General features: G+C 45.4%; 6 protein-coding genes across 22 annotated transcripts; 4 read left to right on the plus strand and 2 right to left on the minus strand.

Moving 5' to 3' along the window:
* The first annotated feature begins 2,666 nt into the window (after nt 1-2,666).
* Nucleotides 2,667-13,059, plus strand: HSD17B7 (hydroxysteroid 17-beta dehydrogenase 7). 2 transcript variants are annotated; one of them, XM_032970473.2, is made up of 9 exons: nt 2,667-3,056; nt 6,298-6,501; nt 7,134-7,226; nt 9,863-9,977; nt 10,365-10,559; nt 10,692-10,796; nt 11,378-11,434; nt 11,676-11,774; nt 12,749-13,059. In XM_032970473.2, exons 1-9 carry the CDS (start codon nt 2,977-2,979, stop codon nt 12,830-12,832), a joined length of 1,032 nt encoding a protein of 343 aa, XP_032826364.1. In that variant the 5' UTR covers nt 2,667-2,976; the 3' UTR covers nt 12,833-13,059. The 2 variants fall into 2 exon arrangements, with proteins under 2 accessions (XP_032826364.1, XP_032826373.1); XM_032970482.2 differs by lacking the exon at nt 7,134-7,226.
* A 2,393-nt stretch (nt 13,060-15,452) lies between these two features.
* LOC116951678 (carnitinyl-CoA dehydratase-like) lies at nt 15,453-28,063 on the plus strand. Its single transcript, XM_032970493.2, has 6 exons — nt 15,453-15,859; nt 16,725-16,892; nt 20,985-21,079; nt 21,692-21,836; nt 22,616-22,765; nt 25,607-28,063. Exons 1-6 carry the CDS (start codon nt 15,571-15,573, stop codon nt 25,834-25,836), a joined length of 1,077 nt encoding a protein of 358 aa, XP_032826384.1. The 5' UTR covers nt 15,453-15,570; the 3' UTR covers nt 25,837-28,063.
* A 3,015-nt stretch (nt 28,064-31,078) lies between these two features.
* Nucleotides 31,079-47,525, plus strand: DRC3 (dynein regulatory complex subunit 3). Of its 5 annotated transcripts, XR_004404278.2 has the most exons (14): nt 31,080-31,202; nt 33,471-33,638; nt 35,161-35,277; nt 35,484-35,650; nt 35,767-35,913; nt 36,447-36,566; nt 38,190-38,302; nt 39,181-39,355; nt 39,992-40,123; nt 40,943-41,013; nt 42,208-42,331; nt 43,256-43,387; nt 45,272-46,368; nt 47,023-47,525. XR_004404278.2 is itself a non-coding variant. In XM_076072558.1 (13 exons), the coding sequence occupies exons 2-13, from the start codon at nt 33,479-33,481 to the stop codon at nt 45,380-45,382; spliced, it is 1,569 nt and encodes a 522-aa protein (XP_075928673.1). In that variant the 5' UTR covers nt 31,079-31,218; nt 33,471-33,478; the 3' UTR covers nt 45,383-47,525. The 5 variants fall into 5 exon arrangements, 4 of the variants coding, with proteins under 4 accessions (XP_075928673.1, XP_075928680.1, XP_032826424.1 ...); XM_076072558.1 differs by having other exon boundaries at nt 31,079-31,218; nt 45,272-47,525; XM_032970533.2 differs by having other exon boundaries at nt 45,272-47,525.
* A 424-nt stretch (nt 47,526-47,949) lies between these two features.
* On the minus strand, nt 47,950-57,789 carry NCDN (neurochondrin). 6 transcript variants are annotated; one of them, XM_076072541.1, is made up of 9 exons: nt 57,696-57,789; nt 56,858-57,064; nt 56,193-56,257; nt 55,551-55,698; nt 53,008-54,021; nt 51,823-52,049; nt 51,048-51,278; nt 50,010-50,149; nt 47,950-48,846 (listed from the first exon to the last, which is right to left on the minus strand). In XM_076072541.1, the coding sequence occupies exons 3-9, from the start codon at nt 56,213-56,215 to the stop codon at nt 48,413-48,415; spliced, it is 2,217 nt and encodes a 738-aa protein (XP_075928656.1). In that variant the 5' UTR covers nt 56,216-56,257; nt 56,858-57,064; nt 57,696-57,789; the 3' UTR covers nt 47,950-48,412. The 6 variants fall into 6 exon arrangements, with proteins under 6 accessions (XP_075928656.1, XP_032826402.1, XP_075928640.1 ...); XM_032970511.2 differs by having other exon boundaries at nt 57,560-57,776; XM_076072525.1 differs by having other exon boundaries at nt 57,260-57,776.
* Nucleotides 57,790-58,047: 258 nt separating this feature from the next.
* LOC116951736 (choline/ethanolamine kinase-like) lies at nt 58,048-74,388 on the plus strand. 4 transcript variants are annotated; one of them, XM_032970535.2, is made up of 13 exons: nt 58,096-58,171; nt 59,628-59,704; nt 63,800-64,010; nt 65,306-65,414; nt 65,797-65,910; nt 66,384-66,517; nt 67,747-67,851; nt 68,400-68,458; nt 69,969-70,056; nt 70,787-70,895; nt 71,162-71,370; nt 71,899-71,980; nt 72,669-74,388. In XM_032970535.2, exons 3-13 carry the CDS (start codon nt 63,814-63,816, stop codon nt 72,723-72,725), a joined length of 1,263 nt encoding a protein of 420 aa, XP_032826426.2. In that variant the 5' UTR covers nt 58,096-58,171; nt 59,628-59,704; nt 63,800-63,813; the 3' UTR covers nt 72,726-74,388. The 4 variants fall into 4 exon arrangements, with proteins under 4 accessions (XP_032826425.2, XP_032826426.2, XP_075928682.1 ...); XM_032970534.2 differs by lacking the exon at nt 59,628-59,704 and having other exon boundaries at nt 58,048-58,171; XM_032970537.2 differs by lacking the exons at nt 58,096-58,171; nt 59,628-59,704 and adding an exon at nt 60,556-60,744.
* Nucleotides 74,389-75,067: 679 nt separating this feature from the next.
* On the minus strand, nt 75,068-130,324 carry LOC116951782 (ankyrin repeat and SAM domain-containing protein 1A). Of its 4 annotated transcripts, XM_076072514.1 has the most exons (25): nt 130,170-130,324; nt 127,336-127,465; nt 120,845-120,925; nt 118,374-118,530; nt 116,796-116,858; nt 106,649-106,945; nt 105,276-105,351; nt 104,663-104,776; nt 104,369-104,562; nt 103,411-103,497; nt 102,372-102,504; nt 101,214-101,302; nt 100,988-101,093; nt 100,079-100,716; nt 93,559-93,631; nt 91,586-91,701; nt 87,697-87,792; nt 86,896-87,036; nt 85,987-86,145; nt 84,775-84,900; nt 83,698-83,769; nt 83,474-83,560; nt 82,750-82,887; nt 81,107-81,289; nt 75,068-80,271 (listed from the first exon to the last, which is right to left on the minus strand). In XM_076072514.1, the coding sequence occupies exons 2-25, from the start codon at nt 127,461-127,463 to the stop codon at nt 80,167-80,169; spliced, it is 3,459 nt and encodes a 1,152-aa protein (XP_075928629.1). In that variant the 5' UTR covers nt 127,464-127,465; nt 130,170-130,324; the 3' UTR covers nt 75,068-80,166. The 4 variants fall into 4 exon arrangements, with proteins under 4 accessions (XP_075928629.1, XP_075928631.1, XP_075928636.1 ...); XM_076072516.1 differs by lacking the exon at nt 130,170-130,324 and having other exon boundaries at nt 103,411-103,494; nt 127,336-127,625; XM_076072521.1 differs by lacking the exon at nt 130,170-130,324 and having other exon boundaries at nt 100,079-100,455; nt 127,336-127,623.
* Between the last annotated feature and the right edge of the window lie 6,130 nt (nt 130,325-136,454).

Here is a 136,454-nt window from a genome sequence, read left to right on the forward strand (position 1 = left end):
CTTTTACGAATGTTTTATTAACATGCCAATACGATACTTTAATAGCTGAAATGATAGATCTGAGCCGTTAAAATTTGTACGCAGCGGAGCCTGCTTATTTATTCCCATGGGCCAGAAAAGAACTCGTTAACACACGAGATGCTAAAACTTTAGTCTTACCAAAAAAATTATGGCCAATGCAAGCTGAGTTATGGGACAGCTAATTTAAATTCACCCTGAAATCGACGCGCCACTCCATTTGCACACATTGAGTGGGAGGGTTGTTGGGTTTCCCTGGCCCTGGGACTCTCGGACTGAGGGTTGGAGATGAGTCCCAGCCGCCCTGTGACTGCCCCCTGACCTGGTGGGACCCCACTGTGCCTGGTCCACCCCTCTCACTTCTCTACGGACTGTGACCCGTGCGATACTCGTGATCTCTTATTTGCTGCGTGTCCCTGCATCTTTTAGACTATGGACCATATAATTAACCCGCAGAGACTCACAGAGATGACGTGATTGCTAAGCTCCAGGGTGATTTCAACAAACTACAACATCAGCTAGTTGCTCTTAAACTAATCCTAAATACCTCCAAAACCAAGGTGCTATGCTTCTCACCGGGACTAAAGCAGGAAGTTATTTTTCCCAAATTACATTCCTTAAATAATTATCAAATAGAGCAAGTCAAGACCTATAGGTATCTTGGGGTCATCCTGGATTCAAAACTGAATTTTGAAGATCACATTGATTATATTGGTAAAAAGACAAAAATAAAAATTGGTTTTCTGTATCGACACAAGCACTGCTTCCCCCCTATGTTCCGTTTGGAATTGATAAAAGCTACCATACTGCCTCTACTTGATTACTGTGATATCGTGTATAAATCAGCCCCAAGTACTGTACTGAAGAAGCTTGATTTCATCTATTGCTCGGCCTTAAGATTTGCATTGAACTGCCCATATAGGACTCACCACTGTGATCTCTACATTGGGTCAAACTTAATATCTCTTAATATTCGACGGCTTGTACACCAGATCTTATTTATTCACGATGTACTTACAAAAAAATCCGCAGACTACCTGCTGGATCTCCTCTCTGTTTCAAAGACCAAATTTGGCCTCAGGTCTTCGCTCATCTACCAGCTTCACATTCCCTATTGCCCTACAAAAACTGGAGGAAGGGCCTTTGCTATTGATGCCCCCAGGGTCTGGAATGCTATTGCCAATAAACTGCAACTTGAATCACTACCTATGAGATCTTCACTCAAAACTGCTCTAGAGGAGTTGTACACTCCTAGCTGCCACTGCTATTCAGTGGCCTGAAATAAAATAAAATGTTTCGCTCCGGATGACCGCTGCAAAGTATTATCTGTATTTTTATTTAGTGTGCTGATCTTAAAGTTGCATTGAAAAATGTGATACTCCGACTGATGCTCCTGTTGTTTGTGAAGTGACTCATGCAGCCAGCTGTGGCTCTGGGGTTTGGTGTTACTATTTATGTAGTTTATTGTTAAAAATTCGGTCACAGTTCCTATGATCACTGTTACATTGCATTTATGGCTTTATTTTGGTGATTTCTAAAAGTTTTTTGGTTTGGCCATGTTTTTGTTTATTGTAGTACGGAGTTAGACTGATGGCCTTAATCTAAGTTTTCTTGTTGTTGTAGTTTGACTTACATCCCACTGTGATTTTTGCACACAGCGTTGGTGTACGGTGCTATTTCAGGAATATTTTGATGTTTTTTCCTGGATTTTCTGTTTGCACATGCACAAAATCACTTTAAGATGTTTTCTTGTTCATGTTTTTTGTTTGTTTGTTGCGGTTGCACCCGATTCAAGAGCCGAATGGTTCACAGGGCTATACCAAATAAATGAAACTATGAATGAAATAAATGAAAACTATAGAGACTCCCTGCATCTTTCAGACGCTCTTTCGTAATGTTGTTGACAGTAAAACCTCGAAATATGAAACTTTTTTTTATTTTACCAGGTAAGGCCCACTGAGCTATGCCGCTCTTTGTTCAGACGTGACCTGGTCACAAATGATAGCTCAACGAAGTGGCTTATCAAGTGGAAATGTATTGCAGCCAAATAAACATTATAAACGCGTGTTCATTATAAATGTGGTGGCAAAAAGCCTGAGAACCCGGATAAAAAAAATCCACACGACCACGGGGAGAGAGACACCGCAAACTCCAAATATACAGCAGGCGTCAGGGTCGGGATCGAACTCTACGACCTCCTGTATACCAGGCGAGGTAGTTAACATCTCATAGCCACCTTAGAGGATCCCCTGCCCCTAAATTTAATAACACGCCCCCCACCACTTTTCACCATCACGTATGCAGAGCGCCACTGAGCCGCTTGTGTTTTATTGAGACTGTTATCTGTTGTTGTTGATGCTGTATGTTGTTGTTGGTTTGTTGTTGTTGAAGATAAAACCTCCAGACTGCAATTCCTCAATGGGGATAGACGAGGGCAGTGCGGGGGTGGGGGAACACCCCCCCAAAGCCCCCCCCACCCACACGCGCATTCTCGCTCAACCATTGGCCGCTCGTTGCCCTCGCGCGACCGCGGCTTGGTCCAATCAGCAGCTCGCGCCGCCGGCTCGCGCCAGCGCGCCAACCAATCGTGGGAGCCGTGGTCGCTCACGCCCCACCCCCACCCCGTGGCCCCACCCCCCGGCCCCCACTCAACTCGCTCGTGAAGGAGTCGTCCGCGTGCCTCTCTCTCTCTCTTGGGTCATCCTCGAGTTTTGCTTTTGACCGCGGGTGGACGTCGCTCGCTCGACCTTCACTCGCCGCGTGCATTGCGTTGACACAGAACAGGTGTGTGGGGGGCGGGCGGGGTTCAGCTCCGTGCGATAGCAACTACACCCCCATAAGTAAACTACTGCTGGGACTATCGCTGTTAGCGAGCACCTATTAAGGTAACAACCTACGGCACACGAAGGCGTCTAAAGTGCCGTGGGCGAAGGAGGGTCGCGCGCTTCGGGGCGAGGAATGAAGGAGGCCGCGTGGAGCGTGAAGGGTCGATGGACGGATGCGGAGCGCAAGGTGGTGATGGTGACGGGCGCTAACAGGTACTGGACACGTGCCGGAGGAGGCTTGCTGCGTCGTTGGCAGTGGTAAACCTGCACAGGCATCGCTGCGCCTTTAGAAGAAAGCAATAGGCGATGTTTCGGGCAATGTACCTATCCCTTTTTTTGTCCCTTTTAACGCCAGTTGTTAACAATGTGGTGCGTTTTTTATTATCGTTTAACATTGTCTCATCGATTAGTATTATTATTACTATGCTTGCACCGATTGTATGTGATGCATGTGCTACGAAGGGCCTATTTTATCAGAATCAGAATCAGAAAGGGTTTTATTCGCCATGTAAGTTCACACCGACACGGAATTTACTTTGGCAGGATGGTGCATACATTCAACATATAGGAATCTAAAATCTTAAATAAGTTTTAAACAAGTCTTACTATAATAAGGGTTAAAAGTCTAACACTAAGGGGCTGAAGTATATAAAATTAAATAAATATCGAATATAAAATAGCTTTAAGATATAATTTAAAAATACAAATAGGGAAACATAGTTAATATCAGCAACGTGTCGTTATGTAGATCAAATGTTAAAAACAGTGTTAGCCCTTGGCCTTGTTTAACAGGCCAGCAGCAGATGGGAAGAAACTGTTTTTATGGCGTGAGGTTTTGGTCCTGATGGACCGAAGCCTTCTGCCGGAGGGGAGTAGCTGAAACAGAGAGTGTCCAGGGTGGGAGAAATCGGCCATAATCTTCCTCGCTCGCCTCATAGACCTTGTCGTGTGCAGGTCCTCGAGGGTCGGTAGATTGCAGGCAATTACCTTCTCAGCAGTGTGGATGATACGCTGCAGTCTGCTCTTGTCCTTGGCAGTGGCAGCAGCGTACCAGACGGTTATGGAGGAGGTGAGGATGGATTCAATGATCGCTGTATAGAATTGCACCATCATTGTCTTTGGCAGGTTGAATTTCTTCAGCTGCCGTAGAAAGTACATCCTCTGTTGAGCTTTCTTGGTGAGGGAGCTGATGTTCAATTCCCACTTGAGGTCCCGGGAGAGAATAGTGCCCAGGAAGCGGAAGGACTCTACAATTTTTACTGGGGAGTCTAACAGGGTGATGGGGGTGAGTGGTGCTGTATTCTTCCTGAAGTCCACAACCATCTCAACTGTCTTTAGAGCATTTAGCTCTAAGTTGTTCTGGCTACACCAGGTCACCAGATTGTCAGCTTCCCACCTATAGTCAGACTCATCCCCACCAGAGATCAGCCCAATGAGGGTGGTGTCATCCGCAAACTTCAATAGTTTGACGGACAGATGATTGGAGGTGCAGCTGTTGGTATACAGGGAGAAGAGCAGAGGGGAAAGGACGCAGCCCTGAGGAGTTCCGGTGCTGATGGACCTGGAGCCAGAGACTTGTGTTCCCAGCTTAACGCACTGCTTCCTGTCAGACAGGAAGTCTGTGATCCATTTACAGGTGGTGTATGGCACGTTATAGTTTTTCCTTGACAAATTCGTTGGGTTTTTCTCTCTCTCGCTGTGTTCTGTAAAGGCCATTTGACCAGACAGACGTGCGCGCACGCGGTACACTCGTGTCCCTTTAAACTTTAAAGAGAAGTACAGTGACGTACATCATGGGTCGTAAGGGGCCGTCCATAAATGACGTCACGCGATTTTTGACCCCCCTCGTCACACGGCGTCACAAAAAGTCAGACCCCCCCCCTCAGATATGACGTCACAAAGCTCTGCCACCCCCCCCCAAAAAATAAAACATGCTTTAAATCGCTTTAAACTATTGTCATTGTAGTGCGTATTTAATGTGGCGCTGCACTCTGATGTTGTAGGAGAAAACATTTATTGAAAAGTCTATTTAATTAAGTAGAACGTGTCGTCTATATTTATTTAAAGTTGTAACATTTTTATGTGACGTCACGTTTCTCAAACCCCCGCCTCGTCGTCACATCGTCACAAATGTCTGACCGCCCCCCCCCCCCAGGTGCGTGACGTCATTTATGGACGGCCCCTAATCTTGAAAATAGTTATCAGTAGTTTGATCAATTGTGTCTTGTTTATGGAATGAGTCGATGCGTTGACACGCGCAGGAGACGCAATGCCCCCGTCATCCCAGTGTGGATGAAGAGTTGTTGGTCTCGATTGCATCCAACCTCGTGGCATTTTACGAGCGTGTCTCCCGTGATAACGCAATCGGACGAGAATGGTGTTTTTTTCTGAATTGCAGGCCTATTTGTTAGACAAACTCTGCCTTTGTAAAAGCCACCTTAATTGTTAATGAGCACCCACATCTTTAAGTGTCTGACTTGTACGTCCGGCATCATGGAATTACCCTTGATGTGAAAGAATTTTGATTTTAATAAGCTGAGTCAGGAAAATCGAACTTCTTTTTTCTAAAGTTTTGACCGTGACCCTGGCTAAAAGAGTGCAGTTTGAAAATTTTAACTTGCAGCCTGGAATTTCGATTTAAAGCTTTCGTGAGAATTGTATTGCGTTATTTTATTTTTTTATTTTTTTATTTTATTCTCATTCTACGTGACTTTACCGAAAGAACCAAAGAAGTTGTAGCCTGGAAGTCATGGCAAGCTAACAATAATAATACAGGATATGAATTCAATTTGCAATGCGCACTCCCATAGCAACAATGACTCAAAAGGCACGAGAAACCACAGATACAGTGAGGGAAAACAGTACTTGATCCCCTGCTGATTTTGTACGTTTGCCCACTGACAAAGAAATGATCAGTCAGAAATGATCAGTCAGGGGATCAAATACTTTTTTCCCTCACTGTAAGCAGGAAGGCAGCCACCTTCATCAGCCGGCACCAACAATTTCCCAAGCTCTGAGCTCCTCTGTACATTAAGGTGTTATCGGCCAATTAATGCGTGTTTAAATGTGGGAGGAAACTGGAGCACCCAGAGAAGCCCCATACGTGCGAAGGGGAAACACTCTATCCCATACAGATGGAACAACCGATTAGCATGGTTGGCTATGTACTGTGCGAAAGAAGTTATACATACAGTTGGAGCCCACATTTTCTTTACTGCCTTCTGGAAAACCAGGGTATGGCACCTCGACGCCCACGACAAGGGAGTTTAGCAACGTTTGTGTGATCCACCAACCCCCACCTCCACAGTTCCGGATTATAAGCGCGCACCCCCACTGTGAAAAGACTTGTCCGACGTTTTCCTTGTGTGTGTATTCCGAACTTCTTTGACACCGTACGTAGCCAACCGTGCTAATCGATGATGCGGATATGTGCGGATGTGCCGTGTCTCAACAGTGGCATAGGCTTGGCGCTGTGCACGCGTCTCCTGGCTCGGGAGCCCAGCCTGCACCTGTGCCTGGCGTGTCGGAGCACCGTGCGGGCCGAGGGCGCTCGCCGGGAGCTCCTGGCCGCTCACCCCGGTGCCGACGTGGCCCTGCTGCGCGTGGACGTGAGCGATGTGGAGTCTGTGTACCGAGCGGCGCAACAAATCAAGCAACGGTGCGAAGTGCACCTGAACCCGGTTGCGTAGGAAGTGGGAAAAAAAGTTCTTATTTAACAGTTTCTGACTGGAGCTTCACTTCTCATGGGATCTCGCTTGCCAGTATCAAAACCTTTTTGCAAGGATTCAAAAGGTTTCAGTTTGGTGTTTTAACATCTTAACACCTGTTTTATTGCCAGAAAGGGTAACACCTATTCTTATAGCTTCACTTCTATTTGCCCATTACAATGGACGTACCCTCCTTATCTACCTTCACGTGGGGGGTGGGGGGGCATTAGGGTTGGATAATCCTCATCATTACTCATATTCTGTCAACTGCTAGATGAAGGTCTCCCCAAGTCTTTGTCGTCTCTTAGAGTCTCTCAATGCAACAGTTTATGCTCGTTCTTGCACATGAGCTCATTTCATTGCTCCGTCCCTGCCAGTGGACATGTTTCTTTGGCCCTCATCAGCACAAATGTCTCTCCTTTTAACCGTTGATCAATCTACGGCTCTTATGATGGCCTCCCCAAGCCCTCGCCATCTCTTGTCTACCAGAAGACATAAGTGCTGTATTTCATACTGAAGTCAAATAAATTCCACGTGAGATCACAATTCTATAACTGAGAGTGTGCGTGTGTCAATTTCACAGATACACGCGCTTGGACTACCTTTATCTGAACGCAGGGATTATGCCAAACCCTCGTATTAACTGGTCAGCCTACTTTTCTGGGCTATTTTCCAGGTACTGTAATTGCATTATGTTTCCACACAGCTCTGCACAACAAATATTTAATGCTCGTGCTGCATCAGCATAAAAAAATATTTATAAAATAAACCAAGAAATTTTAAGTTAACGAGAATATAAATAAGTATTTGCACACTCTATATAATTCTCTATGCGGGTTTGGTTTGTGCGATTTGGCATACAGTGAGGGAAAAAAAGTATTTGATCCCCTGCTGATTTTGTACGTTTGCCCACTGACAAAGAAATGATCAGTCGATAATTTTAACGGTAGGTTTATTTGAACAGTGAGTGACAATAACAACAACAAAATCTAGAAAAACGCATGTCAAAAATGTTATAAATTCATTTTCATTTTAATGAGGGAAATAAGTATTTGACCTCCTCTCAATCAGAAAGATTTCTGGCTCCCAGGTGTCTTTTATACAGGTAACGAGATGAGATTAGGAGCACACTATTAAAGAGAGTGCTCCTAATCTCAGCTTGTTACCTGTATAAAAGGCAGCTGTCCACAGAAGTAATCATTCAATCAGATTCCAAACTCTCCACCATGGCCAAGACCAAAGAGCTCTCCAAGGATGTCAGGAACAAGATTGTAGACCTACACAAGGCTAGAATGGGCTACAATACCATTGCCAAGCAGCTTGGTGAGAAGGTGACAGTTGGTGCGATTATTCGCAAATGGAAGAAACACAAAAGAACTGTCAATCTCCCTCGGCCTGGGGCTCCATGCAAGATCTCACCTCGTGGCGTTGCAATGATCATGAGAATGGTGAGGAATCAGCCCAGAACTACACGGGAGGATCTTGTCAATGATCTCAAAGCAGCTGGGACCATAGTCGCCAAGAAAACAATTGGTAACACACTACGCCGTAAAGGACTGAAATCCTGCAACGCCTGCAAGGTCCCCCTGCTCAAGAAAGCACATATACATGCCCATCTGAAGTTTGCCAGTGAACATCTGAATGATTCAGTGGACAACTGGGTGAAAGTGTTGTGGCCAGATAAGACCAAAATGGAGCTCTTTGGCATCAACTCAACTCGCCGTGTTTGGAGGAGGAATGCTGCCTATGACCCCAAGAACACCATCCCCACCGTCAAACATGGAGGTGGAAACATTATGCTTTGGGGGTGTTTTTCTGCTAAGGGGACAGGACAACTTGACCGCATCAAAGGGACGATGGACGGGGCCATGTACCGTCAAATCTTGGGTGACAACCTCCTTCCCTCAGCCAGGGCGTTGAAAATGGGTCTTGGATGGGTATTCCAGCATGACAATGACCCAAAACACACGGCCAAGGCAACAAAGGAGTGGCTCAAGAAGAAGCACATTAAGGTCCTGGAGTGGCCTAGCCAGTCTCCAGACCTTAATCCCATAGAAAATCTGTGGAGGGAGTTGAAGGTTCGAGTTGCCAAAAGTCAGCCTCGAAACCTTAATGACTTGGAGAAGATCTGCAAAAAGGAGTGGGACAAAATCCCTCCTGAGATGTGTGCAAACCTGGTGGCCAACTACAAGAAACGTCTGACCTCTGTGATTGCCAACAAGGGTTTTGCCACCAAGTACTAAGTCATGTTTTGCAGAGGGGTCAAATACTTATTTCCCCTATTAAAATGCAAATCAATTTATAACATTTTTGACATGCGTTTTTCTGGATTTTTTGTTCTGTCTCTCACTGTTCAAATAAACCTACCATTAAAATTATATACTGATCATTTCTTTGTCAGTGGGCAAACGTACAAAATCAGCAGGGGATCAAATACTTTTTTTCCCTCACTGTATATGCAATTAATCTTTTCTACCCAAAATCCGCTATATTATGCTGTTTGACTTCACTCATAATGCGGCGATGTGGTTGGATGCTACTCGGCAGGCAGCTGTCTCATGCGGTGCATTATGGGTTTTTAGGTGACTGCATTCTATGCAACGCAATTTTGATTTGTGCGGATTTTTTTGTAACACTGAGAGAAACATACCTAGTAATTGCAACTGCACAAACTGCAACGCTCATAAAGCACACACTCTCAGTTACTTTTTGATTTAAAGCTTTCGTGACTGCAGTGATTCATATTAAAATATATTTTATTTTATTGTTTCCCTTCAACGTGTCTCAGTTACTTAATAAATAATAAAACTATAAAACATCACATCGCCATGAAATTCATTTATCCGGGAAACATGGTGCAAAGTACTTATTTAAAGTGTCATTCAGACTTGTTAAGACATTTTATTGTCAACTTTCATTTGAAACATTGAAATAACATATTTCAATAGATAAAGTATGCAACAAAATACAATGAAACTATATTTTTCAAAACGGATTATACGATTTATCCTGGACCTTATATCCGAATATATATCATAGTATCACCATATCACAGCAACCCAACTACACAAGTGGTGAAATACCCCGGCATGAAACACAGCGCGGGATAAAAAACCCGGACCTAAACCGGTGAGAGTGGCAAGAAGGTCGATGTGTAAATGTTATCTCTTACCAATTGTTGGAAGGTATCGTGTATTCTATGCTTAAGATAGAGTGTTCGTTAAATGGTTACAATTTGCCTAGCTTAATGGTAAGTGCTTTTAGTGATTTTTACAAGTGGCGTGTGCATGTGTGTGTGATGATGATGATTAGGAATGTTGTAAGGATGTTTTCCACGGGCGAGGGGCTGCTAACCCAAGAAGACAGCGTGAATGAAGATGGGCTGCAGCACGTTTTCACGACCAATGTCTTTGGACATTTTATCTTGGTTAGTGAGCTGCACGCTCCGTGCATTACTGTTAAGTCACGGGAAACCATGCATTTTTAATCTACTCGCCTTCCATTCTATTGAAGACTTGTAGGTTTTCTTGTTCTGTTATTGAATAAAATATGTTGCATTTCTCACCCAGCGAGGTACTGCCAATCCAACCCAAACAAACTTTATGATAATATTGGTCGCGAAAAGCCCTAGAGTGTTAAACGTATGTTATCAATGTAATTATGTTGCCCAGGTTCGTGCAGTTATAAACCATAAGTCACGAGGGCATTTTTGGTCTATGTTATTTAATTGTTATGGAATCCTCACATTCCCGTTTGTGTGTGTTTCTAGTTAAATAATGTATGCAGAACGTTCCGTGTGTGTGCGTGTTCCCAGATACGTCAATTGGAGGATTTGCTTTGTCATCCAGACACGCCATCACAGCTTGTGTGGACTTCTTCGAGCAATGCAAGAGCATCAGCCTTCAATGCCAGTGATCCTCAACACAAGAAAGGCTGTGAGCCCTACAGCTCATCCAAATACGCAGTCGATTTACTGAGCGTGGTACTCAACCAGCAGTACAATGAGAAGGTACTCTCTAACGTGCTCATGCAAGCGCTGTCATACATGTTTCCTAGATTACAACTTCTATTGATATTTCAAAGATTGCATTTGAAGTTGTGTTTTGATGGGAATTTTATTTTTACACCTGTGTCTTCATAGGGACTGTACTCGAGTGTGGTTTGCCCTGGTTTGGTAATGACAAATATGACATACAACATATTGCCTGCCTTCTTCTGGACTCTAATCCTTCCAATCATGTGGCTGGTAATGTTTTTTACCCTTGCTCACACACTATATGCACTGATATTACATCCCCACCTACACAACACAGACCGCACACTTGAATGTGATTTTCTTTCTCGCGTTACGTCTACATTAATCGCAGCCTCATGGGAGCAATAGGTATGGCGAAAGTGATCTTAAAATTGTTATTGACACTGATGGTGTGACACTGTTATTTAGTTGAGTTCACAATTGATAATATACAGCTCTTTATCAATCTATTGCTGGATGAAGGCCTCCCAAAGCTACGTTATTCCTGGGAGTTGTTTGATAATGCACACTTTTCAGTGCGGTTTGGCGAAGGGAGAGGGTTTGGGTCAGCACCAGTTCAGATATCACTCGCCGCTGATGTCCGCAATAGCCGGGAATAAAACTCAAAACTCAGGTTGACAGGTTAATTTTATAGTATGCTAACCAATGCCTTGATGGGTTTGTTTCCATGATTAACATTTTCTTTACACAATAAAAACACGGAGTTGTTGCCCATTATATCTCTGCCAGCAGTGCAAATGGAACATCTCAAACATGATTAATTGTAATAATAGTTTTTTGTTTTCTATTAGATCAGGATGTTCACGAACACGTATACTTTATCTCCAAAAAATGGCGCTGAAGCTCTGGTGAGTACATCCTATTTTTATTACATTAAAGAAATAAAGTATGTTTTTTTCTGTCAGCGGCGATGCACATTTCAGGCAATGAACATGCACAATGACTTTTTCTTGATGACATGTGGCAAGCCCTCTCTCTCTTGTGCAGATGCGACAGTAAATCAATCGTAAAACAACTTTCACATATCGATTCGTGAACGGTGGAGTCATCGGTCATTTCCTTGGTGTGGCACACACGTGTGTGTTCCAGGTGTGGTTGTTTGGAAAGAAGCCAGTCTCGTTGGATCCACTGGTCAAATACAAAAGCTCCACGTCAGGAATGGGCAAAAACTATGTTCAGGCTGACAAGGTTTGATACGCACATGGGCACATTGGCATTGGTATACACATATACACTAATAGCCCTCGCTCAGGTTACTAAACACATTTGAAAACATTCAATGTAATAAGGTTTCATGATATTTGTTTGTGAATACATGCATATTTAAATATCGTATGAAGATGAAGTTAAATTGACCAAATAAGCCATGTGGACCAAAATGAAGAGTGACATAAAAATAAAAGTCGAATTCACCCAGGCTGATTATCAGGACACAATACCAAATGTACAAGGTGTTCATTTGTTAATTGTCTCTACATTATTATTAATCCTGTAATGTGTGCTTTGCTATATTCTCGAAATAAGTAATAGGCTGGAGTGGTGGTACAGTGGTGAGCACATTCCACAATAAACCAAGTGACCTGAGTTTGAATTCTGGGCACGGCTAACATGGGTGGCAAGTTCTATCAGAACCGGTTCTGGCCCGCCTCCTTTTTACCAACCCACAATGACCAGCATATTGAAGTATGGTCAAACAACCCTCATGTTGGGAATTGGAGAGACTGTCTTTCAGCTGGTGGTTTGCAAAAGGAATGTAACTTACAATCGATATTTATCTGGCCAGGTGCCATTCTTGAAGTGCTTGAATTGCAATTTGGGAAGGTTTGTGAATTCCTAGTTAAGGTTTGACACAGCTGTCACCCATCCAAAGTTGATAAATTGAGTACTAATTTGTGAAGTCAGCACAGGCAGTTGGTGCTGTGGGGCAAATGGCCTTGGAATGTGTAATTTGCACTGCTGGCGGAGGGCCATCTCAACGCTTATGTGAGCAGGAAAAAAACACTTTCACTTTGCCCTTGTGGATGCAAGTGAAACGGTGTTCAAGGACGATAGTCCAACGATTGTTTGTGGTGGGGGTTGTAAGGGGGTTATTGACAAAGAGATCAAATGAGATGAGAAAAATACTCAGGTTTTGTTTTTTAATGTGATGTTTGTCGTTGCAGATGAACGTTAATCTGGAGGATGCTGAACGATTTTTTGAATACTTAATCAAGTTGGAAGCAGAAATGAACGAGAAGTATAAATGAAAGCAATGCCCTCTGTAACATGAATGTATGCTCCTTAAAACAAAGGGATTATATTGTTGAGAATTATGAGTACATTTTGTATAAAGATGCAATTCTCTGTTCATTAAAACTGCGGTGTATTATATATACGCATCGATTCATTCCAGTTTGTTCCTGTGCAATAAATGCAATGAGTTGATTAATATAATTATTCGTCACATTGGTGTCATTAAACATTTTTTGTGATATACCGCTTGTGAATTGTGGTTTACATCTCGTATGCACAGAGGCTCATTGAAACGGACTGAAGAAGTGGTCCTTGGATGTCAACATGTGACTACAAGAGTTCTGTGTGACAGTTTCATAATCTTGTGACATAACTCCGTACAGTTGAAGTAATAATTGGAAATGCATTTTTTTTTAGTTTAACCTCATGGGTTACTATGGTTTCACTTCAAAGCAGCTAATAAAAGCTTAAAAGTCAAGCTGTGTCGCCTGACGTCATGCCAGGCGTTAATCCTCACAGGGCCTTGGGGATGCCACCATTGGCTGAAGTACAAAGTTGGAAACTCAAAGCATGGCCGAGGATATTTTGGAAAGAGATCGTGAAGGCATTGCAGCAGTATAAACAAGATAGGGGAGAGATCGGCATAAGACATCACAATATAATTGGGGCTTCATGGCGCCACGGTGGCTAGGAGATGTTAACTACCTCGCTTTGGTATACAGGAGGTCTTAGGTTCGATTCCGACCCTGACACCTGTATATTTGGAGTTTGCATGTTCTCCCCGTGGCCGTGTGTATTCTTCTCCGGGACCTCTTGTTTTTCCCTGCACATTTAGGAACGTGCATTTAGAGTATTAGGTGCTGTAAATGTGCTCACGACGTTAAGCCACTTCGCTGAGCGATCATTTGTGGCCAGGTCGCTTCTGAAAAAGGGCTATATTGCTCAGTGGGCCTTACCTGGTAAATGAAAAGTTTAGTTTATACAGCGTTTAAATGTGACTGCGTCTCGCCATATTTATTTCAGAAGAGAGGGGGGGGGGGGCAGTAATGCAGTAGCAAAAAAAGTAAGATCCTCGAGTCTGGGCTTGGAAGAGGGGCAGGGGAGTGGACAGCATGGATGGCCGGAGGAAGGACCAGACCGGGCGCACGAGGGGAAAATGAGCGACCTTTCACTGAACCAAGGTTGACTCGGGGCTTTGGTAGAAGCCTTGGTTGCTGGAGCAGAGTTATTGCACGGTGTTCACTGTAGTTTTAATTGCAGCTGGAGCTGTCTGGGGCTAAGCTCCGGAAAATGCCTCGTTCACCCCCCACCCACCGCTGCTGGGGGATTTTGTGAGCGCCAGACAGCAAAGAGATATTACGAAACGGCTTGTTGCTATATAATTAAACAGTTCAAACAATACAGGTCAAGAGAAATAATGCAATCATTAATTAGATCTTGGCTTTTAAAAGTAATTTGTCCAAACCAAGTATTTAATTTCGTGTTTTATGTTGTGATTAAAAAAAAATCAGAAATGCGATATTTGAGTGGAATTTTTTGGTCTAATTTCTGGTTATTTTGTGCTCTGATATATCTTTGCTTCCTTGCTGTACTTTGTTTAGATTTTACCATATTGGTGCCCCAGGTCACCCTTGCAATGAAAATCTGCGTTTAGATTATTTGACTGCTATAAATTTCCACATAAGGGACCGTCCATAAAATGACGTCACGCGATTTTGGACGATGTCTTACCCCCCCCCCCCCCAGTCACAAAAGTCAGAACCCCCCTTAAATATGACGTCACAAAGCTCTGCCCCCCCCCCCAAAAAAAGTGCTTCAAATCGCTTTAAACTATTGTCATTGTAGTGCGTATTTAATGTGGCGCTGCACTCTGATGGTGTAGGAGAAAACATAAATAATTATATTTAATTAAGTAGAACGTGTTTGTCTATATTTAAAGTTGCGCATTTTGATGTGACGTCACATTTCTCAAACCCCCCCCCCGTCGTTACACATCGTCACAAATGTCTGACCCCCCCCCCCTAGGTGCGTGACGTCATTTATGGACAGCCCCTAAGCCACTTTGTTGAGCTAATCATTTGTGGTCAGGTCGCTTCTGAAAAAGAAGCTCATAGCTCAGTGGTAAAAGAAGAAAAACTGTTTTTATTTATTGGAGTGATTTGCTTACCTCTCCTATACTTTCCACTCATATCGTGTTTTTTATATTGTTGTAACATTTTGACCCGCCTCTACTGGACACACACACACACCTGTTCCCCGTATTCCTGTACATGGAAATTGAGTTTTCCGGTCCATACGGCGTACAGACGTTTTGATACGGGCAAAAAAGTATTGTGTTTCTTCCTTGTGATAGGACTTTGTAGGATGAACATTGACATTTATAAGGGGCACGGGGTGACCAATAAGGTCTGAATTGGGTTGACAGGTATGTGAACATGTCAAAAAGAGATATATAGCTCATCGAATTCCCCCAGTATATATTTTTTATACATATGTAAAAAAAGAGCTTTATAGCTCATCGGATTCCTCCAGTATAAATACAGTATCCTGATTCAGGGTCTCTTTGAGTCTCACCTGGTGACACCAATTGCACTTGAAACTTGACCCAGATTCCTGAATCGACAATGAGTTTGCTTGTGAGCGCGACACGGGAATCGAATCGACTGGCAGGGCCCACTCTCTCGTCTCCCACACACACAAACACGTGTGTGTGTGTCTCCAGTACTGCTGTAGGGACATCGACTCCGTGAGGATGACTCTCCTGCTGAGACGTCGTCATACCTTGAAGATGACTCTCCTGCCTAGACGCCCTGATGATGATTGCTGTTTCTCCCGTGTCTGTGTCTCCTTGCTGTCCCGTGTCTCCCCTCTCTCCCGTGTCTCCCCTCTCTCCCCTGTCTCCCGTGTCTCCCCTGTCTCCCGAGTCTCCCCTCTCTCCCGTGTCTCCCCTCTCTCCCCTGTCTTCGCTGCTGGGCGCCTCTGTGGCCCCGCGACCCCTCGCGTCCCTGGGTCGAGGGGTCTCTGCACGCACGGGGAGCCAGGTGATCGTGGTGGATGCACGCACACAAAGGCAAAGATCCCCCGTGTAGCCTGTAACAGACTTTAGGGGCAAGTGCCGTTAGCGAGTAGCAGCAGCTACGAAGGCCGGCACGGCACACGAAGGGGTGGGTGGCCAACGTCACGCCCGGCCGCCTTCGTCTCCCTAGTCGCGATGTTTACACGTCGCACCAGGTACTCATTTGAGGCTGAGTCGACCTAGGGGAGGCCCAGGACCGGTTCAGATAGTCACGCGCACGCGCAAACTTCACTCTCGTTGAGGATTGCTCCGCTTAACAAAATACTTCCGCAGTTTCGGTTCGTGAGTGCGTGCGTTCGTAAGTCGAGGACGGCCAAAACAACTTCCAGGCGTCAAATCGACGTCAAACTTCAACCCCAGGAGGAGCCGTATACCCTGGTTCGCCAGGGGGAGGCAGTGCAGCAAACACGTGGACTCGACCCGTTCCGTCTGCATGGGATAGAGTGTTTCCCCCTCGCACGCGTGGGTGCAGCAGACACGTGGACTCCACCCGTTCCGTCTGTATGGGATTGAGTGTTTCTCCCTCGCACGCGTGGGTGGGTGTTCGCCGAGTGCTCCGGTGTCCAAAGACAAAGATCGCCCCCGTATAGCCTTAACCAGAATGTTGGGGCAAGTGCTGCTTCGTGAGCACCTAATTGACCGGTAACACCTTAATATATAGAGGGCCGCTGAATTTGGGTAACTCTTGGTGCCCGGACGCCTTCTTGCTCGTCCGTAGTTCTTCACCCCTCTCTCTCGCCACGAGAGCGTGCGAATACCTTTGTGGCGCCGTCACAAGTCGAAAATATTCACGAATATAAATTAACATTTGTAATTTTTTCTTTTTTCAGTTAGAGGATCGGTTGTGAGTAAGAGGCACGGCAACATTCTGTCGGTCGGAATAAACCGGCCTCACGTCCGTAATTGCGTCAACGCAGAGGCGGCCCAGTTGCTCCACGAAGCGTTCACCGCGTTTGAAGAGGACGATGACCTGCTCGTGCTGGTTCTGCACGGCATTGGTAAGTTCCGGAGGCAATTCGTTTTGCTGTTCCTCAATTGAAGGAGCACAGAGTAGAGTGAGTTACAGTGGTACCTCGGTGCACGTCGTTAATTCGTTCCAGAAGGTAGGAGGACCTATACCGAAAATGACGAATACCAAACGAATGTTTCCCATAAGAAATCAAGGGAAAGGAACCAATCCGTTCCAGATTCTTTGGTTCTTTCGGTAAAGTCACGTAGAATGAGAATAAAATAATAAATTGATAAAATAAAATAACACAATAAGTGAGAATATTGTGTTATTTTATTTTATCAATTTATTATTTTATTCTCATTCTGCGTGACTTTACCGAAAGAACCAAAGAAGATGAATCCTTGCAGTCACGAAAGCTTTAAATCGAAATTTAATCCGTTCCAGAGTATAATAAATGATATTTTATATGGCATATTATATGCATTAATGGGGTTGTATAACATAATGTAGACACTACTTATTATTACTAAAATGCATACATACATTAAAATAAATGCATGTGAAAATTCACAGAGTTCTAGCAAGGGTTGTGCACTGAACGAGATCTACAGTCAGACTGAGTATCGGCGCTTTGTCTCAGTCGTGAACAGGGTCTACACGTGTACCTCGGTGACTCATCCCGACCCATACAAGTTCTAGCGAGCGCCTCATATCCCAAGCAAGACGTCATATCCCAAGACATTTTATTCTCGTCAAAACATGACGTATACCAAATTCGAGGTATTCCAAAGCAGTCGTATACCGAGGTATGACTGTATAAGTAATGGTTCATAGGTTGGGTTACATGGCCAACAAAGCCTATGCATGTTCTGTTGTGGTTGATGATCACCAAAGTGCCTTCGAGGAATGTCATAGCCAGGAGGTTGCGATGTTTTGGTCTAGAGCGGATGTCTGTTCGGGATCTCCGCGTTGTTCCACTCCGTTCTCCGGCGTCCTTCCCGATGTGGGTGAGATTCTAGGATGGTGACAACAACGCCATCCCAGAAGGGGGATCGGCACTTGAGCCGGCAGCGAGGTTCACTCTTGAGGTCTTGATTTATGGGTTGGTTGTCGTTGGTGAGAGTGATAAATACTAACACGTTTTTTTTTAAAGAATACCTCTTCTGCGTGGAGGTTTGCGGGGACCAATTTTGCAGCTCCTGTTACCCATGGGGTTATACGCAACGTTATTCCCCTTATCTGCAGGAAAACATCCAGGGATTAAGCTTGGATAATAGGAAATATAGATCCGCTGATGAGTTTTTGTTTGCAGATCCAATGGCTGCAGCGGATAATGGGAGTCGTGGGCAATAGGCTAATTGCTAAAAAGTTCTCTTGAACGTTTGACTTAGCCAAGTAGATGTACATCACAGGTGCGAGGACCTTGTAGTTTCCAAAACTGCACAATGGCATATCTCAAGGTGGTACCTGAAAAAAATATTCAAATCGTTCCAAATCAGAACTGCAAGACCATCACTTACACATACTGTATAGTCAATGTTTACGTGCATACAGAAGCCATTCAGGAGTACATGTCGCAGCCGCAATAATTAACCCTTTCCAATTGAAGCGTAGTGCTGTAATGCCATTAAACTGCTTTCCATTCTCTCCAGTTAAGCCCTCACTGGCTCATGATTTCATGTATATAAAATGTGTAAAAAATGGTGTTCCCATCCTAGCACATAAAGCAGAACCTTTATGCTTCAATTAGCATTTGTCGGCACTTATTTTGGTAGATTTTGTCTGACTCACTATTCCCAGACACCCCCCCCCCTTCCGCCCCCCAGGCTGTGTTCTAGCCTTTAATGCCTCCCCAACATGCTCGACTCCGTTAGTGCACAACCAGCGCCCCCAATACGTGCCCGCGACTTACGAAACACTCGTCGTTTTATCATTTTAAGGTCGTACGCTAGAAATGTCAAAACTCTTTAAGTAGGTAATGTTTTCATGATCATCATGAGACCTCCTTTGCCGGTATTAAATTATGATAATAGTGTTTTTCCCTTTCTGGCAATAAAACAGTTGTGTTAAGATGTTGAAACACCAAGCTGAAACCTTTGCAAGGAATCGTGTCTGCATTTACCAGTTTCAAAGACAATGCACATACTGTCAGAGCATGGTTTTTTTTGTTTGCATGTTCACCACAAGTATATGTGGTTAATGCAGACACGATTCCTTGCAAAGGTTTCAGTTTAGTGATGGAACATCTTAACACAACTGTTTTATTGCCAGAAAGGGAAAAAACCCTATTATCATAATTTAATCCTGGCAAAGGAGGTAGCTGTAGCTGCTCGCCCCAAGCTCTCAATGTCCTGATAGTGGCATTGTCCTTGTGCTGTTCACCTTTTGGCATCCTCTGGTCTAACGCTGTTTGAGACTAGGCTCTAAAGAAAGCTGTCTCTGGTGTGGACCAATCAGTTTCAAAGACAATGCACACGCTGTCAGAGCATGTTTGTTTTGTTTGCATTTTCACCGCAAGTATATGTGGTAAATGCAGACATGATTCCTTGCAAAGGTTTCAGTTTGGTGTTTTAACATTTTATCATGATCATGTAATGACATCATGATTATACTATTCAGTGCCAAGGTTATTACAAGGTGTAACATGTACGATGAATGATTGTACGATGAAGGCTGGGCCCAAGGGTTTTTGGCAGAAGCGGTGGTGAGGAACTGTATGAGAGAAGAATTCCGAGTAGGTGGAGGTAGGCGCCACCGCAAAGTTCAGAGATACGAAGGCGCATTGTGTTAAGAGACGCGCGTTGTAACGCAATAGACACTCCACGTTAAAAAAAATAATAATGGATATTTAGTGACCGTATTATTACAGGGAGCCCAGCGTGAATATGAAAAACCCAGATGTTTGCGTGATACAATCCTGGCCCGTCGCCGCATTCCCCTCGCATGTTGAGATCACCTATTTGGTACGGCCCACTGCTCGTGCTAAAAATAAATAGCGCAGGCGGTTGCTCGTGCACAGCGAATGCGGAGGAGCGCTCCAGGGGCAAGCGAGTCGTAGTTTTCCACTTTGCTGTCCCTGCTAGCTGTGAGCAATTGCTTCATGATCACCCCCAACAGAAGCGAGCATGGGCAAATAATTGGGAGGCACGACTTTCCGGGCCGCCTCCCCGATGACCTTTTACTTAACAATCCCAAGTTCCGCTGGACATGAAAGGACACTGGGAAATACCCCACGGTTTAGTGCCTTGAAAGAGTAAAATCTTTCAGCCGGAATACAATCACCACTCCGATTTGAGTACATTCTTATAATTACAATCATGTGAAAAATGTATCTAACAGCATATTTACGCTGTGAAACAAACCCCACTCAATGAAATAACAGATTTCCGTTAAGATTATTTATGATTGTATTAATGTGCAAAAGTTGTTTATATTAATTTTAAACCCATTACAGTATTTGAGTTGTTAATGTCCCCTCAGACCGTCCAGTGGAGGAGCCTACCAGTTGATTTTACGTTACTTGAAAAAAATTGCCACGAATCTCAATGGGCTCATACCTGGCCGTAAAAAGCATATGTTTATTATTCATTCACATGAGCAGACCGGTGGATCTGCCTGCATTAGTTTCGCTGACAGGCCGTGCAATATCAAGTGGATCGTTATTGCTGTGAGTAGGTTTACTAGGAGATGGTTTCCGTATCCTAGATGCTGTGTGCCTTCACCCTGCCTTCAGCCCTCCCATATGGTCTGACACAATACATTGTTTTGTTTTACTATACAGTAAGCATATTAACTCGCTCTGTTTTCAAATTAACAATTTGTACAGTTTTATTTACCCTTTGGATACACTGACGTCCGCCATAGGAACGTTGAAATTCTACCACTGGCTCTGCTGGGCTGTAAACCAAGAGCTGAGCACAAATGCTTCAATGCTCATTTCAGCAGCAAATTACTTTTAACTTATTGACACTGGGCACAGGTTTGGGGGAGGGGGGTGTGACGCGTCTTACTTTGTGGCATCTTATAATGCGGAGAATACGCTAGCTACTATTTCATATATGTTAGTAACGTTCTCGTGAACGTAATTCCTTGGTAAATTGCACGTGCGTACTGTAATGTACTTTTGTTTTTATTCCAGGTGGAAACTTTTGCGCAGGGTACGACTTGAAAGAACTCGCCAACACGACAGCACCGATCTCAATACCAGACGTAGGCAAAGGGCCTGGGCCAATGGTGAATGCCTTGTTATTGCTTGACATTCTACACAGAGAAACTTGAACAAACTCTGTACTGCAAACGTGTGACATTTTTTTAGCACAAGGACAGGCAGGTCAGGTCAGTCGGCCTAGGCACCACAGCAATTAACACCAGAAAACAGATGCCCATTCACCCAGCCTCTCCATGAGGAATGATGCACGTTGACATTTTCCCAAAATAGGTGACAGTATGGCTCACATATGGGAGAGCTGAGCTGTCACCGCTGGGTTTGAATCCGGGTTCAGCCACCCGTGGTTAAATCGGGTTCTCAAGTGTAGTGAATTGATGGATATCAGAGAAGGATGAGGTGATCTAATCCCCATTGCTATGCTGACGACATACCCCACCAGGCATAGGTGAGGCAACTGGCGTGACCCATTTTTAGCGAGGAGATATCAAACGCATCGTATGTACAATGGATATACAGTAATTGTAAAGCGCTTTGGAACAAGGTGCCGCTGTATAAATCTATATAAGACAACATAAGACGTTTTCCAGATCGCTGCGCATAGAATATTTTGAGAGATGCATCAGGAGTACGTGTGGACATGTCGCACCCGATGCGTCGTCATCGCTGGTTTGACGCAGGGTCCGTCGCGCATGGAGCTGACGAAGCCTGTGATTGCTGCGGTGAGCGGCTACGCCGTGGCCGGCGGGCTGGAGCTGGCCTTGCTTGCGGACATGAGGGTGGTCGAGGAAGATGCCACAATGGGTGTCTTCTGCAGACGCTTTGGTAAAAAAGAGCACATTCGTTCACTTCAAAGGTCGTCTCCCCTGCTGTCGAAGTAAACTGTTAAAAGACGATTCTTATTCGTTTAGGACATCGTTAGTGGTGTCTGGTGAGAGTGTCTTGTGAGTGTAATTGCCTAATGCAGGGATCGGCAACCAAGATAACAAGAAGAGCCATTTTTTTGAATTCGAGACGGTGGTCCTTAATAAATAACGTCACGAAGCGGTCCTTAATGAGCCGCATGCGGGACCATAGGTTGCTGAGCCCTGCCTATGGTGAACTGGACTCTTATGGTCAGAGGTCGGCAACCGAAATAACACGAAGAGCCGTTTTTTCTCTCCAAATTCGGAATATTTAAAACAAATCTATAAAATAAAGTCCGAGAAGAACCGCACGCGGCTCGAGATCCGCAGTTTTACCAACCCCTGGCCTAGTGAGTAGTGAGCAGTGAAGGTCTGGTGGCAATGACTGACGACTGGTGATTCGTGTTAGGTGAGTGGTCTGGTGTGCATGTCACGTGTCTGGTGAGTTGCGTTAAGGTGAGCCGTGAGTGCCTGGTGATGGTCAGGTCTCGTATCACTTCACCCAATCTGTAGGATAGGCTGCCCTCTAGTGGTACATGTTAGAATGATCCCACGTCGTCTATTGTCTTAATCAGTAATGATCAATTCGGAAATTTTGACTTAATAGTTTCAAGCGCATTGTTTCATTGGTCTCTATTATGAGATGTAAACGATAATAATGTCTTAATATTTTAAATATTGTTTCTCCCTTTTTTGTAGGAGTACCTCTTATCGACGGAGGCACTGTCAGACTTCCCAAGTTAATTGGACTGTCCCGAGCTCTGGATCTTATTTTGACTGGCCGTCCAGTTGACGCACAGGAGGCGCATCATTTTGGATTGGCCAATCGGATTACGACCAAGGGAAAAGGTTTGCCTAACACGAAGACGATTTTTACCCTTTTTCCACGGGCACATCTGAGCCGAGCCAGCATGGGTAGATTTCCACTGGCTATTTACCGAACCGAGCCAGAACCGAGCCGTAATCTTTGTTGGGGAAAAGCTGGGCTCGGGGCAAAGCTAATACGGCGTGCAATGTGTCCGACATCATCTCAAGCTAGCCAAAGCGTTGGGGCGCTGAAGAAATGTGTGTTGTGTGTACGTATGTTTAACGTCTCTCGCACCGTACGTAGCCAACCGTGCTAATCAGAGGTGCTGTGTTCGACTGTGTGTATGTCTGTGTGTGTGTGTGAGAGGGCGTGTGAGTGTATGTCAGTGTATGTGCGAGTGTGTGGGGAGCGGTAGTGTAGCAGTTAGCGCGCTGCGCTATGAACCTGGCGACCCGGGTTCGATTCCCGCTCACGGCCAACATCAGTGACGATTATCTGAACCGGTCCCGGGCCTCCCCTAGGTCGACTCAGCCTCAAATGAGTACCTGGTGCGGTGTGTAAACATCGCCACTGGGGAGACAAAGGCGGTCGGGCGTGGTGCTGGCCACCCACCCCCTCGTGTACCGTTCCGGCCTTCATAGGTGCTCGCTAACAGCACTTGCCCCTACAGTCTGTTAAGGCTATATGGGGGATCTTTGTGTGCGCCACCAAGTCATCTACATGCATCTCGACGTCACACTGTGTGTGATGTCAGCGGCACGGATTTGCTTCTGCAGTGGGAAAACAAAGCCTGTTCCTCCTGACCGATGCCGGGCTGGCACAGTTTAGATGTGCAAGTGGAAAAGACGCATTTGTGTCTGCAAAGTGAGTGAGCATGGGTGACAGTATTACAGTGAAAGCTACTTTAAGCATTCCATATAAAAAATGTCGCGAACGTTCAAGTAAATTAAAAACCCAATTGATGAGAAACTCCACTCATCTATGCCTTCAAAGTCACACTCTAAGGTAAAACTTGACAAATCAATGCACCACAAATCCCCCGTGTAGGTGTACTTGTATATTTTTCCGCTACACTCAGCGCTATAACATGCCCATGAATAGTTTTCCATACTCGCAAGTGATCAGTCCAACATCTTTCCCTCTCTTCTTCTTTAGTTCCATTCCGTCTTCCCGTAGAGATGCTGGGGCCGAGTGAGATCTCTCCACCTGTTCCTGCCTTGCGCCAACTTTACGGCTTCCTCTACTCGTCGCACTTTTTGTTCGAGATCATTTTTCACCGAGTCAATGGAGTGAGCCTTTCGAGCTCCTCCATGTTTTGTTGCGTGCGCCTGCGCGCGCGTGTGTACGCCAAGTCCACAATTCTCTTTGGATCCGTTCTAGACGCGCGTCCAAACCACCGCAGTCGTCTCTCTCCTGGTTCATCTCTTGATCAGTGTCACCTCTTGTTCCAGTCGTTCTCGTATTGCTTCCATTTGTATTGTTCCTAGCCTTAGACACTCACTATTCTTCTCAGCCAGCTCATTTCAGCAGTTGCTATATTTTATTCATCAGATTCCCCCATTACCCAGAATTTGCAGGCATACGTGAATATCGACAATGATCACTCCAACACGAGCGGAACACCATTATCTCGATAGTGATGGCGTTCAGATGTGATCAAACACATCCACGATTGATTTTTACTAACAAGTCGTTTGTGAAAATCATATTCATCCGAAAACTGTATCTTAACCCTTTACATGCTGTAAGGGATTGACGGCCCTTACGTGTCGGTGCACAATGGTTCAGTCATTGATTGAGCGTTCTCTTATGGAACAGTGACAGAAAGACGTTTGATAACCTGAACCTGGCTACTGTGCAGTGTGGACGCTGCAGTAGAATATAAAATAATGAAATTCTGTCCGACTATAAATAGTATGGTATCTCATTACTTTATACTTGCTCTCAAATTTTAGTTGGCATGGCAGCTTCCATACGCAGTTCCGCATTTTCAAACCTTTTTTTCTCGAGGCCATTTCTGTGAGTCCGGTGTGAGGGATGGACAGGAGAGGTCTTCGACGCAGCACGGATTGGGCCGCGTGCGTGCGCTCGCTCCTGCACTCTATCCTCCTGCCGTGTCTCTTGTCAACAAAGGCAATGAAAAGTTTGTTTAAAACAAAAATGTTCACTCACTTGGGGAAAATGATGCTCCTACCCTGGGGCGTCGACGAGGGCCCAGCGGCCCCGCGTTCGCCGCTCGTTGGAGTGATTCACGGTTCGAATCCGGCGTGCGTAATAACCGGAGTGACACGGTGAACGTTGGTTAAAAAAAAAAAAACATGGACGTCATTCGCAAGAGTAGGAGGCCATTGTGTGCCGGCGTCGGGGTCCAATTTTCGCCGCATTCGAAAATTACACCGCAAATGACTCGATTGGGATTATATACACACACACACAACAATAATCGCCCCCTACTGCCAGACTAATTAATGCCCCGGGTCTCTCTTGCAAATGACACTCTATCCTGGTCTCCAGAGTTCTCACCTGGTTAAAAACAAAATACATTTGAAAGTTTGAAAAGTGTTTTCATCATTGCTCATAAGCATGAAACTAAATTAGACACTTTTTTACATCTGGCACTACCACAGTTGCTTGTGGTTGTGTTCCACTGGCAAATTTGCAAAGGGCAGAATGCCTGGTGCGCTAGGCAACATGGAATCCTCAGTTTTATTGGCACTAATCAATGTTATGCACAACAACGTTGTTGGTATGCTGCCTTTGATGTCTACTATTTGGACAACATTGTACTTTGTAGGGTGATGCAACCTATGGTATAATACACAATACCGTAATACTATGTCGTCAATATAATGTATTACGAATATTTGTGTTTGTTTCCACAGCCTTTGAAGAAGCTATGAAGTTGGCAGAGCAGATTTCATGCTTCCCTCAGAAGTGCCTGCGATCAGATCGCCAGTCTGCTTACCGCAACGCGTTCTGTTCTCAAGACCATCACGAGGCTTTGCAGTTTGAACTTAACAATGCCAAGCATGTAATCAGCGAGGAATCCATTAAGGGTTCATTAAAATTTAAATCTGGATATGGCAGGGGAGGAACATTTAATGACCACTAAGGATATTAACGCAACCTTCTAAGGTACAAGATTGTGATTTCAAATACTTCACCAGTATACCACCACTGATTCGGTAAAGTAACATACGATAATTTAGAGTTAATTATTCAAACAACACCTATATTCAGTATTAATTAGACAATGTTTGTGCTAATTTATTCATTCTTGCTAAAACAAATGTTCTGCAGCAAAGCATCAGTCTGTGGTCCTGAATCATGTATAATTTAGTTTTTACTCTTTCGTAGAATGGACTGCATGATTAAAAAATTCGATAACAGCAATTGTGCCAAATTTGGGTAGCGGTCTTCCAGGCCGGTTCGCGGTGCAGAATGTGTGTGGAGCTGTGGCGATAACCCCAATTTCTGCGGGCCACGTCACAGCCAATCAGTTGCCGCAGGGAGTGAATCGGGAGCCGAGCGTAGTGATGTCACAGCTGTCCGGCCGAGTCGACCAATCGGAGCGTGTCCAACTTGCACAAATGCCGATGTGTGTGTGTTACTTTGCCCTCCACCAAAGTGCGATATCGTAGCGCAAAATCAAAGACGGCTTGACGCCTCGTAAAAACAATGATGAAGATGACAGTGATAATTCTAATGTTAAGCATCATGATTACAATTAAGAAAGTCGATTTTAATGGTGATAATAATGATAGATTATAAATGATCATGATAAATTATAGACGATAATTAATATGACAATAATGATGCAGCTGATGATCCACCAACCCCGAATCCACCAACCTACACCAACCCCTAATCCGTAGCCATCCACCATCCCTTGCCTCCATACAGTGAGGGAAAAAAGTATTTGATCCCCTGCTGATTTTGTACGTTTGCCCACTGATAAAGAAATGATCAGTCTATAATTTTAATGCTAGGTTTATTTGAACAGTGAGAGACAGAATAACCACAAAAAAATCCAGAAAAACATGTCAAAAATGTTATAACTTGATTTTAATGAGGGAAATAAGTATTTGACCCCGTCTCAATCAGAAAGATTTCTGGCTCCCAGGTGTCTTTTATACAGGTAACGAGCTGAGATTAGGAGCACACTCTTAAAGGGAGTGCTCCTAATCTCAGCTTGTTACCTGTATAAAAGGCACCTGTCCACAGAAGCATCCAATCAATCAGATTCCAAACTCTCCACCATGGCCAAGACCAAAGAGCTATCCAAGGATGTCAGGGACAAGATTGTAGACCTACACAAGGCTGGAATGGGCTACAAGACCATTGCCAAGCAGCTTGGTGAGAAGGTGATAACAGTTGGTGCGATTATTCGCAAATGGAAGAAACACAAAATAGCTGTCAATCTCCCTCGGCCTGAGGCTCCATGCAAGGTCTCACCTCGTGAAGTTGCAATGATCATGAGAACGGTGAGGAATCAGTCCAGAACTACACGGGAGGATCTTGTCAATGATCTCAAGGCAGCTGGGATCATTGTCACCAAGAAAACAATTGGTAACACACTACGCCGTGAAGGACTGAAATCCTGCAGCGCCCGCAAGGTCCCCCTGCTCAAGAAAGCACATATACATGCCCGCCTGAAGTTTGCCAATGAACATCTGAATGATTCAGAGGACAACTGGGTGAAAGTGTTGTGGTCAGATGAGACAAAATGGAGCTCTTTGGCATCAACTCAACTCGCCGTGTTTGGAGGAGGAGGAATGCTGCCTATGACCCCAAGAACACCATCCCCACCGTCAAACATGGAGGTGGAAACATTATGCTTTGGGGGTGTTTTTCTGCTAAGGGGACAGGATAACTTCACCGCATGAAAGGGACGATGGACAGGGCCATGTACCGTCAAATCTTGGGTAAGAACCACCTTCCCTCAGCCAGGGCATTGAAAATGGGTCGTGGATGGGTATTCCAGCATGACAATGACTCAAAACACAGGGCCAAGGCAACAAAGGAGTGGCTCAAGAAGAAGCACATTAAGGTCCTGGAGTGGCCTAGCCAGTCTCCAGACCTTAATCCCATAGAAAATCTGTGGAGGGAGCTCAAAAGAAAGCTGTCTCTGGTGTGAACCAATCAGTTTCAAGGACAATGCTTATATTATCAGAGTATTTTTTTTTACCACTCGTCGTCATGTGCTTGTGCCTTTTCCATTACACCACTTGCCGCAAAGTTCAGAGCGAGAGTAACGTGCTCCACATTGTGCAACGAAGTGCAGAAAATCTCTCATGGAATGGAGGCACCACAAAAAATAAACATTAATTTGTGCGGAATGCTTTGCCATATATTCTTAAGTACCTCCCACACGCCCGACAACCCCTTGATATGATTGATGTGATTCTGCACCACGGTTATGCCCATAACCCCAGGCTAACCTCGAACCCACGTAAGGCCATTCAGCAATTGCGGCTCTGGCAAAAGGTGATGTTTTAGCTTAATTGGGTGTACGCGAATTTCCAAAAAATGCTGAATGGGTCCAATTGTCTTTAAAAAAAGTAATTCTTCCAAACGGTGGCAGTGATGACGGACAAAAATAGCGGCATGATTATGGGTGACAGACAAACGGAACGAAACGGGAGGATTTCTCCACAAAGCTGGCTGTCGCTTGATGAAGCTAGTTGTAATTACTGGCGAAACGTCGTACTCAGATTGTAAATGTGGCTTTACTCTCCAACACACCGGTGTGCTATACTAGTAACGAATTGGCATGTTCTGTTTACGTGACAAACTTTACTATCTGGCTGTGTCGGGTTGTGGCAGGTTTACCGACATATTTATGCGATCTAACCCAGAAAAAACCCTGCATTAATATGGCCCAATTCAAATGGGGCAATTGCTATCTTGGCCAAATCACGTATTGGAGGGTAGCAAAAGAGCAGCAAGGTGATTCAACAACGTCCTGCAATCTCAGTTTAACACGTAGGCTTTCGCGACCAATATTATCTCCATATATATAAAAGGCAAAGTTGTGAATGTGTGTCTGTTGAAAATGTTTAGCATACTTCCCGACATACAACAAACCTGAAATTTGCCATGTGGGTACTTTCCAGACTGTACACCATGCAAAAATTATAAAAATACACTTTTTTGGGGGGGGAGCTCAATAATGCATTTTTTTTGCACGGCAAGTGAGCTGTGACGTCACATCTGTCATGTGACCCGCGCATGTAGAAGGGTAACGCATTGTAGTGTAGCGGTGAGCACGCTGCGCTACGAACCTACTGACCCGAGTTCGATTGCCGCTCACGGCCACCACCGGTGACGATTATTTTTACCGGTCCTGGGCCTCCCCTAGGTCGACTCAGCATCAAACGAGTAACTGCTGTGTGAACATCGGTACTGGGGAGACAAAGGCGGCGGGCGTGGTGAATCCAAGTCCCGGGCGAAGCCGGGTAGTCAAGCTAGTTCATAATAAACGTCATTGGGTTAGATCGCGTTATTTATAAAGGTGTCGTAACCCTCCACCACCCGACACGGCCAATCAGCAAAAAAAAGTGTCACGTTGACAAAAGACAAAATAGTTTTCTCGGGGGGGGGGGGGGGAACGATCGAAGCAGGCTGTAAATGGATGTGCCAAAGGGTGCGTGCGATTCTAATGTTTGGCCGAGGATTCATTTCGGCCTGGCAAAGTGTTTCGGATTGGACAGCGAATGCCAAAACTGAACCGCTCAGCCAGGCTTAGGTGGCCTCTTGCCAACAAGAAAAATGAATAACTGCAAAAACACATTCCTGCGGAGGGAGCTGGTAGGAACGTTGGGTTGCTCGGTCAATGGCCAGGGTCAACGGCGGCACCACGTGGTGTATTCCGCAAATATGCCCGACTGTGAGGGCGGGCACAAGCCCGCGTGAGTAGGTTAAACGTTGAGTTTTATAAGGGCACCACGGGGTGACCAGCCCCTCCCCACCCAGCCCCACCCCTCCCATTTTTGGATGCACGACGGACGGACACAATAATCCCCTGTGGGCTGGTGGTGTAACCAGGAGGTTCCTACACAGTATAATGGTTGAAAATGTATTATTTTATATTAAAGCTGGACACGATGACGGGCGCAGAATACTGCTGCCTGATATCCGATTCATACTTTCCAGATGTGCAATTGTTCGTAAATATTGTGACTTTACCGAAAGAGCTAAGAATATTGTCCTACTCTTCACCAAGAAATATCTCGCCTGTGCCTTCAGCCAGTGATAATTATTGCAGCACCAACCGGTTACCTCCGATGTAAAATGTAGAATTATGATCTGGGTTATTTTGTTAAGTTATGCGTTGTACAAGGTATACGGGGTTTATAGGGGGATTGATTCGTTTGTTGTTGTGGTGCATCTTGCCGGTCATCTCAGTCAGTCGCTCCGAGGCACTTCGCCACCACTCACGTGGCCACCACCACCACGACAACGACCACGGTTGTTGTGGTGGTGGCGAGGCAGTGAAGCAGCCACTACACTTGGACAGTCGTCGCCCTGTTATTTGGTTGTTGTTCTTGTTGTTGTTTACACCGCGGTGTTTTCCACCACTCACGTGGCCACCACCACCACGACCACGGTTGTTGTGGTGGTGGCGAGGCAGTGAAGCAGCCACTACACTTGGGACAGTCGTCGCCCTGTTATTTGGTTGTTGTTCTTGTTGTTGTTTACACCGCGGTGTTTTCCACCACGAACGTCTCCTAGTCGTGTTGTTTGGTTGTTGTTGACTTAAAAGCTTTCGTGACTGCAGGAATTCATATTCTTGAGTCTTTCGGTAAAGTCACGTAGATAGGTTCAAAGAAAATAACAAAAATAACAAAACTACGACGTTTCGATCGCAACACGAAGCGGCCGTTTTGAGACCGCTTTGTTTGTTGAGAGCAACACACAAAGCGGTGGGCGGGCCCGTTGGGGGGGGCGGGCCCGTTGGGGGGGGCGGTTGTTTGTTAGCAACACACAAAGCTACTGAAGACGGCCGCTTTGTGTTGCTAGCAACACACAAAGCGACTGAAGACGGCCGCTTTGTGTCGCTAGCAACACACAAAGCTACTGAAGACGGCCGCTTTGTGTTGCTAGCAACACACAAAGCGACTGAAGACGGCCGCTTTGTGTCGCTAGCAACACACAAAGCGGTCTGAAGACGGCCGCTTTGTGTTGCTAGCAACACAAAGCGGCCGTCTTCAGTAGCTTTGTGTGTTGCTAACAAACAACCGCCCCCCCCAACGGGCCCGCCCCCCCCAACGGGCCCGCCCACCCCAACGGGCCCGCCCCCCCCAACGGGCCCGCCCACCCCAACGGGCCCGCCCCCCCCAACGGGCCCGCCCCCTCCGCCGTCTCTTAGCGACGGCGACGCCGCCGAGGGTAACGGAGGAGGAGGCGCGACGCCGGGCGGCCCGGGCCTCGCTTCTTCTTCTTCCTCTTCTTCCTCTTCGTCTCCTCCTCCTCGCGGTAAACGACGAGAGAGGTGCCTCGCTAACACGAAACGGTCCCCCAAACCACCACCCGTGTGTAGCACTCCACACGGACGACAATGCCGAAGTGGTTCAGTGGTGGCGACGGTCGCCGACGGCGGCGCCTGTGCCAGGCTAGGTGCACCGTGAAGATGCGCGAGGGAGAGGGAAGGAACAGAGGCGGGTTGCCTTGGGGGCGGTCGACCGACTTGAGATGACTCCTGGCAGATGGATCCCCTCACCCCGAGTAGCCTTGACAGACTGTTGGGGCGAGTAGCAGTGCTAATGAAGGTACCGGCACTGTGGCACGTGAGGGTGGTTGGTGGGTGGCCAGCACCACGTGCTCTGTCAACCCGTACCCTGTCAACACGTACCCTGTCAACACGTACCCTGTCAACCCGTACCCTGTCAACACGTACCCTGTCAACCCGTACCCTGTCAACACGTACCCTGTCAACCCGTACCCTGTCAACACGTACCCTGTCAACCCGTACCCTGTCAACCCGTACCCTGTCAACACGTACCCTGTCAACGCGTACCCTGTCAACGCGTACCCTGTCAAACACGTACCCTGTCAACGCGTACCCTGTCAACGCGTACCCTGTCAAACACGTACCCTGTCAACACGTACCCTGTCAACCCGTACCCTGTCAACATGTACCCTGTCAACCCGTACCCTGTCAACATGTACCCTGTCAACACGTACCCTGTCAACGCGTACCCTGTCAACCCGTACCCTGTCAACGCGTACCCTGTCAACCCGTACCCTGTCAACACGTACCCTGTCAACCCGTACCCTGTCAACGCGTACCCTGTCAACGCGTACCCTGTCAACGCGTACCCTGTCAACCCGTACCCTGTCAACGCGTACCCTGTCAACGCGTACCCTGTCAACGCGTACCCTGTCAACGCGTACCCTTCAACCCGTACCCTGTCAACATGTACCCTGTCAACCCGTACCCTGTCAACGCGTACCCTGTCAACACGTACCCTGTCAACCCGTACCCTGTCAACGCGTACCCTTCAACCCGTACCCTGTCAACGCGTACCCTGTCAACGCGTACCCTGTCAACGCGTACCCTGTCAACCCGTACCCTGTCAACGCGTACCCTGTCAACGCGTACCCTGTCAACACGTACCCTGTCAACGCGTACCCTGTCAACACGTACCCTGTCAACACGTACCCTGTCAACGCGTACCCTGTCAACACGTACCCTGTCAACACGTACCCTGTCAACATGTACCCTGTCAACGCGTACCCTGTAAACATGTACCCTGTCAACCCGTACCCTGTCAAAACGTACCTGTCAACACGTACCCTGTAAACATGTACCCTGTCAACCCATACGGTTTACCCCGTATTTTGTATTGGGAAATTGAGTTTTCAGGTCCATACGGAGTACAGCCGTTTCAATATGGGCAAAATATTTGTGTCTATCTGTGTTTCTCCCTTGTGATGGGACATGGTAGGATGAACGTTGAGATTTACAAGGGCACGGGGTGACCAATAAGGCCTGAATTTGTCTGTAATAAGGGAGGGCACTGATAGGGGGTTGACAGCGATGGGTGCGGTTCGGCACCACCACCATGCCCGGCCACACACGCCTTTGTCTCTCCCCTTCCCCCCCCCCCCCCCCCCCAGTGCTGATGCTTTCATACGCATCGCACCAGGTGCCCATTTGAGGCTGAGTCGACCTCTTCGGGGAGACCCAGGAACCGGTTCGGATCATGAATCGCCACTGGTGTTGGCCGTGAGCGGGAATCAAACTCGGGTGGCTAGGGTTCGTGGCGCTGTGCCACTGCCCCCCGTGTACACGTGAGGCTCGCCCAACAACGTTGGCCGACGTTGGCACGTGGCTGGAACTGTTGGACACTTTGGCTGCTATGCATTTCCACATGATGAGCCACTTTGTCGAGCTATCGTTTGTGGCCAGGTCGCGTCCATAAAATAAGTGAAGAGCTCAGTGGGCTTTACCCGGTAACATAACAAAATATAGTTTATTTTTATTAGTATATTTTAAGTGATTTGTTTACCTTTCCTATACTTTGCACTGCTATAGTGTTTTTTGTATTGTTTGTTGTAACGTTCTGACCTGCCCCTAATGACCGTCTGTGAAAAAGAGCTTTATAGCTCATCAGATTCCTCCAGTATAAATAAATATTCTGATTCTATTAGACCAACGTTGGTCTAAGTTTCCATGTTTATTTGGAATAAGCTAAGACGTGTTGTTGACAAAATGAAAATGTGTGTTTCTTTTCCTTTCAGGTAAGAAAATGAATCAATTGTACGATTCGAGGGAGCCGAATGTTATTGACGAGGAGATGTTGATACAGGCCGTGGAAGAACAAGACCCCAAGCGACAGGCTGGAAAGATTTCTCACCTGCAAGACGTTGACTTCAAGGAGATAACGCACCTGAGACTTGACTTTAAAAGTGAGGACGTCTTCGCCGTCTATTGCTGATTTAGGTTGCGTGCCATGTTTGATATATTATACTTACTTGAATGTTTTGACCTTTGCTGATGGATCCATTGCAAGACATTGTACTTTTATTTAATAGGCAAAAAATACAAACTTAAACACACGTCATCTTAATCATTGTCATCGGCCATGTATCCACTGCTAAATGGAGGCCTCCCTCCACGCCACCTCCAGATATGCTGTACGCGTACTATGTTTCGAAACGATTTTCTCCAAGATGTATGCTCACTGCCTACCTGGCGACTCGAATCTCACCCCTGCTTCCGCTCACGTACTTCGGCAACCAAGGGCCTTCTTGTCTATAAAGCCCCAAGTCAACCGTCACTCAGTGGGAAGTCACTGCTGCTGTTTTGATGCCCCTTAAGATTGGAACTTGCCTACCTACCGGGCCATATGTCCCATCGAATGCCTGTCCTTGTTAATGTCCTTGTTAATGTCCTGAGCCAATTCAGTCACCTTCACTCATTTCCTCTGCCTATGACTGCCTGTCTCATCTCTTAAATTAATGATATATACACAGTATACTGTGTGTATCATGTAAATGTGTGCCATCTGTGAAAAAAGAGCTTCATAGCTTATCAGATTCCTCGAGTCCAAATAGAGATTTTGATTCTCCTTGATCTGAATAATAAACATTTTGTTTTGTATGGTGCCTAAAGTTGCAGTCGCATTTACACCGTACAAACATTCAAATTATATTGTGTTCTACCTGCCCAAATATTGTACTGTATTGGAGAACATTGAACCATTCGTGTGTGGAGGTGTATTTGACCATACTTCACTATGCTGGTCAGTGCAGGTTGGTCAATTTCGAGAGCTTATTCATGGCAGCATAGTACAGTACAATTATTTTTGGTACACTTCCCTCTGCTGCTCATCACGTTGCCCCACAGTAGTCTTTATCACCTGTTATGCATGGTGTTCACCCATCCAACCACAATCCAAACGCAGCTCTGCTTAGCTTTAGATATATTTATGAGACTGGATGATTTAGTCGTAGGTTGTGATTAATGAATGAATAACAAATGCCTGAAAAAACAAGTAAAATGTGAAATTTCGATTTAAAGCTTTGGTGACTGCAGGGATTCATCTTCTTGGTTCTTTCGGTAAAGTCACGTAGAAGGGAAATAATAAAAATAAAACAATAAAATAAAATTCTCACGACGTTTCGGCCACAACACAAGTAGCCTTCCTCAGGTGAAGAAACAAAACTGTCGGAAAGACAGTGCTCATTGAAGCGCTGTCTTTCCGACAGTTCTGTTTCTTCACCTGAGGAAGGCTACTTGTGTTGTGGCCGAAAACGTCGTGAGAATTTTATTTTATTGTTTTATTTTATTATTATTTTATTATTTCCCTTCTACGTGACTTTACCGAAAGAACCAAGAAGAAGTAAAATGTGCTTAATTTAACTTGTGCAAACACGTCTCATTGTTCATACCGCGTCGTAATGATTTGTGTTCCGTCACATTTTCCAGACATTCTTAGAATTGATAACCTTTGGCAGTGTAACAACATTACAAAACTGCAACTGGATAACAATTTAATTGAGAATATTGAAGGACTCGAGTCACTTATCAATCTCCAATGGCTCGGTAAGCATTCTATCTGTGTGTAGTGTTGAATACAAAGTATTTTGCGAATTTTATTTGGTGCACCTGTACAGCATTTTTAATTTTAAGGTGTTGTCCGTCACTTCCACAGAGCACTTTTTATCCAATAAGGTTGTTTCTCAGTGTGAGAATGTAAACTTCCGGCGATGTAGTTAATAAGGAAAAGGGATTGTGTGTGTGTGTTGTAGATTTGTCATTTAATAACATTGAAGTTATCAAAGGTCTGGATACATTGACAAAACTCGAAGATTTGAGTATCTGCAACAACCGAATTTCACGACTAGAAAATATGGACTCATTAAAGAATTTGCAAATCCTCTCTGCTGGAGACAACTCTCTGGATCAGTTACCAAATGTAAGCCTTCAAACAATGGTTGTGTTCACATTACATTTCGTGTAAAGAAGTTAGTTCATTCATACCACACACTTCTGCTGCTTCAAGTCATTTTTGTTATGTATTTGTTGTTGCAGATGGTTTACTTGAGAACATTTCCGAGACTTAGTTCTCTCAATCTGAGAGGAAACCCTTTGTGTGAGGATGAGCAATACAAGTTTTACATTGCTGCATATTTACCAAACCTGGTCTACTTGGATTTCAGACGTCTGGATGACAATACGGTACGTGTTTAAAGTGATGTACTTGCAGAAAATATTTGTAAAAACTTTTTCCATTATTATCGTTCCTTTATTCATGCAATCCATTCATCATAATTTGTGGTCATCAATTTGCTTTCACCGAATTCACGCATCATCACAGATTTGCTCCCATTGCTTCCTCTAATCTATTTCATTCACCTCCACCATCACACTCAAATGTACCGTTGTTAATTCATTGCGAAGCGCCTTGGTTCAGTCGCTCGATAAATTCCTTGAAGATAAGATAATGTGTATGTCCATACATTACTAAAAAAAGAACATAGCACTTGCAGAAAATTAAACTATAAATGCAACTGTTAAATAAAGCGTGCAATTATCGAATGGGTGATTGCAATGAATCACTGCCTACGTAAAAATAAAATTGAAATGTGTATTTCTGTCAGATATTTGGTGAAGAGCAAAGCATTGCCAATTGTGTTATGTGCTTTTTGTAGAAGTGGCATTTAAACATTTACTAGTCTGCTTTAACACAAAACATTTTATTTGTCTCCTAGAAAGAGCAAGCATTTCAAAAGTATCACTATTTAATTGAGGAGCTCAAGCATAATGAGAACATTGCGTTGCAGAAGAAAGAAGAGCATTTGCAAAAGGAAAAAATGCTAGCATTGCACAAGGTATTTATGTCTATAACGATATGGGACTGATGAAACAGTAAAAAACCCATTGCATTGACGGTTTGCCCCGATGTTGGTGATGGAAACATTGGCAAGCTTTTACCAAACTCAGATAAAATGAACATGCACCACCACCGCATTGATGGAGCACTTTGGTGCCATCTATTTTTGGACGATACGATTGCCATTTCTCACAGTGTCACTGCCCTCCTTTCCAATCCCATAATAGAACTCTCGCTCAGATACACTTTAAGTCAGATCACATAAAACGTACCAATTTTAAATTAATTATCTATCTATATTCAGCCCCTAAAATACAGTGTTGTGTTAGCTATGCACATAAGTCTCACGAACACTGAACAGGTGTGTGCATGGAATCCAGATCTCCTCCAATTCAGGGCCTCTAGAATGCCCGCCATGATCTGCAGAGGATGGCACAGTTCAGAACCGCGAAATCTCTCCACTGGTCGGAACTGGGTCAGCCTTTTTCGATTTAAAGCTTTCGTGACTGCAGGGATTCATCTTCTGGGTTCTTTCGGTAAAGTCACGTAGAATGGGAATGAAATAATAAAATAATAATAACAGAATAAAATTCTCACGACGTTTCGGCCACAACACAAGTAGCCTTCCTCAGGTGAAGAAACAGGACTGTCCGGAAGACAGCGCTTGGGTGAACACTGCCAAGCATGGACAGCGTCTTTTAAGCTGTGTGGGAGGAACAGAGCGCCTTGACAAAGGAGTTAACATATAATATGTTAACTCCTTTGTTAACATGTTATATGTTATATGTTAACTCCTTTGTCAAGGCGCTATGTTCCTCCCACACAGCTTAAAAGACGCTGTCCATGCTTGGCAGTGTTCACTCAAGCGCTGTCTTCCGGACAGTCCTGTTTCTTCACCTGAGGAAGACTACTTGTGTTGTGGCCGAAACGTCGTGAGAATTTTATTCTGTTATTATTTTTATTATTTCATTCCCATTCTACGTGACTTTACCGAAAGAACCCAGAAGATGGGTCAGTCTTGTTGAGATCTCAGTAGTGCAGTGGGTCTCTTAGCCCAGCCCCAGGGGCAAGGGGAACAGAGGCAGTGACAATAGTAAGATCTATAACCAGTGGTCCTCACAGAACCACTCCTCCACCCCTGCCAAAATGAAAGCCAGCTCCGTCTAGGACAACTGGATGGCATTGAGAGGCTTCTATATCTGGAGGGCCTGAGAGAATATGTCCTTGAACAGGATAATTTGAAATTTTACACCTGAGTTATTCTTGACCCCAAAGTCCTTTAGGGGATTCTGAGTGAGATTGAAGTTCCACATGAGCACCAAAATGTTCAAGATAGAGACTCTGGGGTACAAAAGAGAGGCGGTCAGGCCCGGTGACTGGTTGGCATCGATAGACCTATCTCCACATTCCAAAAGTGCGAATTCCGAGAAAGATTTGATTTACTTCTCCATGGGAAACCAACACTTCCAGTTTAATAACTTTGACGAGAGCACGTGTAGGTGATAAATTATGAGAGAAAAAAATTGATGGAATTCAAATTAATTATTGGAACAATCCCAGTGTTAATGTTCTCGTGAGTTGATGAATCTCCTGGAATAGCAATGTTCAATGTCTCTTGCAGGCTGCATTTGTGGACACTCTGGATGACAAGGCTGTCTTTGACAACATGTTTTCTGAAGATACAGATGGTGCAATACTTCAATCATTGCCTGAAATGTCAGGTTTTGCTGATGAATATCCTTTTGATTGTATGGTACAATAATTATCCTGCATTTGTGTGTATATTATATATACTGTACACATTTTTTGTATCACAAACAGAAATGGGCACACACATAGTGGGTAAATAAAATGGACGTCATCTACGTTATATAATTGCACATACATTCAGAGGGACTTGAAATATACTTTTGGTTTTGGGTATCATATGTGGAGGATTATATCCAGGGGGTGCTTGGAATTCCTTTACAGGATCGTGTAAGCAACTTGGAAGTTTGGTATACAATGTGGCGAGAAAGCATCGCTGATCTCACCAGGAAGATGAGATCACAATGGGTGGGGGATGTCTGAACGATGGATGGGGGCAGGCCACTGACATAGGCCAGCTTTGGAGTGGCAGACGGAAGCATGCGATCAAAGGGAAGCTCGAAAGGCAGATGAAGGGACATGAGTAGGAATTGCAGTTTTTTTAGAAGGTAGTCCAATAGCTGTGGGACCTGCCATATGGAAGGCAGCATCGTCGAGGTGTTGTTGGTTGTAATGACCTTTTGACCTCTGCTTCAGAGAGCGTTACAATGAAAACAGTAGGGTAAGTTGTACTCACAAATTCACAACTTAGAGAAACATTGCCAATCTTCAATCATGATTTGAAGCTTTCGTGACTGCAGGAATCCATACTCTTTGGTTCTTTCGGTAAAGTCACGAAAGAACCAAAGAGTATTGCCATTCTTCACTTAGCAGGATGAAGCACAGATCAACTGAACCCTTCGGATGACAGCAGCAACGGATAATAGGGTAATGGTGTAACCCCGTAATGTTACAACCGTTAACGTGTTAAAGGAGAAAAACAAAAGCGTTGCTTTGCACTTGTCATTTTCCTTGATCACAGTTACTTATCGACAGAAGTTTGTTGACATTTGCCGGAAGATTTTTGAATATGGACTGCAGCAGTACAAGAAGAGGGAGGAAGAAGTCGATGATTTCACCAGGTCTGTAAACGAAGTGAAGAGCGACAACCGGCAGGCGGCTTCGGCCATCATCAGCGACTTTGAAAAAGAAAACGCACAGGTAATTGACAACCGACATTAAAAGCTATGCTTGTTAAAGGCTTACGGAAATGACTTCTAATTTGCCCTTGAGTGATGTTGAGGTTGCATTTAAATGTATTGTGGGGAAAAGGTTCAGTTTCGTGATGAATATATAACATGAGCCTATTTAAAATGCGATACGTTTATAATAATATAATTTATTTGATATATAGCACTTGCCGCTATACACATGTGTGGACGAGGAAGGAGTTTCGGATTTAGATATGTTCGGATAATTTACAATACAGGGGAGATATATGAAATTTACATTTACAGGGGAGAGATTGGAAAGCAACTGGGAGAGATTGGGGGGGGGACAAAGAGTGGATGCATTTGTGTAAAATGGAAGTACAATACGAATAGCGAAAGGGATGAGCAGTGGTTTCAACATGGAAAAGATATAATGTGGGCAGAAGTAGCCAAATGACTAAATTAAGCCGGACATGGATACACAGATGGGGTGTGGGGGGAAGTCTAGGGCATAATGGGAAAGCTTGAGGCAGCTATGGGAAGGAAGGCATGGAGGAGGTGGAGATGAACATTGTGGCTCTTGGTGCCAATTAAAAACATATATATTGCTATATTAAAGTGCGGTGAACGTGTTTGTGTTTTAAAGCTTCTCGAAGAAGTACAGCAGATCACCGATGCTGCTCTTCTGGATGCTAAGATTTTGGAGCACAGCCAGAAAATAAATAATATGTGGGATGCGTTGATGAAACTAGAGATCCAACTGCTCGACCAGCTGGAGGTGAGCGATGTGAAAAGATGCCTCCAGTGTCATATAATTATTGACACGTTCTGGCCTCAAACACCAAGTGAGTCAGAACCGAAACACTTCAAAGCCAAATTCTCAGAAATAAAATTGCTTGCGCTTTAACATGGAAAATACTGCACTAATCTGCCCTTTCAGAAAGCATTACTCTAAATCGTGAAAAGGGAGAGTGGTGCCCATTCCCATGAATCTCGAGGCGTGTGCCAATGTTAAATGTGTACCGCTTCAGCGATATAGCGGGGTAGAGCAGCGGTGCAGTGATTCATGCACTGCACTGTAAACTTGGTGACCCGAGTTTGAAGTCTGGCCACAGCTAACAACGAGTCGCAAGGCCTTTTATGTACGTTGAACTTCTTTCGCACCGTACGTAGCTAACCGTGCTCATCGGACAATGAAGAATGGTCAAGAAGTGGATTTACAAAGGGCTGTAAATTATCATATAAATTGGGGTTCGGCAAGCCGTGTTACACACTGCAATTGTATGTATACTGCTGCTGTAACCTCCCAATATAATTTATCTTTCGCAACACCCTGTTGATCTGTTCACACAAATGTGAGTTTGGCCTCCGTGGAGGCTTGTGGATGTCGGTGACATTTCCCACGTATTGACAGTGTGGGCACCATTGGATCACGCGATCCGTGGTCTGGCTTTGGTGACTACAGGAGTCACATTTATGACCGTTCTGAATTTCCCATCAAAGGCGGTTACCGTACGTGCCGTGCCCTGTTCCGCGGTGGTTCAGAGCTGTGACCGCTTGTGTCCTTGGATTGCTTTGACTCTGCTTTCACCAACAGGATGTGGTGAAGGACTTTGAAAGGAACCTCACTGACATGGTTGCCGCGTTTATTGAAAACGTGCAAGGATTATATCCTTTGGCATTGTTTGCATTGCTCCTAAATTACACGACTTATTTATGATATTACTTGGTAAACCTGCGAAACATGTTAATTTCATAGAAACATGACTGACATGACTTTGGAGGAGCCTTCGTCCGATAGTGGAATAATGAAGGCTTGTAAAATATTTATTTAGTCAATAAGAGATGCATCATGGTAACAGGGTAAAACATCTGCGACCAACCGAACGATTAATTGGTTTGGTTCTGCTGTAGGATCACATCCCTGGGGCGTTATGTACCGTGCCACGTGTGTGCCGTCGCATGTGGTGACAACAAATGTACTCTTGGAAAAAAAATCTTATAATAACGTATACATTATCCAGAAAAGCCTCACTGAGTTCTAAGACTTTTTTTCAGGAGGGTCCTGATTCGGAGATTTGTCCACATTCTTGTTAATCGGTGTTTTAAAGTGGGGGTTAACCAGGGTCAAAAACCCACTTGCTGTACTGTTATAGTCTGGACACCTCACAGCCCAACAGCTTTTGGAGCCTGCCAAAGCTGTGTGGTCCATCAATACTTGCCTTCAAAGCACTGGATTACAGTACAGGAGTGTGGAACAGTGCCTAATGTGTATTTACCACTCTTTGTGAATTTATGCTTCTTGAAAATATTGATAATACTGTAGCTATGGGCATAGGGACGTCAACACTTCGACCCAATGGAACATTCCCGGAACAAAAACGGGAGTTAAAAACAACTGCAATAAATTCCTCCACTCCGTGAAGTTACAGAGCAGAGATAGCCAGCTGGATCAGTGGTGCCTGATAGGTGGTTGAGACAAGTCGTATTACTTTGCATGAACAATCTTCAACATGTTTAAGTTTTTAGTTTGTTTAACCAGATGAAAACTCAAGAGGCCAGGATGAGTATCGTTTGCAACAGTGACCTGGGACATTAGTCTTCTTAGATGGGGCAATGGTTGTTGTGTATACTCTCAATTGAATAATTTGTGGGTGATTTTAGAATATGTAGTATTTGCTAAATGTGCTCTAAACGTATGTATGTGGAACTCCTTTCGCACTGTACGTAGTCAACCGTACTAATCAGAGGTGCGGGGGAAGGACGACAATCTAAACACAAAAATAGTGATTATGAACGTTTTAAACTGGTGTTTTCAAATGTTTTATTTGCTCTGCCCACGTTTCCTGAGCTTCTTCCTACGTTGTCCCAGTGCCGTGAACTGGAGAACAACTACCATGAGAAACTTTTAGAGGTGTTGATGTCTACATTTGACAAGATTGTCAAAAATGAACTAAAAGAAGAATTATCTGAAGATCTGAGACTGGTTTGTTGTTTTTTTTTTCATGTTCACCTCCAGCTATTTGCTGCTTATATCAAACCAACATTTCTGATAATTCTTCGTATGATGATACATGGACATTAAATTGCACTCTAAAGTGGTATAAACATCGTCGAATATTTTTCGTACTATACTTATATATCAACTTAAAACTTTATTATAATTTTAAAAATATATGAAACTGTCACTTTCCTAAATGGTGTTTATGTAATTATAGGAAGATTTATTCTATTATGTATGGCAATATGTTCAGGAGCTGAATACCAATGTCGAGGTCTGCTGGCCATAATGAGAGGGCTCCAGGAGAAAAAATTCGTGTAGTTTTGCTGCTCCTCCTCCGTTGAAAGAGCGCAGACTCACAGTGGTTTACTGAGTGGGCCATAGTCTGGGTTGCATGGCCACAATCGCACCACTGTGGCCTCTGTAAAGTTCCATTCATAAAGGAGATGTGCGTATCCACCTGTGGGTGTCAAAAGATGAATAATAATAACACTACATCGATAATTACACAAAGGAATGTTTGAATATACATTTTCTGTACAATGGATCTTGGATGAAAGAACAGAGTATAACCCTCTCCATTAAAATAGAAGCCATTGCCCACAACATTAGCCTATCGTTATCTATCATCGCCAGCCTTAATCTGCACACTTCAGGTTGAGAGCTGTTACGCGTGCCACCCAGAGCGGTGGAGAGTTTTGCTGTGATGTGTTTGTACCCCAGTGCCAACAACAACAACCCCTTCAATGTGTTGAAGGGATTTTGTAAGTTGGTCAGATGTACATGAAGCACGTATGCAGTACGGAGCGTCGCTGCAGTGGTTTATAGTGTCCGATCAAAACACCGGGTCAGTTTCGTTGTTCTGCAGGTACATTAACGATGAACTCTATTCGGTGGGGGTTTCTTTAGATATTCACAGACAAGGACTCACTCGTCAATGCGGCTAGTGCTTCACACGATATTCACCTACTGAAGATTGACAACAAGGAAGATGACATCATTTCTCGAGCAAACACCTGGATGGCCACCTTTGTCCAAAGGGTGAGAGCATTTTTTGGACATATTTGCGAACACCTTAAGGGGCCGTCCGTAAATGACGTCCGCACCTAGGGGGGGGGGGGGGGGGTCAGACATTTGTGACGATGTGTGACGAGGCGGGGGGGTGGTTTGAAAAATGTGACGTCACATCAAAAGGCGCAACTTTAAATGAATATACACAACACGTTCTACTGAATTAAATAGACTTTTTAATACATTTTTCTCCTACATCAGCGTGCAGCGCCACGTTAAATGCGCACTACAATGACAATAGTTTAAAGCGATTTGAAGCATGTTTATATATCTTTTGGGGGGGGGGGGAGCAGAGCTTTGTGACGTCATATTTGAGGGGGGGTCTGACTTTTTGTGACGTCGTGTGACGAAGTGGGGGGGTCAAAAATCGTCCAAAATCGCGTGACGTCATTTATGGACGACCCCTAACCTGTCAGGGCAGCACACACTTCACCTGGCACTCGACACTCGCCTGGCTCTCGCACTCGCCAATCAGCAGGAGTTGGAGGATCTGGGCGAGTTGTCCAGTGAGAGAGTTTCGGTGTGCCACATCACCGTGGCCTTATGCTAAATACTGCAGATAGGCAGTGGTTAAATGTTGACTTAAAGCTTTCGTGACTGCAGGCATTCATTTTATTTGGGTCTTTCGGTAAAGTCACGTAGATAGAAAAAATAATAACAATAAAATAAAAAATAAAGTGAATAAAAAATAAATAAAAATATCACGACTTTCAAGCAATCGTCATCAGGAGAAAAAAATTACGATTGCATGTGTTGCGATCGAAACGTCGTGATTTTATTATTTTTTAGTCACTTTATTTTCATTTTTATTTATTTGTATTATTTTATATTTCTGTCTACGTGACGTTACCGAAAGACCCAAAGAATGTAGGCAGTGGTCATTTATATAAATTGCGTGATTTGTACGGCAGGTGGCGCTACACCCACTGCAAATAATATTTAGTAATTTTTTTCCCTAGCTTGCGCTTGGGTCAAATGCGGTAAACCACAGGCTCCCTCCCGGGTTTCCTCACTTTCAGGATCCTATATGATGAAAATTACCCAAGTAAATGCGGTTCGACACCCAACCACCTGAGTTGAATTCCCAGCCACGGTGAATGTCGGTGGCAAGTGATTTCTGAACCAGTCCTGGGTCGTCCACACCTCCCCTCCCCTCCATTCACCATCATTGACAAGAGTGGTGAAGTATGGCTGATATGGAGCGGTGAGGCCATATTCTAGCAGTCTGAGTAGCAAAGGCTGTTCATTACTATTTAAGTGTCCAAAACAATTCCGTGCTGCCTGAGCAATTGTTGGGAATACACAGAAGAGGTTTATTTGCCAACATGAAATACAGTTGAATTTGTCCACCATTTGGCATTCCAGATGAGTGCATTCCAGTAGCATTTGTTGCGAACAAGGAAAACCCAGAACGGGATTCTACTTCAGTGTGCATCAACGGCAGAACGTTCTCCATAGTGGCACGGTGGCGAGATGTTAACTACCTCGCCTGATATACAGGAGGTTGTGGCTCCGACCCCTGCTATATATTTGGAGTTTGCATGTTCTCACCGTGGTCGCGTGGACTTTTCTCCGGGCCCTCCGATTGAGAGTATTTGGCTGCGATAGACTTCCACACGATAAGCCACTTTGTTGCGTTATCATTTGTGGCTAGGTCGCTTCGGAAAAAGAGCTATTATATAGCTCAGTGAGCCTTAGCTGGTAAAATACAACAAAAAATGTGTTTAGTGTCCAGTTCCACAAATGCATTTGGGTAGCCACCCACTTTATGTGAACGTGTTTGTTGTTTTGTGCGTGCGCGGCTTTGTACATTATGCACACGTACATGGTATTAACCAAATCGTTCACTTGAAGGTTCAAGACGAAGAGGTGAAACGTAATCGCGCCAGGGTCACCGAGATCAATCACTACGTCGACTATCTGCACGAGGAGCTACAGAACCAGGACATCCAGGACTCTCTGTAAACACCTCTTAGAATCTCCCAAGATTCTGGAAGTGTGCATGTAATGACATTAATGATAAATAACAAGAACGTATTTGCCCAGGGAAACCGCACAAAGTCTGAAGAGACCGTTTCAAGAGGGTGTATGGCTCCATTGGGATGTTTGGCCAACGCCAATGACATTGTGCGTTGGGTAACACGAAACTTCTGCAATTGTAGCCTCTTCAACATGGCCATTAAAGTTTTGTAACGATTTTAGTGTGTCTATGAAGGTAATTTCCATTATTATTACGAGATTATTGATAGCAAACTCGCTATTATAAAGTCAAGTATGCATAAAGGGCGTTTACGTATTATTTATGAAAACGTGTTTCATTTCACTTCAGCTTTTTCATTGAAAATTGTAAACATTCGACTTACGATTCCCATCTGCCTCTCAGGACTCTTAGCGGCCGTCATTCGTAACCGACGTTGATGGCTCATGAAGCAAAACTTTGTCAAAACACACAAGACGTACTTTGTGGGGCAGAAAAATCCATCCTCAAAATGGTGGCTATTTTGGTCTGCTCATTACGAGGTGGGGAGGACGAGTTAACTTGTACTTATATAAGAGCTACAAAGATAATATTTGGTATCAAACATTAGGCTTCTACGGTAAAACATCTCAAAGGCCGAATTCGGAGTTAGCCGGAGAGGATACCGAAGATACATTCGAAAAATAAACCAAAAAAACCTGACCAATGTCAACACATTAGTCAAGCTGCACGGCGTTTGGATATGGGGCACGTCTCTGCAATGTTCAGTGTGTGTAATATTGTGATACATTCATTTTGAAATGCTACTAGAGGCTTTTGAAAGTTATGAAAGAGCTGAAGTGCAAAATATAGCACGTTTTTTCCCAAACTATATTGTAATGTAAACTTCATTTCCGTTGTAACATTTACATGCGCTTGAATACACCATTTCAATGAATGTATCACCCAAAAAAATACAATTCTACCGACTAAGGTGATACTATTCATAATAAAGGTTTTTGGGTTAGATCGCGTTTATTTATAAATGTGTCGTAACCCTCCACCACCCAACACGGCCAATCAGCAAAAAAAAAGTGTCACGTTGACAAAAGACAAATAATTCACTACTTCAGCCCACCGGTGTGTTGAAGAGTTAATCCACATTTACAGTTTGAGTACGACGTTTCGCTGGTAAATACTTCCAGCATCATCGGGCAATTCGCCAGAATGGTAAAGCCCTCGCTTGCTCCCGGTTTTATATAGAGCAGCAGGGTGACGTCATCACTTAACTCATCAGGTGCAGTGATTAGAGGCGGAGGGGGGGGTAATGTAATTATATAATCGATTAGTAATCAGTCATTGGTTATGATTAGTAATGAGTTGTAGATTAGTAATTCTTTAAATCAAAATGTAATGTGTATTATTTAATAATACGCTTCCAGGCCGCACTAAGCCGGTAGCTGTCAGAGCGATTAAAGTTATTCTTGTTCCTCTCAATTTCAATGGATTCTCTAATTAGTCTTTGCCAGTAATAATTAGTTTTACACACCACTGCAACATTGTCAAAATCAATTGAGTGTCCTTGTTGACAAGCATGTTCTGCCACTGCCGACAGTTGTGTTTGAGAAAGCCTACGTGTTAAACTAAGGTGATACTACACTATGAAAAATCAGGCTTAGGCAGTAATCTTGACCCATACTTTTACTGCATCAAATATAAAGCATATTACAATGTATAAAATGAAGTAAAAAATCATACGATTTTAAACAAATTGATTACATTGTACCCAAGGTTGCAGATATCGGTTTAGACCACAACCCAGTTATTGTAGAAGAGTGAAGCGAGGGAGTGACCTCGAGGATTGAGAACTTTTATGTAATTTTACTACGAACTTTCTTAAAAAGTAATTTATCCCAAAACAACTTTCATTCTAGGAAAATTTAGTTTAATTTCTGTGTGTGCACTATTTTCAATTTTCTCAAGTTGTTTTTGCTCCGATTTCTATTTGGTAAATTTTGCTCCGATTTACATTCGCTGAATTTTGTTGTACTTTGTTTTGTGATTTAGTCACCCAGGTCTCTTGCAAGTGAGACTTCCCCTGTGTCTCTGAGTTGTCATCTGCTTGAACAAAATAAACTTGAATAATCGTGACTAGCGTTGACTCGGTAAAGCTATACACCCTGTGATGGCATTAGTTGAGGCAGCAGCAGCAGAACTCCTCAATTCTAACGAGGCATGAGTGTATTAGTGCGCAAACCAACGAAGCAAGAGATGGGGGTTAGAGAAGTGAATCAAAAGATGCTTGGGTGAGGACGACAGGTAAGTGCGAGGAGAGTGTGCAAGCACAAGCAGGAATGATAAATAGGTTTTACACCAGATAACTTTTGCAAGGCATCAAGTCTGCATTAACCACATGTACTTGTGGCAAAACATGCAGAAATCGGAGCAAAGGTGCAGCAGGGTAGGACGTTATTGGCAGAAGCCAGCAGAGATGTAAAATGCTAAGTCTTCTCAAATGAAACATATCACTTTGTTTCTCATCCGCTAAATACAAATACATCGAAGAGAAAAGATATGAAGTGTGAAAACATCTTTATTCTGCTCGTTAGGATACATTTTTTTGATCGATACCATTGTCGACAATGTTTTTTTTTTACAAAAACACCCCAGCACTTATTTATTATTGGTATGATTGTTTATCTGGGAAAACCTCTCCGAGTCTCACGATTCTTTTTGGAAGGGTCCTGGCTCCCAAAACGTAGTAATTTTGCAGGTCATTTTTGATATTTGGCAACAATGGACCATGACGCCTGCACATTGGGGCCTACGCTTGCGATTGACTTCACGGGATTTTGAATGTCCATTGTGAAGCACACGGCACGTATTCTTACAGTACCAATTTAACCGCACCTCCAATTAGCACAGTTGACTACGTGTGGTGTGAAGGAAGTTTAACGTACATAATACCGCAGTAATAACCAGTGATTTTGAAATCCAGTAACAAGTTTTTTTTGTTTAAGATACAGTTGCGTTATCTATCAGTGATCGAGCGCTTTTTTAAGCGAATCCATATTGTAACGATCACTCAATTGTCTGCCAGCATGTTGCAGAACAAAGTCTTTGCAGCGGCTGCTCCGGAGACTCGTTTCTGTCAACAGACTCTGGAAGGACTGCAGGAGATCCGGGGCCACTTGTTTCGTCTCGGCATTGGCCAGAAGCTGTAGAATCTCGAGCAGCCATCCAGAATCAAGCAGCACAAGCGGCAGCCATTCTAAACGTGCCAAGCAAGCACCGAGCCCTTGCATGCCCAGAAACCACAACTCTGAAATATCCTCCCAGCACTCTTTGTAACCACTCCTCATGACTACCACACTCTGCTCTCCATCCACAGTGCTCTTCTGTAGCAGGTACGGTTTGGAAATAAATTCAATGACCGCTGTGAAGAACTGTTGCGACGTCGCTTTGGAAAGAGCTGCAACGACAACAACAAATACAGGATGACAACATTTTAACAGACGTTACACCTATGCAGTCTCTCAACAGTAAAACGGTGTTTGTAAATGTAAAGCCTTCTGTCAATCCACTGCCGTATGAGGGACTCTCACCAATGCTGAGGGGGTTATTTGACCATACTTCACCACACTGGTCAGTGCAGGTTTAAGGTGGGGAATGTATAGATGCGCTTGCTTGCCCATCGCCACGTAAATAACCTCTTGTTGTAACGGCTCTCTCGCTGCTTCAGCAGTTCCACTGATGGATATTTTTTTCCGCCTGAGGACGACCGCTTGTGTTGCGATCGAAACGTCGTTACATATTATTTGTTTTATTTTTAAACCTACGTGACTTTACCGAAAGAACCAAAGAGTATGAGTATAGGAGTATCAAACATTTTCTTTTTAGCAAACACGTAGCTCCCATAAGCCTATAACACCTGTTATGCACGGTGGTTACCCAACGAGACGCTATGCAGCCTAAACTCAGGTGAGCTGAGATCACGTGCCTTCCGGGGTGATTTGGTTTTAGAGGCCAGAAGTGTTCATAAAGGTTTAAAGTAGAGCCGTGCAATTGCTTACTCAGACCGCTGCTGGCAGAAGGCTCGCCTCTTAGAGTGAGCTCGCGGGAGCTCTCATTTAGTAAGCTGCCGGGTGGACAGGCTGGGGTTGGTTTAAGAACTTTGTTTCAACTGCCGCTCCATAAGATCAGACTGGCGACCTCTGGTTTGCAAGTCCAGTTGTCCGCTATTTTCTAACAGTGAAGATGTTAAACACACCGCACCAGGTACTCATTCAGGACTGGTTCAGATATCACTTGCCACTGATGTTAGCCGTGGTCGGGAATCGAACTACGGTTGTTGGGTTTGCAGCACAGTTCACCAAGCACTACGCCACCACTACCGCATGTACGCACGAATGCTGCACATAAACACATCCCCAACATAACTGTAAATAACACCCTTTCAAGAAAACTATGCTACATTTGTTTAATGACGAACGCATGATAACAATGCACGATTTGTTAATTGCAAACACTGTATATAAGTTGGACATTTATGCTTAATTGGGTAAAAATGGCATTTGGTATCGAGGGCATTCCATTTGCATTGTCAAGAGTGTATACCAATTGTCAAAACCTTACCGGGGATGTCTAACACTCTGATCAGCATCAGGCTCAGTGCACACACATTTCCAGCAAGGATCAATAGGCAATCTCTGCCAATCACCAATGGCAAAGCATCCATCAACAGGGTCAGCAATGATGCAAAGTTTTCATCAGTCCTGAGCAAATAAAAAAAACACAAATGTCACAGTCTTACCATGTGTGAGATACATTTACACAGATTTAAGGCTGGTGACATATGCACAATTGTATATACAATGTATAAAACTTAGAGTTAAATTGGTAACCAAGCCTAGATAAAGTCTTTACCCTCGAGAAACTAATTCAATCACAAGCACTTGTGCAGCCCTTGTCAATCCACTGCTGGATGAGGGCCTCCCCATGCTATGCGGTTTATGGAAGTTATTTGCCCGCACTTCACGCTGCTCAGTGCAGAATTATGAAGGCGGGGCACGTAGAGCACAGCAGTACAGTACAACATTTGCATTTTGCTGCACAGACCTTCTTGGCCCACAGCATAACACCTGTAATGCACGTTGGTTGCTCACCCAAGAACTATTCAGGCGCGTCCCCGCTTAGCGTCTGAGATCAGGCAAAATCGGGCGTATTCAAAGTTGATTTGGTCATAGGCTTAGAGCAAGTAAGATCCCAGGATTTCAATTCAGTCTGTCCGGCTGCACTTCCTGCAGTCACATGAGTTAACCGACTAAGTCGATTACTGAATTACTCATTAACAGCTGTTGATAACTAAGACACAACCGGGCAGGTGGCGCTGTGGTTGAGAGCGAGAATCGCAATCAGCGAGGTTTATAAAAGTTGGTCGACTGAAACCCTTCAGCCTTCAGGGAGTTGGTCAAATGAGGACGAGTTTTGAGAAGTCGACCGTGGTTGACCTAATGAAAGTGGCTGGCCCCACCACAGGGATGGGGAATTTCCACCAATGGAGGAAAACACGACCCAACACCAATTTTTTCGGTGAGGTGACACCCAACTTTGTAAATTAGGCAGCAAAGCCCAACGACAAAATTAGGAGGAAATTTTATTTTTGGAGCTTACTTCACAAACTGGGGTTCGGTTACGACGAGGTTTAAAAAGATGCTGCACTGATAGCGAAGGGTCATTTCAACGTCCGGATACGTCTGCAATTCTTCATCTGACATGAGACGTTTGAAAAGCTCCCACTGTCTCTGGAATGAGAGTCTCAGGAGGACGTGGAGGTTCTGTTCCAAGAGCAGCTTCCGTGCATCGTCTTCTGCCGTTAGGTGACACAATCCTGGAAGCAGAAACCTGGAATTGACAAACGTAACGCAAGTTAAGAAGAAGGTACCATCTTCCAGGGTATTTGCCCGGATGTGGGCATAGGTTTAAGTAGGGCTACAGACCATAAAGGGTGTCAAATTCATGCTGTACCACCAATATCATCTTGTTTGCTGGTGGTGACACGAGTTAATCTCAATACTGAGTGAAACCCCCTGCTTTCCAGAAGGTCCTGCATTGGGTTTTCGTTTGAAACGTTTGCAGCCAACTTACACACGTGGGAGGAAACTGGAGCACCGAGAGGAAACCTATGCGCGCAAGGGGGCAACACTCAATCCCAGTGAAGATGGATATTAGTCCAATTGCTGTACTGCCTTTTCTTGGCAAGCCAGGTTATGCCAGCTCGACACCCACGGGTAGGCAGCTTCAAAACAACACGTGTGTGAACCACTAAACCTCGCCTCCACACAGATGGATTACAGGCATGCATAGCCGCCACTGCACAGCGATTATTATCATTGTGATTAGGGCAAATACACGGTATACACGTTTCATAAAACAAATATTGTCTCACCTAAGTGGATCAACGGTCCGATCACCGACAAACTGACGGGGGTTTTGCTCGACTGTCTTGGCCGCTGGCTCCGCTTCATTGTCTTGCATTTTCCAGCAGTACTGCATTAAGGACGGAATGATTTCCATAATCTCCTTTTTGAGAGTCAGGTTCTCCTCCGCCATCCATGATCCAAGCACACGAACTGAAGCAAACACAAAGCTGTCTCCAATCCACTCTTCCAGAACCTAGAGCCGCACAGCAAAGTTTCGTGAGCGAGATAAATGTATCATGCAAGGTGTTAAAAAAACTAACACACGCACATATATGCCTTATTCGACATGTCGCTAGTCCATTAAGAATGTTTACATAGTAAGAGAAACCTTGATAAACAAAATTACAAAAAGTATGGTTGTTTTCAGAACAATTTGCAATTAACTATGGAAATGGCCTAGGATACAAAGAAAAGATCTATGTTGAACTTCTTTCGCACCAAACGTAGCCGACCTAGGTAATCGGTGTGGTGGGGGAAGGACCAAGATGGACTCTCTTGTGATGATATCACGCGTGATTAATGTCTGCCGTGCAGCATACGGTAATTCCCAGCACAGATGATCAAGTGGCTCTGCCAAACTGTCCGCTCCGCAAACTGGCTCACGGGCAAGCGTTTGCTCACCACCAGGTTAACGATCTGCCAAAAGCAACTGAAGATGATATTTTCTGAGTTTAATAAGCGCCCATCATTGTAAATATTCGTTTTGGTACAAAACGTTTTAGTACAAAACGTTTTAGTACAAAACGTTTTAGTACAAAACGGCCGTGTGGGATGGGCTTCTCCTCGATGCTCGATTTGTGACTGCAGTTATAATTTGTTACGAAATTGTTCCAAGCCACACAAATGTCTTTCAAATCCTACACGGTGAGGATCTTTTGGACTACAGTATATGATACTATGAGTAAAAAAATATATACAACCCCAACTTCACTATGCAACACAATAATGGCACCAAAGCCTGTGCTCAACATCTGAAGTGTCGATCCGCACTGCCTTAAACATTAAAATGTTCTATAAATTCACACGGTAGCAACTACCCGTGATACATATATATTCCTGCATGAAAGCATCTTCAAACCCAGCCACTCTGTCCCTCAGGACACAGTTCACTGAGCCCTCATCTCATGCGAATCGCATACATATGTATATACCTGCTGCTTTAGGTAATAAATCACTGCGGAAAAGGCCTCTTCCATCTTCGTGACGATCTGGTTGCACCACACTCTGCTGAACTGGTGTTCCGCTGTGGTGAGCAGCTCAACGGCATTTTCCAGAATGCTGTAACAAGCAATCAAAATCGCGTGCTTGTTAGCTACCGTCGCGGAATCGGTGTCCTCAAGGCACATACGGACTTCGATGCACGCGAGATTGACGATCAGCGCGAAGAACGTATCCTTTGCGGATTTGTTTCCGGGCAGAATCCAATCCAAGCTGTAGAGATTTATCATAGCAGAGGCCAGTTTCAGGGCAGGGTCTCTCTGAGCACCAGAAATCTTGCTGTTGAGGATGCCGAATAGTTCCGCGTGTATAGTCCGGAAACATTCGGAGCACTGCGTGCACTTCTGAAAGATTTCCAAGGGTGGCAGAAAATTGGGAAGGAGCTCGCAAACGTCAAATTTATTGCCATCGTTAGAATTTGCAAACTGCACACAAAAGTGCTTCAAGACTTTGGAGAGGTTTTCTTCGGCCTTCGCCCAGCATTCTGAAGATCGTGCATTTAGCAAGTGAATAAGGAGCTGAAGGCCCTTTTCCCAAGAATGAGACTTCCTCACCAAAACATTGCACAATGCAGACAGTACTTCTTCGGTGAGCAAGTGGTTAAAGCCCCCTGGTGCTGCAATTATTCCTTGATAGCACTGATAACAATCGTCGACCACCGACCTGTACAGGTTAAGGTCTTCAGATTCTTCATGTGGCTGATCCAGTGCCAGAATCTCGCCTAAAATATGAACTTTGTTGAGAACTTGTGAATTCAACACGAGCTCAGAATCGGTGCAAAAACATGCCAATATAGCAATTCCCAGCGATCGATATTCATTTACAGTGGACACATTAGACGCCGCAGATGGTAACAGAAGTCTGTTTATAAATGTGAATCCGATGGCGTCAAAAATTCTCCGTCGCTTTTTTGCGTTGGTGTTTTCCACGGCAAGCATCTTTGTCACCTGTCAAACCAAACGGACACATATACAGCAATGTCTAAATCAAGTTTAATATATATTTTTCTCATATAGTACAAGCATATTGTACTGCATCGATTTAAAAAAAAAACACATTTAAAGCTAAGTCAAAAGTCTATATTTAAGTCAGTACTTTCAATGCATAATTGCAGCACCAGGGGCGTCTAACCGCTTGCTGACCCAAGAAGTGCAGTCTGCGTTATGCAATGTATTGGTGAGGAAGTCTCAATCTTTGGAAAAGGGGCTTCTTCAACTCCTTATTCAGTGGTCTCGAGGCAGTGGTAACAATTCCACAATCTGAAGCCAGGGGCTCATCTATACACCCACTATTTTAATGGCAAAAGCCACAAAACAATAGCTCTTATCTCGTCTGTGAGTACCGCGACTGGATTTTCCAGGCTGTCTTGGACACACATTTGGAGCCTGCGTGCAATCGATCAGAGATCAGGCTCATTTTGGGTTGTCTTTCTCTATGGTGTACTATAATACACTACCGTAATCTCTGGATTATAAGACGCACCCCAAACCTGTGCACGGTGACAATAAAGGTATAGAGATCTGGTCACACAACAATTACGCTGGACCCCAAACTTATACTTTCATATTGGGGGAAATAATTGCGTCTTGTAATCAAGATAATAGCTCGGGATTTCCCTCATTAAAGTTGTATGTTGTTGTAACTTTCTGACCCGCCCCTACTGGACATCTGTGAAAAAGAGCTTCATAGCTCATCGGATTTCTCCCGAGATAAATACAGATTCTGATCAAAGTAAAGTCATCGTTGACGATGCTAGAAGCGTGCCGCCGTTATTTGCCCGCGTTGTGCCAACGTTCACATACTTGAGTTCAACTGGATAGCAGAGATAGTTGTCATAGAGATAGGTGTCAGAGAGATAGCTGTCGAGAGATAGCTGTCAAGAGATAGCTGTTAAGAGATAGCTGCCAGAGATAGTTGTCAAAGAGATAGTTGTCACAGAGATAGTTGCCACGGAGATAGTTTCCAAAAAGATAGTTGTCACGGAGATAGTTGTCACAGAGATAGCTGTCAAGAGATAGCTGCCAGAGATAGTTGTCACAGAGATAGTTGCCACGGAGATAGTTGTCACGGAGATAGTTGTCACGGAGATAGTTGTCACGGAGAGAGTTTCCATGGAGATAGTTGTCACGGAGATGGTTGTCACGGAGATAGTTGTCACGGAGAGAGTTGTCACGGAGAGAGTTTCCACGGAGATAGTTGTCACGGAGATAGTTGTCACGGAGATAGTTGTCACGGAGATAGTTGTCACGGAGATAGTTGTCACGGAGATAGTTGTCACGGAGATAACTGTCACGGAGAGAGTTTCCACGGAGATAGTTGTCACGGAGATAGTTGTCACGAAGATAGTTGTCACGGAGATAGCTGTCACGGAGAGAGTTTCCACGGAGATAGTTGTCACGGAGATAGTTGTCACGGAGATAGTTGTCACGGAGATAGTTGTCACGGAGATAGTTGTCACGGAGATAGTGTCACTCACCAGGAGCAACGCTGCAAACTGTTCGCTGTCATTCCTCGCTTCCCTCAGAGCATTCAGACATCGCTGCATTGATGAACTAAGATCGTCGTTATCCTCACAAGGTTTACTCTCATGGCCACCGTCATCAACTCTCTCGTCGCCAGACAACCTACAAATGGTCACAAACAAGACATTTAGCTCAAAATTAACTGTGAGGAGAAACTGTTTTAAGCTGCAAACCACAATTAACGTTTTCTTATCAGCTCAAGCTGTCAAATGTACAACTCATACCTGTCAACCCATAACGGTTTACCCGTAGTCTTTCTTGTGCAGGGAAATTGAGTGTCCAGGTCTATACGGCGTACAGCCGTTTCAAGACGGGCAAAAATTGTTTTGTCTATTTGTTTGAGTTTCGCCCTTGTGATGGGACTTTGTAGGATGAACGTTGAGATTTATAGGGTAACGGGGTGACCAATAAGGTTTGAACTGGTCTGTAATAAGGCAGCCACTGATAAAGGGTTGACATGTAGGATAACTTATTCCAAATACTTAATTCTGACACAAATATTTGAAATTGTGTCAATACAAAAAAATACATTTTACTTGTAAATAATAAAAACTAAATTCAACGCGCTATAATGAAGAGCATGGAACACGACATACCTTGCGTCCCTTACTTTCAGCATTGTTGATTTTTTCTCAACAGTTTTCCAGTCAAATCAACGCAACTGAAAAATAAACATGGGGTTATGTTTTACTCCATGGTGGGGGGGGGGGGGGGTATTTAACCATACTTCACCAGGCTGATCAGTGTGGGCTGGTGAAGACGTTGGAACATAGTAAAGTACAACAGTTCCACTTTGCTGAAAACGTGGCCCCAGCAATAGCCTTCAGTACCCATCCGATCTCTATCCAAGCTCAACTCTGCTTAGCTTGTGCTTTGGCGAGTTAGGGTGTTAGGGTGCATTCCGGGAGATTTGGTCATGGGCGTCAAAGCAAGTGCTCGCGTAACGATGACTAATTACAACGATTCCCCCATTTAGCCTTCACAGACTCTTGGGGCGTTGTTCACGAGTTGTACATATCAAGGAAGGGACGGCATACGAAGGGGGTGTATAGCAAGGACCACGCCCGGCCGCCTTTGGCGATGTTTACACACTGTACCAGGTACTCATTTGAGGCAGAGTCGACCTATGGAGGGGAGGCAGAGGTGGATCAGATAATCGTCCCTGGTGTTGGCCGATACTTCCTCTACGGCAACCACGGCGATTGTGCCAGACTAGGTGCACCTTGATGCCACATTAAGCGTCGAAGATCACGGGACATACCCAGGTGCCATATGTTGACTGTCAGATGCACGACCACCTGTGCCCCCTACTGTGCCAACTTGCTGCGTTTTCGTCGCCCGGCGCGCTCCGCTCGTTGTTGTGAGCGTCACTCTCCTTTGCACTCATAACCTTGCTAGCTGGAGGGTGACTGCCTACATCTGCCCAGTAGTAGTAGCGTCCTTCACGAGCCTTTCTCCCCTCCTCATCCTGCACAGCAGAGACAAAACAGAGCGAAGAGAGGCGCCGCTCACCGGCTGTCGTGAGCTTCGCTCTCCTCTCCCCTCCTCCCTTGTTAGCTGGAGAGCGACTGCCTTACAACTGCCCAGGAGCAGCAGGGTCCTTCACGAGCCTCTCCTCCCTCCACAGCAGAGACAAAACGGAGCGAAGGGAGGCGCCGCTCACCGACTGCTCGCTCCCCCGCTCGCACGAGGAATTCCACGTGCGCGCGTCCACAGCACGCACGTGGCCCGGCTCATGACGCAGAGGTTCTACTTCCGGGGTCGACTCACGGGAGCTTCGAGGTTCTACATCCGGGTTGCAAATGTGTCCAACCGTGCGATATCAAATACAAGACTTTACATTTCAGTGGAAACCCCCTGCCCCCTCAACACACGTTCGTCAATAACACGGCGCGCTGCCGTAACATCATAAATATATAATCGGCGAAGTTTCGGGCAATAACCCTTCCTTCGAGGCACGTACATGTAGCAAAGAGAGTCGCGAGGCAATGCCGTGATTTTAAGGGATGTAATGTTTTTAAAAAATGTGTCGTCGACAAAAAAAGGGTTTGCACTCGTTACAATAAACAAATAAGAGCGTGAAGTTCTTAAAGTTTCACCCTCCTGGGCGCGCGCGGTCCCGGCACGCTTGCAGGGCCCTAGGTAAGATGGCCGCCAGGCTGCAGGCCTAGCGGGGGTCACGTGGAGCGATGCTCGTTCCAGGGCCCCTCTGCGATGCCGATTCAGAGTTCGGGGCCCCTCCTCTCTGCGATGCTGATTCAGAGTCCGGGCTCTCCCTCTCATGCTGATTCAGAGTTCGGGCCCCCTCTCTGCGATGCTGATTCAGAGTACGGGCCCCTCCCCCCCTCTGTCATGGTGATTCAGAGTCCGCCCCCTGTCATGCTAATTCAGAGTTTGGGGGCCCCTCTGTCATGCTGATTCAGAGTTCGGGCCCCCTCTCTGCGATGCTGATTCAGAGTCCGGGCCCCGCCCCTCTCTGTCATGCTGATTCAGAGTTCGGGGCCCCCTCTGTCATGCTGATTCAGAGTCCGGGGCACCCGGCGGCAGACGAGAAGCCGGCGGGATCCGGGCCCGCGTGAGTTGCAGAGGCCACCACCACAACCACTCTCACAACAACAACAACCACTCTCTCTCACCACCACCACTCTCTCTCACCACCACCACTCTCTCTCACCACCACTCTCTCTCACCACCACCACTCTCTCTCACCACCACCACTCTCTCACCACCACCACTCTCTCTCACCACCACTCTCTCTCACCACCACCACTCTCTCTCACCACCACCACTCTCTCTCACCACCACCACTCTCTCACCACCACCACTCTCTCTCACCACCACCACTCTCTCTCACCACCACCACTCTCTCACCACCACCACTCTCTCTCACCACCACTCTCTCTCACAACAACAACCACTCTCTCTCACCACCACTCTCTCTCACCACCACCACTCTCACCACCACTCTCTCTCACCACCACCACTCTCTCTCACCACCACCCACTCTCACCACAACCACTCTCACCACAACCACTCTCTCTCACCACCAACCACTCTCACAACAACAACCACTCTCTCTCACCACCACCACTCTCTCACCACCACCACTCTCTCTCACCACCACCACTCTCTCTCACCACCACCACTCTCTCACCACCACCACTCTCTCTCACCACCACTCTCTCTCACAACAACAACCACTCTCTCTCACCACCACCACTCTCTCTCACCACCACCACTCTCTCTCACCACCACCCACTCTCACCACAACCACCACAACCACTCTCACCACAACCACTCTCTTTCACCACCACCCACTCTCACCACAACAACCACTCCCTCCCACAACCACTCTCACCACCACAACCACTCTCTCACCACAACCACCACCACAACCACTCTCACCACAACAATCACTCTCTCTCTCACCACAACCACTCTCTCTGTCTCTCTCTTCTAATGTCTGTCCCTTCCCTGTCTCTGTGTCGCCTTCAGCGTCTCTCTGTGGGTCGCGTGTCCCTCTCCGGGTCTGTCTCTCAGTGTCATTCGATATAAAAAAAACTATAAAACATTATATTCAGTGTCTCTCTGTGGTGTCGTATCGGTCTCCGGGTCCGTCTCTCTGCGTCTTATTCCATTAAAACAAATAATATTCAGTGTCTCTGTGTCTCTTATCCCTCTCGGTGTCTGTCTCCGTGTGCGTTTGTCTACCACTGCGTAGATATCCCTCTGTGTGTGTGTCTCAATGCTCTGTCTCTCTGTGTCTATTATCCCTCTGTGTGTGTGTCTCAATGCTCTGTCTCTCTGTGTCTATTATCCCTCTGTGTGTGTGTGTCTCAATGCTCTGTCTCTCTGTGTCTATTATCCCTCTGTGTGTCTCAATGCTCTGTGTCTATTATCCCTCTGTGTGTGTCTGCCGCTATCTGTGTAAACGTGTGCCGCCTGTATGTCTTCTCGATCGCCCTGTCTCTGTCATTCTCTCTCTCTCGACATCCCTTGTTCACTTTGTCTGCGTCTCTGGGCCACGCAAGAGGGACAGTGTGGGCGACACGTGTCTGAACGCGGCCTGGGAATCCCTGGGGAGATACAAAGGCGGCTGGGATCTGGTGTGAGTCGCGCCACCCACTGTAATTGTATTTGTGTACGGTCGTATCGAGTACATTGTGTAAATTAACATTCTGTGGTTGTAAACCGGTAACCGGTTAATGGGAATCGATCACCGATCCTGAAATTCACGAACCGGTAACCGATTCCAGTGGCGTTCAGGGTATCGCATGCATTGATTGGGGATGCGCGAACGGACAAACCCCACGGCGGCAGACGTAAGGATGAATACAGCTAAAGGGACGTCCCTGCAATTTCTCGTTCACGCCACTGCTGGCGGAAGAGCCTCCACGAGAGAGAGTGTGTATTTGGTCTACTCTTCCACATTCACCAAAACAACATTAAATGTGGTGTGTGCCCACATTCTACCCCACGGCACGCGGATCCACCATCCGCAGCAGTGCCGGGTGGACATCCCGCCGGCAGGTTTCAACTCCCGGGTCGGGGACGTGAACTTGACCTCTCTGGGTTGCAAGGCCCAGTGAACCGGTTACGACATTACCCACTGAAGCAGCTCCCGTAGTTTTATACCATATCCAAGTCGTGTACTTTATTAGAAAACAGCTTTGCTGGCTGGATTCCTGGCTGGCTGTCTGGCTGGCGCGTGCTTATTTGTGTGCGCGCGGTAGGACTGGAGGTGGATGGAGTGAGAAGAGATGGGGGGGGGCAGGAGAGTGACAAGGGCTTCAAATGGAGAGGAAAGCGAGGGAGGGAAAGAGGAGAGAGGGGGAGGAAACGTTACGAGCAGTGGGGAGAGGCAAGAAGAGCGTTTGATGCGGGATAGGAGGGAAAAAGGAGAGCGAGAGGTCAGGGAGATGGAGCAGTGGGTGAGAGTGGAGGGAGGAGAGAGATATAAAGGGAGGGAGAAGTAGAAGAGAGGACAGAGAGACAGAACGAGGACTCGATATACACATTGGGATCGACAGGGCAGAAGGCAGGAGAAAGGTGGAGAGAGACACAGGCAAAGATAAACAAAAGAGTTTGACTGGCTGGAAGGGACGGGCGGACACAAAAACGTGCGAGTTGCTCGTCTCCGTTACAAAGGTAAAAAAATGTTTATTTGTATTATTAGATAACTAGACACATGGATAAAACCGGTTATTACAGTTTTTGTAATGCTGTTACCTGTAATGCAAATGACATCAGGTATATTTGTGGGTATTACGAATGCCCAGGTCACAATCAAATGAGTCTATCCTGGCCTCCTGAGTTCAAGTTTACTTTAGACGTAAAACAAAAACACGTGAACGTGTGTGTAATGCAGCCTGTAGGCGCTATGCGGAGGATTCGTGTCTTTGAATGCACGTGGTTATCTTCTTTGGTTCTTTCGGTAAAGTCACGTAGAATGAGAATAAAATAATAAAATACTAAAATAAAATAACAAAAAAATTCTCACGACGTTTCGGCCACAACACAGTCTCGTCCCTTCACCTGATGAAGGCCACTTGTGTTGTGGCCGAAACGTCGTGAGAATTTTATTGTGTTATTTTATTAATTTATTATTTTATTCTCATTCTACGTGACTTTACCGAAAGAACCAAAGAAGATGAATCCTTGCAGTCACGAAAGCTTTAAATCGAAATGCACGTGGTTAGTCAATGAGTGTCTGCTGTGGTGCGTAAACATCAGTACTGGGGAGACAAAGGCGGCCGGACGTGGTCCTGGCCACCCACCCCTTGCCTTTCCGGCCTTAATAGGTGCTCGCTAACAGCACTTGCTCAAACAACCTCTTAAGGTTGATCGTTCTTTTTTATCATTTATTTGACTGCACAGCGTTTTTATTGACCGCTGTTCAATTATTAACTTTGTATTCGTGAAGGGCCTTGCACAACGGTTTATCGTGAAGGGCACTAACATCAAATAAACACTAATTTATCGACGCGCTTACGGGGATATATTTGTTTGTCTTTGTAGCGTATTCGACTTGTGCCAATTGCAGCGAGCGCAGAGATGTTTTGGCACGTGGAGTGATGTTGGTGGAAGCGGCGTTGAGTCATTTTGGTGGCTGTGGTCACAAGGTGCCACGTCGCGCGAACCACGACCCCACTCGTGTAGGGGGGGCCCTTGTAAAGTAAGGCGTGACGGATGCCACTTGGCGTGGCACACAAATAGAACGGTTGTAATATTTTTTCATTGCAAAGGTGATTAATCGGAATGTACCTCTGGGTGGAGAGACGGAGGATATCCGTGTGGGTGGTGTGCGTGTGTGTGAGAGAGAGAGAGAAACCAGAGCTGACACAGTAGGGAGCACAGTTGGTGTAGTTGCCAGTCATCTCAGTCAACCCATGGCACCTGGCTTTGTCCAGTGACCTGTCAGTAGCGAGCCTTCGACACTTCACGTGGTCTCAAAGTGCACCTAGCCTGGCACATGCGCCGTGGTGACGTCACCGCCACTTCGTGGCAGATGGCGGTAGTTGTTTCTGGGGTGGGTTCCACCACGTGAAGAACTGAGGGGTTTTTTTCCCTCGCAGGGGAAATGTGAGGGCTGGTTAGGGCTGAGCTGAAGCCAGGGATATACAAAATTCATTTGCTCTTGATCTAAACATTTCCGCTTGGTGTAAATGTGACTGGGGGCTTGCGTGGCAGTGGTTGATGTGGTCCAGGAGGTGAGTTCCTCTCCACGCTGTTCACACGGACAGTTGGCACATGTGCCCACTGCCACTATAGATGGAAATTTAATTCCCGCTCTTCGTGTTCCTGGAGACACTCGAGTCGTACACGAGTGGAACAATTTCGTTTATTTTTTATTTTCCCTTGGGAGTGGTCCTGCTGCTCGCAAAGGCTTTGCTGCCAGTTCTGGCTCATGTCCACCTGCTAACAGTGCGACAGTGCGAGAGGGAGAGAGAGAGCACAAGGTGAAGAAGAACGCAAAGCAAGTGGTACAACCGTATAGAGATAACAATAATTGCTGTAGATTAGAATGCAAACGGCACCAAGTAAAAAAGAAAGCAGTGGTGAACTCTGAGTTCCCTACAAGCCATTAAGAAGCAAAAAAAAGAAACGCTTTTTACAGGAGATGTGGCATGGGAATCATGCCGAGGAACCTATACTCGTAACGACCACCTTATCCATTCCCCCCCCACCCTGCACGTCCATATTTCAAGATAAAAAATGAAATATAAAATCTTTAAAAAAGTTATGTTTAGTAGAGTTGTTTGCAGGTGGCGAGATGGATGTGATTTTATGGGCCATCTGGCTGAAAACGTTGATTCTGTGTGTGCCGTGCGTACAGGTAGGCAAGTTGTCATCCACTCGGCTCTCCACCGCCAGTCAGCCTTCGCATGATTGGTCCCCAACACTGCACACCCTCTCGGTGGAGCCAGGCTTAGAGGCCTAAGCCTTGCCCCTTTACTTATACCCATGGCTGTTTAAATCCGTGTTTTGTAATTCTCATCTATAATTTACCGTAATCTTATTAACATTCCCAATCCACACGTCCCATCCTCCAGGATAACCTTTACTGCCAGTTCTCTTAATCACAGCCAAGCTTCGCGCACAGCTTGAGAAAACGGTTGTTAATTAAACGCGCTAGGTGATATTTACGTGTCAGTGTTTTTTAAGTTACGTAATTGCGCATTCATATCATTATGTGCTGTTTGCCAGATACCTCCCCCCATAACTGGATAGACTCCCCACAATTGTTCAGGCTTTGGGGAGCTCTAGAAAGCCCCCTCTGAGGGTATTTTGGCCTCCTTTCTACGCTGGGCAGTTTTCCTGGAATATCCGAATTGTATCGTATGTGACGCAGTTTCTGTGTGCCACGATGGCGAGATTTTAACTACCCCGCCTAGTATACAGGTCGTGGGTTCGATCCCGCACCTGACGCCTGTATATTTGGAGTTTGCATGTTCTCGCCGTGGTCACGTGGGTTGTTCTCCGGTTCCTTCAGTTTTTCCCGCCACATTTAGAAACATACATTTAGAGTATTTGGCTGCTGTAAATGTCCACTTGATAAGCCACTTCGTTGAGCTATCTTTTGTGGCCAGGTTGCTTCTTGAAAAGAGCTATATAGCTCCGTGGGCCTTACCTGGTAAAAGAAAAATAGTTTTGTTTAGTATTAGACACTAATTACATCAACGGTTTTTGCTGCTCATGCCAGGATCTTCCGGCACGATGAGTGAGCACGAGGCACCCGGCCTCGCTTCGGACAGGACAAGCGGCGCGGAGGTGGACGAGGAAGAGGACGAGGTGGAGCGCAAGGCCACTGTCCCCGCGGAGACCAAGAGGCTCGCCTTCGTGTGGTGCCAGGAGTACCTGTCTGGCATGTGGAAGACGCTGCAGGAGAATGAGTTTCAAATCAGTATTATAAGGTAATGGCGAGCCCCTCGGCACAAGCTTCACTTCCGCTCAGTCCGTTTGAATCGCCGTCCGCTGCCAATGGTAGAAGCATTTTAAAATATATTCTTGGAAGCTGAGTGTACAAGCGGGCAATGTCCTACTTTGCACCTCATGTCCATAGGAAATCTTCCCTGTTGCGGCCCACAGTTGACGATTTCATTTGCTGCCTTGTGCTTTGACGTTCGCTTTGAGCTTATAAATAATTTCCTTTTTCGGCTTCCAGAGGACGTTTTCCGGTTGTACCTAAAAACGCCACTTGCTTGAGTAGTAGTAGCTGGGAACACTGACATCGAACCAATCCTCTGGTATTTCACGAACCTTCTCCGAGCAAGCGAACCACATGACCGTGAGGTCTTGTGTGAGACCCGCATTATCCTAAGACCCGTGAGACTGAGCTTGTGGCGAATACGAGGAGCGAAGCAAGAGGATTTATCCACAATTTTAGCTGTCACCTGATGAGACTGGTTGTGATTGCCGGCAAAACATTGCACTCGAATTGTAAATGTTGTGGGTTTACTCTCCAACACACCAGTCTGCTGAACTATGGCATGTTTTGTTTACGTGACAAACCTTACTAATTGGCTGTGTCGGGTGTTGGCGGGTTTAACGACACATTTACGCGATCTAACCCAAAAAAAAAAACCTCTTGTAGATAATATTGGTCGCGAAAGCCTACGTATTAAAATGAGGAGCGTTTCTTGTTGATTTATGAATAGCGGTTATCTCAATCAGACCCCAAAATCAATAACACGAGGATGTGTCCAAATCTTGGTTCACTCTGCGCGGCAGCACATTTGTGACGTGGGCCGGGGTGATGTAGAAACGCAGGGTTCAGGTAGCATAGTCCATAGATCATTTTAGGAGTGCAAATTCCCTTTTCTCTAATCCTGTTCAATACACGTCATCGCAGATAAAAGCAGTTGTGTAGACTGTTTGAAGAAGACTGATGTGGTTGCACGTCTGGGAGGATGTTGCTGGCAAGTTGCAGATTTTTTTTCTGTGATGCGTCAACGCTAATGCAGTGGGAAGAATTAAGGGCAATGATGGAATTCATCGTTTAATAATTAAACTCTCGAAAAGCCGCCCAGTACCGCTTCATAAAAAACACACAAGGCTGCAACACTGGTGCTGTGTTGTGTAATTTTAAGGATATCAAACGACACAATTACGCTGTGTCATCATCATACAGCATCTCACCACATTTTTATATACGTCCAGTGTGCAGTATACGTTCAAACAAACATAATTTTCACTGCTTGTTTTACAGTGGGGGGCTCAGCAACTTCCTCTACCTGTGCGCCCTCCCGGAGGGGAAGCAGAACTCCAGAGATGAACCAAGAAATGTCCTTTTACGAATCTACGGCCGAATCCTTCAGGTGCATTTCTGTTTGTACAAATAATATGCCGACACGCACGCCCGCCCGCACGCTTGTCTGTGCCCAGTGGCTCGCACTCGCAAGGTTGGGAGTTCACATCCTGCTTGGGAATCGACTCGGCTCACGATCCCTTCTGGGTCGATACAACGAGTACCACTTTGCGGGATATAGCTTGCGCTCGTGCCGTGTGTCCTTGCACTGTGTGACACCAACGCTGATTGTTTACCGAAGGCGGCACCGTGTTCTGACACTGGTGTGTTGTTCTTTGCGTACGGCACACTGCGTGCGTGCGTGCGTGCCCGAATGGCACACGGCGTCCCGTGGCGTGGACGCGATGCGCGTTGTACCCGGTGTACGGCACGCGTTGTTTTGCGGTGTGCAGGGACAAGATGCGCTAGTACAGGAGAGTGTGATGTTCGCTATCCTAGCAGAACGAATGCTGGGTCCAAAACTCTACGGGGTCTTCCCTCAAGGCCGCCTGGAGGAGTACATTCCTGTAAGCTGATTGCACAGCGGCTGCAGTGGGGGGATGAGCCCACGATCGGCTGCACATCGAGCAAAACATCGTTACCGTGTTCTCCCAATTAAAAGACGCTCCGGAAAATAAGACGCACTCATAATTTTGGTGGTCGTTTTGAAAGAAGACATTTCTGGGAAATCGGGAAACATGGGTGTGGGATGTGAGTGTACGTAATGTGGCGTTAGACTCTTTGTCTTTGTGCGCAGTGAAGCACCTCTAGTCCGCGAGGATGCGGATCGTCTCAAACATCTTAGAGGGTCGCCTTTTGCACCGACAATTTGGATACTTTTCAGCTAATTATCAGTGGAAACTGTATTTTCGCCAACATATGAATCATGCCGCGTGGACTGTACCTATCCCCCCTTCCCCCCGCCTTCTTCTAGTACCAAGAACTCTTAATCCCATCCTTCAGGATGAGCAAGTTATTGTGTTTGTCTGCGCTGTTTCAGAGCAGAAGATTGAGAACTGCAGAGCTTGCTTTACCACAAGTTTCTGCGGAAATTGCAACAAAACTTGCGAGATTTCACGAAATGAAAATGCCATTCAACAAAGAGCCCAAATGGCTGTTCAGCACAATGAAGAGGTAAATAATTAATGTGTCGTGGTTTTTAATGTGATTTGTCAAAGCATTGGGTGTAAAGAACAGCACGGCACAGTCACCTGTTTCTGTTCACGACTGTATACGGAGCAATCGTAACCTGTTAATATCCACCACCCGCGTTCTGTCCACTGCTGGATGAAGTCTTGTCCATCGCCTACCGTCTCGGTCCTGCGATGCCGTAATTCATCTTAATCCCCCCCCACGTGAACCGATGTCATCGTTCCATCTCCGTGCCTGTCGTGTTCGCCCATTGGCTCTGGTTCCATCACTGGTCTCGTTCGTTGTTCATCGCCCCTATTTTGCAAACACGAGCACGCTCGGTATTCTTACTGGTCAAGATGATGCTTCTAATAAGCATTTTTTCCCCGATCCATGTGTTCCTCTTTCTCTCTCCGTAGTCCCCAGCGTTAATGTCTCCCCTGCCTCTGCGCACACTTTTCAGCGTTTGTTCCATTTCCTTTTGGCAGTGTCCCCGTGTTTTTGAAGCATGTGATGGAGCAGCTATTGTGCACAGGTTGAAAACATTCTGCTTTGGGCGCTTTGGCAGTGTTCCTTTTAATTACCGATTTACATTGCACAAAAACACTCCCGAACCTGCTCGTGTTCACTTTTGTATTTCATACTTTTCTGTGGGCCTGTTAATCCCTATTAATATTTTATAATATTCTTACGACCACTGTAATAAGATTTGGAATTCATGACTATAATTATATTTGAAACAAAAGTATTTTTTGCACGGTTCGGTCACTCAGAATATAAAGATAATACTATAATTGTTAACAATGCAAAACGTCCAGAACCTAATACACACGTTAAGTTTAAATAATTTAAACGACGTTTGCTGATTTCTCTTCCTTATGTCGCAAATGCAAGCACTTCCCTTTCCTGCAAGTGATGGCCAAATCCCATCTCTGTGTGTACAGTGTCATGACGTGCGCTTGCATTTAGATCGTCCATTAATTTATGTTGTCTTGTGTATTGGATGAGAAGTGGTTTGTCTCTTTGGTGTATACACTCAGTCCCACAGTGTTCACAGTGGTCAGAATTCAGTCTTTTTCGTAGCTTTGCTACCGTTTGATCTGTTCGATATACATGACGCAAAAACAGACGGGACGATCTTGTTCTGCAAAATGTGTGTGGCTTGTAGCGCTTATGGTTTTGTTTGTGTTTAGTTGCTGTGTGTGTGTGTGTGCATGCCGTATTTCCTCCAGCTACATGGAGCAGGTAATGCAGTTGGAGTTTGCAAAGGAGCCACAAGCGAGGAAGTTTAAGCACTTGATGTCGTTCAACCTCCCACACGAGATGAAAGTTCTGGGGTAATAATCGCTACAGATATCCTTACGTAAATACCAGCCTTGTGCATTAGAAGTGATCAGCAGATGGCAGTGCAGCAATGGATTTCTGACTGCATCCACACAGAGATTTGGAGCGTCGCACCCTTATAAGGTGTGGGTTTATTCTGTGTATTTGTGTTCCCTTCCTACATACTCACAAATGGAACTGTCTAAAATCTCGACGAATGTGACCCGACTCAAAATGCGTCTTGAGGCTCGGTGAACCTTTCCTGGGTAAAAGTGGGAGAACTTATATTTACACCCCCTTTTTCGTATCACTTAGAACGGTGGTTCATGTTAACCTGGGGTGCACGCTACACCCCCTGCGCATGCGAGATGCCCGTTCTGGGGGCACCTAAGTACAACTACTTTGTTTTATTAAACCTATGTATGTATTAAGAACTACTGACTTGGAACATGACGCTAGTGATGCAGTGCAGATTCGCCGAGCATGGCGTCGTCTTTGCCTTTACGTTGACCTCATCTGATGACTGCCGTTTGATGTCCCCCTGGCTGTGCCCGCGCTGCAGAAACCTTCTGGCCGCCACCCCCTCCCCCGTCGTGTTTTGTCACAACGATTGTCAGGAAGGTGAGTCTCGCCCCCTGTGCCGCACCGTACGCAAAGTCACCTCGACACACGGTGACGCGCGGTGCAGAATGCCCACGGCTCCGTCACCGACCGCCAACGCACTCCGCTGTTCGTGCCACAAGGCTGTTGACAAAGTCTGGCGGCGTGGGTGGAATCGGCCGTGACGACCTCTTGAACCGGATGTTGATGTCGCAATGCCTGTAACTTGACCACAAGGCAACAACTTGCGCCTCGGGCAGGCGTACATAATTCCGTCAAGCGGGCACGTTCTTTTTTTACAGCGTTCATTATTGTCTACAAATTAATATATTGCTGGAATAGCTGCAAAAAGCTCGACCGGTTAATGAATGAAGGGGCGCTGCGGTGGTGAAATGTCAACTCCCTCGCCTGGTATGAGGAGGTTGTGGGTTCGACCCAGACCCTGACGCCTATATATTTGCATGTTCTCCCCGTGGTCGCGTGGAATCAACGCACGCTTAGAGTATTTGGCTGCTGTACATTTCCACGCGATTTTCCGCTTCGTTGAGCTATCGTTTGTGGCCAGGTCGCTTCTGGAAAAGAGCTACATAGCTCAGAGGGCCTTACATGGTAAAATAATGGCTGCAGAAGCTGGTGATAGTTTGGTTGCGCGATTAGCGTGGTGGCGTGAGACCAATAAACATCCGTTTGGAACTCTCGGAAGGCAGTGTGACATCTCCAATGTTAGCGAATGGCCTCCACCTGAAGGTGACACCACAGAACTAATTCCGAAATCCCTCGGTTGCCCGTAATCCATGCCAGGCAGTGCACCTTCTCGCGCTCTGATGTGGGGGTGTTGGTTCACATGGCGACCAAGGCATTGTTTAGTTCTCGGAAGTTAGAATGTGCTAAATTAGGTACAACTTTGTTTTATGGTGATTTGTGACAAATCACTGGTAACCATGTTGAGACCATCAACTCGCTACACCTGTATTCTTGGTTCTTTCGGTAAAGTCACGTAGAAGGGAAACAATAAAATATTAAAAATATAAAACAATAAAATTCCCACGACATTTCGACTGCAACACAAGCAATCATCATCAAGAAAATTTGAATTTTTTCAAATTTTCTTGCTGTGGTTTTCACACCTGATGATGATTGCTTGTGTTGCAGTCAAAACGTCGTGAGAATTTTATTGTTTTATATTTTTATTATTTTATTGTTTCCCTTCTACGTGACTTTACCGAAAGAACCAAGAATATGAATCCCTGCAGTCACAAAAGCTTTAAAATCGCTGCACCCGGTTAAATTGCAGCTGGTGGAAACACAGATTTGAACTCTGTATCTCAGTGCTGGTTTGGTGCTTTGAATGGGAGCATTTATATTTGACCGAAGGATTATTCATTACCACACACACTGAACTGTAATATTACATGGTATGTCTATAAACATGCCCTTTAGCGTGGGTGAGGCTTTGCTTTATGAAATGCATTTAAAGCTATGCAAACGAGGCATTGTATAATGCTATCGGTTGATATGTGTATTTCAAAAGGTAACATTCTCCTCTTGGAAGACGAAGTCAAGGCAAATGAAGACAAACTAATGATTATCGACTTTGAATACTGCAGCTATAATTACAGGTGAGTGCCAATGCCCAGAATCTGTGTTTAACATTGTTGGGCGTTTTAAGACTGCAGATTATTTTAACAGATTAAATTAATCGGTGGTATGTATGTTGAACTTTATCACCGTTGCTAATCGGTGATGCTGCTTGCATTGACAGTGATGCACAAATTACAAACAAAAGTCATTTGACATCAACACTGTTGGTCTTGAAAAGAAAGAATATTACGGATGCCGTTTCTGGTAATGGCCGTCTTTGACAGCACGTAGGCCTCGGTGAAGAATCGTTGCAATGCAAAGCGCCTTTACTTTCGCACAGCACTTGATCTCGTGTGGTTTCGTAGTTAGTGATAGTGAACAGGGTAACAACAGAATAGGGACAAAGGAATTAAAATACAATCAGAAAGTCATGGACCACATTACTACCAGGATGCTAAATTAAATACGTCGTGACTAAAATTATTTTATCGAAGCAGGGACTGTAAGGGGCAGCCTTCGGCTTTGAGTGCAAAATGTATTTGTATGCATGTGTGTTGAACTTCTTTCGCACCATATGTAGCCAACCGTGCTAATCTTTGGCAACAGCACACAGTTTAGCTCAAAATAAAATAAAAGGGTCGTTCACGTTTTCATCACTTTGTCAAAAGTTTTTGTCCGCTCGTCGTAGTTTGTACGCAGAGGCTGTCCTCGTTTGCTGTGTGGAAGTTGCGTGCCGAGTAACGACCCCTCCCCTCTTCCCTTCCGCAGGGGATTCGACATCGGCAATCATTTCTGTGAGTGGAGCTACGACTACACGCACGACGTGTGGCCGTTCTTCACTGCCAACCTGGACAAGTATCCGAGCCGTGAGCAGCAGGTAACTCCCCCCTAACCCCGCAGGCGACCCACACCGTCCGTCTTCCTCCGCCGTCTCTCGGTGAAGTGACTTGAGCTTTCGACATGAGTCGCTCGCGGGAAACGAGCGGCGTACATGGCGCCGCGTCCATCTGGGTTCCCCCGCCTTTTTAACGCCCGTTTTTGTCGTGTTTGATTCTTCGCAAACGCACGTCTTGGAAATGCGTAGCCTGCTTACGGACTTTCCAAGATAATTAACAAATTGCTGTTTGATTTCCTTCGTTGCAGCTGCACTTTCTGCGGCATTACCTAGCAGAGACCCAGGCCGGTAACCACATGAATGGCTGCAGCAGCGCTCCAGAGAATCACGTGGGAGGAGGTCAGAATGACGTTTCTGGCGGTGGGCGTTTGGGCGGAAGGTCTGCGGACAGCGCGGGATTACCCACTGCAAGTGGCGACACCGCGGTTTTGGAGGCCATAGTGGTGGAGGTGAACAGGTGATGATGCCCTCTCTTGCAAGCGTAACCTCTTTTTTGCCTGAAGCATATCACCAAGGGGCGAGGTGCTCGTCGGATGGCTCAAAGGTTAGAGCGCTGAGCCGGCAATACTAATAAACCTCGTTTTCAAGTGCAGTGCGTTGATGGCCTCGAGCCTATTTAGCAGTGACTGTGTGAAAAAAAACATCGAATTAAATTTGGTCCTGCACTTAATATTGCTGAATGCCAGCTCTGAGAATAATAAAAAGATTGGTTTGACCGTCATGCGGAAAATATTACTCTGTGGTTGAGTGAGTGGGAAAGTGCTGCCCCCTGCTGTGAAACAGAGGTCTCTAAAGAGATTTCAGTGGTAGCTCAGTAATATCGCCTTTTGTGGGCCGTTTTCGATATCTCTGCTTACGTTCGCCGTCTCGTGACGCGGCCCGATAGTATTCGGGGGGGGGGGGAATTGGGGGAAAATACACGTTTGGTTTTTAAATGGATATCGGCAAGGTGTCAAGGAATGCGCGATACCCCCTTTGTGTTCAGGTTTGCGCTGGCTTCCCACTTCTTCTGGGGACTGTGGTCCATTCTCCAAGCTCACATGTCCACCATCCAGTTCGGATACTTGGTAAGGGACCCCTTTACACAACATAACCGTGCGACGTCCCTCCGCGAATTAGCTTGTGTCTTGTTTACAAGTGAGCCACGGTGGCGAGATGTTAACTACCTCGCCTGCTATGGATGAGGTCTTGGGTTCGATCCCGGCCCTGATGCCTGCTGTATGTTTGGAGTTTGCATGTCTCTCTCCCCGTAGTCGTGTGGATTTTTCTCCGGCTCCTCCAGTTTTTTCTCCATATATTAGAATTAACATGTGTTTAAGAGTATTTGGCTGCTAGAAATTTCCACGTGATAAAAAAAGTCAGTCGAATCTGTATATTTTGTGAAGTGGCGAGCATGGCAATGTAACAAAAAACTGCTCTGAAGTTTAGAGTGCGGTTTTAACTAAAAACAAAAAAATGTATTTAACCAGGTAAGGCCCACTGAGCTTTATAGCTCTTTTTCAGAAGCGACCTGGCCACAAAATGATGGATCCAAAAAATTGGCTTATCATATGGAAATTTATATCAACCAAATACTCTAAATGAAAATATTTGTGTGGTGTCATGATTGTGCACTTTGCATGATTAATAGACCTAAAAAGTAACAATAAGCATTACATTTTAATGACACAACACTTTTTTACATAACTATAAATACGGACAAGCAAGGACAATGTAAACGTGTTGCCAAACGTGTGTGCGTGTGCATGCGTGTAGGACTACGCACTGGCAAGATTTGAGGCATACTTCAAACAGAAGGAAGTGTTTTCTTAAAGCATCACTCCTGCAGAAAACAACGCCGCCTCTTATTTTGTCCCGTTCTGCGTTGCTCGTGTTAGGAAGCCGATGTACGATTTGCATTTTATAGTTCTTTGTAAGCACTTCCTATTTGATTTGTGGTTGATTTTGAAAACATTCCCGACATAAGTTTGACACCCAAATGCAAGCATCCTGTCAGCCTTGACAATTAGAGTGAACACTTAGGGCACAATTCGCGTGAAATCGAATGTTCATGTCTACTTGCTTTTATAAATGTGTTTCCCCATTGCCAGCGGTGGGACAAATTTCCCAAGGGGTGGGACGGATGAGCTGCCTCGTATGTTTGTGCGGGGCACCTGTTCCTGTGCGTGTTGAAGTTAACGCCTTGCGTTTCTCCTGTGTCGTGATATAATGTTCATCCGCGGCGTACATTTGACACTGCCACTGTAATCTACCGGTACGCCATGAGAGTTTTTTTTTGGGTTAATCACTTGAATATATGTGTCGTTAAAACCCGCCACCACCCGACACAGCCAACTAGTAAGGGTTGTCACGTAAACAGAACGTGGCCAATTCGTCACTAGTACAGCACTGCACCGGTGTGTTGGAGAGCCAAGCCACAACATTTACAATCTGAGTACGACGTTTCGCCAGTAATAACAACCAGCTTCATCAGGCGACAGCCAGATTTGTAGAGAAGTCCACCCGTTTCGTTCCTTATATAGAGGCGTAGATGTGTTGACCACGCTTCTGCACTCTTGCACAATGTGGTGGGAGGGGGGGGGATTACTGAGGCAACGTACATTATGCATGTGCATTATGCGAGCCCTTTGAACTTGTCTTTCCTATCTATTGTTTATTAAAATAGCCCTACCAACGGTAATCCCTATTGAAGTACGCTGCCCTTTTTAGGCATGCATTTAAATAATGTATTATTTGATTATTTGCTCCCACGCAGCACTAAGGCGGTAGCTATACGAACGGTTTAAGTTATTTTTATTTCTTTAAATTTAGATATTCTCTAATTAGTCTTGGCCAGTAGTAGCTAGTTTTGCACAAAACTTCAACATTATCAAAATCAATTGAGTGTCCTTGTTGGCACGCGTGTTCTGCTACTGCTGACAGTTGTGTTTGGGATAATTTAATATTTCTGACGTAATTTCAGTCTCGTGCTGATCATTCGTCCTGTTTGCCCAAGATAACATTTACTCACACGTGCAGTTAATCCTGTGTACACCTTCTGTTGACATCGTTTAATTTACGAAAGCCGATCTGCTCATTCGTAGGGAAACCATTCAAGCGGAGCTCCCTTTCCGTGTCGGGTTTTCTTTCCTTCATCAAAATCGCGCACGTAGGGCCATTTCATACTGTTTTACAAAATCAAACTAATGGGCATTTTGCAAACTCGCATTTCTCAATGCCTGTTAAATACATCTTTACGTAGAATATGTTTTATCTATTAGTGTTTTAATATTGCACACTTTATCAGCAACTGTGATGTCTTTGTTAACAGTAAAGCAGAAATGTGCTTTCTGATCAAAGAGTAATTGTCTTTGCCTGTTTTAAGATAAAGGCTGTAATCTGTAAAGGGAAACAATACTTGATTGGAAGTTGTTTGTCCTTATAACGATTCTATTAAATACCAAACAGAAAAATTAAAATATTTAACTCCTGCAAATTGTCTGGCTTTGTCATCTGCATACAGCAAGCATGGTAAGGAAGCGCTTGCACACAACTTTTATATTTGCGAAGGTTACTGGCGTCAGCCAATACTTGATGTTATGTAATGTTGATTTGCCAACAGAGCTTGCCAGGAATTATTTCCCATCTTAACAACAAATAACGGTAATGCTGATATTGACCACAACAATCTTGCCCGAAAAAGAATGTTAGTTAATCATGATGGTAAGAGTATATAGGTCTACGTGTTCACCTATGTTCGTGTGATGAATGGAATATACTTCAGACGGAGGAATGTGTACAATAGAAGGGGGATTTTTGTATTTGCAGCTGTGTGGACCAGTAGTCTAGCAATTGGTGCACTGCTACAAACCCAGTGATCCGAGTTAGATTCCCGCTCGCGGTCAACAGCAGTGATGGGTTACCTGCAACGGTTCTGGGCCTCCCCTAGGTCAACTCAGCCTCATGAGTACCTGGCACGGTGAGAAAACATGGCCACTGGGGGAGACAAAGGCGGCGGCGGCGGCATGGTCTGAGCCACCCACGCTCTGGTGTGCAGTGCCGGCCTTCATAGGTGCTACTCGCGAACATCACAAGCCCCGACTCAAGCGCGCACGCACCGCGCAGCGGGTGGCAAGCCCCCGGTGATGCAACAAAGGTTACGCGGAGGGTTTCAGTTTTTCTCTAATCGCGTTTTTTATTTTTCACATTGAAAACACGAACTTCCAACACGTGGTGTACCGCTCGCGCCCCCCCCCCTGCGCCGCACGTCCAACAAGGATCGAGAGAAAAGCAAAAAGGTGTCTGCGCTTTACAACTCGGGGGGGACTGACTCCGCACCTCGCGGGTTTTTAAAACAAGGGGCGGGGGGGAGAGAGAGAATGGCATATGCGTACAGTATAAAATTCAAGTATTGCAACGTACTGTTAGTATTTTCTAGCTTAGTAAATGAAAGAGCAGAAATGCACGACAGCTTTCACATTTCACGCTGGTTACAAACTAAAAAAAAGCAGTCAAGCAAAGTAATTCACGCGCGAGGCATTTCACGTCGAACTTAATGTACAGGACATGCAAAAGTACCGCTATTTTTAAACGTTACATTGTAAAGGAAATGTGTTGATACGTGTATCAAACATTTGGAACTCGTGCGTCAGACGTAAAGATGCTCCAACTCTACTCTGCGGGGGTTGAAGTTTTCTACGCATAGCCGAACATTGAAGAGCTGTGAACGTTCGCACAGAACTGAAAGGACAACGCGAACCTCCCTCCCCATGTAACCTTTTGAACAGCCATGACGAAATGTTTACAGATGCTAAGTGACGTGTGCACAATTCTTGGCATCTTTTCGGAGGTCACGGCCACGTGGATGATTTAGCACTCGCGGATCAACCGCATTTCTCGGGCCACGTGCTCTCACAAGTATCGTGAGGTTGGTGGCATTTCACTACAAATATAAATACACTTCAGTCGCTGGGTGGCTGCAGGTCAGTTACGAAGCTTACAGGAAATAATGTGAGAGTTGATCTTCAACAACCAATGTTTTGGTGCCAGTGATCTTGAAAAATGTGCCTTGCGATTTATCCCACCTAACAGCAAGCGTCACATACTGGCCGTTTCCTAGGATTATTCTCATCAGCAGCAGCATAAAGCAGATACATTTTTTTTTTTACAAATAAACGAAAGATAATTCTTGTTACGCACGAGCGAGTAAATGTGTGTACCTGTGTGACAATTCTAAACAACGAACACTAACGTATACACATATATAAACAAGCTGCAGGTAAATACTAACGGTGAGACCGTATGTACAACGTACACTGCCCTCCCCCACGGAGCTGCACCAACTCTAGGTTGGCAGAACTCGGCGCAGCGCAAAAACGACGACGTCCCGCCCACAGCCACGGAGAAATACTTCAATGTACAAAGAGAGCCCTTGATTTTACGTGTTTTTAAAGAGTACCGATTGTAAAGCCCTGCTGCTGCTGCCCATTCGCAAAACCACGTGGGGGGGGCATCGAAGGCGACGCTCCACTGCCGTTTTTCTCTCTCGATATTGTGAGTGCGCAAAAAGATGGTGAACACGGTCACTTTCAAAACAGCATTAAAAAAAACTAACACCGTAGAAGCTATACACGAGCGTACCCTTTAAAACGCGTTGTTTTTCAGTACCTGGAGCGGGTGAATATTTAACGTGATTTAACACTCGTTAGCAAGTTTTAATCTCGCCAAAATGTTAAATGTTTGGGTGCAATTCCGTTTAAATCTGCAGAGGAAATTGTGGACATCGCAATCATAAAAATACACGTTTCTGTTACCACTTCAAATGTTATGCAATTCACAAAATATATTGGTAATGCGTTTAATATTACTATTATGCAGGTGATAAAAATCACTTTTCAAATGGAAATGTTATAGAATACGACCTTAATGAACACAAACTTCTTAAATTAGCATGAGCAAGTGGTGAGCTTGTAACATTTCTGAAATCTGAGCAAACTGTACGGCTCAAACATGGCAGTAGCAGCTAATTTTGTTTTGTACACGGTTTCATCTACAGCAAACCGTTTATACTGTGGATACAGGAGTGCAACAATTAGGATAATCGATGCTATGTAAGGGACAAAGGAGGAGTACTTTTAATGTAGCAAAACAACTAAGTGCTCACAAGGATTCATATTGAACACTGGCCATTTTACCCAGAGCAATGTGCATTTTCTCATATTCCACTTGTCACATTTGCGGCAGTTGAGCTTTGGTGCATTTGGATCCAGGCTGAGATGAGCTCTAGATGAATTAGCTGTGGTCTACTACACTGGAGACCAGGCGTTACCCGGTCTCGAGAAGTTCGGCGAGCCGCGAGACCATCAGGATGCACGGTGCATCAAACCGTGCACTAATAAGCAACGGCAAAAACATGCCCGTTTGCTGCAGTAAGCCAACACACGCATGCACTATGGGCATATGGGATTACGCAACCGACATCAGCAGCACTTACGGGCGAGGCAAAACAAATAACATCTTACGATGTCTGTACATATCACTTTGTGAACCCAAGGAGGTTTTAAAGGGCTCGGCCATCTAATCAGCACTGCGGCTCAGAGACTTCCCACGGCCCGTAGCCGGGCTCTATGTTTTAAAAACAGGAAGTAGAAACTGATGGGAACTTCTCTCATCCCAGCAGTTATCCTATTCATGCCAACGATCGCGCCCGACAATGCATATGGACCCAGACAAAATATTTTGTCTGTCTGTTGCCAACTCTTGCGTTGTAAAGAACTGGTGAATTATTCAATGAGCTTAGTTAATGAGCTTAATTAGCACAGTTCATCACATCCACTTTCATTATCGAAGTATGCAAACTGGTATGGCAAAAATATGTGCCACCTCTAGTTGTGACCAATGTTGCTCTAACCTAAGAACTAATATTGTCGACAAAAGAAGTTGAGCTGTACAAATGAGTACATGGGGTTGTTTTTTTCTTCTGCTGGTAATGTATAGATTTAAAACAGCTACACACAATGCACAACGCACCAATAAACTATTACTCTACACCGCTGCGAGAGACAAAATACTTTACCAATCCCTAAAAAAGAACTAGGTGAGCAAGCTCAGTGCACAATTTTACTCATTGAAAGTATTTGGTCATGAAATGAGGAATGGCACCAAGAGGAGGAAAATGTTCCACAAATCCAAGAACGCAGAGCGACGACAAAACTCAACACTGTGCGAGATGCGGGAGGGGGTGTCCGATGGCGTCATCCTTGTGCTATAACAGGGATGGGTGCCAACATCGCCCAAATGCAAAACCTTCGTGGCACGTTCATCTACCCTCACGGTTCAGGGTTTTGAATAGTTGAGAGTGTGGGGTGTATTTCCCTTCACGCGAGCGATGTGCTCCAAACGAGATCACTGGGCGATCGTTTCACATTTTTTTTACGTGGTTTGCACGGAATGCGCGATGCGCCGCAAAGCTGCACACTAACACTGTCTTGTAACTTTAAATCTACATTGATCGATATCTGAAATGACACATTGGATAGATTGTTGCAATACTACGAGTAAAATATAAAACAAATTAAAAAAAATTCCACGCAAAAAGCCACCAGGAAGTTGAAATGAATCGTAATGCACACGTCCATCAACAGCTCCAACAGCATGGCGGGGAGCATCTTTGCAAACTAGTGTTTCCATGCTCCTTAGCAATGTGATGTGACCCGTGGAGTTTAATATGGTTCCCAAGTCACATCACTGGGAATTGTGCAATCACAAGTGTTTCGGCCAAATGAATGCCAAAGCGTGCCCTCCAGTGGTGATAATGTAACCACCACTAGAATCGCATGCAACTTTTCCCCGATTTCTTGACCTCTGGGGTCGCAGAAAAGTTCACCACTTGGTGCTGGGCGGCAGGCGGCACATATCAAAGAGAGCACTGCGATTAGCATTGCAGTGAGCATGGGTGTATAAACGCATTTTGGTGGAACAAAAACATTCGTAGAGGATAACCGTATGCATTTTTCACAAGTGCGGGGGAGACTGAACTCTACAATTCACCCCTGTGACGGTGTTGTCGGGATCAATGAGCAGTTGCTACACAATGCTTCTCTTGCTTTCAGGCTCAAAGATCAAGATGTCACATCACGGCCAAGGTGGAAGATGCTACCGCATCTCGCCAAAAGCGTTTTCTACCATCCGCCCGATCTCCTGCTTTGGCGGGTCAACATTATTCGCTGTTGTGACTCGATCGAGTGTGTAGAGAAGTACGACCGACCAGTGCGATGGATGTGTCATTGTGGTGTGCGGCGAGCTCTAGGACAATTCTAAACAACGGACGATAAACCCTGTACAGCGCAGTGGCAAAGGGGGTTGTCCACTGGTGAATTCTTGTCATGTAAAAAGAAAAAATCGTACATTTTCATATATCTATCGACCTACAACACAGTCTAAATATAACCCACATTGTCACTGGGTGGGTTAGATCCCCACCAGCGCTAACACACGACACAGTGGAGGCCTACGGGTGCCTGCGCTGTCGCTCACAGCAGCACAGACGCGCGGCGTGCCACGGCTTATAGACGCGCAGCGCCGCGGTGCCGGCACATGGTACCACAGACGAGGCAAACACGACCGCGTTTTTGCCGGACAGTACCACAACGGGCGTTGAGTACCCACGCGGGAGCGCACAGTACCAAAAGCTTCGATGTACGATGCCGCGATTCAGGAGTTAGAGTGGCTGGGAAATTCCTGTACATACCATACCTCTACGGGTACAACGATAGCTTTTAGGATATGCGTACGTCGACCTCCCACCGACCCTGTATGCATGGTGACTACAATGTAACCACTTTGTTTCAAGTGTGAGTGCAGTACCGGGTGCTGAACGGACGAAAGCAGGAATTCTCAAACTCTGTTTAAATGGAGACCCCTCTGATGTGGTCGAAAACCTGGCAGGCCAGTGCAGGTGAGAGTCGAACCAGGTTGCTGACTGATCTCACTGTAGCCTTGACCAATAAGGGGGGGTTGGCGACATCGCGTTAAGGATGTCGTGGCCTCAAAATTTGTGAGGCCTGAACGCAAGCGATTGTGACATTTGGCGACCTCAAAAGTTATTTTATTTTGGCAATTTTAACGGACGCCTTCCCTTTTACTCATCGAATACGAGGCTCCAGCAGCGACCTATCTCTCAATAAAGCACGAAAACCCCATCGTGGTCCCGGACTCGCAGCTTGAGAGACGTGGGGCTGGGACACCGGTGGATGTGGACTGGGCCCTGGGTAGGCTAGAAGATGGTCGTCTCGTACTTGGCACCAGCTGGCTTCTTGTGCTCAGACGGCTGCTCCGCCATCCAAGCCGCCCCACCGTGAAGCGGCTCCACAACTTCCACCTGCACCACCACAAAGACAAAGATCCGCCCCACCCACCCCCACCGTGTAGCCTTAAACAGAATGTTGGGGCAAGTGTTGTGAGCGAGAAGCAGCACCTGTGAAGGCTGGCACGGCACACGAAGGGGTAGGTGTGCTCAGCACCATGCCCAACCGCCTTTGTCTCCCACACGCGCATGCACACGGACAAGTCATGCTTAGAACATGTTATGCATGGATGGGTTCCCTCCGAGATTTGTGTTTTTCTCCAAAAGCAAAAAAAACACATTGTAACTGGTATTGGGCCATACAAACAAATGCTGGCAATTACACTCTTGAAAAAAAAGTCTGGAGACTCCGTGGGCTATTCTGGGTAAACAAGCATAACAATATCCCCCCCCTACCCCTACATTCGCAGAATAACATGTTCATTACACGGTGACTGGTTTACTTTATTGTGAATATTAATCGAGGAAAACCTCATTAATTTTGTTTTTACCAAAACAATGTACAGTCATATACATGTCAAAGATCTACGTTTGTATAACTGGCTTGTGCGCACTATCAGTCACATCTGAAATGCAAAAATGAAAAAACTTGACTGAATTACCTCACCCCCTGCCCTTTCGTGACCCTAACGTGACCTCTGTTACAGTCGCTCATTCCTCGGCTATTGCGCACCTCCTGCCATCTAAATCACTCGATTTCTATTTACGCTTTTTAAACTACACCAAGCACCTCGAGCTCAGTCAAGGCACCCTATAAATATAAAACAAGTCGAGATGAAGCTGTTCGAATTCAAGTAAACTTAAAGTAAAAACTACATTTTGTGCGTCGCGTAGCCGCGCGGATTCTCACCGAGGATTTGCAGACGATGCTGCGGGGTTTAGGGATGGGCTTGCTGGCCTTGGGGCCCTCGGACACATCCCCTCCACCGCTGCCTCCGCCACCTCCGCCCTTGGCTTTGCGTCCCTGCAGCGCCAGCTGGTAGGCCACCTCGAAGGCCTGGCCCAAGGTCAGGATGATTTCGTACGCCAAATTCTGCAGCAGGAAACACCGTCACGGCCATAAAAACTCATAAATAAACGTTTTTATTTTACCAGGTAAGACCCACTGAGCTATTGCAGCTCTTTTTCAGAAGCGATTTGGCCACAAGTGATAGCTCAACTAAAGTGGCTTATCACGTGGAAATTAATACCAGCCAAATACTGTAAAAGCATGTTTCTACACGAGAAGGGAAAAACCGTAGGACCCGGAAAAAAATCCACGCAACTACAGGGAGAATATGCAAACTCGTCAGGGTTGGGATCAAACCTATACGACTTCCTGTATACCAGGCGAGTTAATGAACATCTTTCCACCATGGCACCTACGATTTGCATAAGCTGTGGCACCATCTTCCAAAATAAGTGCCCAACACTGACGCATTGTTTAAACTTGATACTTCGTGAGCGTGTGAGCTTCTGCGATTCAATGAATGGGGTTTTCTGGTCTAGGCACATAGCAATTAATAAATCATGAATACACAGGAAGTACATCTCTCTGTGTAATTTTTGTTGTTAGGTCCACTGGACTATGGGCCTTCTGGACCAATGTTTTCGACTGAAGCTTGTTAATTCATTCATTCGTATCCTCTACTTGTCAACCAAGTGAAAACCAAGTAAGAACAAAAGTCTCGTTGTCAAAGGGGATGTGTGTTACAAAGGCAGGAATACAGTCAATTGCACGACAATGAGCCTTTAATATAAACATTTAAAAGAAACTCCAAAGCATACCAAATAATGTGTATATACTTAAAACAAACTAAAATAACACAAAATAAAAAGCAACAATTGTTGATCAAAGCAAATTTACACAATTTTCCACGCGCAGTTTCCAGTTTGTTGTAAGCGACCCAGGATGCCGGGTTGTTCCTGGTACGTAAAAGCCAAACTTAGCATTCACTCTCGGCGTCTAACTGTTTTATGTTGCGAGGGTTTGAAGCCGGTACAAGCAAACCAGATAAACTTAAAGTCAGATCTCGATCCCTTGCTGTTAAAATCAACTCCGAGCACTGTAAGTCGCTCCGTCGAGACAGTGAAAGGTAACCAGATTGAGAGCAGAAGATAAAGTGATGAACAGTGGCCCGAGTTTGGTTGTGCTATGAGCAGATTTATAAACAACATCAGCATAATCAATTATGGACATGGCGATGGATAATGAGAAACATGATTCTTTTTCATGAAGCCACAAATGTATATTTTATTTATTTGCAAGATTTTGTACGTGTACTGAAATTCCATGGAATTTTTTTTTTACTTTACGTGCTAAATGTGTCGAAGGTTACCATCAGAAAATGCTTTTACTGTCGAAAAAAATGTGTTTGTCATATTGTTGGCACCTTATATATATAAACCCAGCCTACTCGCCTTGTAAAAGTTCAGTTCGCATTCCGCGAGAGAGACACGTGCTCGCAGCTCGCGTGCGTACAGTCACGGTGCGAGGGGGGGGGCAGCACTCACCACGTCAAAGGCGCTGAATACGTGGCAGTAGTGGTAGCTGGTTTTGAGGTCTTTGGTGATGTACGCAAAGGTGCACAGATCCTCTGGGTCCTGAGCTGCACACGAGATGTTCCGTATCTCGTGCTCGGCTATCGTGTTCTGCAGAAAGAGGATTCGGGCGAAGGGCACCAAGGGAGGAGAAGGGCGCATTATCGGTGGGCTCGACAAAACGGAATACTCCGAGTGGGATGGAAGCTAAATGAGAAGTCCTTGTGGCGAGGGGGGGCAAAGGTGACACCAGCTACACTGCATCACCTCTACAACGACCGAGCCCGTCCAAGATGCACGACATCTCCGATCCAAAAAACGTTGGTGCCTCAAGTACAAAGGAATAACAGTTGCTGCCACTGCAGTGCTGCTCCTGCAGCACTGCAGACCCCACCTACAGTACTCCCCGTTACTGTCTCGGTCTCCCATTCTACATTTGCACGGTGTGAACGCGCATAATAAAAAAAACAGCTGATCCTCACCGAGCCCTCGACGACGAGTAAGCCACGTCTTAGATGCGCACATCGAGCACGGCGCACATTGCCTCAGCCCGCTGCACCACCCACGACCTCTCCAAAAACTCGAGCGCCCCCCTTAATTTATTGCTAAAACCCGCCACCGGTGCCCAACGCTCCTTTGCCATAACCAGCCCCACACCACCTGTACCTCCACGCCACCTCAACACGCTCATACCCACCTTGTTGGAGGCATCGATGAATTTGACTCCTTTGTATGTGATCGAGAGGGTTATGGTTGGGATCTTCTTCATGTCCTCCGTCGACTTCTGCGAACGCGGCACATCGCGGGGGATATTCAAGTCCATGTGAAACAGAAGGGCTTCTTTAACGCTCAGTACAAATACTTTCTGAACTCGTAATCGGCGGTGTCGACGTATCAAAAAGGGGGGCAATGTGCACGCACCCTCATCTTGGCGCACGCCTCGTGTGTGGAATCCGTTCCACGAAGGTCCTTCACCAACATAGATCCCATGTACTGTGGGGCAACCAACGAGCTCCCGATTAAACCACAAAACAATCACACATCGCCTGCTGCACACCAACAAAAACACAGGCCGCTGCTTAGCATTCACCGCGTGTCGATCACAGAGTTGAGTAACCACCGCATCATGAACCAACAACCATCGTTATACCAAGCCCAGTTAACATTTTACTGACGAGCATTTTGTTACGTGAACTTGCAAACGCTTAGTTATACGCACACAAATACACGTTATGCTCGCATGCACGCGGAAATACACGCGCGCTTGCACAAACGCACATGGGTGCACACACACAAAACACGTGCGTGCACACACATTATGCATGCACGCACTCAAACACAAACACAAAGATCCCCCGTGTAGGCTTAACAGACCATTGGGGCAAGTGCTGTTATGTTTACATGTTCAACTTCTTCTGCACTGTACGTAGTAGCCAACTTTACCAATGAAGGCCGGCACGGTCCACGAGACGTTGGCGGGCCAGCAACACGCCCAGCCGCCTTTGTCTCCCCCAGTGGCGATGTTTACACACCGTACCAGGTACTCATTTGATGCATAGTCAACCTAAAAGAGGCTCAAGACCGGTTCCGATAATCTTCACTGGTCTTGGGCATGAGCAGGAATTTAACTCAACTCGCCAGGTTCGGAGCGCAGCGCGCCAACACTCCCCGACTTACAAATACAAAGATCCCCCGTATAGCCTGAACAGACTGTTGGGGCAAGTGCTGTTAGCGAGTAGCGCCTATGAAGGCCGGCACGGCACACGAGGGGATGGGTGGCCAATAGCATGCCCGGCCGCCTTTGTCTTCCCATTAGTGATGTTTACACCCCACATCAGATACTAATTCGAGGCCCAGTCAACACACACAAACAAACGCACACTGAGCTTGAACTCACAAACACACGGGAGTGGGGGGGGGAGAGGCTTGAACTCTCACACGCACGCAACACACGCAGACAACAACGACACAGAGGGCTTATTTGGCACTTGCACTCACAAAGGCCTCGTAGTTGCAGGAGCGCAGGATCAGCTGGTCAGGCTGATGCTGCCACTGCTGCACAGGGGCAGACGTAGTCGCCTCGTGTGGGGGCCGCAGCACCAGCGGGGGCTCGGAGCACTCGTCCTGAGGGGGGGGGGGCACACAGTGTTGAGAAGGGGCGGGGGGGGGGGGACCACCACCAATACCAACAGCTGCCATTCGCCACTAAGCGACAGTGACATCACCACGGTGCCTGTGCCAGGCCAGGGCCACTTTGAGGCTGTCACGTGAGGTGTCGAAGGCTCGCCGCTGACAGGAGGTCACGGGACAGACCCAGGTGGTGCCGTGAGTGGACTGACTGACCTAGGGTTGCCATAGTGGCGAGATGTTATCTCCCTCGCCTGGTATGCAGGAGGTCGTGGGTACGATCCCGAGCATGGCGCCTGTATATTTGTATATTGCGTGTTCTTCCCGTGTTGGCGAGGATTTTTCTCCGTGTCCTCCGGTTTTTCCCCTCTGCATTAGAAACATGCATTTAGCGTATTTGGCTGCTATAAATTTCCACGTGATAAGCCACTTTGTTGAGTCATTATTTGTGATAGCCAGGTCGCTTCCGAAAAAGAGCTATATTGCTCAGTGGTCCTTTCCTGGTAGAAAACAATTAATTAGACTGAGATTACTGGTAGAGGCAGAAGCACTGGCAAGAGGCACTCAAACCCACTGCCATCAACCACGTTTGTGCTCACGACGAACGGTGAGACAAAATACAAATCCAACGCCAAGAGACCGGCACGCCCAACGATAATAATGCCACCGCAACTTCCCACAACCCACTTCCTTCTGAAAGATCCTGCAGTGACTTTCAAAGTCACAACCCAACTTCCAAGGTCTACTCGCATAGCATCCCACCATCCGGCTCTCAATATATTCAAACAGGGGTACAGTATTCATCGATAAGACGCCACACCAATGCTTGTCCCAGTCACCCGCCCTCCCTCCGTTAAATCTACAAAATCCTTATTCCCATGTTCTATGGCAACCGTTCGTGCTGCTCAAGCTTTTCTGCCATGAAACCGCCAGCAGACTCTGCAGGCACCTGTACTCGTAGGTCAAAATCGTATCTCCGTTCCTAGGCGCCGTGTTAAGTGAACGCAGAATCAGAATAATGAATTGCACTGGGGGAATCTGACGAGCTATAAAGCTACTTTTTCACCCACGTCCAGTACACACCGTCACGGTGTACAAATCGGCCTCGTCCCCGCGTGCAATCGCACACGGCTGTCTTACGAGTTGGTTGCCGAGCCGGGACTTGTGCGCCGGGTCCTCGTAGCGCTCTCCCAGGGAAGCCAGGATCCGCTTGCGGTGGCCTGTGAGCCCGATCTTCAACACCTGGCAGCACAACCACAACGCGCACGTACGTACGTATGTATAGTTTAACACGTAGGCTTTCGCGACCAATATCATCCATAATACAGGTTTTTTTAGGTTAGATCGCGTAAATGTGTCGTTAAACCTGCCACTACCCGACACAGGCAATTAGTAAGGTTTGTCACGTAAACAGAACATGCCAATTCATTACTAGTACAGCGCACCGGTGTGTTGGAGAGCAAATCCACAACATTTACAATCTGGCTGCTGCCTGATGATGCCGGTTGTAATTACTGGCGAAACGTCGTACTCAGGATTGTAAATGTTGTGAAGGACGACAAACTAAACACAAAAAGCAGTTTTAAAGAAATTAGTTTTCAATTTAGATTTAAAAGTGGCTTCCTAATATCGGAAGGTAGAGCGTTCTAAACGGCCGCAGCACATCTGAAGCCGCACGATGCAGTGACCGTAACATAATTAGACGAGTAGCGATGCATCGATTAAAGAATTAAACGTTAATTATTACACCCATGGTATGCACATTCAACTGTGCGTGAGAATTATTCCATTCACGCAAGTCAGTGCAACATTAGCACAACAGCACCATCTACTGCTTGAGTTAAGGAAGGACGGGATAGGATGGGTTGTGCCAAATCGAGATCCCCAGGCCACAATAACATTCTAATTAACAAAGGCATGCCCCTACAGCTCAATTCCAATGGCATTTTGCCAGTGGTCATTGAAGCACTGTCTACACGTGAAACAACGTACGTTGACAAGCTCAATTTCCCAGAGCTTTCGAACTTGGTCCATCGAGCTGTATCCATTCATGGTGAAGTTCTTGAGGTATTCGGACAGATCCAGCGAGTCCAGCCACTCTGCCACAGACAGGTCGGAACCTGCTCGCCGCACCTGCACCACCACCGTCACAAATAAGCGTCCAGCCTCCTCGCGTACGTCTCGACGCGTTACCGCTCGTCCTCTGCGACCGTAGCAATGTGCGAGCGTCCAACCAGCACTCAGAGCCACATCGCGACGTCGCCGTCAACCCTCCACACCACACGTACGTAGCCGATCGTGCGTATCAGCACCCGCCATCCACGCCACCATCACAATTTGGCGGCTACCCTGCGCAATCCTCCCGAGCATCAAACGTGCGTTTACAACGCGTGGCAGATGAACCAAATGCTGCGAACAAAAATAACTCAAATCTCATGTCAGAGAGCAAATCCGGTGTTGTTCCTCCCAGGCTCTCTTGCCGGAGAGCACGATGAGAGTAAAGCCAACGCGCGCACACGGAGACAATAAAATGCAGCCAATGTAGGAATTCCTCTCAGGAGTGCTGAAAATATATTGCGGGTGAATACCGAGCCGTGCCACAGCATGGCTTCATTCCTTTCCGCACCGCTGCGGCTGCAAACACGTCCGTCGCCCGCGTTATCAGCAAATCCTTGGCAACATCGTTGGACCACGACGACTGTTGTGCATCTCTTTCCAGCGAACAATACAATCTTGTACTCTCGTATGAAAGAAGCATTTCCGCGGACAAGCAGAGAGGGTTGGGCGGGGTACCTTGGGCAGCAGTCGAGCAGCATTGAGGACCTTCTGCCGGTGCCCCGAGTTTAGGATCCCAATCTCCAGCAGGTCCTGATCTTCCATCGCATTACCCTAGACGCAGATGTGTTCAAGCCCAACAACAAAACAAAACGATTTCATGTCTCAGCCACGGCGAAACCATCACAGACGTCAGCGATGTAGCCAGCGCCTGCTTAAGTTGGTGTGGCAAATGAGGTTGTGGGAATGCCAGTGCCATACCCAGAGTCCTTCGCCTCCACAGTGCCGATGTAAACACTGCACAAGGTGCACATTTCAGGCGAAGTAAACCAAGAGGAAGGCCCAGAGTTCGCATATCGATAGCCAGTGGTTTCCACGGCCGATATTCTAACACAGCTTTTTGGGACTGCAGCACCATATGCAAAACTTCACCGCACTACCACTCCCAACATGCACAGGCATGCACGTAGATGAGCACGATGTAAACACGCAAACAAAAGTGCGCGAGAGTAGATCTGGAGCGCACAGAAACACGATGTTCTGCACTGCTGAAATATTTCACAAAAAAACTGGAGAATGTTGTAGAGGGTGTAGACGGACGTGTTAGCGCCATGCCTAGACTATCACAGTGACCCACGTCACAGCCGATCGCAGATTGGATGGTGTCAGCCAGGCAGAAATCAGGCGGCTGGTCTTACTAAGCCATTTTTAAGGATAAACGGTCATTCGGTAAATTCAGACTGCTATGAGAATGTCTCTCTAATCTCACATGTGTGCGAGCGCTGGCAGGCCATGTCAAACGGGAGTAGCGCCGCAATTGTTCACAGACGACTTTACGGCAAGTACCTTTATGGGTGCGAGGTTAGGGTGTTTACCAAGGCTTCCAATGCTGTTACTAAACGTACACTGTTACGCAACGCCTCGATATTCAAGGGAAAAAAAAGGCGCTCAGCCAGATGTGGGGTATGACCTGCAGCGATCATGGATTATTTCATTTACAAAGTGGTTTAAAGGATCCATTTTGCTTTATCCTTTTTTTAAAGTTACTAATATAAACAAAAAGTGTGACACTTTATTGTTAGTGGTGCATTGGCACATAACAAAAACTCGACGCACATATCAATTACACACACTGGCGGATCAAAATGAATAAATATATAATAGGTGATGTTTCAGGCAATAGCCCTTCTTACTAAAGGAGGGCCGTTCATAACAGAAGAAAGGTTATTTCGCAAAGCATCACCAAGTAAATATTCCTTCCCTTTTAGGGAAGCGTTAATTGACGGACATGTTATTAATATATGCATCTTGCGGTCCATATTATTGTGGAAGAAAGCAGATGAGAGGATGAACACTGCTCTTGTCAAACATTATCACATATGGGTTCTTTCGTATCTCTCAAACAGGTTAAATGTGGTTAGTGATTTGAACATTCATCCAGCTGATGGTGATTGGCTGGATAATGAGAACACTCTTTTACCATCAACCTAATTTTTCCACACGTAAACAAGAAAAGAGAAGAGCTGAAATCATTGACAGTTGCGGTCGTGCAATAAACACACATTCCGACAGAATATTCAGACAATATGCATACATATGTAATATTATCAATACAATATATTTCACAGCTATTAAATATAGCCAACAATCTTGCTGTTTATATCCTTCAAAACTGGCGTCAATAGACAATCAACATGACAACAAACTGCCATAGAAATGTCCTTCCTGCGCTACGCCCCAGCAACAAGGGGCAGTGATACACGTTGGGGAGAACGTGTGGCCGAAACCACAGTGAAAGCTACACTGACGAGAAATATTTCAAGATCATCCAGAGGCAAAACTACGCAGCGTTCATAAATGGGCTAGACGATTCTCAAATATGGCCGTCGGTAAACTCCCACCTCAAACCCATGTGCAGCCCCATCCAATGGGAATGGCTGCACTGGCGTCAGATGACACATTAATGCAAACGCCAATGGCTGCAATGAGTGAAAAATCGGGCAACTGCTGCAGCCTGAAAGCAGCCTTCTGAGGCAGCCTGCCCTTAGCATAAGCGGTGAATGTACGCAATGTTCATCCAGCAGGTATATGCTCTCCTTGATCTGACTCAAATGCTCTCGCGTGTAAGGGGCCATTCTGGCAACATGACAAAATCAATGCACAAACTCGCAACAAACTGCAATAGAGGGTACACGGATGTAAATTTTGCAGAGCACCGTGCATTTGTGGTTCATTGCATTGCACGCACTAATTCACGCTCTGCGAGATACAAACGGGGAGCATCTCTCCATTATCTGCAAGCAAATAGAAAATACTAAAACTGTCCAATATGGTAATGGGAGTTGCTGTTGTTATTGTTGCTGCATTTCCATCACCGATGTTTATTTTATTCCTTCGAATATTTCATCTGGGCATCTCCCTCGAGACAGAACACCTAATTTTGCAAGGGCGTCCCAGTGCATCAGCGGACACCTGCACAGAATGCGCGCGAAATTGCTAGACCTCACTGCAATAGCATGAGTGCAGATACGGGGATTTCACAAGGGCTCTGCACTCAGATATGAATTGCATCACATTGCAATGCAAACGCATTTGGAGTGGTTATCTGTCCTTGAAACATCCCAGAAAGGGCATGTCGTGTGTGCATTAGTGTGTGTGTGTGTGCATGGGGAGCAGTAGTGCAGTGGTTAGCGCACTGTCCCGCTCACGGCCAACACCAGTGAGGTCGACTCGACCTCAAACGAGTACCGGTGCGATGTGTAAACATCGCCACTCGGGAGACAAAGGCGTGGTGCCGGCCTTAATAGGCGCTCACTAATAGCAATTGTCCCAAAAACATGTTGAAGGTTATATGGGGGGGGGGCGTTGTCTTTGTGCGTGTGCGTGAGGCTGGACAAAGGTTCTAAACGACGAAGGGTCACCCTGAAGCACAGATACGCGAGCGCTTGCAGGGTGCTCACTCGGCACGCTGCATCCCATTACGCGACACCACCGTCCCCATGGCAACGCAGCCTCGTTGCACTGCAGCGCGAATGACGGCAATGGCAACCCACCGCGCTGCAATAATCCATCAGCTGGGAGGCACGGCTAACACACAAGGACCCCCCCCCCCCCTTCAGCAAAACCACATCCATGGGACCTTATTTCCCAGTATTAAGAATATAAGTAGACCCTTTCTCCCAGTATTAAGATCATATATATAGAAATATATTAAAAAGCGGAATGCTTTCTGTAATAAAACACAGGCGTTAAGATATTAAAGCACCAATTAGACAGCTATTACAAGGCATCAAGTCTGCATTAACCACACATGCTTGTACTACAACGTGAACACACATACAATTTGATAACATATCCATTGTCCTCGTGCTATTCTCTGGGAAAGGAAAATTAATACACAAAGCTGCTGGTTTGTTAAATATCTTTGTAAATTTGCCATAAAAAAATGCTGCACCAGAAAAAAACGAAAATGCACAGCCATAGGATCCCCTAGCATCCGCCCTGGGCTCTCCCTGCCGCCACACGGCAGCGCGTGCAGCGTCACACTCAGTGCCCAACCTCCAGGGGTCACAGGAGCACTCGCCGCCAGCAGCAGCAGCAGCAGCCAATGACTGCAAAAGCTCTCCCAGCTGATCCCTTGCAGCACAGCGAATGACTTAGATACAGATGACGGCGAAATCTGGAAGTGAGCCCGTTTCAGTAGCTGTCAGGATTAGGATAATCCGTGACATTTTTTTTTTAAGATGCCAGAATATTGAGCACGATGGCATTTTAAGCAAAGTGCATTTCCCATCACGAGTAGAATATTTGTTACACATATGCAATATGCATTGCATGTCAATGCAGAAGAGAGTATACTGTAGGTGCACACAGGATGTGTGCGTGTGTGTGCGTGTGGGTCACCCACCACAAAGTTGAGGTCATCGTAGCCATTTGCAAGCAGCTGTGCCTCATACTGGGGCAGTCCAAGCGCGTCCAACCACTGGCCCACACTGCTTCGCCCCCCTGCGCCACCGGCACCCCCTGCATAGGGCACACGCCGGTACGCGCCGTCCATGCGATAGCATTGGCACTCCGCTGGCGACAACTGACAGTGCCACATCCCCGCCTATGGCTTGCACGCACACTCGCACACGCACACTCGCAGTCGCACGCGCGCACACGCGCAAGAGCTCCGACGATGCACGCCCCTCTCTTCCTTCCGATCTCCCGGTTTTTACCCCCCCCACCACCTCCACTCCCTTTCTCCAGCTGCTGGACCGTTCCCTCCTTAAGGGTCACCGCCGTTTGCCGCAACGACGCCGCTGGGGACGAAACTGCTACCGACGTTGTCGCACCGCATCGCTACGTTTCGAAGGCAGAAACGAACGGCGCGCGCGTTGTCGCTGGGTCTGCGATTGCCGGGGCGATGTCATGAGAACGCTCGCTCGCTCCTGCCTGCCTGCCTGCCTTCCCGCCTGCCTGCGCAGAGTGTTCCCGCACGTGTGTGCGATGCTGCGCGTGATGCCGCGCGGCTGGACCGCGCGGGGCGCACGCGAGAGGCTGGGCGTGCGCGCGCACGCACAACAGACATTACGCTCCTGCGCGCGTCAGCGTGCGGCGCCGCGTTTATGTATGCGTGCGCGACAACGTTACGCGCGTGTGCGTTGAAGGATAAATATAGAGCGTGTGTCACGGTGTGCTCCAAGCCCCCTCATTTTGACGCCACACTAAATCCATCCACGACTTAAGCAAACTTCAAATTACTACTCATTAATACCTTGCAGAGACTGTAGGCACGGCTCATAAAGGCACAGGCAAAAAAATATTTGGCATCTCATTGGGCTCTTACATGGTGAAATGAATGTAAGACAAGGAAATTTTTTTTTCGTAACGGTATTCATCATTACAGTTGTCCATCGTTTGTCGTATTTTCCCTTAGCCCAAATTTTCACCAACCTTGGAGTACCAGCAGTTTGTTTGTATATTCTATATAACGGTTTTATATTCAGATTAAGGTAACAACATTTTTTTAATCACCCAACTGTTTAATAATATGGAAAGCGCAGTGTTTATAGCGTGTGACATTCAGTCACACAGTTGCCAGTTCACATCCCGGTCAGGGGTCAACTCTGCCCTTCATCTATTTGGTGCCATAAAGTGAGTTGCTTTTAGTGGGAGATTAACAGTCATTGCATTTTGTAAATTCACGCCTGCTATAGGAATGTGGAATTCCATGTTTGACTCCGTGAACGAAATGTCCTGCATAGGTATTTTAAAACATTTATAGGCGACATGAACACGTGGCAATAGAATGTATGTCTACAACCATATAACTTTCATACATTCGTCACGCAATGCGATGCACGTTAGGAGATGCAGGGCAATCTGAGGATGTTGACACCACAACTCCTGCAACTCTGCCCTCCGACCCCGGACCAAAAGAACTAAAATTGTATCACCGAGTAGCCAACCAAGAGGTGATACAAGGAATCCTTTGCAAAAACAATAAGGTCTTGAGATATCACGACCAAACTGAAGAATTGAGGGGCATACAGAAGATTCGAATAAAATAAGAGAGTACCAAAAAAAATTCACATTTAGACGATTAGCACGTTTGGCTTCGTATGGTGCCAAAGAAGTTCAACATTCATACATACAACCAAAAGCATATGCACATAATCCCAACCAACCATGAGATGTATCCTGTGCGGTAATATGAAATATGCACAAATATGGGGCAGTGTGTGTGTGTTGTCTGTGTGTGTGCATACATACAAGCATACGTGCGTAGGCCAGTGTACGGTCATGCCTGTTACTGCGTGTGTGTATTACCAATATATCTCTACTTATAGCAACTGTAACCTACATTGTAGGGTACCAGCCCAGGGGGAGACTTGCCTGAATGACTAATGTTCCTTGGGACAGTTTCCTTGGTGATGCCGGCATCTATTGAGCTCATAATGTTGTCAATCTGTAGGGAAAAAAGGGGCATTTAAGAAGATGGAGATTGAATAAGAGGCAAGGTGAAAGTACATGATTGAGCAACATGAATGCAAGGTCAGTTGTATCATATGCACACCAGGTTAAATTCCATTATTGTATGCACACAAGCTTTTTGTCATCTGCTCACGGATTGTCAATGTGCACGGTACCGTAATGTCAATTAGTGCTGCTGTTATCAGTTAGCACACAAACTGTAATTGTTCTCAGCGCATTATTTAATCGGTATAATGTAAGCAGCGTTGTATTCATAGTGGTGACCGTATGGGATGCTGTGCTGCACTTTACGTACCAGCCAGTCTATTTTTTGTGAACAATAATGACAATTTGTTTTGCGCCGAAACGTGGCAAAGCCATTGCAAATACCGACACACAACCATTAATGGTGTGATTATCATCAACCAGATAACCACCGCATTATCCAAATTTCCCAATAACTCTCTGTACAGACAACCGTGTTTGATTTTGACACAAGTGCAAATTATGATTGTTAAATGGGAAAGCCGAGTGTTAATAGCTTGTTGCTCTACGCCTTCTAATTAGCGGAAGTAAAACATCTTGCAATCATGCCTTAACAACGGCGAGCACATTCATGTTAGCAGTCCAAAAATCCCCCCTGTGAAAAGCAACGCATCACATTCATAATAAATAAATTCATCATATTCTGTTCGAAGGATCGCAAACCTGCAAATTACTGTGTGCATGTTTGATGTGGTTTAAAGCAGTGTTACTATGTAAATGTATTTTTTTATGACTGGTAGGAACAGGACCAGAATTGGGAAGCATATTTCCTAAAATCGCGAGATCATTTCTATTATATTCTTGGTTCTTTCGGTAAAGTCACGTAGAAGGGAAACAATAAAATAATAAAAATATAAAACAATAAAATTCTCACGACGTTTAGACTGCAACACAAGCAATCATCATCAGGTGTGAAAACCACAGCAAGAAAATTTTTAAAAAGTTGCGTTTTTTTTTAACGTTAGCACCACGGAGAGCGATTTGGCAGTTATTCAGATGGACGAGTCCATCTATGTTCGGAAAAGAGGAGGGGGGAGACGAAAATAATGGATGCGGTCTGAAAGCCACCGTAAGCGTGAACAATCAATTAAGACCCGAAATGGTTTATCAAATCCTTCCAATGCTTGCTAGGCCAGAATCCATCTTCTCGATTGAAATTGTCTGTGTTTGTATATGTGGATAGCCTCATGAACGAATCTCTCATGGTAGCCAGATGGCTTGCAAAGAACCTCATTCTATTATTCAAGCCTTCGTGCGGATAAGAGGAGTGACCCAGATTCTGTAAGTGGTGAAAAATACATCGATTTCTTAGTCTTTCCATGGCTATGATGAAGTGACATCATCCTATTACCTGCGTTACTTTTAAAATTTACCACCTGGATAAACTAAACCATGCACAAAAAAACAGGTAATATGTTCTGCCAATTACACAGCCCCTATCATATTGGATAAGAAGAGTTGTACTGAATTGCTAATATTTTTTTTTAAGTTGTATTTCTAACATATATTTGAAAAGGATGAAAACTGTCAGTAATAAGAAGAAAGCAGCCCACTGAGGTGAAAAAAAGCTTCTCTTGAAAGAAATACCTGTGAAAAATACATGGTACAAAGGTAAGCAAGAATGTGTCAAAGCAAACAAGTAACACATTAAATATTTACACAAAAAATACTTTCACGTGTGAGGAATACCCGAAACCTGGGCTCTAATTTTCAAATGTTAATAATATCGTTGAGATGCCTCTCAGGTAGAACAGATTTTTTCGTGGTGCCAAAGGTTTAAATGCTGATGGGCGAGTCAGCAAAATGTTACGAGAACGTGAAAGCAGATTCCTGACACAGTTGGACACGTGTTCCAAAGAATTCCACGCCTTTTGGCATTTAGGCATTAAAACGCCCATGGGAGACACACTAACGCCCCAGCAGAGGAACGTCAAGGAAAGAAAGGGTAAAAGCTTAATTAACTTAACACTCATTATTTCTTATGGAGCATAAAGTGAGGGTTAACCTTGAACCACCCTTAAAGGCACAGGCAATTCAAATATAATTACGAATTCACACCCCCGCATGGATACGATTTAGTACTTCTTCGCGGTGGGAGTACAACACAAAATGGAGGAGGCAGTTTTACACCAACATTACGGACATATTTCATCTTTAGGGCCACCGAGATTTGGGTGGCATGTAAATTTAAACATCTTGGTTCCCGCTGTCCTCGGCTCAGCATGTCCCTCGTACGATTCACCACAGATTTTTTTGGGTTAGGTCATAATGATCCCGCCAAAATTAGTCATTAAGAAGCCTCCGCCACACAAAACAGCCAAACAAATTAATCGTCACGTGTACAAGCCTTCATAATAAAGGTTTTTGGGTTAGATCGCGTTATTTATAAATGTGTCGTAACCCTCCACCACCCGACACAGCCAATCGGCAAAAAAAGTGTCACGTTGACAAAAGACAAATAGTTCACTACTTTAGCCCACCGGTGTGTTGAAGAGTGAATCCACAACATTTACAGTTTGAGTACGACGTTTCGCTGGTAATTACATCCAGCATCATCGGGCAATTCGCCAGAATGGTAAAGCCCTCGCTTGCTCCCGGTCTTAAATAGAGTAGCAGGGTGACGCCATCATTTAACTAATTTCAGGTGCAGTGATTTGAGGCGGAGGGGGGGGGTATTGTAATTACATAATCGATTGGTAATCAGTCAATGGTTATGATTAGTAATGAGTTGTAGATTAGTAATGAGTTGTAGATTAGTAATTAGTTGTAATGTGTGTTATTGTGAATAATATTGGTCGCGAAAGCCTACGTGTTAAACTGACGTGTACAAGCGTTTAACACTCCAATGATTAAAGTCTGCAGGTCGCCGGGAAGTTTAAACACGATTCTCACAAACAGATTTAACGATTCGTCAAACATCATCAGGTCAACATTCAGGAAGTCAGAATGATAAATCCAGAAAGTCATAATCTGACAAAAGAACTTGAGCGTAGAGATCACGGAACTCAAAATGCAAGCCACACTTTTAACTACATATGCTTAATCAGAATTTGCAGGATGCAAATATATTTTTATGGATTTGTTCCTTGACCTAAAAGTGTATCAAAGCACCTTCAGGAGTTTGTAAGATTGGAATTCATGTTGAAAGAGAATATTCCTGAAAGTTGAAAGACAAACTATGTCTCACATGATGATGTTAAACTTGAACGATTACTAAATTAGCATCAACAGCAAGAGCAGCAAAAGCAGCAGCAAAAGCAAATTCAATAGCAGCAGCCACAGAAATGACATGACCATCAACAGCGCAGCAGCAACCATAGCAAGGGGTGAATGAGATATTTTAGGCCAAGGCAGGTTTCGGGAGCAAGTCGGGGAGCTGGTCACCATGAGCTCCGCTATACAGACACCACCACGTGGTGGTGAATCTGATTAATTATATATTGATTATATTAATTGGAAGAAAAAAATTACATTCATCATTTAATGTTTTTTTTATTAGCTTTTTAATTTCAGCACTGCCACCCCCCCGTCCAGCCACCCACCCCTACTCCCCTCCAGAAGTTTCTATAGCTGCCTCTGGCCCCCGTATTGCACCAATTCAACGATTGCGGCAGCGGTTTGGACACCGATGCACACAATGGCAATAATAGCCGCGATTGAAAAACACAATAGCTCTCCACGCACCCAGGCACCAGCGAAGGCTGTGGAGCTGAAATTGCCTCCCCTCTCAACCAATTAAAAACAAACAAAACACGAATGGTACGTTCTGCGGCTATGGCGTCACACTCTGGCAATAACTCGCTTGCATCATCAGCCAATCAGTAAGGTAATTCCAGAGAAAACACCAACCGCACACCTCGGGACTAACTGAACACCATGAAATGCTCGGTGCTATAACCGTAGCTGGAAGGGTGGATTCCTAGTGTGGCGGTGTCAGCGTGTGTTAGCTTCGCAAGGTTCAGAGGTGAGCACTCCAAAAATGTTACACTATGATAGCACAGACACCACCACTTTACACTGGGTACCCTGCCAAAGCCGGTGGCACGGTCTAAAGGCCAACATCAGCCAGATGCAAATTAAATGTGACTCACGGCAGGAAGCGCTGTTCAACCAAAGCCAGTTTCCATGGGAGGCCTCGGTTGTCAAGCCTATAACGCTTGATGGAAGAGTGGGTCTTGTGCAGATTTTAGGAGTTGGTACGGAACCTGCTGAAGCCCAGGAAGTGGAGACTGTCCTCATGGAGTTGGCCCTAAAAGACTCCAGTGCTTGCTCATGTCTTAGGTCATAACAAAACTGGGATTGCATTCGCAGATCTACAGACTGGTCTACCATGGGTGTGGGGGGAAAAAACATAGCCAGGGGCCCTTAAGGTCGACAGAGCTCACCATGGAAAAAAAACAAAATAGGCTCTTTGGAGAAATCAATAAAATTGTGCTACTCATCCCAGTAATAATACAATGTCAGTCTGATGATGTGCATTATTTGAACGTGCAACGTCATCACTGTGTGATAAACGGTCCTGTGTTGTTTGTTTTAAATCGGGGGGAGGAAGCCAGAGTGCACTGCCCATGTAGCGTGTATCAGTGCACGGCACAAGCGCCGTGATGACGCCACCGCCACTTCGTGGTGAATGGTCGTTGTCGTTGTTGTTCTCCACGTTCACCACTGCATATTTGCAGTTCAAATAAAACATTTTCTTCGTTAAACCCATGATTGCTAATGAATGCATCGGCGTCTGTTAAGTTACCACTATCAATTAGGTATCGTCTGTGGTAGTGCAGCAAACTACAAAGAAAAAATAATTATTGAATTTTAAGAATAGGGTTTAACAACAGAATTGGGAACACGGAGAAAGAAGAGGGGCACGAGGATTGGTGACATGCAATGTGGGATGGCAATTATGGATGAGTGCAAGATTTAATAAAGACCAGTGAATAAAGACGTGAGGTTACAGGATGAGACGAGATCAGATATGCAGTGGAAGGTCGAGTGGGGATGGGGTGACTGGTTAAACGAGTGAAAGAGTTGTCGTTTTATCTGGCTGTTGCGTGCATATAAAACAAGTGCATTCGATGCGTTCATCGTTGAATCCTTCTGTAGATCCGTAGGCCATGTATCTGAGATCCTGCTACGTAAATACCTTGACAAATTAGCCTCAAGGGAATAGAAAATGCATTCCACCACAATTAAGTACACACTAAAATAACTGCACGGCTCACTCGAGAGCAGACTGGTTTACGAGTCTAATTTTCAACCATCACTTAACAGTGTAAAACACAAATAGTTTATATGCACAGATTGCTTACCCATATAGCAAAAAGGCAACAATGCATCTTCCCCCTGATCATGTATGTGTTACTGTCCTCAACTGTCTGGGACCACCTCTTAACTCCTCTGCACGACTCCATCACCCTGTTCACAGCTGAAGGACATTCTTCCTCTGCATAGGATCGTCTCTTCCAGAGGGCTTCTTATTATTAAAGAAGCCCTCTTATTAAAGAAGCCCTCTTGTCTTACCTTCTCCCCATGACAACCTCTCCCCCTGACTTCTCCCTTCTTATTAAAATATGAATTCCCTCCACTTCCCCACAATCTAATAATAATAATGTCTTCCTTCGTGTAATTTTTTTTAGACAGTTGCTGAGCACAAGCCCAAAGGCCTAACAGGTCAACCAGTCGACACGCAATGAAGTCTTGAAATGAAGTCGCTTTTAGACGATGTATACATCTGTACAAGTAGCCACGCACTATGTACACGTGTGATATTTAACACAAGATTTAGCGGTGTAGACCTGAACTCTTTAACACACCCTAGATCTCCCCCAGGCATATATACACTGGCACTCCAGCCCAACTTATTGGCAATAAACAATAAATCACACCTATTAGATGCAATAAATATCATCATCCTATACAATTACCACATATATATGCAACACTACTGGTCCCCACATATCCCCAAAACATATAAGCACGAATATCATTCCAGCGTAATTTTTTGACAAAAACACGGACAACCAATTAGTCGCATTACAAATTTCAAGAATTAAGAGGTCAAACATATGTTAAACACGAACCCTAAAATACTTTAGACATTACCACTACTGTACCCTAGATACCGCACCAATCCATAACTGCAAGATTACACATGTACCTGACCAAAACACTTAAAGCGAACCAATTACATGGACAACAGGCTCAGTAGAGCACGTATTTAACAACTGTCCTACACACGTTTACGTGTGCATAACGAACAACGGAAAATACAACGATCACCGTGAAACGGTAAAACATGAAAACGGCATGCCGTGAAACGTGAAGACAATGCAAGGGGGAGGAACGGGGGGGGGGGTGGTGAGGGGGGTATTAACAAAAACAGAAACTGCTCGTCACGTACCTCCTCCCACTCTTTCGTAAATGAAGGGGTGCGCAGAGGTCCGCGCCGTCCACCCCCCCTGCGCGCGTTCCCCCACCCTCCTCCTCGCCTCTCGTACGACACCTCATCCTCCGAGCAGCTCTTTCCGTTGTGAGCGGCCGACTCGGATGGCATGACCAACAGGTCGGAGTCTGACTTGGAAATGTTCCGCGTCAACTCCAACTCAACGAGGCACCTGGGGGAGCGCGTCCGCCCCAGCGAGTGGAAGACACTCGTGCCCTCCGCGGTTGCCGCAGCCTGATTGACCAGCGTGTGAAACACAGTTTTGTACGTGACTGGGTGGCCGTTCTTGCACTTCCCCGAGGCGGTGTTGGCGTTAAGCTGATCGAGGCGGGCTGCTGTGCAAGGGCCAGAAGAAGCCGAGTCAGCGAGCGGCCGTGGCGACCCTCGACTGAGGTCCGCTTGAACCCGAGCTGTCTGGGAGGACCCGTGCAGGAGGCCCGCAAACTCGACGGGGAAGTTCGCCTGGTTGGAAACTGCCGCCTGCCTGGACAGACTGGACTGGCTGAGTGTGACAGGTACGTCCGAATGATTTGGCCACTCACGGCCTGGCAACGGCAGTGGCGGCTCCACAGGCCCTGAACAAGGGTTTTTTCCACCTACACGCGCCACACGCACAGGACAAGCCGGCCCGCAAGCCACCCACGGCAAGCCACCACGCACACAAGGCAACATGCGAGCCAACGTGCAAGGCAACAAAACAAACACAAAAAACACACAAGCTATCACAACACGGGCAATCATCAGAGAAGCCATAACCATAACAAGTCCCTCTTTATGAAGAAGAAGAAAAAAGAACAGCTGCAGCAATGGATGTTGAGCAACATGCAGCAGCTCAACTGGTCTCGGGGTCATATAGCCAGCCCTCACCTCTGCTGGGCTGGACGATCCCCTTGTCATCCCCGAGTGTCCCGGACCCCCGAAGTTCGTCTCCTTTTTTCTCCGTCACTCCAAACAGAGACTGTCTCTGCCTAGGCTGTAAATAGATCAAATACAAAAACATCACCTTAAAGCAGCTTAGCGCCGTTGACCGAAACCGCGGCTCTCAAAACAGGTGACGCGCGCAAGCTGTTGTCACACGCCGAGTATCTCTCACCTGCGGGCGGATGACGCTCTGAATGTTGTGCACAGCGGTGTCTGGAGACGGTGGCGAGTAGTCCGGGCTGGACAGATCCCTCAGCTCCTCTACGCGTAGACCGCCAGTGGGAGGACATCAATAAGAAAGGAACCAAGGGAGAAAATGATTTAAAGCAATGGCTTAAATGGCAGACGACAAGCCCCTTGCGCAGTGTGCAAATGTCCTTGTTTAAAAATAACACGTTTTGTGACAATGTAATTCTCATGGCTGATTATAATGATAGCATGAAAATGATAAAGGATAACAATGATGATGAGATGTATTATCCTTGTTGACACAGGAAAACCCCACCGAGTCTCCACCTTTTCTCAGGACGGTCCTGCCAAGTTTTCGCAGTCGTGGGCGATGTACAAATTTGTAATCCAAATGTACTTATTTGCAGGTAATTTTTCAGCACTGGGATGTTTGACCGATACCATTTACATAGTACGTTTTTGTTGTTTTTGAGGCTACTGATACTGACAATGTGGTTTTTGCCACTTCTGCCATCTACAGCTTGCCGATACCACGGCTACCACCATATCTGGCGCACTCCGCTGCACCAGTTCACTACGGTGCACCACACCACTACAACGATTCCACACTTGTTGGCAAATTCATCCTCCTATTCACGTTCATCCAGGGATAATGTTGTGGATAATAGCACGAGATTTCCCCTCATATGCAAATGTTCATGCTCGCAAACAGCACCCGCACCGCCCAACACCAACCGTATGAAACAACAGCGGTGTTTTGTCAGAAAGTGATCATGACTCCTGCCAAAGAAATATGGGACTCTCTCCACTGGTTGAGCACTGGCAAAGGAGAGACACTCAGAATCTTAATTTTTATTTTAAACTGAAGGAGAAATCCGATGAGCTCTGAAGCTCTTTTTTTTACATATGTCCAGTAGGGGCATGACGTCAGAACAATTACAACAACGCAAAAAACACAACAGGAGTGCAAAGTAGAGGAAAGGCAAACAAATCACTTTAAAATATATACATACGAATAAAAACGAAACACTGTCCCATGCGTTCTTGCTTTCTTGAACAAGGAGAGACTTTTAAAACGTCTTTGAACGGTGAGCAAGTGCGCGCCTGCCTGCAGGTGAATGCGGGAAGAGAAACCCCTCACCTTTACTGGGTGGCAAGTCCAGGGTGAGCGTGGGAAGGAGGCCTCGGGACTCTGCGCTTGCCAACAGTTCATACGGGTTCTCGTTCCCACCCCACCCAATGTCACAGCCCTCATCGCGTGCAGACGATCTCCTCTGTACAATCACGCACAAGAGACAAAGATCCCCCCGCCCCCCAGTATAGCCTTAACAGACTGTTGGGACAAGTGCTGTTAGCTAGCACCGATCAAGGATGGCAAACATGCACACACGCACAACGCAAAACCAGGTAATTGCCTCTTGGGAAGAATTTAATAAACAAGCCATTGCCCTTCAGTGACATTCTTAAGCTGTGATTTCAGTACATTGAACAGAACTTAGCTAGGCTATAAGTGAAGCTTCTTATATATAGATAGACTGCAATGTGTTAATTACACAGTTGTTTAGATTTTCTGACAAAGCAATCTCATACACAAACCAGCACAAGTACAACATATTGATAACATAGTTCGAAATTTTAACTTAACCTATGGAAAAAAAGGTAAAATATGGCAACATATCTATGGGACCTTTTTGCCAGTATCAAAATGATGTTCACCTATTGGCATTCTCTGGTCTAACACTGGTGAGACAAGGCCATAAAAGAAGGCCGTCTCTGGTGCAGGCCAATCAGTTTCTTAGAACATGCTTGTTTGCATGTTTTGCCACAGAGTACGTGTGATTAATGCAGACTTGGGATGCTTTGCAAAAGGTATATATTTGGTGTTTGAACATCTTAACACATGTTTTTTGCCACAAAGGATGAAGCCTATTCTTATACATGTCATCATGATTACAGGATACGGCTTATTACAGTGCATCCCAACCATGTGCCGTGCAGCACTTTTTCAGGCGCCATTCACTTGCTCAGCTCTGCTCACAGTTGCAAGTCACCTTCCCTACTCATCATGTCAGTCACCGGGTCGCACCCACCCACCCACCCACCATCCGTTTCATTCATCTACACAGTCTTCTCCCCCTCCCCCACACGCCTGATGCCCATCACCCATGAGGGCAACTCACCTGAGCAGAGACTCCTGACATGTCAACCTCGGTGTCCGCTTCCTCCTCTGGCGGTGGGTTTGCAGGTGGAGGGGGCCGCGTGCGCTGCTGAAAGAAAGGGAAAAGATTCCGAGCGTGCGCGTAGCCTCGTGGACTGCTTGAGCGAGCGCTAGTAAGTAACCATCCATAATATAGGTTGTTTTTTTTCGTAAGGCCGCGTAAATATAAATGTGTCGTTAAACCCGCCACTACCCGACAGCAAAAACAGTAAGGTCTGTCACGTCAACAGAACGTGGCCAATTTGTTCCTGATCCAGCACACCGGTGTGTTGGAGAGCAAATCCACATTTACAATTCCGAGTTAATTACAGTCTCATCAGGCGACAGCCAGATTTGTGGAACCATTTGTAAGTAACCAGTTTTATTTCGTGCAATTATAGGATAATGTAATTTGTTGTTAATAACCCTATTTAAATTATGTATACCGGCCCGTGGCTTTGCAACAAAAAATATCCAGTAGTTTGCGACGTAGCTTTAAAACAGCGAGCCGTGCCCACCTTTGGTCAATTACACTTTTCAATGCATGTGTATGCAAGCTGAAATTACTTTAGATAATATTTATATTTGAATACTGTGACCTTGTTGTTAAGTACATTCATTACACTGAAAAAAAAACATGCATTTTCAGTTTAAGACAGACAGTTGAGGTGAACTTAAGCTATAAAACTACTCTTAAATCCTACGAAACAATATTTTGGGGCTCAAACCATATGGAAGCATAATATTAACATACTCTTCAAATTATATAACTGGTCATCCACACATATGTACTTTATTGTGCATATATAAAAGTTCAAGCTCTCATTACCTTCACATATAAAATTACTGCTCAACTCTACACAGCCAAGATGCCGTTTGCTAATTCTACCCCACGTCCAGCAAAACGCTCTTCCCCGCCCTCGCGTGGCGAGTGCTGGCACCTTGCTGAGGCCATCCTCATCGGTGTGATCAAGGGATGTGGAGGAGTTGGAGAGGGCATTGCAGAGGCTCTCGTAGAGAAAGTCCCCACTCTGCTCAGGGTTGCTCGGCCTCCTTTCCCCTACCCTCTTGTGCTGCTCACCAACCACTTCCGTCATGGGCCTCGCTGAAGCCGATTTGTCCTTCGGCCAATGGTCTAGGAACAAACAGGAGTAAAAAGATATCATTTGCACAATGGAAGTTACCTTCAATATCACTGAATAACAGCATCACTATACCCAACTATTATCCATTACCTGCACTTTCCCCACGCAGCAGGGCAGAGATTTGCAAAGCCTTCTGGGACCGGTGCTCCCCCAGGATGTCCAGTGCCGTCTTGCTCTGCTTGTCTCGGATGTTCACATTAATCCCTGCAGCACGGCCACACAAACCACCGGTTAAGATGCAACGGTGGTAGAATGTGAGTGCTCGGTATCATGTAAAGCAATTAACTCATGTACGGCCAAGCATACAGTGGTCGATGCCCGGGGCTCTCGATCAGAACGTTTAAAGTTCAAATCCCAGTCGAGGGTGGATGCAGCCCTTCATCTCTCAGGGGTCGAGAAAATTACCATTTAACAGTGGTTGGACCCACACAGAGACTTTCCACCAATGGTTCAGGTATATAAAAACTAGTGAGAGTAACGTCTTTAACTTAATTATTTATTGGCTCGTGGCATGGTGGCATCCATGCCGCATTGCGAAAGTGTTAGGCTGGACATGATAGAGAAAAAGTGTGGCATGGCCAAGTGGTGTGGCATTGCTGTATGTCAGGAATGCCACATTGTGGGTAAATTTGTGTGCATTGTGGGTAAATTTGTGATGTAGCAAGGTGCGGTGTCACGGTGATGTCAGCGATGTCTCGCTCACCGGCTTCTAACAGCAACCTCACGACGTCGACCCGGCCAAAGAGCGCAGCCTCGTGGAGAGCGCTGCCCTTCTCGCTCTAGCCACACACAACCGCCAGCACAAGCACGTGTCAAAACGCTGCTACTGCACGCCGCAGCACCAGCAAGCATGATAAATCATTACTACACAGATCATGACATTCCCAAATGGCAGAAAATCAGACTCCCATTCATGAGATTTCCAAGTGAGATTCCAGCCATATTGACTCAATCACCAATGTAATTTAATTTTCTGTAAGCACCACCCTACAGGTTAGCCTACAGGTGCACTAGTCCCTGCCATAGCAGTGTGGAAGTGAACCAATTGGTTTAGAACTATCAGTGGAGATGAGCTGTGCACAATACTCATTGAGGAATGGGGAAACTTTAACTACCATATTTGTACAAACACACATACGTAGTAGTTATGCTGTTACCATCTGCATATGTCGTAAAAATGATCAGTATGTGCAATGCAACCAGTTACACCTGGCAGTGAACGTTTTACCCATGAACGCCAAAACAATCTTCCCCATCTGGAAAACATTTGCACGCTGGACCAACCATGTTGTTCTTTTTTGTTGTCCTTTCCCCACACCTCCGATTAGCATGGTTGGCTACGTACAGTGCGAAAAAAGTCCAACATATTTTCAACCATCACCGGTTTTCTTTACCGATGAGGTGACTCTTAGGTACTCGAGGCACCTGCCCTTTTTGACCATGTTTATACATCTCTCTGGTGAAAGCTCCACAATGGGCATCGACGTGAACTGTTGTGGATAACCTCCGTAAGCTTTACCCAAAACCGCCCCAACTACACCGGCTTCCTCCACGGACGGAAATCCGCGCTTTCGCCTCGCAAGAATGAGACGTAAAAGAAAGACTCGCAGAAATTCTTCCAGTTCCCGACGTCAAAATTCACTTGCGCGGTTTCTGCCCCGCACAAGTCACTTGTTAAACAACGAAAACGATTTGGATGCCGAGTGGTAACATTGTCAGCAGTTAGCATTTAAGTCAGAAAAGTCAGTAACTGACAACACGTGAATCAGGCTCTATGCACACACACACACGCCAATCTAGAGTTCACATACACTCGGTAAATATAAAGCCCGATTCATGTGTTGCAAAAAAAACACATGAATCCTAAAGTGTGTGTGTGTGATGAAAAGTGTCATATTTATAAAGGTGTTAGCCGCGTGATGTGCTTTGTGCTGGCTACATTTAGCTCCCCGATAGCAGCACTGACTGACACCATGCAGCAACAGCAGCAGCAATCCTATGAAGGCGGTCGGAATCTCAACCCCCTGCGAGCGACAATGTCCGTTGTGTGCGCGGCCGGCCTGCCCCCCCCCTCACCTGGATGTTGACATCCATGCCAGCCTCCAGCAGGACCTGCACGGTACCCGTGTGGCCGTTGCGAGCGGCCAGGTGCAACGGGGTGTGCTGCTTGGTGTTGCACGCCAGGAGGTTAGGGTGGGAGCGGGTGAGCAGCGTCACCACGTCCAGGCGGCCGTACAGGGCCGCCAGGTCGAGGGGCGTCTCGAAGCGCGCGTTGCGCATGGTGGGGTCGGTGAGCTCCTCCAGCAGCAGGCGCACCACCGCCGTGTGGCCGTACTGCGCGGCGCAGTGCAGCGCCGTCTCGTTGTCGTGGTTCTGTGGGCGCGCGAAAAGACTTTAAATTGTGAAACGCATTCATAATGACAATAACAATCAACACAATTTATAACGCGCACATATTCTGCGAAACGGACGCGTAGTTCGATCGAGAAGTCGGGAGGCGCTGATCCAGAGCTCAAAGTGCTTCGTAAGCCAGTCTGAACAGGTGAGAGCCTGGACAGGTGAGAGCCTGAACAGGTGACAGAAAGACGGGTGAGAGCCTGAACAGGTGAGAGCCTGGACGGGTGAGAGCCTGGACGGGTGAGAGCCTGGACGGGTGAGAGCCTGGACGGGTGAGAGCCTGGACGGGTGAGAGCCTGGACGGGTGAGAGCCTGGACGGGTGAGAGCCTGGACGGGTGAGAGCCTGGACAGGTGAGAGCCTGGACAGGTGAGAGCCTGGACAGGTGAGAGCCTGGACAGGTGCAAATTGGATGGGCGAGAGCCTTGACAGGTGAGAGTCTTGAGTTGCCGCTTGGAGCTGGATGGTGCTTGGAAGCTGTGCATGTGCAATGGGAGAGCATTCCTGAAAGCTGCTGGTGTAGCGATAGAGAAACGCGCACACGACGGACATTGTCGCTCGCAGGGGGTTGAGATTCCGGCCGCCTTCATAGGATTGCTGCTGTTGCTGCTGCAGGGTGTGTCGGTGACGAATTGGCATGTTCTGTTTATGTGACAACCCTTACTGGTTGGCTGTGTCGGGTGGTGGTGGGTGTTAACGACACATTTATATATTTACGCGATCTAACCAAAAAACCTTTATTATGGCAGTCCTGGTTCTATTTGGACGTGTGCTCACGTGGAGATTGGAGTGTTTTTGTAAAAACAAAAACATGTGGCAACGAAAAGCAGTATTCCAATGTGCCTCACAAGGAAAGATTTCAATCAGAGCCGTATTTCCCTGCCATGATGCTTGGATCGGAAGCATGGGCACTGAAGAAATGAAATGGAACAATAGAAGCAAAAACACGACAGAGTGCGGAGAGATGCGTGCTGCGAATTACGCCGACGGACAGAAACAAAAACACTCAGATCATCAGAAAAAAAAGAAAATTGGAGGCACATTGACTTAAGACAAGTAGGTCGGCTTGGGCAGGACGCATCGTCAAAAGGGATGGGGCAAGACTCGTGAGAGATTGGAAACTAAAAGAGGGGACAACCGCCACGTAGATGGAGCGATGTATTTAACTCATGTGCGGCGATGGCATTGCAACGAAGTTTGGAGGTCTTCATTCGCCATTGGATAGATCGTGGCTGTTGATGATATGGATAGGTTTGAATGGAACGCTTGGTAATACAGTACATCATAAAGCGTTGAGATTCCTTGAGGGATATTGACACATCTAGTTGTTGGACCAAAAACCTGCTCCACAACCCACAGTGGGTTTGAATATATTTCAGTTTATGCATGCCCCATAAATATTTATAACCTGCTTTCATCTTTCTGTTGAATAATATCAAAGTGGAAGCTTAACAAAAAAGCATGCAGACTCTGATATTTTAACAATTTAAAATAATCACAAATATTCACACATATAACACAAGTCTGTGCAGGTGGCTGGTCAGGTGGACAGGCGTCTTAACTGTTGTCCCCAGGTCTAAGCTAATAAACATTAAATTACACTCAGGATCTGATTACAGATCCTGAGTAATAGTCTCATTTCGAATGGTCTAAAATCGGTTCTGGCTAAAGGGCTGAACTTCGCTGTCACCCCCAAACACATACCAGTGGATATTATTGCCCAGGTCGATGTAGCCCTTAAGGGTTTGGAACACATCGCTGCAGACGTGACAAGATCTGAAATCGCTGCAACCCTCAAAAGCGTTAAGATACCAGTCAGTAAGGATGAGCGTTTTGAGTTCTCAATTGAAAAAGAGAGATGATATCGTCATCCTCTCAGCTGACAAGGGCAATGCCACGGTCATCATGGACAGATAATCGTCACTGGTGTTGGCCGTCAGCGGGAAATAAACTCGGTTTGCAGGGTCCGTAGTGCAGCGTGCTAACCACTCTACCCTACCGCTCCCCATACATAAAAAACGCAATGGCCAGGATGGCAGAGCCAGTGGTTTATATAGGGAGCTGTGGGCTCATACCACATGGGGTACATATGCCATTTTGCATATCACCCAAGTAATAAATACAAATGTGGGCGCAAATATAATTATTATACATCCCATAAAGTGTTTTAGTGGGCATACTTTATATGATGGAAGGGGGGTGTAAACGCATTGAGTAAAGTTTCCGGGGAAATATTGTGCAAAGCTTATGAGTGACGCGGGTTATCAGAGCAGAGAGGGGAGAGGAAGGTCGCGGAGGACAGAGTTAGGGGGGAGGATGTGAAGCAGTGACAAGGCAGGGAGAGCAAGCTGAAAAGTAGTGGAGTGGAAAATATCCCCCGTACAGCCAGACAAGACTGTTGTGGCAAGTGCTGTTAGCGAGCACCTGTGAAGGCCGGCATGGTACACCAAGGGGTGGGTAGCCAGCACTATGCCCGACCGCCTTTGTCTCTCTAGTGGCAAAGTTTACACAACACACCAGGTACTCATTTGAGGCCGAGTAGACCTAGAGGAGGCCCAGGACTGACTCAGTTAATCGTCACTGGTATTGGCTGTGAGCGGAAATCGAACTCGGGTCTCCGGGTTCGTAGCGCAGCGTCCTAACTGCTGCACTACCGCTCCCCACAGTGCGTGCACACACACATACACACACACACTCAATTCATTTTAACACAAGCTGAATAACTGAATAACTATGCAAAAATAAAACCACATGCAAAATCATGCAATGATTCGCAGCCGCACAGCCCAGCGGGCATCGTCGTTTATTGGTAGGTGGTGGATGTGGAACTGGGCGAAAAGCCACGCCTCTCACTTCCCTGCTGGGGTGGCACTGGCTTCTAAGTAGGCTCCGACGAAGTTACGGATTGCAAAGGGGTCCCCACAACCATGGACCAAAGCCCCTTTAAACTACCACTTTCTGACAATGCCACCACATAACGTTGGCTGTGTCCCACAGTAAGCATGGAAGGTTACGTTTGGGCGGTTGCATTTAGGGAGCATTGTGATAAAGCCACAGCATCACGGCAGGACACTGCAGAACCGCACTGAGTGAAGACTATGACTGTGTATACACACGCATTCATTGGCTGAAATTGCTGGTACCACCGGCTCACCACCTGGATGCAATCTAGCATGACTGTGCCACTGTAAAGACAAACATTCAAGGTGAACTGCCTTATTCTTCCTCCTTAATAATATTTCAGAACCACAAAAAAACCAAGAGTAATGTCTGTGGTTTGAGTACAAATGTGTTTCAACATGCCATGGAGTGACTGACACACAAACACAACCTCAGGCAAAACATACCACACACCCTGCACCTAACAATGAGGCCGTAAACATGAAGGCATACAGTGTTCAAGGTAGTGGACGCAAGAGTCAATGTCTCATCGCTGTAGTTCACAGAGTGCTTATCTCTCAGCTCCAGCACTAATCCAACAGAGCAGCACGTATCACTTCCTTTAACCAACTTGAAAGGCAAATGACCGAGTCTTGATAAGCTGCCAATGGGGGAAAATGTAAATAGTAATTGTTTTCTACAATTAGCATTTGTGGGAACATTTAATTTGACACATTTTAATAATTATTAATGTTTATTGGTAATCTCTATACATCTTCTTTGGTTATTTCGGTAAAGTCACGTAGAATGAGAATAAAATAATACGTTAATAAAATAAAATAACACAATAAAATTCTCACGACGTTTCGGCCACAACACAAGTGGCCTTCTTCAGGTGAAAGGAACAGAACTGTCGGGACGACAGAGCTTCAATGAACGTTGTTAAGATTCGTAGCGTCTTTTAAGCTGGTTTAGAGAGGTGAGGCATCATAGAACATCTTTCCAATGGTTGCTTAATTTGAAGCCATCTTCTCGGTTGAAATTGTGTCTGTGTTTGTAGATCTGAATTGCCTCGTGAACAAATGTCTGATAAAAACCCGTGGGTTTGCAAAGAACCTTGGTATCGGAGAAAATTATATCGTGATCACCCACAGCGTTAACAATGATCAGCTACGGCAGAAGAATTCGTTTTGCCGTATTTCAAATCTGATTTGTGCTCGCGAATTCGGTCAGAGACATGTCACTTTGTCTCCCCGATATAGCAATCACCGCAGGTACAACTCAATTTGTAAACCCCGGGGTACTGTAAGTCAGGAATGACATCCTTCACGGATGGGATCAGATCACGAATTTTATGTACTGTATTGAACCGGACCTGGATCTTGTGTTTGTTTAGAATTTTGGAAATCTTTTTAGTAACGCCTGCTATATATGGTAGTGTGATGGTTTTGACCGGAGTATCAAGTGGTTGTTTCTGTATGGAGGGAGAAACAGCTTGGCGGATGGTACGGTCAGAGTATCCATTCCTTTTGAGGGCCAGGTGTACATGTTTTAATTCACTGGTCAGGTGGTGTTGGTCCGAAATGCAATGAGCCCTATGGTATAAAGTTTTGATGAGATAATTATTTTGGGCTGGGTGGTGGTGGGAATCAGGTTTCAAGTAGGAATCTGTGTGGGTGGGTTTCCTGTAGACAGAATGCCCCAATGAGCCATCAGGTCTCCTCTCAAACAGAACATCTAAGAATGGTAGCTTGCCATTTTTCTCCACTTCCATGGTGAATTTGATGGCGGGATGTCTGGAATTGATGTGGTGGAGGAAAAGGTTCAGAGCTGGGAGGCCATGTGGCCAAATGACGAAAGTGTCATCCACACATCTCTTTAACAGACAACAGGACAAGAAGTCACAGCTCATCGAGACGCTGACCTTCCTCAAAAGATGCTGCGATCACAAGGTAATACCCATCGCTTTCACACTCACTTCTGCTGCTGTATCTTCTCCGAATTCTAAACAGATTCTGTTTAAGGCCAGCCTATCTTTAATCTCAGAGAGGATAAGGCTAAATTTCGAGAGAATATTATTGTGTTATTTTATTTTATCAATTTATTATTTTATTCTCATTCTACGTGACTTTACCGAAAGAACCAAAGAAGAGGATAAGGCTACTCCGATTTGAACTCGATACTTTAGACAGGACTCTCCTACAAGCTCATTTAATGTTAACACAAAAAATGTCACCTTCTGATAGGAATCACGTAGACAACATGACTGCTTCTTCTGCTGATTCACTGTCAGTCAAATGTAAAGCTAACCTGATTTCTAAATTCAACCACCTATCAAAGAAGATCCCAGTTCCACATATAACAAAACTAGATGTTAACAAAATCGTCATTAATCAGAGTAGCACCCCGATTTCGGACAATCTGAAAACAGTACTGGCTAGGGGACTGAATTTTGCTGTCACCCCAAAACACATACCAGTAGATGATATCATCTCTCAGGTCGATGTAGCCCTCAAAGCCGTAGGACACATCCAAGCAGACGTTGCGAGAGCTGAAATAGCCACTATTCTTAAGAATGCTAAGAAACCCATTAGTAACATCAGCAAAAATGAACGCTCTGAACTCGCGAATTTAAAAAACAGAAGTGATATAGTCATCCTCTCAGCCGATAAAGGCAACGCTACTGTAATTATGGATAAAGATTCATACAACAACAAAATCCAGAATCTGCTCAACGATGGAAGTTACTCAAAAATTAAAAATGACCCTACCAATAGCCTAGCGATAAAAACAAACAAGATCATCACAAGTTCGACCTCCCTAATCGACCCAACTAAACGTCCCTCCCTAAAACCTTCTGCTGCAAGACCCCCTAGATTCTATGGTCTTCCCAAGATTCATAAAGAAGGCACCCCACTACGACCCATCGTATCCACGATCAACTCCCCTACCTATAGACTAGCCCGTTTTCTGTCAGATACCTTGCTGCCTTTCACTGGCAAGACCACCTCAGCAGTACTTAACTCAGCCCAATTGGTCTCTATGGTCAAAGACGTTGTACTGTCCCCTGACGATATCCTTGTCAGCTTCGATGTGGTCTCTTTGTTCACCAAGGTCCCAGTACCTGATACCATTGAAATAATTGAAAATTTGGTCCAACATAGACTAGACCCCGATACACCTGCACTGGTTAGGCACTGCCTCAACAATACCTACTTTACTTGGAATGGCTCCTTCTACAAACAAAATGAGGGTACCCCCATGGGATCCCCCTTGCCACCAGTGATATCCAATATTTTCATGGAGAAATTTGAATCAGACGCCATCCAGATTTCCACCCTCAGACCTTCCCTGTGGAAGAGATATGTGGATGACACTTTCGTCATTTGGCCACATGGCCTCCCAGCTCTGAACCTTTTCCTCCACCACATCAATTCCAGACATCCCGCCATCAAATTCACCATGGAGGTGGAGAAAGATGGCAAGCTACCATTCTTAGATGTTCTGTTTGAGAGGAGACCTGATGGCTCATTGGGGCATTCTGTCTACAGGAAACCCACCCACACAGATTCCTACTTGAAACCTGATTCCCACCACCACCCAGCCCAAAATAATTCTCTCATCAAAACTTTATACCATAGGGCTCATTGCATTTCGGACCAACACCACATGACCAGTGAATTAAAACATGTACACCTGGCCCTCAAAAGGAATGGATACTCTGACCGTACCATCCGCCAAGCTGTTTCTCCCTCCATACAGAAACAACCACTTGATACTCCGGTCAAAACCATCACACTACCATATATAGCAGGCGTTACTGAAAAGATTTCCAAAATTCTAAACAAACACAAGATTCAGGTCCGGTTCAATACAGTACACAAAATTCGTGATCTGATTCCATCCGTGAAGGATGTCATTCCTGACTTACAGTACCCCGGGGTTTACAAATTGAGTTGTACCTGCGGTGATTGCTATATCGGGGAGACAAAGCGACATGTGTCTGACCGAATTCGCGAGCACAAATCAGATTTGAATCACGGCAAAAAGAATTCTTCTGCCGTAGCTGATCATTGTTACAACGCTGTGGGTGATCACGATATAATTTTCTCCGATACCAAGGTCTTTTGCAAACCCATGGGTTTTTATCAGAGATTTGTTCACGAGGCAATTCAGATCTACAAACACAGACACAATTTCAACCGAGAAGATGGCTTCAAATTAAGCAACCATTGGAAAGATCTTCTAAATCGAACCAAACGTTAAAGGAATTTTAATGGTACAGTATATTCATTCAATTAGTGGCATCCCTAACTCTCACGGTGGTGCTAATGTATTTTTGATGCTACTTGCGAGCTTGCACAGCTTTACATTTTATGCTAATTCCCTTGTCAAGGTGTTTTTTCTGTTTACCCACTCACAGCTTAAAGGAGGCGACCTGCGCTGGACTTGTTTAATGGTACAGTATGTTCATTTAATTAGTGGCATCCCAAACTCTCACGGTGGTGCTAATGTATTTTTGATGCTATTTGCGAGCTTGCACAGCTTTACATTTTATGCTAATTCCTTTGTCAAGGCGTTTTTTTCTGTTTACCCACTCACAGCTTAAAGGAGGCGACCTGCGCTTGACTTTTTCACTCCAACGCTGTCCTCTGGACAGGTTGGTCCCTTCACCTGATGAAGGCCACTTGTGTTGTGGTCGAAACGTCGTGATTTTTGTTGTTTTATTTTTTACCTACGTGACTTTACCGAATAGAACCAAAGAGTATGGATCCTTGCAGTCACGAAAGCTTTAAATCTAGAAAAGAATATTAACCTTCGATTCCTTCGCGCGATATAAAGAATCGAATCTTGGCGCGCGAGCGTAAGTTTTTTTTATCCACCCCGCGCATTGGGTTTCATTTCAATGTTTATTAATGAGGTAATGATAAAAGTGATTTTTTTTATTTGTATATGTTACGTTTTGAGAAGTTTTCAATATATTTTTCCCCCGGGCAACACCGGGTGCTTCCCGCTAGTTTCTGTATACAGGAGACAAGATTACGAAATGTGACTTCACTTTCCTTGTCATCAAATACCAAACACAGGGTATTACTGATGTTGCTGTTCTTTAATTGAACAAAATATGGAAAAATATTACATGTGGGTGGCAACCCCTAAAGTATTGGTGCCAACTTTGCGACAGGACTTTGACTCGACAGGTAAACAGCCAAGAAGAGAAGTCTTGCAACCATGCGGATGGACAGCTCAAGAAGAGGGGGCTGTTACTTAGCCCTCGGCCAGAAACAAGACGACGAAATGGCGAGGTGAACAGCACGCGGTCCTGTACTTTATAGACAGCAGAGAAAACGATACATCCGCATAGGCAAAGCAGCAATTATATTTAACCAAGAATAACTTTAGGGAAGTGACAGCTGTAGAAAGGAATTAAAATAATTGTAAAGCAAATTTCAACACCTAAAGACCTGTTAGAGCAGCTGTGGTGCAGTGGTTAACACACTGGACAATGAGAACCCAGTGACCTGAGTTTGATTCCAGGCCACGGCTAACATCATTGGCAACTGATATCTCAACCGGTCTTGGGCACGCCCCTCCATCAACCCACAATGACCAGCATGGGGAAGTATGGTCAAACATTTCCATGGACTGGCATAGTGGGAGGCCATTCAGTCACTAGTAGATTGCCATATGACTATAAAGATTATTGTTGATTGTTTAACAGCACAGCAATGCCCACTGTGTTTTGATCCTCATACCATGCTTGCTCGCATGCCCCCATGCCTATATCTATCGGTATATGACATTTGCTAAGAAGGCCATGCAAGGATGCATATCAGTGCATTCTTATGACTGCACACATACAAACACTGGTGGCTGGGGACATGCCAGAATTCTTGCACAGACATAGGCACATGCCTGCAAAAGACAATGACAAAGATCCCCCCTGTATAACCTTTAAACAGACTGTTGGAGCAAATAATTTTAGTGGGCACCTATAAAGGCCGACAGCACACAAAGGTGAGATGGCCAACACCACGCCCAGCTGCGTGTGTTTCCCCAGTGCTCATGTTTACACACTGCAGCAGGTACTTACCATTTAAAGCTGAGTCAACCTACGGTAGGCCCAGGACCGGTTCAAATATTCACCACTGTTATTTGTTGTGAGTGGGAATCAAACTCGGGTCGCTGGGCTCACCGCACAATGCACTAACCAATTAACTACCACTCCCCATTACACTACCAACATGCCTACAAACACAGACATCCAAGGGTGCCAGCTCACACTCGCTAACTTGACATCCTGGCATGCTCGTACACATGCTCATTCATCCGTATATGGGTGCCTACATTTGAGGTGGCAAGGATATGTATTAGGGTCGTGAACATTTAAGCTTTGTTTCACATTATCCATAATGACATTATCAGTTAACTAACCTTCACCAACCCACTGACCATGGTAGTGAAGTATGGTCAAACAAGCCCCATGACCGACACAGCGTGGCGAGGCTGTCATCCAGCATTAGATTGACAAGGGGCTGCAAAGTATTTGTTAACATTTATTTTATATCTAATGGGTTGTCACGTGACCAATGACATTGGAACGCGGTGTGTGATTTGAACGTTCGCGTGCGCAAATCTGTTCAATGGACACTAAAACTGAACTAGATGTAATCACCGACGCAAATAACCTTTGGAACGGTTCATTAATTCCGAAAATGATTACCAAAAAACGAATAATCGATTAATAACCATAACTTTGCCATATATTTGCATACAAGAACCAATAAAGTGAACTATGTGGAAAAACAATTATTTTCAATAGGTCATTAAAAACCATATGAAGTAATGGAATTAATAACTTTTAACAGACAGAACACATAACATTTATGCAAGACAGCAAACGAAAGATAAACAAAACAGGAAACATAAAACCGCAAGCGACTTACTTTGGCATTTACATAGGGGTCAAACGGGCCATGCCGTTTCACTTCTGACTTTTCACTCGGAATCTGTAAAACGCGACAAAATATCACAGCACATGACTATACCGAACCATGGGTCGAGGCAGCAGTGCTGCTTATCCACACAACCAAACAGATCGACCCTCAGATCAATAATAGGATGCAAACCATATAAAACTTGAGATGTAGTACCGCTTTTCTTTGCCCGCATAAAAAGTGTCGAACTGATCTGCTGGTTAAATAATAGATATTTAAAACTTCATGTCTATAAATGGTTATGTATAGCACATGTGTGTGTATATGATTACTATAAACACAAAGTGGATGCATTACAGGTAACAATGCACGTTTTTACTTTAATCAAATGTTAATTTACACTTGAAAATAATAATTTTTTCAACATTCTGCCAAACATAATTTTGTGAAAAGGGGAGCCCTAAAACAGTCGTGTAAACATGGAAGTGTGTATCCTCTTATTTATACAATGTAAGAATCCACTGAAGCTCAAGCACAGAGTAAACGTGTAAACAGATGGTGGTCACAAGTCTAACTTCATAAACCTGATATCAATACGAACTTCTTCTTTGGTTCTTTCGGTAAAGTCACGTAGAATGAGAATAAAATAATACATTGATAAAATAAAATAACACAACAAAATTCTCACGACGTTTCGGCCACAACACAAGCGGGAGAATTTTATTGTGTTATTTTATTTTATCAATTTATTATTTTATTCTCATTCTACGTGACTTTACCGAAAGAACCAAAGAAGATGAATCCTTGCAGTCACGAAAGCTTTAAATCGAAATCAATACGAACATTAAACAACAATGATGAATTCACAATAAATAACAATGGCATTCAAATGTTAGCTGTGGAATAGGGTAAAGTTCAAACGCAATTACAAGAATGATGATAATAAACGAATTTATTTTTTTTACATTGTGAGAGATGTCTTAAATTGCAGAGATTTAAGTGTGAAATTAATAAACCGATAGATTTGGCGCTAATGTTTCAGTAAATAACTTTAAACTAAACTTGGTCGAAGTTAACAGAGCTGCATACAAAAAGGCTGGAGTGGTTATCGTTTTGAATAAAGTGCGACACTGAAATGAGAGTGGTACTTGGAGGCGAAATTTTCGACTGTGCAACAGCTGAAGGATGTAGAGTGATTTTCTGCTCAAATAAGCACTGAGACAGCGCTCATGTCCTGTTTACACCACTGAACCAGTGGTGGAAATCCCACATTCCTATGACAAGGTGGAGTCCATCCATAGGACAACCACTGTTGATTTTCCCACCAAGTGTTACTCATTTTATTGACCCCAGAGGGATCATGGGCAGGGTCAACCACACCCCACCCCTCCCCAACCAGGATTTGAACTCTCGACCTTCCGACTGCGAGCCGCCCGCTCGACAAGTAGAGCCACCTGGCCGGGGTGTGAAGGAAGCGAGGGCGAGTCGCGATAGGGTAGCAGTCGGCCGTGATGATCTCTTTACCTTACTCTTGAGGTTCGGCGGAGTAAGCAACTTCCAGTGTTTTGTGTCGGCGACAGTGTTTACCTGCTGATTGGGTGGGCTGCGGGAAGGTCCGTGCTCAATCAGTATGCGCACGATGTCCGCGTCGCCCCGCCAGGCCGCCAGATGCAGGGGGAAGCAACCCTTGGCGTCTGCCACGTTTGTGCTCGCCTCGTGCTGCAGCAGTCGTAGTACGACCTCCCTGAACACACAAAGACAGAGGTCCCCCCCCCCCGCCGTATCGCTTTTAACAGACTGTTGGGGGCAAAGTGCTGTTAGCGAGCACCTATGAAGGCCGGAACGGCGCACGAGGGGGTGGGTAGCCAGCATCAGTCTCCCCCAGTGGCGATGTTTACACACCGCACCAGGTACTCATTTGAGGCCGAGTCAATCAAGGGAGACCCGGGACCGGTATAGATATTCGCCACTGTTAATGGTCGTGATTGGGAATCAAACACGGGTCGCCGGGTTCATAGTGCAGCGCGCTAACCGCGACACTACCGCTCCCCACTGCACACACAGTGCACCAACCTCTGATCTCAGTGTGGTGGGGGATCAGGGTTTGTCATGTGTGGCTCATCCACACAATAACCACGAACAACCCTGCATGTAAGCATCGTATGTATTACACAGCACCTCTGAACTTGCTCCTCTCTATTTCTACTCAACACTCCCACAGTGATATCTGGCTAAGGTGATCATTTATTACGTGTTGCTGCCCCTCGCTTTTGCCAAACAAGTTAATTTGGTGGTTTCGGCTTAAATGCCTCCCTTACCTGGCCTTTTTAAATTCCTTTCTTAACTTATGATTCCCCTTATCTTGCACACGTGGTTAGTGAACCCACGCGATCTGATGCTACATTTCTGTGCTGCCTGCTGCCAATGTTACTTGAACGGTGCACGACTTGAATGTTGCTTTCTTTCCATGTGTTTGCTACTCAACGTCATGATTTATTCGCTGCTGTTACTTCCCTTTTTTCACTAGGGTCCTCGACGGATGATTCTTGTAGAAAGAGCTTAAGGCTGAATGTTTTTTTTTTTACCCACGTAATCAAAATCAATTAAATCAATCAATTAAAAGATACTGTATATCCATAACAACAGTATTGAATGTATGTCCTGCAATTACTATTTTTAGAAACTTTAAATGAGCATGTTCAAAAACACAAAGTGCACAGGGCCTCATCCTGTGTCACTGCATGTGCATCACACTAACCCATCTCTAGCCGCAAAGATGTTATAGTTGGCGAGTTATACACAGGGTTTTATAGACACTATAATAGCAGAGCAGTTTCCTCTTAAAAGCATTACCTTTAAAAAACGACTTTTGTTCACAGACTATATGCCAATGCACCACAAAGCATGAACTTCCGAACAAACCACACATCATCAATTAAACCTTCCTACACACTGCCTTTAGACTTCAATCACAAACCTTATGCACCCCATCTTGCCAATGTCACTATTATAATGCTTTACCACATAATGTAGAAAGTGTACAACATAACAAAGATCCCCCATATAGCCTTAACAGACAGTAGGGGCAAGTGCTGTTAGCGAGCACCTATGAAGGCCGGAACGGTACACGAGGGGGTGGGTGGCCAGCACCACGCCCGACCGCCTTTGTCTCCCTAGTGGCAATGTTTACACACCGCACCAGGTACTCATTTGAGGCTGAGTCGACCTAGGGGAGGCACGGGATCGGTTCAGATAATCGTCACTGGTGTTGGCCATGAGCGGGAATCGAACCCGGGTCACCAGGTTCATAACGCAGCGCGCTAACCGCTACACTACCTCTCCCCCCATAACAAACACTAATAAACCAACACAGTGCAAAAACAAATATCTCATGTATAGCCTGAACAGACTTTTTGGGCAAGTGCTGTTAGCGAGCACCTATGAAAGCCTACACACACGAGGGGATAGTTGGCCCGCACCACGCCCGGACGCCTCCGTCTCCCGAGTGTCGACGATTATACAGCGCACCAGGTACTCATTTGAGGCTCAGTCGACCTCGGGGAGGCCCAGGACCAGTTCAAATAATCGCCACCGCTCCCCATAAGTGCACACACACACGCACAATAAAAAATCAGCAGACTGCACCAACAACGTCCAATCATTCCACTCGTCAAACACATACACAGAACACAGCACACTAAGCTGCATGCAACCATTGTGCATAAACCACTTATCCCATTAATAATACTGACATATACATCAAGTAAAACATCCATGCAATGCGGTCCAACGACAATTTTCCTTAACAGAATAAAAAACCCACCCCCCCATGCACCAAGTGTGCACAAGCCTTCCCAGTGCTCTAATAACTCCAACGTCCCTGCATCCACGAGCATACCAAGCATTTAACACACTTGATGCACAAGCCACCATGTACACGTCTGCTTGAGCAAAATGGGACATGCATGCAGGGCTGGAGGGTGCGCGTTTCAGGTGTCGTGGGTGCTACTCGACATGTGGCTGGTGCTGTGCGCGAAATGCCGAGGCAGCGCTCGTACTTGTGCCCGTTGAGAGCGGCGTGGTGGAGCGGCGTGTACCCAGACGAGTCTACGCAGTTCACTGCAGGTCCACGCCAGATACTGCACGCACAGACACACGCAAAGACAAAGATCCCCCTTTAACGGACTGTTGGGGCAAGGGCTGTTAGCGAACATTTATGATGGCCAACACGCCAAGCGATGGGGTCAGTGGTTAGCAACACCCGACTGACTCCCTTCCCCCGCACCTCCGATTAGCACAGTTGTCTACATACCGTGCATAAGAAGTTCAACATAAATATATCAAGACACCAAGTATTCATTTGAGGCTGAGTGGACCTACGGAAGGTCTAGGACCAGTTCTGATATTCGTCACCGATGCTCGAAGAGGAAATCTAACTCGTGTCACCAGAGCACAGTGCACTAACCACTACATTGGATAACTCTTGCACAATCATACATTGGTTCACTCCATTGACAATTTATTACTGCAGTGACGAGCTTACAATAAAATTGTAATATTAAAAATCTGATGATTTTTCGTTTCTCCGGTAGGCCAGGAAACCATGAATGTTGGTCACACGGTTGTATATAGACAGTATATATTTATAGCCACACAGATATATTCTCTGCATCTGCCTCCTCCGCAACCATAAGCACCAAACTCACAACTTTCTCGAATTAAAGTTCCGACACTCAAAAAACACAATATATTTTCAATCAGCATTACAAGAAAATGCCTCGACATAAACGTTTACAGTTAAAATATGGCAGTGACTAAGAAATGCATGTGTGCGCACCCACTGCACTCCATTGTAGATGTGGAAACTGTTAAAAGCAAAATAAACTAAAGCATGTGCATGACCGGCGCTCGCCAAAAAGGTGATGTGGACTCGCTCTTGTCTGTTAATAAATTAAGGTGAGCAGCACCAGAATCGGTGAATTAAGAATTCAATAAGTAATGGTGTGCGCGCACGCATGCATACACTGTTGTTAATCCCTTGCGGGTTACGGCAGACCTGTATCCAGCTATTTAAGTTGTGATTGTTGTACAAAATAATATACAGCCCTTTGTAAATTCACTGCTGGATTTAGTACAAGCCGCCCAAACCAAACCAGGGTAGAGAGCAACACAACAGAAACAGCATTTGAATTCTGCCTGGCAGAAATGTTCACGTCCAATCCTGTAAACTTGACGGGAAAAAAGGCATTCCTTCTTCATCCAGCAGTGGAATGACAAAAGGATGTACGTGACATTACCTAACTTGACGAGATATACCGTTATGGGGCTCATGAGAACTGGCTTTGTGGCGAGTTTTACAGCATCTACTTGGTGACCATGCATGGCACGGTAAAATCTGTAAACCCAAACCAGAAGCATCCCCCCCCCCCACGTGGAGTGCAAATTGGGCCTGTGCCACAAAAAAATAAAGTTGCAATTGAATTCCGGAGTTGCCCACATGAGGTGTGGTCAACCAGTTGATAAAAATCAGACTGTGTACTCTACTGGACTTAGGACTGACCAGCGTGGCAGGTTGGGCCGAATTTACATTCACAACAAAGTGACAAACCCCATTTTAATATCAAGTTTTTAGAAAACCAAAATGTTATAAATAAAATAGCTGATAATCTCTCACATCAACTTAAATACTGTACCTACTATAAACCTATGAAGTGGGTCATTGCAAGTTCACAATAAACAGGAGTTGACCATACATCCGAGTTCACAGCATGCCCATGAGAATGTACAGAAGCTCAGAGTGGTTTGCAGATATGCATTTGCACACTTCACTAACTTTACAATAACGTATAATGAATCATGTTAAGAACAGAACAAAACGTACCACCACAGACACTTACATATCAATGGACGTGATTACATTTTTAGTACACCGATTAGCATGGTTGACTGTGTACGGTGCAAAAGAAATTCACCAGACAGTAAATACATACAATGGGAATTAGAGAAGTTTAATGGGGGGGGGGGACACTTATTTGGATTGTTTTGTTTAAATATTATCTGATTAGTAGTGAATGGAAGAGTAACATTGGTAAATGTGTTTGGAGCAACCATGGTATTCACCAACCTTGCATGATAAAAGCATTGTATTTTTTATTATTATTCAAAGTGACAAGACTCTTATTAGCCCGCTCAATGATTGTTTTCAAGTATGTAGTGATTTCCAGTGATGTTCCAGCAGGCTGGGCAGCCAAGAGTCTTCTGCGGTCTGCTTCAAAGTATGAAGAACACTTACTGCTGTTTTCAGACACGCTTTTCCTGCCGATGATTTTGAACTGTAAGTAATTAGTAAATAGCTAACAAAACCAATTTTTGTGACAATTTAGAGTCATTAGGGGTACTTTCGTGGTTACAACAATGAAAGCGGAAACTTGGCTAAACAAGGCTTCAGCAACTTTATGATTCCTCAGGGGTCAGCATTGATGACTAGAGCTCGTCTCGGAAGACCAAAAACCTTGCACAACAGAAGTTGAGAAACTTAAGGCTGTATTTTTTGCGCGGTGCATTCTGTTAAATATTGCAACACTGCACTATAGTTTGCAGCTTCTGACACTGCAATATTCTACGTAATTTTGCGATGCTTGTCATAAATATTTTGCCACAGCCAAAGGAAGGTTCCACAGCCCGTCCTCTGTATTCCCCTCCTCCATGGCCGGTGATCCAGTGGAACGGGTTCACCCAAACCAGACCTTGGCAAGGAAGTTCAGCTTGCTCAGGTCTACATGGGCACGGAAGCATTTCCCGTAACAAATTTTAAATAAACAATTATACATAAACACCACGTGGATAACATACTTGCCAACCCAATGGATTTAAGCAGTAGGCTGCCATTTTTTAATGAAATCTGTGACCGAATATCACTTTTCAAAGCTTAAATCGGGGAAATTTTAATAAAATAGACGTGTTGAAAGGTGGTATGTGGTCAAAAATATGTTTTTTTTTATCCCAGAATCCTTCTATATTATATTACTAGGGTTCGAAAGTACTAGTAGACGTGATTATTAAAGGTTTAATTAATTCTAGTGAGTAAATTGCCAATGACTATAACTTTCATACATTTTCTACATAAATCTTGACTTAAAGCTTTCGTGACTGCAGGAATTCATATTCTTTGGGTCTGTCGGTAAAGCCACGTAGATAGAAAAAAATAAAAATCTAAATCACGACGTTTCGATCGCAACACAAGCAAGCGTCTTCAGGTGAAGACCCAAATACTATTTTCTACATAATGAAAATGTTTTAAACAAAAAAAAACATCAATTGATAATATGTAAAATCTTTGCCTTTAAATATTGATGTTCAATGTTATATACTATTATGAATGGCATAGATAGCCTTATAGTTTAATATTACCGTAATGAAAACATTCTTAGGGTTTGTAAGCTGTGTGGTAACGCATGCATATTTCACAAAAGCCAGGAGGCAGGATTGCTGGATAACGCTTACGTCACACGTGAGAGACCTCAATCTACTGGGGCAGATAAATTTCCTCGATAAAAATATAGCAAGGACTGACCTATATTTGCGGGGCTTAATTGTACTTCCCTAATGCGGGTATTTGCTGTGCATGCTCGTTTCCTCCCACGCCCAAACTCCCAAAGGAAATTGCCAAACGTCCCAAGCAGGATGGTGGTATTTAAAGACCCTTGAGACTCGGGAGAAGCTTTCTCACCAGGAAACAAATTAGTTACTTTGATTCGACAATCATAATCGATAGGCAACGAGCCAAATGACAGCACCTGCAGGATTAAGAGGTTACGCCGTTTGCCATGCAGCCTCAGAGACATTCTAAATGACCGGTTGGATATGTTTGAGATGTGAGTGATGATGACCGAGCCAAATATAGTGAAGTAACCACTAAGATGTTTATGATTGACCTCTAACGGCAAAGACTCAATGACACTAAGGATATCTGATGATTCCTGAATTGTGCTCTGTAATATGATTTGCTGTTACTAAATATAGATTTAAAATACATATTGGATTGCCACGCCAGGGTCTCACTTGCTTACCGCTGCAAGTTATACGGCAACTAGTTTTACATTTCTCTACACCAGTGTCTTAGTTACCAGTGGAATACGAGTAGGTAGCAGCAGGCTTTGCCTGATATCACCATCTTCCAAAACGTGCCTAAAACACTGAGTGATCGAAAGTTACGTCATATTTGGATTCAGCACCCTTTAAAACATCGGGGGCCAAATTTGCATGACCACAGGTTAAAATCAAAGACTTAGAAATTTTGGAACCCCAACATTTGTGGTTCCCAAAATCATTTTTTTTACTTTGAAGTTTTCTAAATATAAGCACAGACTTTGACTGCATTTGTAACAAATATCAGCTCGATCGCTCTTCTAGAACATCATTTGAATTTACATCACTAACTCACGACTACACATGGGGTGCATTTTTATTGTATTGTACATTAGACAGCAATTTGAGTTAAGTGTATAAAACGACAGACTTTGTGGTATATCTTAGTCATGGGTGATTATAATATCTAGTTGTGTTCATCGTCCAAACTTTCACAGTTCTAAGGCATTGGCAACACACAATCATGTTTATCTGATAAGGGTTCCCACGTGCTCATCAATACCTCTGGTTGTTTCATGCACTTCTGTTATTATCTGTTAAATATCCCTCAAGCATTTCACTGGAGATAATGTTGATATAATTTCAACCAGTACGTTAAAACGATTGAGGTGTAATCTTTAATAATGGTTGATACTTTCATGGACGACCAGTGTCTATGATTTCACATACATGTGGCACTGTACTTGATTTCTAACACAATAATGGTGCCAAGGTAGTCTTTTTTTACAGAATTAATATTACTGTATACCAAAACAAGTACTGTATGCGTACTGTGATTGACAAGACAGTTGAAAAGTTGCAGAAAGGAAAACATTGTTGTCTAATAACAATGACTTTGAAAAATGTATCACTGATTTTTGTTTAATCTACCTGGAATTTAACAGCACACAATGGCAGTTGCAGACAACGGTTTCACATGGGAAAATCTAAAATACAATGCGGAAATACTAAACTTTGTTCCCCAAACCAATTAAAGCATTGTAAAACTCATGGCTGCTTTACTTGAACTACTATACTTTAAATAAATTAACTGACGACCACATGGTGAACAGAAACGAATGCTTAGTTCTTGAATGGGTGAGAGAACAAGCGAGTTGCCGAGTACAGTAGTATACGGAGGGAAAGGCAGACAATGCAAGTGAAGTAAGTGTTGTTAAAGTGGTGTAATTATAGACGTAAAGTTCGGCGAGCCAAGGCAGCCGAGGAAGCTCGCCCTTGTGAAGGCAGAAACTCGATGTGCCAGAGTAAAACTAGAGGTGTGGTGAACAACAAAAATGAATGTGTGAACAGAGTTGGGGAGAGTAAACAGATGGCGATGGGGAGAAGTGTGAAAAGCGAAGCGGGGGTGGGGGAGAGATGGGAAAGGCAGTAAAGTTGCATAGATTGTGTAGAAATTAACAAAGCGATGATTGCCGTTACTTGCGTCCCTTTATCCCACACGCCAGTCTTTTCTTTGAATGCTCTCTCTAAAATCAACACAGCTATTTTGTTGTCAATGATTTATTTTTCCTGCGGTTGAACACACTGTGTAATTGGTTATTCTGCCAGGTGCAATGCAAACATCACTTCACCGCTTTTGCGTGCCTTCCCGTACCCACGAACAAATCTGTGTCCCGTGCACCGGACACTTTGTTAAAAGGTCCAGATCCACACACACACACGTGGTCGGGATCATAAAGAGCACTGCTCAACTCATCAGCGGTCCCATTCACCTTGTTTGTTCCCAAGCTTTGCTCACATCGTCAACACACGGGTCCCGAGAGGCCCTAGCCAACACCGCAGAAGCCTCACCACCCTAGGTCAGGAGACAAACAACCACCTCGCTTGCTCAATGCCTAGGGCGCCCGCTCACCCATCCAACAGGTGACGAAGCCTCCTCCTCTCTTGCCTGGCCAGCCTCAGAGCTTGTGCCCCACCCGACCCCTCACCTCGTGACGAGCCCACTCTCACCTTGCTCACCTGGCCATCCGCTCGTCCTGCCAGCAGTCCAACGAGCCAGTTTGACTGCTCAAGGCTCGGGGGAAGCTCCCTCAAGCTCACGCCTGTGGCTCGGCCAGAACCCCATGGGCCCCACCCCAGACCCACAAACTCGGTCAACAAGAAAGTTGAGCCTCGCCCTCGCCGCCTCTCTCTGTCTCACCTGGTCAGGCCACCCCCAAAACGCGCCACTCACCCGGCAGGGCCTTGCTGGATCCTGCCCGGGTCCCACGGCCAGGCCCCGCTCTCACCTGGTGAGATGAAACCAATTGCCTTCCCTCACCTCACTTCTAGCAACAGAGACCCGCCCGCCCGTCGCGCCCACCTACCCGACAGGTGGAGGAGGAGGGTAGCCCCCCGCTCTCTCGGCCTCACCCTGGGCCCCGCGGCAGCCTCCCCGCTGTGCCCATCGCCCCCCTCTCACCTGGTGAGTAGCCCGGGCAGAGCCTGCACGGTGGCCGAGCCGAGGCCCCGGCGGCTCGCCAGCAACTTCTCCACGGCCGCCACGTTCCCCGTGCGCGCCGCCTCCAGCAGCTCCTGCTCGCGGCCCATTGCTGCCGCGGCAGTGTCGAGTAGCAAGGGGTGGGGGCGGCGGTCAGGTCGTGGGGTCAGCTAGGGTCAGGTCACGAAGTTGTTGTGGGGGGGGGAGGTCACGGCGGAGGGGGTCGAGCGCTCGCGCCGCTTCCGATCGGCGACTCTCGTAACAAACACGAGGTGGGTGGGGGGAGGGCCGAGGGGGGGAGAGAATCGATTCTTCGAGTCGGTGCGCTCGCGATTCACGAGCAGGCAAGGAGAATCGATTACGGTTTTCAGGAGGGGGTTTTACGCAACGTTCAGAATTTTGTGTGCAAAAAATAAGAACGGGTTTTTAGTATTTCTGGCAATAAAACAGGTGGTGGTAAGATGTTCAAACGCCTTTTGCGAGGAATCAAGCACTGCATTAATCGCACACAGTATTTGCGGTGAACATGCAAACAAACATGCGCTCTGATAATTATTAATCTATGGCATTGTCTTTGAAACTGATTGGCCTACACCAGAAACAGCCTTGTTCTTTACTCTTTGGTTCTATTGGGTAAAGTCACGTAGGTGAAAATAAAATAACAGTGATTTTTTGTTATTTTATTTTCACCTACGTGACTTTACCCAATAGAACCAAAGAGTATGGATCCTAGCAGTCACGAAAGCCTTAAATCTATAAGGGAAGCCTTGTTCTTCATGGCCTGGTCTCGCCACTACTGTCAGACCATAGAACAACGCCAAAAGGCGAACAGCACAAAGGCATTGCACGTATCGGAGCTCAGCGTGAGCAGATATATAATGGAATTAATTTTGCCAGTATCAAAGCATGAAAAATAAAAAAAACGGGTTTACCCGTTCCGGCAATAAAACAGTTGTTAAGATGTTCAGACACCAAATAAATACCTTTTTGCAAGGCTTGATTTCTTACAAAGTATGAAAAATAAAAAAATGTTTTACCCTTTCTGTAAGTTAAGATGTTCAAACACCACATATATACATTTTGCAAGACTTGATTCCTTCCAAAAGGTATCTATGTAGTGTTTGAATATCGTAATACCTGTTTTATTGCCAGAAATGGTTACACCTATTCTTATTTGATATACTTTTATACTGACAGAAAGGTCCCATAACATCAGAATCTTTGTTTAGACTGCAGCAGGAGGAAAAATCTGATGAACTGTGAAGCTATTTTCTTCACAGATGTCCAATACGGGCACGGGGGTCAGCAAGTTACAACAGCAAATCAATAATAATAAAAAGATAGGCGTGCAAAATGGAGAAAATGGTAAAAAAGTCACTGAATATAAATAATAAAGAAGTGCATTATATTAATCCGATTTATCAAGATTGGGCAAAGCAGCAAAAAGAAAAACAGTCTCAGACCACACCAAGATAGCACAACAGCAGGTATTCCCTCAATACAATGGCACATTAACAATGAACTATCGATACGCATATAATTTTATTGTTTCCCTTCAACGTGACTTTACCGAAAGAGCTAAGAATATGAATTACTGCAGTCACGAAAGCTTTAAATCCAAATTTATCGATACGCATTTAATGTTAAAACGTTCCGAATCAGAATCATTTATTCATCCTGGAGAAATCCGATGAGCCACGGGTGCTATTTTTAATCTTAAATGACGCGTGTTGTTTAAAATCTTGCGAATTACGAGAAAAATCCCATTCGCAACGGGGGATATCAGCAGTGCAGGTTGCAAGCGACACGAAGTCATGCGTGTACGACAAGCAACTCAGCCTGCATTAAATTGCGCTCTGCGTTTGTAGTACAACACGCCGTGTGTGCGCGACGCGCTGGGGCGTGCGTGCGTGCGGAACTGGGCGTAAATGTTTATTTGAAGTTACATTTCTCCAACTGCGTGACTTTCTCTAACTGTGGTGTCAATGTCCCCCCACTGACTCAACGCGCATTGGCAGCGTCGCCACCACGTCCCATCTCAAGTCAAGTCCCACACTTTGCCCTGCTCGCAGCACGGCTAATTAAGATTTCACCCTTTACACCGCATTGCAAAGACACACTTGTCCTCCTCCTCCTCCACCACCACCACCAACCACTGCATTATAAATCCGGCATCCCCTACCTCTGGAAGGGCTCACAAAGAGCCCCCCACCCACTCACCCCCTCCTTGAGACTTTTCTGCCAGCAGTGCCGTGAGCGGCAAATTGTGGTGCGCGATTTGTCGAGATCCGAACTCACAAACCGCTGCTGCACTCCGCGAGACGAAATTTGCGCCGCTGCTGATGTCGCTACGCTTTCTTTGGGGCCGTCCATAAATGACGTTACGCAATTTTGGACGATTTTTGACCCCCCCCTCTCCCCCCTTCGTCACACGGCGTCACAAAAAATCAGACCCCCCCAAAACCATATTTCCATTTTGAAAATAAAACATGCTTCAAATCGCTTTAAACTATTGTAATTGTAGTGCGTGTTTAATGTGGCGCTGCACTCTGATGTTGTAGGAAAAAAACATTTATTAAAAAGTCTATTTAATTAAGTAGAACGTGTTTATATTTGTTTAAAGTTGCGCATTTTGACGTGACGTCACATTTCTCAACCCCTCCTCGTCACATCGTCACAAACGTCTGACCCCGCCCCCCTAGGTGCGTGACGTCATTTATGGACGACCCCTCTGCAACGAGGCTTGCCGCGAATCGCCTCCGTCGAATCGTTACGACTCGCTGCATTCCACACTCGAAGCATCGTTGCATCCTTACCGCTCGCAGGATCAACGACGCATTGGCTGCTGCGCGTGGTGGACGAATCGATAGCTTTGTTCCCCTCGTCAATGATGCGCTTCGAGTTCGTGACCGCTTCCGTGGAAGATTTCGTAATCCGCCATCGATTGCCCCGTGAGCGACACCGTGGCTACTTAGAAACGATTAGTGAAGTCGAATCGGTTAGTCGAAAAGCTCCGTCGGAATCGACCGGCACTGCATCGTTGTTATGCTAAGTGGCCACGAGAGGGGGGGGTCACACCATGCATCTGTTCGTGGAGGGCTTTTGCAAGTGCCTTGATCTATCTACTGCTGGATGTATGCATGTTACAGTAAACGCTTGTTAATGCGCGACTTGCCCAATTATACAATGTTCCGAATTATACAAGAATAGGTTTTACCCTTTCTGGCAATAAAAACAGTTGTATATTCTAATCTTAGTTCTTTCGGTAAAGTCACGTTGAAGGGAAACAACAAAATAATAAAATATATATAAAACAATAACAATTCTCACGACGTTTCGACCATAACACAAACGGTCATCTTCAGGTGTGTCAAGATGTTAAAACACCGAACATAAATTTTGATTTAAAGCTTTCGTGACTGCAGAGATTCATATTCTTGGTTCTTTCGGTAAAGTCACGTAGAAGGCAAACAGTAAAATAATAAAAAATATAAAACAATAAAATTATCACGACGTTTCGACTGCAACACAAGCAATCATCATCAGGTGTGAAAACCACAGCAAGAAAATTTGAAAAAAGTGGCGGTTATTTAACGTTAGCATCACGGAGAGCGTTTTGGCAGTTATTCAGATGGACGAGTCCATCTATGTTCGGAAAAGAGGAGGGGGGAGACGAAAATAATGAATGCGGTCTGAAATCCACCGTAAGCGTGAACAATCAATTAAGACCCAAAATGGTTTATCAAATCCTTCCAATGATTGGTAAGCCAGAATCCATCTTCTCGGTTGAAATTGTCTCTGTGTTTGTATATGTGGATAGCTTCATGAACGAATCTCTCATGGTAGCCAGATGGCTTGCAAAGAACCTCTGTCTTGGAGAAGCCAATGTCATGTGAGCCTACTGAATTATAACAGTGATCTGCCACGGCCGAGGTGTTGGTCCTACCGTGTTTTAGATCTGATTTGTGTTCACGAATGCGGTCCGAGACACGTCGTTTGGTTTCTCCAATGTAACTACTACCACAGAGGCAACTTAGTTTGTAGACGCCAGGGTACTGTATGTCTGGAATCACATCTTTTACAGACGGAACCAGATCACGGATTTTATGTAATGTGTTGAATCGGACCTGGATCTTGTGTTTATTCAAGATTTTGGAGATATTTTTTGTGATCCCCGCAATGTAGGGTAAAGTGATGGTTTTTAAAGGCTCCTCAAGAGGGTCCTTCTTCATGGTTGGAGTGATAGCTTTGCGGATTGTGTAGTCGGGGTAACCATTAGCCTTAAGAGCATCCATTATTTTCGTCTCCCCCCTCCTCTTTTCCGAACATAGATGAACTCGTCCATCTGAATAACTGCCAAATCGCTCTCCGTGGTGCTAACTTTAAAAAAAACACGCCACTTTTTTCAAAATTTCTTGCTGTGCTTTTCACACCTAATGATGATTGTTTGTGTTGCAGTCGAAACGTCGTGAGAATTTTATTGCTTTATATTTGTATTATTTTATTGTTTCCATTCTTCGTGACTTTACCAAAAACACCAAACATAATTTTTTTCAAGGAATCGTGTCTGCATTAACCACATATACTTGTGGTGAACATGCAAACTAAAAATATGCTCTGACACAACTGTTGTATTGCCAGAAAGGGTAAACCCTATTATTATATTTTGATACTGGTGTAGTGTCTTGAATCACGGACGAATAAACTCCTTTGAGGCACACACTGTTTATTGTTTTTTCTCCAACACGGTCCCTAACACACAAAGGGGTATCCGGTCCCCTTACCCGTCAACCTAAGGAGGTACAGCCTCCGGACTTGACGGGACTTCCACTTAAGTCTACCCGCTAACCTAGCGTCCTCCGGCTGGGACCTAGGGGAGGCTAGCTGACCCACTGCTGGCTCGGTGGGTCCCCGACCACTGGTCACACTGAGCCTCAGCCCTTAGAAGGGCTGGAAGGCTTGGTCCAGGGTCCTAGCTGTCTTCAGCCCGGGCTTCAGTCTTCGTGTGGAGAGAACTGAGCTCACGTTCTCAGCGCTCGCCCTTTTATACCGGTGTGTGGCTGGGTCCATCCAATCCCACGCTCCCTTGTGGAACTCTCTGATTGGTTCTTCCCAATCTGTGATTACGATCCTCTTTCACCTCGTCTGACCCCTGGCCATTTGTCTGGCGGGAATCTGTGGTTTCGATTCTCTCTCACCTCTCCCTAACCCCGGCCGTTATTCACACAGAGGTAACGCTGCATCGCCCCTTTGATACATAGTGGCACTGCAGGTTACCGAATAGCCAGTAGCTATCACCTCTACACTGGCAAGAGAGGTCCCATGATTCCGAATTATGTACAGTTTCTCCTGTCCCAATAAAAACCCCCCAAAAATGTCTTCCAAACTCTTCATGCACCATACCCTGCATCAATTCTGTCCAAAACTTAGTATTTGTCTCGCAGACTAAGGGATGTTATATATTTCAGTCCATTGTTACGATTTCTTGATGGAGGTGTAGACGACGTTTCCGAGAGGGTTGGCTTGCACAGAGTGCAACATAATAAACAAGGTAAAGTCCAAAGCAACAATGTCTGCACTGTTGCCACGAGACCGAGTCGTTGTTTTGGTCGTGGCGCGCGGCGTCGCTCCACGCGCTATGCCGAAATTGAACAATTCGGCACGTGGCGAATTACTAATCCTGTATATATGCCGAAAGCGCTGCCGTGCCAAATTATCCCCAATTACGAATGATAAAATACCAAAATAACGAGATTTTACTGGACGTTGAACTTCTTTCGCACCGTACGTAGCCAACCATGCTAATCGGAGGTGTACGGGGGGGGGGGGTAATATGAACGAGCTTATTTGTAGTACAGTAATATCTTCTTCTTCTTCCACGCGTTTGTCCCACTCAATGGGGGTTCCGCTGTTGCAAGGACTTTCCATGTTTTTGGCTTAAGGGTTTTTACGGCAGTTGCCGCCAGACGCCAACACTCCTCCTTTATCCTGGCTTGGGACAGGCACAGAAACAAGTTTCCGGCGGAGTTAGTACGGCAATATGTCATCGTCATCTATCTTGCCTGCGTGTCTCTTGTCGGTCACGACATCCGTCTCAAGTGTGTCTGCATCTGTCTCGTCTACATCCGTGCAGGATCTCTGTTCTGTCATCTCGCGGGGAATTCCACACGAGCACCAAATGCGTCAGCACCACCCGCTGAGTCATGAGACAATTTGGGTTGGCACCAAAGATTTCTACAATGTAGCATTTGTCCTTCGATCGTATATATAATCGTAATCTGTGTTTAGGGGCCGTCCATAAATTACGTCACGCGATTTTGGACGATTTTTGACCCCCCCCCCCTCGTCACAAAAAGTCAGACCCCCCTCAACTATGACATCACAAAGCTCTGCCCCCCCCCCCAAAACCATATTTCCATTTTGAAAATAAAACATGCTTCAAATCGCTTTAAACTATTGTTATTATAGTGCATATTTAATGTGGCACTGCACTCTGATGTTGTAGGAGAAAACATTTATTAGAAAGTCTATTTAATTAAGTAGAACGTGTTGTCTATATTTATTGAAAGTTGCGCATTCTGATGTGACGTCACATTTCTCAACCCCCCCCCCCGTCGTCACACATCGTCACAAATGTCTGACCACCCCCCGGTGCGTGACGTCATTTATGGACGGCCCCTTAGTCTGGAGGAATCCGATGAGCTATGAAGCTCTTTTTCACAGGTGTTCAAGGTATGGGCGGGTCAGCAAGTTGCAACAACAACATTACAAAAATAGGATAGGAGTGCAAAGTATAGGAAAGGAAAACGATTCACTTTTTAAAAAATACAACTGAAACTAAAACTAAACCAGACATGGGCAAAGTACGGCCCCCGGGCCTTATACGGCCCGTTGGGATTTTTAATCCGGCCCGCCGAACTTGTCCAAATATTATTATTAAATTAAATTTTACCTTTCTCCTGTAATGCCCCCATTTCCCCATTAGATGGCGCACGTTGACCAGGAGTTACGACATGTTTTTGTATTGTTCATGTTCGTGCAATTTGTTAAATTGCCTTGCAAATAAATGCTTTGCTACCTGTTAAAGGCCAAATCCTTTCATGTAATGATATTTACATGTCATTTATATTAGTTCACGCAAACACTCCATCCATCTGTTCCTGGCCCGGCCCCTCTGTCAAATTTTAGAACCCATTGTGGCCCGCTAGTCAACAAATTTGCCCACCCCTGAACTAAACTCAAACAAAAAAAATAAAGGACTATGTGTACATGGACTGCAATTACCCCAAGTTTACGTCGGGGATGCGTTCCTGAAATGCGCGATGACGAATATCGAAACGACGTTAAGTGAAAGCGATGTACAGGGTACGGTGGTGGAAGCGAAGGCCGAGAGGCGATGGATACGGGAAAGGACGGACGATGGATGCTGTCAGCGACGTAAGTGTGGGGTTGAGGCGACGCAAATCAGCGCGTGGCATTGATAAAGTGACGATGTATTCGCGAAACAACGTAAAAGGGAGAAACGTAAATCGGGGTATTACTGCACGACTTTCTGGATTGGTTGCTCCAACATGAATAGACTGAGATGAATGGAATTTCACGTGAATATTGGCCCACAAATTAAAATCCATTCTTATCAGTCGCTCACACCCTTGACACACATGCAATGAGAGCCCCAGCAGCATGCCAGAGCGTATCACTCATTCAACAGTGTTTTGACGAAGCCCTTTACAATATATGAAAGTGTTATGCGCAATTGCATTTTAGAATATATTTGCAGCCCTATGTTGCTGGCTGATTAGCATATATTGTTCTTTGCTCAAGGTGTTGCAAATACCAACACCATACCGAGATTAATGTGAGCACAAGAAAAAAAAGTTGATATAATTAATTCATATGTAGGAATGAGTGAAAACAACGCTTAGAAAATATTTTTTTTCTTAAATTCATATAGCTTCGTGTCAAACCGCGATCATTACAACTATGCGTACACTGTAACGGATGAAAGATAACTCCTACAACAAAAAAATCACGATACTTCACATGATTTACTATATCAGCCATCAGATCTGTGGCTCAGCATGATCATGTTGCTTGCTGCGGTTAGACTTTGTGCCTTGGTTGACGGCTTGAGCTGCGTGCGTGGTCAGGATGAGCTGGGCTGATAGCCAAGTTGCTGGCATCTGCACGTAGTCAAAAAACAGAATAGGGGGTCGAAGTTCACAGAATTATCTAAAAAAGAAAGTTCATGAACTGAGAAGATTGTTAAAATTGGGTTAAGATAAGAAATGCTCGTAGGCTATCGCTATGAAGCCACCGAGGGAATTGCAAACAAGTGTACGTGATACACAATTGTATTTCATCCAAGCGGGAACATTGTACTATTTTTTTTATATATACTTTAGTTTCATGATGACGTCAATGAGTTTTTACACTCGGGAAAAGAAAACCCTGCAGCATTTCAGTATTGTGTTTATGACAGTGTGAGAAAGTTTTTACCTGTGGCACACCATGATAAGCGGGGATAGCGTCAAGGATATAACCTGACTCTATGAGGAAATAAGAGGGAAAAGTATGGCAAGGGAATGGAAAACGTGACCAAGGTGTCTAAGAAAAGATGGTACTGCCGTGAGGAAGAGGCTCTACATGAGCGCCTCGACGCTGCACGTTGCAGCGTCTGTTTTCACAGGGGGCGGGGAGAGGGGAGGGATTCGGAGTGGGGGGGTGGCCACACAGACGGCACTTGGTTTATAGGAGGCTTCCGCTGATTCAGATATACCTGTACAGATGTTGAGTTCATTGGTGGATGACGATTGGGACACCTAGAGTGACTTGCTGCTTTTCCATCAACACTAAATAGAAAACACTCCAGGGTCATTGAAGGCAAGGCCGGGCAATGCCCTGTGACTCAATCTCTTCATGGTTGGAGAAGGGTTTAAAACAAAACAAAAACGTTGATTGCATGACAATTTGGTATTTCATTTTTGTTAAATGGAAACCTAGAAAGCTAAAGACCCATTTAGCCATCGTGTCACACATACTGTATATAAATTACTTGTGAAGATCACTGGCATAAAGATTAATACATTGTATTACGTTTT

The sequence above is a fragment of the Petromyzon marinus genome, chromosome 3 (genome assembly GCF_048934315.1).
Source record: "Petromyzon marinus isolate PM22_M1 ecotype Great Lakes invasive population chromosome 3, UKy_Petmar_22M1.pri1.0, whole genome shotgun sequence".
Classification (NCBI taxonomy): domain Eukaryota; kingdom Metazoa; phylum Chordata; class Hyperoartia; order Petromyzontiformes; family Petromyzontidae; genus Petromyzon; species Petromyzon marinus.

Bases quoted from the DNA above. Each gene is read 5' to 3' on its own strand.
- LOC116951678 (XM_032970493.2), top strand. From the start codon at position 15,571: ATGACTCTCCTGCTGAGACGTCGTCATACCTTGAAGATGACTCTCCTG. The intron at 15,860-16,724 runs GTGATCGTGGTG...TTCTTTTTTCAG, and splicing joins CTGCACGCACGGGGAGCCAG to TTAGAGGATCGGTTGTGAGT. The intron at 21,837-22,615 runs GTAAAAAAGAGC...CCTTTTTTGTAG, and splicing joins TGTCTTCTGCAGACGCTTTG to GAGTACCTCTTATCGACGGA.
- LOC116951782 (XM_076072514.1), bottom strand. From the start codon at position 127,463: ATGGGCCGCGAGCAGGAGCTGCTGGAGGCGGCGCGCACGGGGAACGTG. The intron at 87,037-87,696 runs GTACCCCGCCCA...GTGGTGGTGCAG, and splicing joins CTGCTCGACTGCTGCCCAAG to GTGCGGCGAGCAGGTTCCGA. The intron at 83,561-83,697 runs GTGCGTGCACAT...CCGCGTTCGCAG, and splicing joins AGGCGTGCGCCAAGATGAGG to AAGTCGACGGAGGACATGAA.
- HSD17B7 (XM_032970473.2), top strand. From the start codon at position 2,977: ATGAAGGAGGCCGCGTGGAGCGTGAAGGGTCGATGGACGGATGCGGAG. The intron at 6,502-7,133 runs GTGCGAAGTGCA...TCAATTTCACAG, and splicing joins GCGCAACAAATCAAGCAACG to ATACACGCGCTTGGACTACC. The intron at 7,227-9,862 runs GTACTGTAATTG...GATGATGATTAG, and splicing joins TTTTCTGGGCTATTTTCCAG to GAATGTTGTAAGGATGTTTT.
- DRC3 (XM_076072558.1), top strand. From the start codon at position 33,479: ATGAATCAATTGTACGATTCGAGGGAGCCGAATGTTATTGACGAGGAG. The intron at 39,356-39,991 runs GTAATTGACAAC...TGTGTTTTAAAG, and splicing joins TTGAAAAAGAAAACGCACAG to CTTCTCGAAGAAGTACAGCA. The intron at 41,014-42,207 runs ATATCCTTTGGC...GCTTCTTCCTAC, and splicing joins ATTGAAAACGTGCAAGGATT to GTTGTCCCAGTGCCGTGAAC.
- NCDN (XM_076072541.1), bottom strand. From the start codon at position 56,215: ATGCTGAAAGTAAGGGACGCAAG. The intron at 55,699-56,192 runs GTATGTCGTGTT...GACCATTTGTAG, and splicing joins CTGAAAGTAAGGGACGCAAG to GTTGTCTGGCGACGAGAGAG. The intron at 51,279-51,822 runs GTGAGACAATAT...TGTCAATTCCAG, and splicing joins CGGACCGTTGATCCACTTAG to GTTTCTGCTTCCAGGATTGT.
- LOC116951736 (XM_076072567.1), top strand. From the start codon at position 59,543: ATGTCTTCTCGATCGCCCTGTCTCTGTCATTCTCTCTCTCTCGACATC. The intron at 66,518-67,746 runs GTAAATAATTAA...TATTTCCTCCAG, and splicing joins CTGTTCAGCACAATGAAGAG to CTACATGGAGCAGGTAATGC. The intron at 70,896-71,161 runs GTAACTCCCCCC...CCTTCGTTGCAG, and splicing joins ATCCGAGCCGTGAGCAGCAG to CTGCACTTTCTGCGGCATTA.